The sequence below is a fragment of the Bufo bufo genome, chromosome 1, assembly GCF_905171765.1.
Source record: "Bufo bufo chromosome 1, aBufBuf1.1, whole genome shotgun sequence".
Classification (NCBI taxonomy): Eukaryota; Metazoa; Chordata; class Amphibia; order Anura; family Bufonidae; genus Bufo; species Bufo bufo.
The window spans coordinates 752,670,602-752,814,780 of record NC_053389.1 but is presented as its reverse complement, the minus strand read 5'-3'; the positions used below and the strand labels follow the sequence as shown (position 1 = coordinate 752,814,780).

The following is a 144,179-nucleotide window of genomic DNA, read 5'->3' as shown; positions in this document are numbered from 1 at the left end:
GACCCCTGCCAGAGCACCAGAGGGAGCCCCGTTAGCGACAAAAGACTTTTCTGTGGAAAAAAAAAAGTTATTATCATTGCCGCTCCGGTCCGCTCTGCTACATTTAAAGGGCCATACCCACCTAGCAACGCCATGTCCACACCTGAGGAAATCGGACAGGTGGCCCCAGTCGTGCCTTCTGGAGTATCCCCAGCCGACCCTAGGGCCCCTGCCGCGGCGGCACCGCCAAGCATGATGCCGCTAACTATGCCGTACTATTTTGGGACCCCCTGGTTCCCACATTATTCAGGGGAAGCCCATAAGTTAAAGGACTTTAGGGAACAGATACTGGCCTTGTTCCGGCTTTATCCCATAAATGCCGAACAGCAAATGGAGATCCTCCTAGCTCAGTTGGAAGGGGCCGCCCGCAGGGAAGTCATGTCGTGGCCCCGCTCTGAGAAAAGTAGCCTGGAACAGATCTTTGATCGCTTGGGCACCACGTTTGAGGCCAGAACGGTGTCAGAAGTTAAAATGTGTTTCTTCAGCAGAAAGCAGCAACCTGGGGAGTCGCTCCGTGATTTTGCCCTGTCCTTACAAGAGACACTGAGAGCTGTAGTCCAAGTGGATCCTAAAGAATCTGAGGACCAGGACCGGACTCTTAGAGAGCAATTCATTGCAGGCGTAAGTAATGAGCATTTAAAGGGCCAGCTACGCATGTTGTCAGCTCAACACCTCCACTGTGCCTTTCTGGATTTTAAAGAATTGGCCATCAGTATATTGGGCCAGAACCCGGCTCCAGGGCCGGCAGCCTCCTATGAACCCCAGGCTTGTCAGCCCAAGACTGTGAATGTGGGGTCTGCAGGGGTCAGTCAGGCCACCCAAGCTCCAGTCACGGAAGTAGTGGCAGCCCTCATGGAGCAAGTGAACCATCTTACTCTAAGTCTAGAGAAGGTGTGCAAAAAGATAGAGGAATGGGAGAGACCATTGTTACTGGAAGATGAAAGTCCTTTTCCTCCAAGGCTCCCACCTGCATATGGGGACGTATACCCAAAAGAGCCTGATGGGCGACCAAGGTACCGGCCCAGAAGCAGAAAGCAGCCTGTCTGCCACCACTGCAAGAAATATGGACATACTGAATCAATGTGCTGGCAGTTAAACGGGCAACCCCTGAGGCAGAGGACCGCCCCTCGGGAGGTAGAACAGTAGGTCCAAAGGATCCAAGCTGGATGCCTAAGTATGTAGGATCCCGTCCAAAAATTAGTATATGCATCAACGGGATATCCTTTGAAGCCCTCTTGGACACTGGGTCACAGGTCACCACCATTCAACGGCCTGCTTTTGACAAGTTCTGGGATCCAAGTCTTCTCACCCAGCCACCAGAGTCCTGGCTAGATATCATTGCCAGCAACGGTAAGCCAGTGAAAGTGCATGGGTATTGGGAACCTACCCTTCAAGTGGGAGAAGCCACCCTGCCACAGCAAGGCGTGATTGTGGTACAAGCAGGAGATAAAGGAGGACACCCTGTGATTTTAGGGACTAACGTTCTGAAAAATTGTTACTCTGAAGTGCTTGACGCACTGAATCAAACTATATCTTCAGCCTCACCTGCTTCCAGAAGAGTTATCCAAAAGACTATTAGTGTGCTGTGTGCTCAACAAAAGTTTGCCAATAAGAAAGGAGAAATTTGCACTGTCCGGATCCGGGATAACCGACCGGTAATTCTGCCTCCAAACTCCCAGATCATCCTGTGGTGCCGTGCGGTGTTAGGGATCCAGGGCCAGGACTATCAAGCCCTAGTGGAACCTATTCCCTTTGAAAATCATCCCTTCGTACGGACAGCCAAGAGCATGGTGACTGTGTCTCAAGGTAAAGTGCCTGTCCGCTTGATTAACTTTGGTGACCATCCCGTTACTCTCCTTAAACACAAGCCCCGTTGCTCAGCTTTTCCAGGTGTCTTTCCAGGATGTGATCCGTCTGCCTGCCACGGAGGCGTTCCAGACCACACAGAGCAGCAGCACCCCTACAGCATCCTGGTGGGAAGAACTACATGTGGGGGACGAATCTACCCCAAAGGAGCAGATAGAGGGAGTCCTGAAGCTGGTGAAGGAGCACCACCAGGCTTTTAGCAAACACTCCACGGACTACGGAGAGGTCAGTGTAATCAAACACACCATACCCACCGGCTCTCATCCTCCTATTAAGGAGAGGCACAGGCCCATACCACCTACTATTTATCAGTCTGTGAAAGAGATGATAAAAGAGATGAAAGACTCTAATATAATCCTGGACAGCCATAGTCCCTGGGCTGCGCCCCTAGTTCTTGTCCGAAAAAAAGATGGCAGCATAAGGTTCTGCGTGGATTACAGGAAAATTAATCAAATCACCCACAAAGATGCATATCCATTGCCACGCATTGAAGAGTCCTTGACTGCTCTGGGGTCATCAGCCTATTTCTCTACCTTGGACTTAACCAGTGGGTACTGGCAAGTACCCATGGCCCCAGAAGATCGAGAAAAGACTGCTTTCACTACACCTATGGGCCTGTTTGAATTCAATTATATGCCGTTTGGACTGTGTAATGCTCCCGGAACGTTCCAGAGGCTGATGGAACGTTGTTTAGGCCATAGGAATTTTGAGACTGTACTCTTATATCTGGATGACGTCATTGTATATTCCAAGACGTATGAGGACCATTTTTAAGCACCTGGGGGAGGTGTTTCAAGTTCTTGCTAAATATGGCCTCAAGATCAAACCATCCAAGTGCCACCTGCTGAAACTCGCGGTCAAATACCTTGGGCACGTTGTCAGCGCCGACGGAATACAGCCTGATCCTGATAAACTTGCTGCTGTCCGCAACTGGCCTACTCCAACGACCGTGAAAGAGGTGAGAAGCTTTCTCAGTTTTGCAGGATACTACAGGCGTTTCATCCCGCACTTCGCACAAATTGCGGATCCCATCCAGGAACTGTTGAGGGGGCATCTAAAGAAGAGCCCGAAAACCCCTATTCCTGTTGAATGGAACCAAGAACGAGAAATTGCCTTTCAAATCCTAAAGAAGAAGCTGACTGAACCCCCTGTTCTGGGTTACCCAAATTATCAGAAGCCGTTCCTCCTCTACACAGATGCCAGTAAAAGAGGCCTGGGGGCCGTGTTGGCTCAAGTGCAAGACAACAAAGAAAAGGTAATTGCCTACGCCAGCAGATCCCTGAAGGGAGCTGAAAAGAATGATCAGAATTACAGTTCTTTCAAGCTGGAGTTTCTTGCCTTAGTGTGGGCTGTGACTGAAAAGTTCAAAGACTATCTTGCTGCCACACCATTTGTTGCCTTCACGGACAATAATCCCCTGGCGCATCTGAACACGGCCAAGTTAGGGGCACTGGAGCAAAGATGGGCCTCCCGCCTTGCCAACTATGACTTTTCTGTGAAGTACCGGGCAGGCCGCTCCAATGATAATGCTGATGCCCTGTCGCGGCTCCCCACTACAGAGGCCCCAGATGAGTTAAAAGATGCCTGGGAAGAAGTGGAAATGCCCGCGTTCTACAGAAAATTTGCCCAGCAGGATAATATCCGTACTGAAAATCTCCCTGCTGCTGATCTTCCCTCCTCAGATGATCCTGAGTCCGGAGGCGATCAAGAAAGATGGATTAAGCTCCAGTCCGAAAGTAGAGTCCTCGGTGAACTGCTTGACTTCCTTACCAGTGGGAAAATCCCTGAGAGAATCCGCAGGAAGAGTGCAGACCCAGAACTAGTAAGACTGTGGAGACATCGCCACCAACTATTCCTTCAAAGAGGCCTGTTGCTCAGAAGGAGTCTGGATCCAGTGTCCTGTGATAGAGTCTACCAGATTCTCCTGCCACGTCGGGATGCCAGCCTGGTACTGGACATGTACCACAACCAGTCCGGACACTTCGGTGTGCAAAAGACTGAGGCCACTATACGGAGAAGATTCTATTGGATTGGGATGAGAGAGGATATCGAGAAATGGTGCCGAGAATGCACTGCCTGTGCTGTGGGGCGGACGGAACGCCATGACCAGAGGGCGCCTCTCCATCCTATTGTAAGTACAGCTCCTCTAGAATTGGTCGCGATTGATCATGTGAAGTTGGAGCCGAGTCGCTCTGGATATACATATGCCATGACTATAATTGACCACTTCACCAAGTTTGTCGTAGCAGTGCCTGTGAAAGACCTGACAGCCAAGACTACAGCGGAGGCGTTCTGGAAACATTTCCTTCTGCCCTACGGCTGTCCAGAAAGGATCCTCACCGATCAAGGGTCTGTGTTTGAGTCACAGCTGTTCCATGAGATGTGCCTGCTGCACAACTGCCAGAAAGTCCGGACCACCGCCTATCATCCGCAAGGTAACTGACTCTGTGAAAAGATGAATAAGACTCTCATTGAAATGCTGAGAGCAGTACCCCCTGATACGAGGGGTGATTGGCCTACTCTGTTGCCACAACTGATGTACACTTATAACAACACCATCCATTGTTCCACCGGTTACACCCCGTTCTACCTGATGTTTGGGCGACAAGGGAGATTACCTGCGGATCACTCCCTGGGGGTACAAGTGACGGATGTGATCAACCCACTGCCCAGGACTGATTGGGTAGTGGAGCACCAGAGGCGTCTTCTTAATGCCAAGGAGATTGTGCAAGAACGCATGGAGAATGTCCGGGAACGCCAGCAAAAAGACTACGACCAGACTGCCCATGCGGGACCCCTGGCTATTGGAGACAAGGTTTGGTTGAAAAACAACCACCGGACCAGCAAGTTGGACAGCAAGTGGGAAAGGATTCCCTACCTTATTACTGCCATACCCAATGCTGCAGCCCACATTTACCAGGTCTCCAGAGAAGGAAAAGGTCCCCAAGTCGTTCACAGGAACCGCCTCAAGCCCTGTATAGAAGGAGAACCAGCGGCGGAGGAGATGGAGCCTGAGCCTTCTGAGGAAGAATTGCCGGCTCCACCTATGGACCCTATGCAGGCTGTGGAGAACTTGATCCACGATAAAGAGCCACTCCACTGGGCCCTCACGCCTTGGCTGAATTTGCTGGTTCCTGCTCCTGTTCCTGTTGGTCTCTCGTCTCAGGAGACCTTACCTCAGAGAGTTCCTGAAGAAGTTCCAGAGGCGGTGAGCTCCCTTGACCTTCCTGAGTCCAGGCAGGAAGAATCTCCGCCACTAAGGAGGTCTACCCGTTCTACCAGGGGACACCCACCTGTGAGGTTTGAGGACTACATCATGAGCCCAGGTAGCCTCTCACGGGAAACCCCTGTTTAACTCTGTTGCAGGCCTGGGTACGGACTCATATTTGTTCCTTGAGCCTCCAAGAACTTTACATCGTTTTATATTGTTCTACTGTTATATTATGGACAATTTGCATTTATGGACTATCCTGGTTTATTGATACGCTGCACCAGGTCAGCGCCCCTGTTCCCTTCCATTATCCTGAGAGAAGAGAACGACGCCCCTTTTCACCATTCCTTCAGTTTAATGTTTGTATTGTTGCTGTGATATTTGCCATGTATGCCGGTTCTCATTTTGTCTTTCAGGCTGCAGTATCCAGCCGGGCAGGGCCCCTCCATGTTGCGCCGAGGACGGGCAACGTAATAGCGTGGTGGTATGTAGTGTCCCACTAGGTAAAGGTGGGCACTGCACAAAAGGGGTTAATGTGTTTTGATTGCATTTAATGTCATGTGTATGCATTTCCCTGTGTTATCTGGGTGTCAGGCCTGTCAGGGTGCAGTTTAGCCTCCCAGACGTTAGAGGGAGCTAGAGAGCCCTAGTTATATATAGGAAGGCCCAGACAGGGGAGAGTTAGTTCATTCCAGGGGACTAGAGGAGTTACTTCGTCCACCTGAAGCTCCTGAGGCTAGGATTAGCTCAGTAGAGACACCCCAGTTGCAGGACAGCACCTCCTGGGAGAAACCTGCAGTTACCCACAAGCCGAGTAAGGACAATACCAGGTCAGATAAGTACCCTGATGGGCAGAGGTTCCATAAAGTAAAGCAAGCGCCAATACTGGAGGAAGGATTTATATACCAAGGATTAAAGCCAGCATTTAGGCATCCGGGCCTTGGGATCCAGCCAGCTAGAATAGCTGAAGGGGATAGAGCAGCATTGCACTGCAAAGCAGTAACCGTTGTGCCCTCCAAGTATCTTGCATGATTAATACCTGCCACTATTTAAAGTCTACCTGCTTGTGAAGTATTGTTCAAGGGACTGCATTATCACCACTATCAACTGTAACTGTATGTACAAAGTTGGACTGTGTTCACCAAGTAAAGCTACGTTTGGTTTATCCACTGAGTACTCAGTTATTCCTCCTATAAACCGGTGTGCCACCGTTACAGGCACTGGCGTCACGAATCCAACAGGGACCTTGCCCCAGGCACTAAAAATACCTGTAACATCCAGGGCACCTCATCCACCATCAGGCCTGGTCCCTATATACAGAGTGTGCCCCAGAGGAACTGTGTCTACCTCTCATTCACTGCTGCATGCCTGCCCAGGGTTCTCCAATACAGTGAGCAACCCTCGATTGCCTATAACCGTGACCTCGCTTCGCTATACCCTGCAGGTCTGGCGTGCTGCATCTGCACTTAATAATGTCCTCCCCTCTGTGTCCTTTCACTCCATAATGGCGTCCCCTGTGTCCCTCCACTTCAGAATGTCACCCCTCTGTGTCCCTCCATTGAATGTCATCCCCTCTGTGTCCCTCCATTCAATGTCATCCCCTCTGTGTCCCTCCATTCAATAATGCAGCAGCCACTATGAACACAACCAGAAGGGAGCAGCCAAAAATCCCCTACGGCTCCATTGCTGGAGCCCCCTGGATCAGGCATGCTGCTGTCCAGAGTCTGACCCCATCCTGCCTCCTGTCCTCTGCTCCTAGCCCTCTGCTCCTGCAGATGAAGGCACTGAGGAGGCTCTGAGAAGTAGCCTGACTCAGCACAAAGGAATAAAGATCCAGCGCATGCGCGGCCGCCCGGCGCCCTGCGCGTCCATGAATGAAAGAAGAGGCCGGCCACTGGATCGCTGTGAATCATCTGCGCATGCGCAGCCCCTGCATTCAGGAGGCGAGATGTGGCCGTAACTAGGGGGAAACCAATGACAACAATGGGCAAGATGGGGAATAATTTTAAAAGAAGGGTGGGAATTGGCTAATAGATTATATTTACAAAAATGATCGCTGTCACATCATAACCAGATTAGACAGTGATCATTGTGATGGGAATACCCCTTTAAAGAGCTAGACCTGGGTGTTCCCCTCCATTCTAGAATTCAAATCCACCAGTAGGATTGTGACATGCATTATAACATGGATCTATATGTCTCCAGAGCAGGGCATCTGGAATGAATCAAGATAGCTCTTAGGTGGGAAAGCAATGGATTCTTTTGTCTATATACATGAGGTAAACTACATTGCCATCTTGTAGATATACCAGATATTGCAACCTAGGTATATCCATGTATATTCTGTATTATATATGATTCAGAAAATAATTTGTTCAGAGTCTAAAGAGGACACATAACCAAGATTTACAGTATTTTTTTATCCTATAAGACGCACCTAGGTTTTAGAGGAGGACAATAAGAAAAAAATATTTTTCATTAGACCTCAGATCAGACCCCCATTCAGACCCCCAATGTTAATAAGACCCTCAATCAGACCTCAGATCAGACCCCAATGTTAATAAGACCCCAATAAGACCTCAGATCAGACCCACAATCAGACCTCAGCTCACCCCCCAATGTGAATGACCCCCAATCAGACCTCTGATCAGACTCCTATGCCTCAGATCAGCCCACCATGCCACAGATTAGCCCCCCCATGCCACAGATTATCCCCCCCCCATGATCAGCCCTTAATGCCACAGATCAGCCCCAACCTGAGATCAGCCCCCAGGCTTAGATCTGCTCCCTGCCTCAAATCAGCCCCCAGACTCACAGCAAATAAAATTCGAAAACACCTCTCCTGCTCCGGATGCCGCTGCTCCTCACCTCCAGCGCTTCCTGCCGTCGGCTGTGCTGTGACCCGGAAGCGGTGAGTACAGAGCCCAGGGGGCGCTGCATTCACCGCTTCCCGTTCCTCCGGTATTAAGAAGCGCTCATTAGTATTCGTCCCATAAAACGCAGTGACATTTTCCCCCACTTTGGAGGGGGAAAAAGTGCGTCTTATGGGGTGAAAAATTTGGTAATTATGTTTACTTAATCCTACTAAGGTATATCACTTTCTTACTTACCGTACGCTTAGAAGCCTCTGGCTTCTCTTGTCTGACTTCATGGACACACTCACTAAAAATCATAAGCTGGGAAATATACTATCAGGTTTTATACAATCTTATAAGCCACTAATTTACCTTTAATCCTTCTAAAACTCTTGTGACAACGTTATTTACAGATTTAGTTTACTATTACCTGCATCTGCACTCATACATTCCTGGCCTAGAATAGCATACACTAGTCCAGGGGTAGGCAACCTCCAGCACTCCAGCTGTTGTGAAACTACAACTCCCAGCATGCATACTTGCTCTGCTCTTCTGAAAACTTTCATAGAAGTGAATAGAGCATGCTGGGAATTGTAGTTCCAGCTGGAGTGCCGGAGGTTACTGACCCCTGTGCTAGTCCTTACTCACACACACTTCATAATCCACATACAAAGTCCCTTTGCTCCCTTTTGGTCACAAATTTTTCACACAACTTGGCATATATCAATAGTACATGACCACAAGAAACCCTGCAACTTGTCCCATCAGCAAGAAATGTCCAGTTCTCATGATTACTAACTATTTTCTACTTTGAAAAATGTCTTAAACTGGTCAAAGATGGGAGCAGTAGCTCCACAGCAAGATCATATTACCCATACTGTACCAATGCAAGTCTACGGATAGAGGAGGAGGGAAGAATTGACCAAATTCCCGAATATCCTCATCACAGAAGATCTCTCTCATTATATACTGTATTATCATTATCTGTATACAATGGCCACTGAGTTGATGAAGGAAGAGACAAAACAAAAGAAAAAAGGAACCTGTATGCGGCGCCAAATCCCTCAGAGGTAGTCAGCTGCTTAATTTAGAATGGTAGAACAGTGGGTAATGGAGTGTCAAAACCAGCCGTCGTCTCATTCACTATTGAAAAATTCCAGATGCTTGTGCAACCCAGCAGGGTTACTTTTAGGATTAAATAGTGATGGTGAAATGAAGGTGGTATATTAGAAATACTATATTAAAAGTAGTATATTAAAAATAGTATATTAAAAATGCCTCAGTGGGAATTTTTCAATCAAGGTATTCCCTCTAGAAAAGAGTTTTCTAAAATGCAATATTTAGAAATGGAAATTTTCAAGTAAAAAACTTTAGAGTAAGAAAACTCACTTCACCCAGGAGGGGCAGGGTGGGATAAAGCACATAACACCCACTCTGCTTCCTCCTGCGCCTGGGTCGCCTAAACGATCGTCTGGAAATGAACGGCAGTCACAGCTGGAACGTCTGGTAAATTTCCTCTTTATTAGCACAGGGTAGGGTAAAGGTAAAGGTAGGCTCAACGCGTTTCGGGGTCACCAAGGATCCCCTTCATCAGGAGCATAAGTAAATTACAATCGTTCACATGTATTTATACTTAAAAAGAGCGGCAAAAACCTGTTTGCAGGGCATCGGCAGCGGGGAGAGGAAGTGATGTCACTTCCGGTATGCGTTCCAGAGTGGAGCGCATATTGGCCGGCTGAGTTTGAAATAGTTCCGGTTTGCGTTCCAGCGTGGAACGCACCGGAACCTAGGAGGTAAGAAGGCAAGCGCTTAGAAGGAAGTGACGTGGTTCGGAGTTGTGCTCCAGCTTAGAGCGCTTGGAGCGGCTGAGTAGTGAGTTCCGGTTTGCGTTCCACAGTGGAACGCAACGCAACTAATACAAGATAAATGCAGAATAGTACAATTTCAGAATAGTACAATAGTACAATAGTTAACTGAGTTGATACCAGACATGTTGGATAGATATTCTCCCTGAGACCATCACAACGCTCGCTTCCTCAGCACTCCCTCACTGCGCCTGCGCCGATGACGTCTTCTCTTTCGGGTTTAGAGGTGACGTCATCGGCGCAGGCGCACTGAGGGAGTGCTGAGGAAGCGAGCGTCCTTCTCTCAGAGCGCCTGCGCCGAATGAAGACACGTAAGGCGCAGGCGCGGGATTTGAAATGCTGACAGGGCCAGCCGGAGGAGGAGAGCGCTCGCTGGCCCTGTCAATCAACAGGAGGAGGGGGGCGTTTTTTTGAAAGGAGGATGCGGCGGCTACCAGCAAGTAACCGCCCTACTTGCTGGTAGCCAGGTAATTAACATATTATAAAAGTGCGGATTTTAAAGAAACTAAACAACAGAAAAAGGTAAAAGCCCTATATATTGAATAATCGCACTATAAGGATTTTAATTAGCCCAAAAATGAAAAATGACTTTTGGGGGGTGACAGAAGCCCTTTAACCCCTTAAGGACACAGCCTTATTTCACCTTAAGGACCAGGCCATTTTTTGCAAATCTGACCAGTGTCAGTTTAAGTGGTGATAACTTTAAAACGCTTTGACTTAACCAGGCCATTCTGAGATTGTTTTTTCATCACATATTGTACTTCACGGCAGTGGTAAAATAAAGTAAAAAAATTACCAAAAATTTGTAAAAAATTTAAAATTTCCAAGTTTCAATTTCTCTACTTCTATAATACATAGTAATAGCTACAAAAATAGTTATTACTTTACATTCCCCATATGTCTACTTCATGTTTGGATCAATTTGGGAATGATATTTTATTTTTGGGGGATGTTACAAGGCTTAGAAGCAAATCTTGAAATTTTTCAGAAATTTTCAAAAACACACTTTTTAGGGACCAGTTCAGGTCTGAAGTCACTTTGTGAGGCTTACATAATAGAAACCACCCAAAAATGACCCCATTCTAGAAACTACACCCCTCAAGGTATTCAAAACTGATTTTACAAACGTCGTTAACACTTTAGGTGTTCCACAAGAGTTAAAGGGGTTATCCGAGTAATGGGAAAAAAAATTAAACCTCATAAAATTCATCAGGACATACATATACATTGGTTAAGCTTGATTTCTTAAGAGAGAAACCCATACGTACATCTTTACATGGTTCTGTTATTGCTGTGTTTACATGCTGAGGGGGCGTATAACAACAATGCCTGAGCTCTCCCTCATGAATATTTGTGGGCGTGAACAACCTGACCTTCCCCTCACCCTGCTCTGCACAACCTAAGTTTGCATTTAAAAAAACAGTCACATGATCATCTCCTAGCTCACACAGGCAGATCTTCCTGTCACATTGCAGATACAGCTACGGCTCAGATACAGCTACGGCTAGGATGCAGCTACGGCTCAGATACAGCTACGGCTAGGATGCAGCTACGGCTCTATCTATAAGATAGACATATAGCTGTATCTAAGCTATTGCTGTATCTAAGCTATCACTGATTCTAAGCCACTGCTGTATCTAAGCTACAGCTGTATCTAAGCTATCGCTGTATCTAAGCTACAGCTGTATCTAAGCTATGGCTGTATCTAAGCTACCGCTGATTCTAAGCTACCGCTGATTCTAAGCTACCGCTGTATCTAAGCTACCGCTGTATCTAAGCTATTGCTGATTCTAAGCTACCTCTGTATCTAAGCTATCGCTGTATCTAAGCTACAGCTGTATCTAAGCTACAGCTGTATCTAAGCTATTACTGTATCTAAGCTATAGATTACATAAAGATATATCTTGGATGCAGATATAGATATAGCTATAGCTATATCTAAGCTATATGATGGACAATTATTTCCTTTTTTTCCCCAGTGGGGGTATTAACAGTATAATGGGGACTTGTTGAGGGGGCCAGGGCTGTAATAGCAATCCCCAGAAGCGGGAGGGGAACGTGTAAACTGGCCCAAGTGAGGGAAGGAGCCAGACACATACCCTGCTGCTGGTGCTGCTGCTGGAGAAAATCTATCACCTCGGCTCTGGTAGGTATCAAACATGAGCGATCACTTACCATCACCGAGGCTGTGTGAGGAGAGGGAGAGAGGGGCGGGCACCTTAGGCTCTGACGTCTCGTTTACAGAGCCGGGCCACTCCCTCAAGCAGGGAGAACCTTGTAAACGAGACGTCAGTGCCTGAGCAGGGTTGATGACGTCGGGGGTCACATGACCCAAATGTGAACTGGCTAAACAGAGCAAAATAGCTAATGTAAGTGATTTACAAAATAGTTTCATATAATACTATAAGAGTTATTAGCATAAATGTATTTAACTCGGATAACCCTTTAATGGCAAATGGTGATAAAATTTCAGAATTTAGGCAGCTAACCTATAAGTTAATGGTGGCGAACCTATGGCATGGGTGCCAGATGCGGCACTCAGAGCCCTCTGTGTGGGCACCCGCACCCTGGAAAAAGTCTAAGGTGTACCAGTATGTTTTAGACTCTTCTTGCCATTCATCAGTGCAGGGCACACTATGAACAGCACAGGCATCGCATTGAATGTAGGCAGGCTATTATAGCTAAATTATAAAGTACATGAAAGATATACTATATTGGACTGTAATATTCAGATTAAATTGCTGTGTTGGTACTTTGCAATAAAAAGGTAGGTTGTAGGGTTGCAGTTTGCGCACTCGGTCCCTAAAAAGTTCACCATCACTGCTATAAGTCAATATTCAACCGTTTAAATAGGCCTTGAGACATGACTCGTATATTAAATAAGCCAGCATCTCATCTGCAGACAGCTGTTACAGGGTGATTTCCCCTCATCAGTGTTTATTTGCATTCCTTTCTTTCCAGAATTTCAGAGGCGCATGTATGGCCTATAAGTCTCCTCACGCCGATTAAGGCGCTTTCTCCGCAATCAGACATAGTACCAATCAAATCCCAACTTTGGTCTCTCATCCAGTTAAGCTAGTACTCTCTGCTCTGCACTGATGAGGGGCAATCACCCCGAAACAGCTGTCTGCAGATAAGTTTCAGGCTTATTTAATATCCGAGTCATGTCTTAAGTCCTATTTAAAGTGTTGAACATTGACTTATAGGATAGCTGCCTTACATCTGGTGACATTAACCCCTTAGGGACCGGGCTCATTTTCACCTTAAGGACCAGGCAATTTTTTGGAAATATGACCAGTGTCACTTTATGTGGTGATAACTTTAAAACAGTTTGACTTATCCAGGCCATTCTGAGATAATTTTTTTCGTCACATATTGTACTTCTTGACACTGGTAAAATGGAGTAAAAAAAATCTTTTTTATTTATAAAAAAATACCAAATTTGCCAAAAATTGGGAAAAATTTACAAATTTCCAAGTTTCAATTTCTCTACTTTTATAATACATAGTAATACCTACAAAAATAGTTATTACTTTACATTCCCCATATGTCTACTTCATGTTTGGATCATTTTGGGAATGACATTCAATTTTTTGGGGATGATATAAGGCTTAGAAGTTTAGAATCACATCTTGAAATTTTTCTGAAATTTTCAAAAACTCACTTTTTAAAACTCACCAGTTCAGGTCTGAAATCGCTTTGTGAGGCTTACATAATAGAAACCACCCCTCAAGGTATTCAAAACTGATTTTACAAACTTTGTTAACCCTTTAGGTGTTTTACAAGAATTAATGGAAAATAGAGATACAATTTCAAAATTTCACTTTTTTGGCAGATTTTCTATCTTAATAATTTTTTTAAAGTTACAAAGCAAGGGTTAACAGCCAAACAAAACTCAATATTTATGGATCTGATTCTGTAGTTTACAGAAACACCCCATTTGTGGTCGTAAACCGCTGTACGGGCACACGGCAGGGCGCAGAAGGAAAGGAATGCCATACGGTTTTTGGAAGGCAAATTTTGCTGGACTGTTTTTTTTTTGTTTTTTTTTAAATACATTTTTATTCTTGGAAAGAAGAATACATTACATGCATATCATACATACTTGTCATTCCAACTAAACATTATCAGACATTCTAATTATGACAGGCAAATACGTTTTTCCTTCCCATTTTTTCCCTTTTAGTTCCCCCCCACCTCCCCCCCCCCCTCCCTTAATAGCCAATATATACTGTTTTAATAAAGGCTAATATTTCCAACTGAAATAGACATTTGTCCCAACAATTTATAAGCATATTAACATACTTTATTTATTCATTTATTTATTCATTTTGTCTCATCTGAACATCTCGGTCACCATGAAAGTCTCGCTATCTTTACTCAAAACCTTTATTAAAGTTTCACACTTTCAGTTCCCCTAGCTGATCCTTCAGATCCTCCTGTAGGTACCACGTTGTAAGTTTGAAGGGTTCCATCAATAAGGGATATTCTGAATTGGGAATATAATGTAACATGAAACCCTTCCACACTTTGTACAGTTTTTTCCCCAACATTTCCTTCCTGGTAACAGCCTCACACCACTCAAAACGGAATAGACGTCTAACTCTGTTCAACCACATTTCCATACTAGGAACGTCTGCTGATAGCCACTGAGTTAATATGCATCTTTAAGCCTCCAACATTATCTTATGCTCAAGCGAATTCAAGCTCCTCCTCTCCTTACCCCTTTCATTATCAGATGATTGTTTTTCTTCAGACTGAAATATGACCAGAAGGGGTGATAATTCTGAGCGTTTACTGCCTAGCTTTCTCATAGTTGCAAGCACTTGGGCCCAGAAGCTCTCCAAACTAGGGCAGGACCAAATGCCATGAAACAAATCTGTCCCCGGCGTGTTGCATTTTGGACATGCGGTCAGTCTATCAGGTTTTGCTGGGGAACGTGGTAAATTAAAACCATATATTGCCCTATGTAAGATCTTGAAGTGAGTTTCTCTCATCTGCTCATTTGGTACTGCTTTATACACTGCCTGAATACCTGCTCTGGCGATTGATTCCAGATCTTCCACCCCTAGGTGACTTTCCCACTTTTTGAACAATTTGACTGCTAACTGATCTTCCCAGGTTGTCCTCAGTATCATATATATTTCTGAAATAGACATTTTGCACTTATGTCCTAAAAAGGCATCAAATTTGTTCCTCTGCCCCTCCTTGGATAAATCCTTGATGATACTCTTTACATAACTAAGAACCTGCATGAATTGGAACTGTGCCGGTTTCTGTAGACTCCACCTCTCTGTTAGTTCACCCAGCGATGCCCATCTGGTTTCCCTCTCATGTAACAAATCTCCTGCCTTGGTCACTCCTTATCTGCCCACTCTTGAAAGGCTTTTTCACTAAAACCAGGAAGGAAGTTGGGATTTCCCTGTAAAGGTAGATGTTTAGAAAACAAAAACGATAAGTCATACATTTTCCTCACATTTTTCCACGTAATAATCGTGTCTCTGAGAATAAGAGATCTCCTTGCCCAAACAGGAAGTTTTGATACTTTGGTATGAAGTAATGCTGTCAGATTCCAAGGTGCTGCTAACTGACTCTCAACTCGTATGTTTGAATAAAATGAAGTTTTGTTAACCCAGTCTAGTATGTGTCTACTGAGACATGCTAAATTATAACCTCGCAGGTCTGGAAAATTAAGGCCCCCCTGTTCCTTCTTCAGTTTTAACTTTTTTAACGCAATTCTTGCCCTCCTACCTCCCCACAGGAATTGAGTAAACTTCTTCTCCATATCCCTTATATCTGCATGACGTAAAAGAACAGGGATCGTTTGCAGGGGGTACATTAGCTTTGATGCTCCCATCATCTTTATCAACTGGCATCTGCCCATTAAAGACAAGGGCAAACTCTTCCACCTATCTAAATCTTTTTTAATTTTGACAAACAAGGGTGGATAGTTCAACCTATACAAGGAGTGTGGTACCTTCCCTATTTTGATCCCCAGATAGGTGATTTGGGTCGATGGCTTAGCTATACCAAATTTCCTTGTATCAATATTTCTCCCATCATCTCCTCGTGCCAAGGGAAGCACTTCACATTTTGTCTTATTAACTGAGTACCCCGAGTACTTTCCAAACTCACTTAGTAAATCCATCACTCTCCCTATCTGTTGCTCCGGGCGGGCTAGAAATAGGATTATGTCATCCGCGAACAAGGCCGCTTTTGCCTGACAACCCCCCACTTTAATACCTTCGAATACACTAGAGTCACACAATTCTCTGGCTAATGGCTCCAGTGCTAAGTTAAACAAAAGTGGGGATAATGGGCACCCCTGTCGAGTGCCTCTTTGAAGCTGAAAAGGCTTAGATAGAAAACCTTGGGTATATACCCTCGCTCTCGGTTTATGATACATTTGGGATACATATGTCCTGAAAGCCCCTTGGAATCCCATCTTATCCAATACTGCTCCCAGCCATGCCCACCTTACGTTGTCAAAAGCCTTTTCCGCATCAAGAGTGAGCATGGCTGGTGATTCCCCCTCAATAGGAAGATTCTGGACCCTGTCCAAGACCGTCAAGACAGTCCTTATGTTTGTTACTGCTGACCTGCCTTTCACAAATCCCACCTGTTCCCTACCTCTAACTGAGGAAGAAATGCAGCCAAACGATCCGCTACAATTTTAGCCAAAAGTTTCGCATCTACATTTATTAGTGAGATGGGTCTGTAGGAACCCGGGGACACGGGATCTTTCCCTGGTTTGGGTAACAATTTGATATAAGACATGTTTTCATTATCTAGTTTCATACGGCCCTGGAATACTCCATTAAATAATTCTAACAAAACCGGAGATACCTGAGAAATCAGAGCTTTGTAGAACTCTCCGGTAAATCCATCCAGGCCCGGAGCTTTGGAATTACCCAAGTGTTTCATGGTGTCCTGTAATTCTTGTAAAGTTATGTCTGCATTCAAATTAAGAAGTTGCTCCTCAGACAACTTCGGCAACTTTACCCTATTTAATATAGTGTCTGTCAAGTCGCCCATCCCCTCTTCCTTATATAGAGCTTCGTAATACGAACCTACTATGTTGCTAATTGTAGCTGGGTCATGACTCAATTTACCCTCTTTGTCCATCAAGCACGTTATATATTGGGGGCTTCTCATCCCTTTGGCCAAATTAGCTAGTAACTTCCCTGATTTGTTGCCAAATTTATACAATTTTGCTTCAATTTCTGACTGTCTCAGGGACTCCCGTTCCTTCACACATTTCTCAAAGGTTTGACGCTCAGAAACCCATTCTTGTTTGTTGGCCTCCGATGGTCTACTCAAAAATTTTGAGTAAGCCTCCCTAACTTTCTGGCTCGCTTCTTTAAAGGAGAGATGTGCCTTTTTCTTAAAGCCGCTTACATACCCCATAATCCTTCCTCTTATCACTACCTTTGCAGTATTCCAGAACAGCTGCGGATCTCCCAAATGCCCTTCATTATCAGACTTGAACTCCTCCCACCATATGGACAACTTTTCCACAAATTCCTCTTTTGTACATAAATACGAGGGGAAGCGCCAAATATAATCCACTCCCCTAGGGAATGTCTCAGCAATTTCTATCGATATAGGGGTATTATCTGATATGACCATGGCACCAATCTCGGCCCCCTCCACCCTCTGCGACAGTGAGTGGGAAAGAAGTATATAATCGATCCGTGACCATGAGGACTGTGAATTTGAATATAATGTAAAATTCCGATCATCCGGATGTAATTGGCGCCATGGGTCCACCAGACCAGCCCCTTCCATAAGAGGTTGCATCTTGTTGTCTTGGGGTCCATCAATCCCAGTTCTATCTCCTACACGTCTTCTATCCTCGGCACCTCTAACCACCGAATTAAAATCCCCCCCAACAATCTTATATTGATTTGCATCCCCCAACACCTTGGTCTCTAACTCATTAAAGAATGTTCCATTATTTGCATTAGGGCCATAGACATTATAAATGCTAAATTGGGTATCTTGAACCTGAATAAGTACTTGTACCCATCTGCCCTGTGTATCCGCAGAGTGGCTTACAACCGTACAGTTAAGTTGTTTGTTTATCATTATTAGAACACCCGCTTTCCTGTTATACGCCGGGGCACCAAAAACTGAGCCTACCCATAGTTTTTCCATCCTATTGAAATCTTTCTCCTCCAGGTGGGTTTCCTGAAGGAGAACAATATCAGGCTTCAGTTTCTTTAAGTGTCTAAGGATCATCCATCTTTTATGGGGTGACCTCAGACCCTTTATGTTCCAAGAAATGACCTTCATCTTATTGTATTACAAGACACTATTTCTATAACCGATAAATAAATATATATGTTCATACAAGACAAAAACTTACTGAATAAGCAAATTGCAGTAACTTCTTAAGAAAAATTCCCTCCCCCACTCCCCGTACCCTTTCCCTAACTGTTAGAGCAGCCTCTAACTATATTTATTCTGTTTAAACTTCCTTTTTTCTGGGTTGCGACACCCGCTCACCTTCCTAACCAATGACCTTATGAGCCTAAAGCCACCTATATCTAGGAGCAAACATTAACAAAAACAGTTGAACACATTCCTGAACTGTCAAATTTCGTCACTCCGATCCTCTTCCTCACTCTTTGTCAGTGGTGCATAAAGGAGAACTCTTTCTGGTAACTTTTGAGCCTCCTATACATTGCTACTACATTTGCTGAGTCACAGCGTCTATTTTCAGAGGAAAAAATAAATAAATCACCTTCTCGGATATGACTGCGCTTCTCTCTTAGAAGAGTGATTAACAGACATCCCAAAACGGCCTTCTCTGGCTTGTCGTTCCCGATCAGGGTCTTTAGAGTCCATCTTTCGCCTTTCTCCTTCATCCCTGTTCTGACGCGGTGATATAGGTCTCCTACTGTACTCTACATCTCTCTCCTGTCGTCTGTTTTGCAAGGCCTCCATCATCTCCTCTGCTGCCGACGGTTCATGAAAAATAACCACCGATCCATCAGCATGTGTGACTCTCAGTTTCGCTGGATACATCAGTTGAAATCTGATATGTCTTTGGTGTAGCAAAGAGCAGACATGGCTGAACTCCTTCCTTTTCTTGGCCACCATCGCCGAATAATCCGCAAACAGTAGTATAGTGCTTCCTTGTAACTTTAGCGGGTTCTTCCTATTCCTGAAGGCTCTCAAAATGGCCTCTTTATCACAGTAGTCCAAATATTTTATTATTACTTGGCGTGGTTTTGCAGATGGGTTATGAGATCCTCCCGCTCTTTTTATATTTGAATCTTCCCGGGGGCCAATTCTATGTGCCCTCTCAACTTTATGACGACCGTCCAGACCCAGGACTCTCGGCAGGTCCAGCTCGCAGAGCTCCTTTAACTCCATCGGTTTAACCGTTTCTGGCAACCCGATTAAGCGAAGATTGCTCCGCCGCGACCTATTTTCTAGGTCCTCCACCCTGTCAAACAAAATCATATTCTGCTTGGACAGTTCGCTCAGGGTGCGCGCTTGGTTAGCATTTTCACTTTCCATCAACTGGGCCCTTTGCTCTAGTTCTTCCAGCTTGGCATCATGCTGATGAATTGCCTCCTGTATCTGCTGCAGGGACGCCGACAACGTCCTCGTCAGTGTATCCCTGATGTCAGGAGCCAGGTAAGTAGCCACCTCGATTGCCAGCGCCTTGTAGTCTATGCTCTGAGCTGATATCACCGCCTGTTGACTTATAGGTGACTCACCCCTTTCATGCGTCTCCTGCGATTCAGCTATAGGCTCTTGTACTGGGAAGCACGTCTCCGCCATCTTGCCCTGTGTTTCCCGCTCGTTGACCGCCTTTGTGGATTTCGTGCTGCCGCTCCGCAGAAGATAACGCTCCATGTACGGAGTTCCGGATTCAGAGGTAGACTTTAGGCACACTTTTATTAGTCACCCCGCTTTTTGGTAACGGCGTGGGATCGATCTGTAGACGAGCGGGTGCCGGAGCTCTCTCACTCCGCTGCTAGCATCCCAGCGCCGGAACCGGAAGTCTGTACTGTTTTTTTGACACCATGTCCCATTTGAAGCCCCCCTGATGCACCCCTAGAGTAGAAACTCCATTTTAGAAACTACAGGATAGGGTGGCAGTTTTGTTGGTACTAGTTTAGGGTACATATGATTTTTGGTTGCTCTATATTACACTTTTTGTGAGGCAAGGTAACAAGAAATAGCTTTTTTGGTACCGTTTTTTTTAATTATTATTTACAACATTCATCTGACAGGTTAGATCATGTGGTATTTTTATAGAGCAGGTTGTCACGGACGCGGCAATACCTAATATGTATACAATTTTTTTATTTATGTAAGTGTTACACAATGATTTCATTTTTGAAACAAAAAAAATCATGTTTTAGTGTCTCCATAGTCTGAGAGCCGTAGTTTTTTCAGTTTTTGGGCGATTATCTTAGGAATGGTCTAATTTTTTGTGGGATGAGATGACGGTTTGATTGGCACTATTTTGGGGTGCGTGTAAATTTTTGATCGCTTGCTATTACACTTTTTATGACGTAAGATGACAAAAAATTGCTTTTTTTACACCGTTTTTATTTTTATTTTTTTACGGTGGTCATCTGAGGGGTTAGGTCATGTGATATTTTTATAGAGCCGGTCGATACAGAAGCAGCAATACCTAATATGTATACTTTTTTTTATTTATGTAAGTTTTACACAATGATTTCATTTTTGAAACAAAAAAAATCATGTTTTAGTGTTTCCATAGTCTAAGAGTAGGGATGAGCGAACCCGAACTGTATAGTTCGGATTCGTACCGAATTTTGGGGTGTCCTTGACACGGACCCGAACCCGAACATTTTCGTAAAAGTCCGGGTTCGGGTTCGGTGTTCGCCGCTTTCTTGGCGCTTTTTGAAAGGCTGCAAAGCAGCCAATCAACAAGCGTCATACTACTTGCCCCAAGAGGCCATCACAGCCTTGCCTACTATTGGCATGGCTGTGATTGGCCAGTGCAGCATGTGACCCAGCCTCTATATAAGCTTGGGTCACGTAGCGCTGCACGTCACTCTGCTGATTCAAGCATAGGGAGAGGTTGCTGCTGCGACGTTAGGGCGAGATAAGGCAGATTAACTCCTCCAAAAGACTTAATTCAGTGATCGATCTCCAGCTGTGGATCATTGAAGTGCTAATATTGAATTGCTCACTTTTTTTAGGCTGCCCAGAGCGTTTTTATATCACTTTTTTCTGGGGTGATCGGCGGCCATTTTGTGGCTTGTGGTGCGCCAGAACAAGCTATCACCAAGTGTATTTAACCATCAATAGTGTGGTTATTTTTTGCTATATCCTACATCAGCTGCAGGCTGAGCCTGTGTCACCGAAGTGCATTTAACCATCAACAGTGTGGTTATTTTTTGGCCATATACTACATCAGGTGCAGGCTGAGCCTGTGTCACCCAAGTGCATTTAACCATCAATAGTGTGGTTATTTTTTGGCCATATACTACATCAGGGGCAAGTTGAGCCTGTCACCCAGCGCCTAAAAAATAGACCTGACATTTCTATTCAACCAAATCTGTACTGTTTTAGCTGGTCAAGTTATTTGTAGTGACCGTAAAAGCACAGTTTTTGTTCTGGGTTGAAAAACTATTCCCAAATTTGCCATTCTCAAAATTAGTAGTTTCTGCTATATCAGGCCTACTTTAAATCTATCCCAAAAAGGATATCTTAGATTCAAGGTGCTGATAGTGTCATTCTGAAAAACTTAACACACACGCTACCGTGCAGATACAAGTCTAATTCTGTGATTAAAGGTATATCTGTCACACAGCGCGAAAAAAATAGGCCTCACATTTCTATTCAACCAAATCTGTACTGTTTTAGCTGGTCAAATTATTTGTAGTGACCGTAAAAGCACAGTTTTTGTTCTGGGTTGAAAAACTATTCCCAAATTTTCCATTCTCAAAATAAGTAGTTTATGCTATATCAGGCCTACTTTAAATCTATCCCAAAAAGGATATCTTAGATTCAAGGTGCTGATAGTGTCATTCAGAAAAACTTAACACACACGCTACCGTGCAGATACAAGTCTAATTCTGTGATTAAAGGTATATCTGTCACACAGCGCGAAAAAAATAGGCCTCACATTTCTATTCAACCAAATCTGTACTGTTTTAGCTGGTCAAGTTATTTGTAGTGACCGTAAAAGCACAGTTTTTGTTCTGGGTTGAAAAACTATTCCCAAATTTGCCATTCTCAAAATAAGTAGTTTCTGCTATATCAGGCCTACTTTAAATCTATCCCAAAAAGGATATCTTAGATTCAAGGTGCTGATAGTGTCATTCAGAAAAACTTAACACACACGCTACCGTGCAGATACAAGTCTAATTCTGTGATTAAAGGTATACAGTCAGGTCCATAAATATTGGGACATCAACACAATTCTAAAATTTTTGGCTCTATACACCACCACAATGGATTTGAAATGAAACAAACAAGATGTGCTTTAACTGCAGACTGTCAGCTTTAATTTGAGGGTATTTACATCCAAATCAGGTGAACGGGGTAGGAATTACAACAGTTTGCATATGTGCCTCCCACTTGTTAAGGGACCAAAAGTAATGGGACAATTGGCTTCTCAGCTCTTCCATGGACAGGTGTGTGTTATTCCCTCATTATCCCAATTACAATGAGCAGATAAAAGGTCCAGAGTTAATTTCAAGTGTGCTATTTGCATTTGGAATCTGTTGCTGTCAACTCTCAAGATGAAATCCAAAGAGCTGTCATTATCGGTGAAGCAAGCAATCATTAGGCTGAAAAAACAAAACAAACCCATCAGAGAGATAGCAAAAACATTAGGCGTGGCCAAAACAACTGTTTGGAACATTCTTAAAAAGAAGGAACGCAACGGTGAGCTCAGCAACACCAAAAGACCCGGGGGACCACGGAAAACAACTGTGGTGGATGACCAAAGAATTCTTTCCCTGGTGAACAAAACACCCTTCACAACAGTTGGCCAGATCAAGAACACTCTCCAGGAGGTAGGTGTATGTGTGTAAAAGTCAACAATCAAGAGAAGACTTCACCAGAGTAAATACAGAGGGTTCACCACAAGATGTAAACCATTGGTGAGCCTCAAAAACAGGAAGGCCAGATTAGAGTTTGCCAAACGACATCTAAAAAAGCCTTCACAGTTCTGGAACAACATCCTATGGACAGATGAGACCAAGATCAACTTGTACCAGAGTGATGGGAAGAGAAGAGTATGGAGAAGGAAATTAACTGCTCATGATCCTAAGCATACCACCTCATCAGTGAAGCATGGTGGTGGTAGTGTCATGGCATGGGCATGTATGGCTGCCAATGGAACTGGTTATTTTGTATTTATTAATGATTTGACTGCTGACAAAAGCAGCAGGATGAATTCTGAAGTGTTTCGGGCAATATTATCTGCTAATATTCAGCCAAATGCTTCAGAACTCATTAGACGGCACTTCACAGTGCAGATGGACAATGACCCAAAGCATACTGCAAAAGCAACCAAAGAGTTTTTTAAGGGAAAGAAGTGGAATGTTATGCAATGGCTAAGTCAATCACCTGACCTGAATCCGATTGAGCATGCATTTCACTTGCTGAAGACAAAACTGAAGGGGAAATGGCCCAAGAACAAGCAGGAACTGAAGACAGTTGCAGTAGAGGCCCAGCAGAGCATCACCAGGGATGAAACCCAGCGTCTGGTAATGTCTATGCGTTCCAGACTTCAGGCTGTAATTGACTGCAAAGGATTTGCAACCAAGTATTAAAAAGTGAAAGTTTGATTTATGATTATTATTCTGTCCCATTACTTTTGGTCCCTTAACAAGTGGGAGGCATATATGCAAACTGTTGTAATTCCTACACCGTTCACCTGAGTTGGATGTAAATGCCCTCAAAATAAAGCTGACAGTCTGCAGTTAAAGCATATCTTGTTTGTTTCATTTCAAATCCATTGTGGTGGTGTATAGAGCCAAAAATTTTAGAATTGTGTAGATGTCCCAATATTTATGGACCTGACTGTATCTGTCACACAGCGCGAAAAAAATAGGCCTCACATTTCTATTCAACCAAATCTGTACTGTTTTAGCTGGTCAAATTATTTGTAGTGACCGTAAAAGCACAGTTTTTGTTCTGGTTTGAAAAACTATTCCCAAATTTGCCATTTTCAAAATTGTGGTGAACGGGAACAATGAGGAAAACATCTAATAAGGGACGCGGACGTGGACATGGTCGTGGTGGTGTTAGTGGACCCTCTGGTGCTGGGAGAGGACGTGGCCGTTCTGCCACAGCCACACGTCCTAGTGAACCAACTACCTCAGGTCCCAGTAGCCAGCAGAATTTACAGCAATATTTGGTGGGGCCCAATGCCGTTCTAAGGATGGTAAGGCCTGAGCAGGTACAGGCATTAGTCAATTGAGTGGCCGACAGTGCATCCAGCACGTTCACATTATCTCCCACCCAGTCTTCTGCAGAAAGCGCACAGATGGCGCATGAAAACCAAGCCCATCAGTCTGTCACATCACCCCCATGCATATCAGGGAAACTGTCTGAGCCTCAAGTTATGCAGCAGTCTCTTATGCTGTTTGAAGACTCTGCTGCCAGGGTTTCCCAAGGGCATCCACCTAGCCCTTCCCCAGGGGTGGAAGAGATAGAATGCACTAACGCACAACCACTTATGTTTCCTGATGATGAGGACATGGGAATACCACCTCAGCACGTCTCTGATGATGACGAAACACAGGTGCCAACTGCTGCGTCTTTCTGCAGTGTGCAGACTGAACAGGAGGTCAGGGATCAAGACTGGGTGGAAGACGATGCAGGGGACGATGAGGTCCTAGACCCCACATGGAATGAAGGTCGTGCCACTGACTTTCACAGTTCGGAGGAAGAGGCAGTGGTGAGACCGAGCCAACAGTGTAGCAAAAGACAAAGAGGGAGCATTGGGCAAAATCAGAACACCCGCCGCCAAGAGACTCCGCCTGCTACTGACCGCCGCCATCTGGGACCGAGCACCCCAAAGGCAGCTTCAAGGAGTTCCCTGGCATGGCACTTCTTTAAACAATGTGCTGACGACAAGACCCTGTGCACGCTGTGCCATCAGAGCCTGAAGCGAGGCATTAACGTTCTGAACCTTAGCACAACCTGCATGACCAGGCACCTGCATGCAAAGCATGAACTGCAGTGGAGTAAACACCTTAAAAACAAAGAAGTCACTCAGGCTCTCCCTGCTACCTCTTCTGCTGCTGCCGCCTCGGCCTCTTCTGCTGCTGCCGCCGCCTCGGCCTCTTCCTCCGCCTCTGTAGGAACGTTGGCACCTGCCGCCGAGCAAACATGGGATGTACCACCAACACCACCACCTGCGTCACCAAGCATCTCAACCATGTCACACGGCAGCGTTCAGCTCTCCATCTCACAAACATTTGAGAGAAAGCGTAAATTCCCACCTAGCCACCCTCGATCCCTGGCCCTGAATGCCAGCATTTCTAAACTACTGGCCTATGAAATGCTGTCATTTAGGCTGGTGGACACAGACAGCTTCAAACAGCTCATGTCGCTTGCTGTCCCACAGTATGTTGTTCCCAGCTGCCACTACTTCTCCAAGAGAGCCGTGCCTTCCCTGCACAACCAAGTGTCCGATAAAATCAAGTGTGCACTGCGCAACGCCATCTGTGGCAAGGTCCACCTAACCACAGATACGTGGACCAGTAAGCACGGCCAGGGACGCTATATCTCCCTAACTGCACACTGGGTAAATGTAGTGGCGGCTGGGCCCCAGGCGGAGAGCTGTTTGGCGCACGTCCTTCCGCCGCCAAGGATTGCAGGGCAACATTCTTTGCCTCCTGTCTCCTCCTCATACTCAGCTTCCTCCTCCTCTTCTTCCACCTGCTCATCCAGTCAGCCACACACCTTCACCACCAACTTCAGCACAGCCCGGGGTAAACGTCAGCAGGCCGTTCTGAAACTCATATGTTTGGGGGACAGGCCCCACACCGCACAGGAGTTGTGGCGGGGTATAGAACAACAGACCGACGAGTGGTTGCTGTCGGTGAGCCTCAAGCCTGGCCTGGTGGTGTGTGCGATAATGGGCAAAATCTCGTTGCAGCTCTGGGACTAGCCGGTTTGACGCACATTCCTTGCCTGGCGCATGTGCTGAATTTGGTGGTGCAGAAGTTCATTCGCAACTACCCCGACATGTCAGAGATGCTGCATAAAGTGCGGGCCGTCTGTTCGCGCTTCCGGCGTTCACACCCTGCTGCTGCACGCCTGTCTGCGCTACAGCGTAACTTCGGCCTTCCCGCTCACCGCCTCATATGCGATGTGCCCACCAGGTGGAACTCCACCTTGCACATGCTGGACAGACTGTGCGAGCAGCAGCAGGCCATAGTGGAGTTTCAGCTGCAGCACGCACGGGTCAGTTGCACTGCGGAACAGCACCACTTCACCACCAATGACTGGGCCTCCATGCGAGACCTGTGTGCCCTGTTGCGCTGTTTCGAGTACTCCACCAACATGGCCAGTGGCGATGACGCCGTTATCAGCGTTACAATACCACTTCTATGTCAACTTGAGAAAACACTTAGGGCGATGATGGAAGAGGAGGTGGCCCAGGAGGAAGAGGAGGAAGAGGGGTCATTTTTAGCACTTTCAGGCCAGTCTCTTCGAAGTGACTCAGAGGGAGGTTTTTTGCAACAGCAGAGGCCAGGTACAAATGTGGCCAGACAGGGCCCGCTACTGGAGGACGAGGATGAGGCGGAGGTGGAGGAGGATGAGGATGAAGCATGTTCACAGCGGGGTGGCACCCAAAGCAGCTCGGGCCCATCACTGGTGCGTGGCTGGGGGGAAACACAGGACGATGACGATACGCCTCCCACAGAGGACAGCTTGTCCTTACCTCTGGGCAGCCTGGCACACATGAGCGACTACATGCTGCAGTGCCTGCGCAACGACAGCAGAGTTGCCCACATTTTAACGTGTGCGGACTACTGGGTTGCCACCCTGCTGGATCCCCGGTACAAAGACAATGTGCCCACCTTACTTCCTACACTGGAGCGTGATAGGAAGATGCGCGAGTACAAGTGCACGTTGGTAGACGCGCTACTGAGAGCATTCCCAAATGTCACAGGGGAACCAGTGGAAGCCCAAGGCGAAGGCAGAGGAGGAGCAAGAGGTCGCCAACGCAGCTGTGTCACGGCCAGCTCCTCTGAGAGCAGGGTTAGCATGGCAGAGATGTGGAAAAGTTTTGTCACCACGCCACAGCTAACTGCACCACCTCCTGATACGGAACGTGTTAGCAGGAGGCAACATTTCACTAACATGGTGGAACAGTACCTGTGCACACCCCTCCACGTACTGACTGATGGTTCGGCCGCATTCAACTTCTGGGTCTCCAAATTGTCCACGTGGCCAGAGCTAGCCTTTTATGCCTTGGAGGTGCTGGCCTGCCCGGCGGCCAGCGTTTTGTCTGAACGTGTATTCAGCACGGCAGGGGGCGTCATTACAGACAAACGCAGCCGCCTGTCTACAGCCAATGTGGACAAGCTGACGTTCATAAAAATGAACCAGGCATGGATCCCACAGGACCTGTCCATCCCTTGTGCAGATTAGACATTAATTACCTCCCCTTAACAATATATTATTGTACTCCAGGGCACTTCCTCATTCAATCCTATTTTTATTTTCATTTTACCATTATATTGCGGGGCAACCCAAAGTTGAATGAACCTCTCCTCTGTCTGGGTGCCGGGGCCTAAATGTGTGACAGTGGCCTGTTCCAGTGGTGGGTGACGTGAAGCCTGATTCTCTGCTATGACATGAAGACTGATTCTGTGCTGACATGAAGCCAGATTCTCTGTTACGCGACCTCTCTCCTCTGCCTGGGTGCCTGGGCCTAAATATGTGACAGTGGCCTCTTCCAGTGGTGGGTGACGTGAAGCCTGATTCTCTGCTATGACATGAAGACTGATTCTCTGCTGACATGAAGCCTGAATCTCTGTTATGGGACCTCTCTCCTCTGTCTGGGTGCCGGGGCCTAAATATGTGACAGTGGCCTGTTCCAGTGGTGGGTGACGTGAAGCCTGATTCTCTGCTATGACATAAAGACTGATTCTGTGCTGACATGAAGCCTGAATCTCTGTTACGGGACCTCTCTCCTCTGCCTGGGTGCCTGGGCCTAAATATGTGACAGTGGCCTGTTCTAGTGGTGGGTGACGTGAAGCCTGATTCTCTGCTATGACATGAAGACTGATTCTGTGCTGACATGAAGCCTGAATCTCTGTTATGGGACCTCTCTCCTCTGTCTGGGTGCCGGGGCCTAAATATGTGACAGTGGCCTGTTCCAGTGGTGGGTGACGTGAAGCCTGATTCTCTGCTATGACATGAAGACTGATTCTCTGCTGACATGAAGACTGAATCTCTGTTATGGGACCTCTCTCCTCTGCCTCGGTGCCTGGGCCTAAATATGTGACAGTGGCCTGTTCTAGTGGTGGGTGACGTGAAGCCTGATTCTCTGCTATGACATGAAGACTGATTCTGTGCTGACATGAAAACTGAATCTCTGTTACGGGACCTCTCTCCTCTGCCTGGGTGCCTGGGCCTAAATGTGTGACAGTGGCCTCTTCCAGTGGTGCGTGACGTGAAGCCTGATTCTCTGCTATGACATGAAGACTGATTCTGTGCTGACATGAAGCCTGAATCTCTGTTATGGGACCTCTCTCCTCTGTCTGGGTGTCGGGGCCTAAATATGTGACAGTGGCCTGTTCCAGTGGTGGGTGACGTGAAGCCTGATTCTCTGCTATGACATGAAGACTGATTCTCTGCTGACATGAAGCCTGAATCTCTGTTACGGGACCTCTCTCCTCTGCCTGGGTGCCGGGGCCTAACTGTGTGACAGTGGCCTCTTCCAGTGGTGGGTGACGTGAAGCCTGATTCTCTGCTATGACATGAAGACTGATTATGTGCTGACATGAAGCCAGATTCTCTGTTACGGGACCTCTCTCCTCTGCCTGGGTCTAAATATGTGACAGTGGCCTGTTCCAGTGGTGGGTGACGTGAAGCCTGATTCTCTGCTATGACATGAAGACTGATTCTGTGCTGACATGAAGCCTGAATCTCTGTTACGGGACCTCTCTCCTCTGCCTGGGTGCCTGGGCCTAAATATGTGACAGTGGCCTGTTCCAGTGGTGGGTGACGTGAAGCCTGATTCTCTGCTATGACATGAAGACTGATTCTCTGCTGACATGAAGACTGAATCTCTGTTATGGGACCTCTCTCCTCTGCCTGGGTGCCTGGGCCTAAATATGTGACAGTGGCCTGTTCCAGTGGTGGGTGACGTGAAGCCTGGTTCTCTGCTATGACATGAAGACTGATTCTCTGCTGACATGAAGCCTGAATCTCTGTTATGGGACCTCTCTCCTCTGTCTGGGTGCCGGGGCCTAAATATGTGACAGTGGCCTGTTCCAGTGGTGGGTGACGTGAAGCCTGATTCTCTGCTATGACATGAAGACTGATTCTCTGCTGACATGAAGCCTGAATCTCTGTTACGGGACCTCTCTCCTCTGCCTGGGTGCCTGGGCCTAAATGTGTGACAGTGGCCTCTTCCAGTGGTGGGTGACGTGAACCCTGATTCTCTGCTATGACATGAAGACTGATTCTGTGCTGACATGAAGCCAGATTCTCTGTTACGGGACCTCTCTCCTCTGTCTGGGTGCCGGGGCCTAAATATGTGACAGTGGCCTGTTCCAGTGGTGGGTGACGTGAAGCCTGATTCTCTGCTATGACATGAAGACAGATTCTCTGCTATGGCATGAAGAGACTGATTCTCTGCTGACGCTATGGGACCTCTGTCCAATTGATATTGGTTAATTTTTTATTTTTTTTTATTTTAATTTATTTCCCTATCCACATTTGTTTGCAGGGGATTTACCTACATGTTGCTGCCTTTTGCAGCCCTCTAGCTCTTTCCTGGGCTGTTTTACAGCCTTTTTAGTGCCGAAAAGTTCGGGTCCCCATTGACTTCAATGGGGTGGGGTTCGGGACGAAGTTCGGGTCGGGTTCGGATCCCGAACCCAAACATTTCCGGGAAATTCGTCCGAACTTCTCGAACCCGAACATCCAGGTGTTCGCTCAACTCTATCTAAGAGCCATAGTTTTTTCAATTTTTGGGCGATTATCTTGGGTAGGGTATGATTTTTGCGGGATGAGATGGCGGTTTGATTGGTACTATTTTGGCGTACATGCGACTTTTTTTATCACTTTTATTACCTTTTTTGGGAAGTAAGGTGGGCAAAATTTCAATTTCCTCATAGTTTGTATTTTTTTATTTTTATGGCGTTCACCGTGCGGGGAAAGTAACATGACCGTTTTATAGATCAGGTCGTTACGGACGCGGCGATACCTAATATGTGTAGTGTATTTTATTTTTTACATTTTTATTCAGTGATAAATGTTTTTTTTTATCTTTACTTTTTTCACTTTTGTTTAAATTTTTTTGACCCAGACCCACTTGGATCTTGAAGATCCAGTGGGTCTGATGTCTGTATAATACAGTACAGTACACTATATAGTGTATTGTACTGTATTTTACTTACACTTTGTATGAACAGATCTATGCCTTTAGCACAGATCTGTTCAGCACCATGGACAGCAGGATGCCTCAGAAGGCGCGTCCTGTTGCCATGGGAACCTTCCCTGTCTGCCACAACTGAGCAGACGGGGAAGGTTAAGGAGGGGGGCTCCCTCCCTCTGTGACCCCATCCTGTCTGGGGGCTGCAAAGGCACAGCAGCCCCCTGATGGGAGAGGGAGGGAGCTCCCTGACTGTTAACCTTTTCCATACAGCGGTCCGTACGGACCGCGGTATAGAAAGGGTTAAAAGGCTGACATCACAGCACAGATGTCAGCCGTTTATACCAGAGTGTCAGCAATGTGGTGACACTCTGGTATACCCACTGGACGCCAATGAATATTCAAGAGGAGGCGGGCGGGGATCGCGATCCCGCCTGCCGCACCGCCCACCTCCCGCACCGCCTGCAGCCCCCACCTGCACCACCCGCCGGCATAAAATCATTCAGGGGTGCAGGGGTCTGAATTGACCTGCGGTTTGCTGCGATCGCCGATACGGGGGGGGGGGGTCACGGGACCACGGCGGTGATCGGAACAACACATGACGTACCGGTACGTCATGTGTCCTTAAGGACTCGGGAAACATGCCGTACCGGTACGCCATGTGTCCTTAAGGGGTTAAGTACCAGGACATCATGCCGTACCGGTACGTCATGTGTCCACAACAGGTTAAAGGTGGAGCTTGTTAATAGCTCATTTGCATTCTTTTCTTACCTGGTGTTTGTGACTTTCAGTTCAGTATCATGCTGCACACAACAATTTGTGAACAATATCATTGCATTTCCGAAAGCAGTGTTACTCTGCTGCTCTGACTCTTCTGTATGCTACCTGACACTCTACTGTCCTCTGGGAGATGTCTGTTTTTCTGGCTATGTTGTGGCCTCCTCCGGAGTTCTCATACTGTGTGTATTTTGTTATTAGGTGACTGGCTCTCATGGAGAAGTCTTGAAAATCCAGACACTGCAGAGAATGCCAGCAGGCTTAGCTGCTGATGTCTGCTCTACTTGTTAATTACATACACTGTATTCTCTGCAAAGTGAAATCAAAGAACTTGTTGTCTTTATTTTTAGATACTGTATCTGTGTGTTTGCAGCCTGTCAGTCCTGGGCAGGTCCAGTTCTTCTTAATATGGAAAACTAAGCAGAGGTTAAGCTGGTTTCTGGTCTGACATGGGAGACCATACCTCCACTCAGCAGGTGCTGTGCTTGAAGAAGTAAAATTAGGTGCAAAGACTTAATATATTAAAGAGGTTATCCAACCCCTATAATGACTCCCCTAATTCCCTAGGATAGGTTATACTAACCCACTGCCTGGCACCCACGTCGCTTCTGATCCCCGCATCTCCTCGCTGTGCAAATCAAAACATCCGACAATGGGGGAGTCATCACACCTGAAGGGACCCATAGATAGGAAAGCAAAAAATAAAAAATAAAATTATACCTCACCTTTGGTGGCAAATAAAATGACCCCTAGCTCTTATGAACACTGATTTGTTTCCTATGGATTCTTGATACTCACTAATGCTTCCAGATGAGACATTCGAACCAAACAGAGGCCTACTGATGTACAGTACAAGAACCATGTTTTCCAATTTGCCATTTCACGCCATGTTTTTTGTTTGGACTTTAAGTAGAGAAATTTTTGAATCTCTGAACAATGGTAAATAGTTCAAGTTCACAGAAATTGAGAAGAGCATCCGTTGGAATGTTTCAGGGTCAGAAATAAGATCTTTAAAGTTGAGATCTAACCAGAACACTTCAGATCTTTGACACCAGGCATATGGATGTGGCCAAAAAAATAAAAATCTCTTCTGTATGGTCCAGCACTCCATCATACATTTGGTTCTTCTCATCAATAAGAGAAATATATGCACACACAAAAAATAATAATTCTTATCTCCTCCAGGGGTCTTTGGAAAAGGCGGTATTAGAAGAAGTGTCATCTTAAGAGAGAGGTTCCTGGTGAAATTCAACAACCTTTTGATCAGTCAGGGTGTTTTGGAGAAAAATGTTTTCTGGCCACAATACATCTCTCAGATGTCTATCTGCACATCTCCATATTACCTAGCTACAGGGTATTTTTCCATGGCCACAGTACACACAAACTCTGCAAATCACTTGTCTGCTTTTTGCCTTTTATGTGCTTGTAGGCTTTTACCAAAGTTATGGTAAAGCTGTTAAAAGATAATGGCTCCCTGATCAATTATAAGGAGTCACAACCTAGGTGCTTAAAGGTGTTCTCTGGGAATTAAGAAAATGAAAATACGTAAATATTCTTTATTGTGTGATTAGGACAGGTTTTGTGTGTACTAATAGGATGGCGGCCATTTTATTTCCCCTGATGATTGCTCCCTAGACAAAACAAGCCATTACAACTAATGAAAGGTATTTGGGAATAGATTTTTTTATAAATGAATATTTAAATATTTTCAGTAATTAATTCCCAGAGAGCCCCTTTAAATACCTGTTTTCATCGGAAATTCTGATGCAATCATCTCTTTTCTCACTCCAAAATGTCCTTTTGCTATGAAATGAAAATGTTGGATTTCCTAACATATCTCACGTCCATTTCCCAGCCTCAGAAAAGTCTTCACTATGAATGACTCCGTCTGTGACTCGGGTACGCATGTAGAGAGATTGGAGGTCCAAAGAATGTGGCACAAGAAGAAGAGGTTGTTATCCAACCTGAAATATCTTAGGGCTGGCAGATGGACCTTAGCTCATTTCTGTCCTTCCCTGTGCGACCACCAAGTACTTCTTCAGTTAAGCTAATTTACCAAACAGTTTATATCACTAAACAGACTGCAATGAGCTTCATCTAGAGGAGTGAAGTCTCAACAGTGGAACTTTCTCAAAGACAGTGAAAAAATGAGAAAAAACAACTCTAGAGGCTAAGACCCTAAGGAAATAAAAACAATGATATTCCCATCTTTTCTATTAATGCCAAGAAGGCTTAGGAAAAGTCAGGAAAATAAGAAAGAAGGAAACAGACATTCTCCCATTTTGGCCTCATATGGCTGGGTGTGGAAGCTGGCAAGGACTACCTGTTAGGCTACAAGCACACGAACGTTGTTTGTTTCTGTTCCATTTTTTTTGCGGATAGGATGCGGACCCATTCATTCAAAAAACACTGTGTGCTGTCCGCATCAGTATGTCCGTTCCTTTGCGCTGCAAAAAAAATTGTGCATGTCCTATTTTTTTCTAGTTTGCGGACAAGGATAGGCATTATGACAATGGATCCGCCAAAAAAAACGGATGCCATACGGAAAGTCATCAGTTTTTTTTTGCGGATCCGCAATTTGCGGACCGCAAAACACATACGGTCGTGTGCATGTAGACTTATACCTAGAATTTTCACTGAGGTTATTGACGCTGTGTTAGCTGCCTGGAGCCCTATAACATTGTTATAGAATAGGTTGAAAGGAAGGAAATCCGGCACTCAAAATTGATGAAGTCGTAGGTTCCTTTATTTGGTCATGCGATGTATCAGGTACAAAGGTACAGAATGATTAATAACCAGTGATGCCCTTGTCAGTCTACGCGTTTCAAACGACAACGTTCTTATTCATGACAGTCATAAACAAGAACGTTGTCGTTTGAAACGCGTAGACTGACAAGGGCATCACTGGTTATTAATCATTCTGTACCTCTGTACCTGATACATCGCATGACCAAATAAAGGAACCTACGACTTCATCAATTTTGAGTGCAGGATTTCCTTCCTTTCAACCTTTTATAACAAGGCTTCATCCTTTATATCCGTGCACCTTGCAAGAAAAGGCGGGTGAGCTGGAATCCAATTACCTAGAGATTGTTATAGAATGTATTAACACTCATGGTGCAATTCACCACCATCAAGGCACAGTTGCAAAGCAAGATTTCTAGCCACCATATTGTCAGGTTTTTCTTTTCGAGCCTTATAGTATCTGAGTCCAGCATTTCATTGACCTGCATCTTCTTGTTTCTATAGTGCTAGCTGTACTGACTAAGCATCGGTTTAAAACATTGGATGATTTGTCTCTCAGTTTCATCATTTTCAAGATCTTCTTGATAATTGTCATCACCTCTACAATGTGTATTATTTTATAACAGGATGTTGTCATACAACGGACCTTATCTCAAATATCTAAGATCCACAAGGTGATGAGCAGGAGAAATTGTTGTGATGTTTGAAGGACTGTCTTAAAGGAAATGTGTCACCAATTTTTTTTCTGCCATTTAAAATCAGATGATAGCACAAATCCCTTTTTCTAATCTTTTTTTTTTTTTTTTCTGATTGTAGAATATTTTATTATATTTTCTGAACTTGATTATGGGGGCGGCCATCTTGCTTGAGCTGGTTTAAACAGTACTCAGAAAGTATTAAGAAAACTGTTTTACAGCAGCCCCATGGCTCATAGACACAATGGTCAGGAGGGGACCTCATTGACTTCTACTGGAGAGTTTTCTAGGCATGTTCTGTGACCTGTGAAGAGGTCACAGTACAAGGAAAGAACAGATAAGCTCTGACAATCATTATGAATGGTGGATCCTGTCTTATCTGTCATTTTAATCCTGCCTGTAATGATATCACTTCTGTATATAGATAAGCAGGTAACTGCAGTAAACTGATTTGTACAGACCAAGAAGTGGTGCCTATTATATAAGGCTTAGTGGCCAGTGTAAAAACTGCAGTGTTTTATGGTTTTTGTTTAAATATACATATTGACATGGAAAATTTAAAATAGCATCACCAAAATTTTTGGAAAGTATGTGAAAAATGTGATTTAATCAATAGGTCGTTTTCTGATGCCACATTTCCTTTAACATATATCCAAAAGACAGATACCTTCACAGACCTGAGGCCCGGTTTCTTTAGCATCAAGGACCCAATAAAGGACAGAGAGCAAGTAATATGATTATATGAGCCTAATTATCTTCAGCTCCCTCTTCGTGTAAGAACGCACTCTACATGCTCCACTGTAATCTCCTGCACCTATCTGGGGTACATGCCACTGGAATAAATTTGCAATGCTGCCACATGGTCAACATCTTCAACACCAATAAAGAATTACAAACTGGGTGTTTTTCTCTGCATAGGCCTCTATTTTTGCCATGAAATGTTTTAATGGAGTCTTCTGTCCCACCCACTTGAACACTGCTTTGTAGGTCCTATTTGTGAATGTGTTACCATAGAATGTCCTTTAAAACGAAAATTTACTTACCAAAAATGTTCATTTTCTGTAGGCAGCACAACTTGCCCTCCCTTTAATACATTTTATATTACTTTATAAAAATACACAACTTACTTCTGTTCAGCTTTATAGGGGCCATGGTGATTGATCATTACTGCTTATTACATTGGCGGATCCAGAGCCTGGAGGGGCACTTCCAGATTATTTTCTGTCCGCTGCCACAAGACTACACAGTGTAGAGGTATACTGTATATTGTGTGGCACAGTGTTTGCTATATGTGTATAACAAACATATTTTACATGAAAACTTACAATTACTTGGCTTGGCCCTTGGGGATCTTGAACGCCACTTCAACACTTTGGCTAGGAGGCTCGGCGGATCTGATGTTGTATTTTATCCTAATGAGAAAGATTTCATAATAAGGATTTGGAGAAGGGGCAGAGGGATAGCAGAGCAGGGAGAGGCTGGTGCTGCTACCAGGGGGCTCATACCATAGGGGAGTAATAAAGCCCACCATAATGCCCCCCCAGTAGAAATAATTCTCCTTATAATAGACAGTGCAAAAAATACCCACTTGTAATGCCCCCAGTTGAGCTAATGTCCCCATAGTGCCCCCATAATGTGCCAGTATAAAATACCCCTATATAATGCCCCCAGTAAATGCCCCAATATTGCTCCTCTCCCCCTTCCTCCTAGTGCCCCCCATAATGTACCAGTATAAAATGCCCCATATATAGTTCTCCAGTAGATGCCCTCAGTGTCCCTCATAATTTGCAAGTATAAAATACCCCTTCTTAGTGTCCCCCGTACGTAGATGACCCCATAGTTCTCCTCTCCCCCCTTCCCCATAGTACCGACCATAATGTGTCCCAGTATAAAATGCTACTGTACAGAGCCCCCCATATAAAATACCCCTTCTTTGTGGCCTCAGTAGATGCCCCTATAGTGCCCACCAATAATGTGCCAGTAATAAGAGCACCCCATCACGTGCGAGTAACAAGAGCCCCCCCTAATGTACCAGTAACAAGAGGCCCCCCTAATGTGTCAGTAACAAGAGGCCCCCCTAATGTGCCAGTAACAAAAGGCCCCCCTAATGTGCCAGTAACAAGAGCCCCTCCAATCATGTGCCAGTAACCTACAGCCTATCAGAGGAAGGGGAAGGGACACACCTCTCCCTCCCCTGCCCGTTCGCATTTGCAGCACAGCCATCTGTATTGCTGTCCTGAGGACGGTGATACAGATGACTATGGAGATGAGCACTTCCACAATGGAAGCGCTCATCTCCCTGTGCCCTGCCGCTGCTGCCCCCACTCCTGAGCAGCTTGGGGCAAATAATTTACTAGCAGGTGTAGTAGAGTAATAGAAACCCAACAGACCCAACAGTCATGACATGCATGCTGCTGATGATTCTGTGATTCAATCACTTAAAAAAAGGGGCATGTTTAAAATAATAGCATTGTGGAGTTCAATGAGTGAGGTGATTCATTCTTTGAAAAACAGATGGCAATTATTGCCCTTATTTAAGGAAGGAAGGCAGCAAATGTTGTACATGCTGGTTACAGTGCATTTCTCTCTGAAATTCTGAGGTAAATGGGTCGTTCCAGACATTGTTCAGAAGAACAGCGTACCTTGATTAAAAAGTTGATTGGAGAGGGGAAAACAGTTCAGAAAATGATAGGCTGCTCAGCTAAAATGATCGCAAATGCTTTAAAATGGCAACCAAAACCTGAAAGACGTGGAAGAAAGCGAAAAACTACCATTCGAATGGATAGAAGAATAGCCAAAATGGCAAGGACTCAACAATCAGCTCCCCAGGAAGACCAAAGAAGGTCTAAAGTCACCTGTGAGTACTGTTACAATTAGAAGACGCCTATATGAAGCCAAGCTATCTGCAAGAAGCCCCCGCAAAGTCCCACTGTTAAAAAAAGACATGTGCTGAAGATGTTACAATTTTCCAAAGCGCACATTGACTGGCCTAAAGAGACATTTTGTGGACTGATGAAAGTAAGATTGTTCTTTTTGGGTCTAGTGGCCGGAGACAGTTTGTCAGACGACCCCCAAACACTGAATTCAAGCCACATGAATGAAGCATGGTGGCACAAGCATCATGATATGGGGATGTTTCTCATACTAAGGTGTTGGGCCTATTTATCGCATACCAGGGATCATGGATCAGTTTGAATACATCAGAATACTTGAAGAGGTCATCCTGCCTTATGCTGAAGAGGAAATGCCCTTGAAATGGGTGTTCCAACAAGACAACGACCCCAAACACACCAGTAAACGTGCAACATCTTGGTTCCAGACCAAGAAGATTGACATTATGGAGTGGTAAGCCCAATCCCCGGATCTTAAACCAATAGAAAACTTGTGGGGTGACATCAAAAATGCAGTTTCTGAGGCAAAACCAAGAAATAGAGAAGAACTGTGGAATGAAGTCTAATCATCCTGGGCTGGAATACCTGTTCACAGGGGCCAGAAGTTGGTGACTCCATGTAACACAGATGTCCAGCAGTTCTCAGAAACAGGGGTTATACAACTAAATATTAGTTCAGTGATTCAAAGGAAAGCAAAATCTTCAAACATTTTTCAGTTTATATAGTGAATGTTTGAGTTTGTAAAGAAGAATACAAACACTGCTATTTTTTTGAACAGTTTAATATTCACTTTTCTTCAATTCTTTTAGAGGAACAACACAAATTTGATATATTTTTCTTAATGTTTTTATTTGGAAAAGAATGTATAGTGTTCCCAATGCATTTGTGTGTATGGAAATAAAAGCTATTAGAAGGATTTTAAGCTTTATTCACTTTTTTAAACACACTGCTATTATTTTGAATACAACTATATACACTCACCTAAAGAATTATTAGGAACACCTGTTCTATTTCTCATTAATGTAATTATCTAGTCAACCAATCACATGGCAGTTGCTTCAATGCATTTAGGGGGGTGGTCCTGGTCAAGACAATCTCCTGAACTCCAAACTGAATGTCAGAATGGGAAAGAAAGGTGATTTAAGCAATTTTGAGCGTGGCATGGTTGTTGGTGCCAGACGGGCCGGTCTGAGTATTTCACAATCTGCTCAGTTACTGGGATTTTCACGCACAACCATTTCTAGGGTTTACAAAGAATGGTGTGAAAAGGGAAAAACATCCAATATGATTCCTGTGGGCAAAAATGCCTTGTGGATGCTAGAGGCCAGAGGAGAATGGGCCGACTGATTCAAGCTGAAAGAAGAGCAACGTTGACTGAAATAACCACTCGTTACAACCGAGGTATGCAGCAAAGCATTTGTGAAGTCACAACATGCACAACCTTGAGGCGGATGGGCTACAACAGCAGAAGACCCCACCGGGTACCACTCATCTCCACTACAAATAGGAAAAAGAGGCTACAATTTGCACGAGCTCACCAAAATTGGACTGTTGAAGACTGGAAAAATGTTGCCTGGTCTGATGAGTCTCGATTTCTGTTGAGACATTCAAATGGTAGAGTCCGAATTTGGTGTAAACAGAATGAGAACATGTATCCATCCTCAGATGGCTACTTCCAGCAGGATAATGCACCATGTCACAAAGCTCGAATCATTTCAAATTGGTTTCTTGAACATGACAATGAGTTCACTGTACTAAAATGGCCCCCACAGTCACCAGATCTCAACCCAATAGAGCATCTTTGGGATGTGGTGGAACGGGAGCTTCGTGCCCTGGATGTGCATCCCTCAAATCTCCATCAACTGCAAGATGCTATCCTATCAATATGGGCCAACATTTCTAAAGAATGCTATCAGCACCTTGTTGAATCAATGCCACGTAGAAGTAAGGCAGTTCTGAAGGCAAAAGGGGGTCCAACACCGTATTAGTATGGTGTTCCTAATAATTCTTTAGAATTCTTTAGAATGAGAACATGTATCCATCCTCAGATGGCTACTTCCAGCAGGATAATGCACCATGTCACAAAGCTCGAATCATTTCAAATTGGTTTCTTGAACATGACAATGAGTTCACTGTACTAAAATGGCCCCCACAGTCACCAGATCTCAACCCAATAGAGCATCTTTGGGATGTGGTGGAACGGGAGCTTCGTGCCCTGGATGTGCATCCCTCAAATCTCCATCAACTGCAAGATGCTATCCTATCAATATGGGCCAACATTTCTAAAGAATGCTATCAGCACCTTGTTGAATCAATGCCACGTAGAAGTAAGGCAGTTCTGAAGGCAAAAGGGGGTCCAACACCGTATTAGTATGGTGTTCCTAATAATTCTTTAGGTGAGTGTATATATATATATATATATATATATATATAAATATGTGTGTATATATATATATAGTTATACATCTACCCCTTCACTCTACAATGTCACGAGCCCCACATCCAAGTCCTCACAATGTAATGGAGTCTATTGTGATGTCACCGGTCACTCCTATAAAATTCCATGTTCTACCTAAACTGATCTGAGAGTTTTGTAGGAGAGAGAACTGCTGAGAATATAAACTTTATTACTGCGCGTATTTTCTACAAATGGACAGGTTCTGTAATCATTTACCTGCTCGCTCCCAGGATTCAGGGAAGAAGAGTTGGAAGTGGAACCTGTTTGGGCATTGTAAGTCCATAAATGAGCAATGTCATTTGATTTTATTTCTCACTCTTCAGGAAACAGGACTAAAATCCCTGCCAGGACATGAAAACATTTCTGGAAAAGAACAGGAGTAAGGCTTATGTTGTTCCACTGGATGCCGCTCCTGAAAGAGCAGAAGATACCAAAGATTCAACAACTGAACTGGAACAAATTGAGGTGGATCTGAAGAAACTGCACCCCCTTGGTCAGGATGGGATATTATATAAAGAGTACGATACAACCTCCTAAGACAGAGAAAAAGTTTTGTGGGTTTTATTTGTAAAAAGTCTGGATCAGCATACATTCATCCACAAGGCCCAAAATACAAGACTTTTTGGACCCAAGTAAGTGAGGAGAACCTCAATGACATCCCAATGGCCTCAAAAAGCACAAACACCAGCTCAGTAATTAGAGCCAAGGTGGTAGAAAGTTAAGACCTAGATATCGCCTCAGAGAGATCATCCCTGTGTGTCATAGGAAAATATAACATAACCATCCTACCACCAATAGAAACACCAACACTTATAGAAGAACTTGTCTCTAAGCCGTTGCCACTAATCAAAGGTTGCCTAATTGTCACCAGAGAAGCTGAAACTTATGACAGAGCGGTAGAAGAAAAATATGTGAATGATTATATGTAATCATTTAGACTCTATTTTGGATTCAGTATTCATCTTAATATAAAATTATCATAAATGCACTCATTGCATTCAGTATTCATGTTTGTGTTATGTATAGTCTTTTGTTTCTTGAACAAGGTTAAGCAAGCGTGTAGCCATTATTTGTGTTGAGTATTTATGTTTGACTGATAACGCTGTGTTCTGTATCTATATATCTTTTGTATAATATATAACCTTGTGTGCTGTGAACAAGAATGGATATTGTCTGGGTGTCTAGCCAGCCATGCTTTGTAATAGTCTTCTGACTGACTCATTCCGGGTACACGAGTTGGCCACTGAATGAGGCAGGATTGAACAGAGTCAACAACATGTACACAATGACCTTTAGAAAGTATCTGCACTAGTTGCAACATTAGTTTGTTTAGAACTTTGTTTACAATGATTTAAGCGGCTTTGTCGCCAGGTTCAACCCTATTAAACCAGTTAGGGCTCATCATGCTGATGAAAGTCGCCACCAAAAAAAAAAGGTCACACACTCTAATATTTCGTTGGACCGCATTTAGCTTTGATTACTGCACGCATTCGCTGTGGCATTGTTTCGATAAGCTTCTGCAATGTCACAAGATTTAGTTCCATCCAGTGTTGCATTCATTTTTACCAAGATCTTGCATTGATGATGGTAGGGTCTGACTCCAGCACATCCCAAAGATTCTCAATAGGGTTAAGGCCTGGACTCTGTGGTGGCCAATCCATGTGTGAAAATGATGTCTCATGCTCCCTGAACCACTCTTTCACAATTTGAGCCCAATGAATCCTGGCATTGTGTCACGAGTTGGAGGTCCCAGGAGAGACCACCGCATCGTCAAGCAATAAACAAACGGAAATCAGGTACAGACACATAAGAGTTTATTGCACAAACAAAAACCAGGGAAGGCAGTACAGACAAAACATGAGCTCTATGTACCGTCAGCACAGTGGGAGAAAACCCACACTGCGCCACTGTCTAGTAATACTCCAGAGGGGCATGACTAAGCAACTCCTGGTATTCACTAGGGCCCCAGAAGGTAGGGTTAGGCTTTGCCGCAGGAAGTTGCCAGGGTCCACTCTGGAGCGTGAACTAGACAGTGACAGCAGGAACGAATGGACAACAGGTACCAGAAGGTACCGACGGCACATAGGCAAACATAACAGACAGGCAAATACAAAACAGGGCAACTAATAACACAAGCAGAAATACATAGCAAGGAAACAGGAGTGACAATGAGCAGAGAAGGACTTGTTCCACCAGTAGTAAACTGCATGGCCTTGCGCATTGCACTCTGCTGCAAAGAAAGGTGCAGCAAGGGCTTGCTGAATAGAGACATGAATACACACAAGGTAACTAAAACATAACTGACAGAACAGATAACAGAAACACAGGAAAGAGGACATCAAAGAGGACGGGAAAGAGGACGTCAATGAACAAGTAGGGAAACCCACAGAGCACAGACAGACAGACATGGATCCCATGGGACAACACACACCAGGAGAGCTGACCCAGAACTGAGGAAACCTTAGCCTTATATACAGGTTCCATGGGTGCAGCAGAGAAGCCACACCCATGGAGCAGACAGAGGATTAACTCCTAATAGGCACACAGGGGAGTTAACCCATACAGAACCACAAATAACACACAGAAACGAAACTTCAGCGAGGAGCGCCGAACGAGCAAGGACGGAAGGTCACAGCCAGAGGTAACGACTGTGACACATTGTCATCTTGGAATATGCCCGTGTCATCAGGGAAGAACAAATACATTGATGGAATAACCTGGTCATTCAGTATGTTCAGGTAGTCAGCTGACCTCATTCTTGGAGCGCATACTGTTGCTGAACCTAGACCTGACCAACTGCAGCAGTAGGCACTAGGCATGATGGGTGCATCACTTCATCTGCCTCTCTTCTTACCCTGATGCGCCCATCACTCTGGAACAGGGTAAATCTGGACTCATCAGACCACATCACCTTCTTCCATTGCTCCAGAGTCCAATCTTTATGCTCCCTAGCAAATTGAAGCCTTTCTTTCTGCTTTGTTTCACTGATTAGTGGTTTTCTTACGGCTACACAGTTGTTCAGTCCCAATCCCTTCGCATTGTGCGTGTGGAAATGATCTTACTTTCACTATTAAACATAGCCCTGAGTTCTACTGTTGTTTTTCTTCGATTTAATTTCACCAAATGTTTAAGTGATCGCCGATCACTATCATTAAGGATTTTTTTCCACGCCACATTTCTTCCTCGAATACGATGGGTCTTCGCTATCCTTCCAGTTTTTAATAATGCGTTGGACAGTTCTTAACCCAATTTTAGTAGTTTCTGCAATCTCCTTAGATGTTTTCTCTGCTTGATTCATGCCAATGATTTGACCCTTCTCAAACAGACTAACATCTTTTCCACGACCACGAGATGTGTCTTTCGACATGGTTGTTTAAGGAATGAGAAGCAACTCATCGCACCAGTTGGGGTTAAGAGTTGGGGTTTGAGCACCAGGAGGCAGGACTGAATCTTTTGAGTACTGCTATGTAACAACCCCAGTTCTCTACATACCCCCCTCCCCTTGATTGACAGGGCTAGACATGCTGATGGCAGAGTTGCGTCCTAGCATCTACCTATCATGTATTCTATGTACTAGACACCAGTAATATGTGTTAGCGTATAAGCATAGAAAAAAGATGTATCTCTATGTGGTAGTTATGCTGCCAGTGTTATCCAATACATTCCAGAACTGTAAGGGTTACATAGCATCATAAATCAATATAATGCTATGTGAATCCCGTCAGTGCTGGGAGGTCAGGCCAGGTGCGCGATGCAGACTCGCTGCGGGAGGAATGCTCATCTGCAAGGGACCTTATATAGCTTGTGCATGGTTTTGCATGAAGAGCTGGCAAGAGATCCCAGGTTTGAATCCTGAGAGAGACCTAAATAAACTTTTTTCATTTATTTTTTTTTTAAACGCATAATAAAATAAACTATAATAAATAATATATAATTGTATAAAAACAATAAAGGCCTTACTATATTGAGAATAGTGGGGGGTTGCTTAGAAACTTGAAAATTATTACTGGTTTATTACCTGCAATATTTATTAGTTTTTTAAGCCTAAAAACATTATTCTCAATATAAGGAAATATACATTTATTATGGGTTAAATGTGGAAGAAAAAAATATCTGAAGAAAAAAACCTGGAAGTCTCTCCCAGGATTCAAACCTGGGATACCTACATGCAAAACATGCACTTAACACAAAGCTATAGCATTACCAGATAGAGATGTATAATTTTTCTATGCTTATAAACTAACACATATTGCTATTGTCATTATATGTTGTGCCTGTGAATAAAGCAGTGATATGTAGATTAGATTTCTGAGCAGATCTCAGTGTGGTGAAGCTGTAGTACATGGCTCAGCTGGATGACAAAGGTCTTTTTTTAGCCCTACAAACTATGTTGCTATGTCTTAAGGGGAATACCGTAACTGTTCTGCTAACTCCTTGGATACAACACCAAATTCAAATCCTTTCCTCATCCGGGACTGCAATTCCATTTGATACATTTTGGTAGCATCTTCTGGTAATAGTTCAAAGGTATTTACATTGGATAGTTGGCATATTGCTTCCTTCTCATAAAAAAAACTTTTTATCCTAATCTATATTTCCACCTTTGGCAGTAGCCTTAATGACAAATTTACTTTCTCACCTTCAGTAAGGCCTCTTTCACACGGGCGTTGCGGGAAAATGTGCGGGTGCGTTGCGGGAACACCCGCGATTTTTCCGCGCAAGTGCAAAACATTGTAATGCGTTTTGCACTCGCGTGAGAAAAATCGCACATGTTTGGTACCCAAACCCGAACTTCTTCACAGAAGTTCGGACTTGGGATCGGTGTTCTGTATATTGTATTATTTTCCCTTATAACATGGTTATAAGGGAAAATAATAGCATTCTGAATACAGAATGCATAGTAAAACAGCGCTGGAGGGGTTAAAAAAAATAAAAAATCATTTAACTCACCTTAATCCACTTGATCGCGTAGCCCGGCATCTGCTTCTGTCCCTTTACTGAATAGGACCTGTGGTGAGCATTAATTATAGTTCAAGGACCTGTGATGACGTCACTCCGGTCATCACATGGTACTTCACATGATCTTTGACCATGGTGAATCACCATGGTAAAAGATCATGTGACGTACCATGTGATGACCGGAGTGACGTCATCACAGGTCCTTGAACTATAATTAATGCTCACCACAGGTCCTATTCAGTAAAGGGACAGAAGCAGATGCCGGGCTACGCGATCAAGTGGATTAAGGTGAGTTAAATGATTTTTTATTTTATTTTTTAACCCCTCCAGCGCTGTTTTACTATGCATTCTGTATTCAGAATGCTATTATTTTCCCTTATAACCATGTTATAAGGAAAAATAATAATGATCGGGTCTCCATCCCGATCGTCTCCTAGCAACCATGCGTAAAAATCGCACCGCATCCGCACTTGCTTGCGGATGCTTGCGATTTTCACGCAACCCCATTCATTTCTATGGGGCCTGCGTTACGTGAAAAACGCACAAAGAGGAGCATGTTGCGATTTTCACGCAACGCACAAGTGATGCGTGAAAATCACCGCTCGTGTGCACAGCCCCATAGAAATGAATGGGTCGGTATTCAGTGCGGGTGCAATGCGTTCACCTCCCGCATCGCATCCGCGCAGAATACTCGCTCGTGTGAAAGGGGCCTAATACTGTGAACTACCAGATAGGCACATATGCAAACTGTTGTAATTCCTACACCGTTCACCTGATTTGGATGTAAATACCCTCAAATTAAAGCTGACAGTCTGCAGGTAAAGCACATCTTGTTCGTTTCATTTCAAATCCATTGTGGTGGTGTATAGAGCCAAAAATGTTAGAATTGTGTTGATGTCCCAATATTTATGGACCTGACTGTATTAGGGACTTAATATATCCAATCACCGACTTTTCAAAATTATACACTGAACTGCCCGGTAACATGGGAGGGGTAGATTTGACCCCACCTCTCAAACTGCCAGATTGTGTCAGAGAAAACGGATCCGTCCTCATTGACTTACATTGTGTGCCAGGACCGATCCGCTTGGCTCCGCTTCGTCAGGCGGAACCCAAAACGCTGCAGGCAGTGTTTTGGTGTCCGCCTCCAGAGCGGAATGGTGACTGAACGGAGACAAACTGATGCATTCTGAGCGGATCCTTTTCCATTCAGAATGCATTAGGTCAAAACTGATCCGTTTTGGACCGCTTGTGAGAGCCCTGAACGGATCTCACAAACAGAAAGCCAAAACGCCAGTGTGAAAATAGCCTAAGGCCTCATGCACACGACCGTATGTATTTTGCGGTGCATTCCGTCTTTTGCGGAATGGAGCAGCTGGCTCCTAATAGAACAGTTAGGAACGGAAATCCAGACATATGGAAACGGAATGCACACGGAGTACCTTCCTTTTTTTGCGTACCCATTGAAATGAATGGTTCCGTATACGGTCCACAAAAAAACGGAATGAAAATATGTTTATGTGCATGAGGCCTAACATACAGATCCTGTCACTGACATGTACATGTGCCCCATCACCCTGCCTACCTGACTTGTTACACCCAGGTGTCTTCAGCGCTCAGTAAAATGCTGAAGACAGACTCTCCCTAGCAACACAACTTTTACACTTAAAAGAGTAACTAAACTTTTATTCAAGTTTTTTTTTAAATGTCCCAAATGCCCTGAAATTTTTTTTTTCTAATATGCTTTATTGAGGTTAACTTCTACCCCCTAAAGCCCTGATTTCCAGCACGCTTTAAATTCACTCTTCTGGCACGTCGCCGACTTGTCAGAGGTGTACGGAGTACGGACTCTGCACTGTATCGATGGGGCCGCAGAGAATGGAGTACGGGCAGGAGCACACATTGCTGCTCCTGCCTGTGCCCCCTGAACTTGGCTAAATGCTGGCATAGCACATGGGTACCCTTTAGCGGCTCCTGCCTGTGCCTGCTTCGCTAAAAGCTTACATGCAGGACTTGTAGCCCGCTCTGCTCAGCTAAACCTGGCATAGCACATGCTTACAGGGTACCCATGTGCTATGCCAGCATTTAGCCAATCTCGGAGTGCACAGAAAGGAGCAGCAATGTGCCTGTAGTAAAGGCCTGTAGTTAAACAAATTCTGCTCTGGAAAAATGAAAGCTGTGCTGTGACTGGTTGTTATAGGCAACAAAGTCAGTTTTCATGAATCTTCCTCTTTAGGTTGGTTTAACCCTTTCAGGATAGTCATTTTATGTGGTAATAACCTTTGAATACTTTTACTTAACCAAGCGATTCTGGTACAGCATTTTCTCGTAACACACCGTACTTCATGTTAGTGGTAAATTTGAGATGATATGCTTTACCTTTATTTATAAAAAAAATCCTGAACTTATATACAGGGCCGATCCTACACGGGGTGCAGTGGGTGCCCCGCACCCCAGCGCTGCGGCCCTGGTGACAAGTGGGGGCGGCCGCGGCCGGCGGCAGGGCAGAGCAGGAGATGAGCGCCTCCATTGCGGAAGCGCTCATCTCCATAGTCATCTGTATTGCCGTCCTCAGGACGGCAATACAGATGCCTGTCTGTGCTGCGGCAGAGGAGGGAGAGGTGTGTCCCCTCCTGTTCCTCTGATAGGCTGCCGGCTTAGTGCTGGCAGCCTATCAGAGGCCGGTGATGGCGCGATGACGTCATCGCGTCGCCTGAGCCGTATAGCGAGGGACACAGACGGAAGAGGTGGCCTGCATCGCATCGCATTGCTGGAGGTAAGTATAAGTGTATTATTTTTTTTTTTTTTTTTATATAGGTACAATACTGGGCTGGCACATGATAAGGGGGGCTACTGGGCTGGCACATAAGGGGGGCTACTGGGCTGGCACATAAGGGGGGACTACTGGGCTGGGCTGGCACATGATAAGGGGGGCTACTGGGCTGGCACATGATAAGGGGGGACTACTGGGCTGGCACATGATAAGGGGGGACTACTGGGCTGGCACATGATAAGGGGGGCTACTGGCACATGATATGGGGGGCTACTGGCACATGATATGGGGGCACTCTGGCTACTGGCACATGATATGGGGGCACTCTGGCTACTGGCACATGATAATGGGGGGGATCTGGCTACTGGCACATGATATGGGGGGGGGGCTCTGGCTACTGGCACATGATAAGGGGGGGGGCTCTGGCTACTGGCACATGATATGGGGGGCTACTGGCACATGATAAGGGGGGCTACTGGCACATGATAAGTGGGCTACTGGCACATGATAAGGGGGTCTACTGGCACATGATAAGGGGGGCTACTGGCACATAGGGGGGCTACTGGCACATAAGGGGGGCTACTGGCACATGATATGGGGGGCTCTGGCTACTGGCACATGATATGGGGGGGCTCTGGCTACTGGCACATGATGGTGGGGGGGCTCTTATTTCTGGCACATGATTGGGGGCACTCTGGCTACTGGCACATGATATGGGGGGCTCTGGCTACTGACACATGATATGGGGGGGCTCTGGCTACTGACACATGATATGGGGGGGCTCTGGCTACTGGCACATGATGGTGGGGGGGGGGCTCTGGCTACTGGCACATGATATGGGGGGGGGCTCTGGCTACTGGCACATGATATGGGGGGCTACTGGCACATGATAAGGGGGGCTACTGGCACATGATAAGGGGGCTACTGGCACATGATAAGGGGGGCTACTGGCACATGATAAGGAGGGCTACTGGCACATGATAAGGAGGGCTACTGGCACATAGGGGGGCTACTGGCACATGATATGGGGGGGCTCTGGCTACTGGCATATGATATGGGGGGCTCTGGCTACTGGCACATGATGGTGGGGGGGCTCTTATTTCTGGCACATGATTGGGGGCACTCTGGCTACTGGCACATGATATGGGGGGCTCTGGCTACTGACACATGATATGGGGGGGCTCTGGCTACTGACATGATATGGGGGGGCTCTGGCTACTGGCACATGATGGTGGGGGGGCTCTTATTACTGGCACATGATTGGGGGCATCTATGGGGGCACATCTTACTGCAGATTATTGGGGGGCACTATAGGGGCATCTACTGAGGCTAAAAAAGAAGATATTTTATATGGGGGCTCTGTATAGGGGCATTTTATACTGGGACACATTATGGTGGGTACTATGGGGAAGGGGGGGGCACTATGGGGGTCATCTACGGGGGCACTGAGAAGGGGTATTTTATATTGGCACATTATGGGAACATTAGCTCAACTGGGGGCATTACAAATGTTTTGCATATTATAAGGAGAATTATTACTACTGGGGGGGCATTATGGTGGGCTTTATTACTCCCCCATGGTATGACCCCCTAGTAGCAGCACCAGCCTCTCCCTGCTCTGCTATCCCTCTGCCCTTTCTCCAAATCCTTATTATGAAATCTTTCTCATTAGGTTAAAGCACAACATCAGCTCCGCCGAGCCCCCGGCCAAAGTGTTGAAGTGGCGTCCGAGATCCCCAAGGGCCAAGTCAAGTAACTGTAAGTTTTTATGGGGGTTCTACAAAAGAGCTATCGTGGGGCAAAGTTCATATTCGTGTTTACACACGTGTTTTAAAATGAATGCTTTCTCCTATTATAAACAAGTAAATAATGACGCAATGCTGTGGGGCTGGTGTGCAACTTTTTCCAGGGCTGGTTTTTATCCCCAGTCCGGCCCTGGCCGAGCGAGCCGCCGGGACTTCTTTTTTTTTTTTAAGCCGAGCAGCCGAGCCGCCGATTCGTGGGGCTGAAGTTGTTGCCATAGAAACATTGTAAAGGGGAGGAGTTAGTAAGATAACCACGCCCATGTGGGGGGCGCCAGAAATATTTCTGCACCCAGGCGCCTGTGACCCTAGGATCGGCCCTGCTTATATAACATTTGGAAAAATTTGCTATTTTCTAAATTTTTATTTCTCTGCTTTGGCTGTCCTCACCTTCCCTGGTCTTCTTCCGGCCCCACACTGTGTCCTGACACGTACAGCGTCCGGACATAGTGCACGTAGACGCGCACTATGACCTGATGCTGTGCGCTGTCAGGTCACAGTACAGCACGGCGAGAAGACTAGGAAGGGGAAGTGAATCTGCCAAGTGGCAGCGCCGTCTGGAGCTGGAGAGGTAAGTTTATTTTTTTTACGTATTTTAAATGTCTGATCTGAGGCTAATGGAGAGGGGAGGGTCTGATGGGTGTCTGATCTGAGGCTAGGGGGCCTATTGGGGGTCTGATATGAGGATGGGGGGTTTGATATGAGGCTAAGGAGGGTCTGATCTGAGGTTGGGGGTCTGATCTAAGGCTGGGGAGGGTTAGATATGAGGCTGATGTAGGCTGGGAGGTCTGATAGGAGGCTGATGGAGGTGGGGGGCAAATCTGAGGCTGAGAAAGGGACAGTTGCAAAGAAAGAGGCAGGGAGAGTGAAAGCTGGGTGAACCCCTCTCTGGACCCCTCTGGGTTTAGCTTGGCTTCCATTAATGCCAAATAAAGAACTAAATATATAACATTCTAATCTTAAAAATTAGACTGCTATATGTGGTCAAATGGCACCTGTACTATTTGTAATATATAGTGCAGGCGCCATTTTGTGCTGCAAAAATACAGTGCTCTAGATTTTTTCTTACCCCTGTCACTTACCGGTATATATTTGACCAAATATAGCAGTCAAATTTGAAAATTTTGTATGGCCCACGAACGAAGTTACAAATATCTAAATGGCCCTGGGCAGCAAAAAGGTTCCCCACCCCTGTTGTAAAGGATCAATTCAGTTATGAAGTCAATTTGAGGTGCTTACATTATAGGAACCACTCATAAATGGCCCCATTTTAGAAACTACTCCACCAAAATTATTCAAAGCTGATTTTTACAAACTTTTTTACCCCTTCAGATGCTCCACAGGAATAAAAAAAAAAAATTCAAATTTCTTTGCAGATTTACCATTTTAATTTTTTTTTACATGTAGAACATCAAGGTTTAACAGCCAAACAAACCTCAATATTTATTATGTGGGTATGAACAGTTGAATGAGCAGACCACAAGGCTCATGTTTTTGGCATGCAGATTTTGCCGGAAGAGATCTTAACATGAGTGCAGCTATAGGGGGTGCAGAGGTAGCAGTCGCTACCGGGCCCAAGAGCCTGAGGGGGTCCAAAGACCCTTGTGCCGCATAAGAAGACACCAGTATTATAGAAAGTGCATGCTGTTCAGGTTACACCTCTGGCTGGAGGGAAGGGGTTAAGTTGAGAATTTGGCATGGGGGGGTGCCGTTTCAATTTTTGCCTTAGGCAGCATGAAGGCCACAAAGTACTGAGGGAAGGGGGCCCAAGCTTAAGGCCTTCTACAAACAAACGTGTGTGGCCCGTGCACGGGCACCAACTGTGGGACAGCCGCATGCGGATCGCGACCCCATTCACTTAAATGGGGTCCGCGATCCGTCTGTTCCGCAAAAAGATAGAGCAAGTTCTATCTTTTTGCGGTGCAGAGGCACGGAACGGAACCCACGGAAGCACTCCGTAGTGCTTCCGTAGGGTTTCGTTCCTCATCTCTGGATTTGCGGACCCCTTCAAGTCAATAGGTCCGCATCTGTGATGCAGAATTCAGATGGAACGGTGTCCGCAATATGGCAACGGGACACCTACATTCGTGTGCAGGAGGCCTAACTCTTACACCAGGGCTCTTAAATCTTTAGCTACCCCCTTGGACCCTAAGGTACCTGTATAGTGGAAACCCCCTATAAGTGACTGCATTTTAGAAACTACACCCTCAAGGAATTTATTTAGGGGTGTAGTGACCAATTTGACCCCACAGGCGTTTCATAAAATTTAGAAACACTTGGCTGTAAAAATGAAAAATGTTATATCTTCCAATAAAATGTTGCATAAGTCCCAATTTTTTCATTTTCATAAGGGGCAACAGGAGAAAAAGCACCTCATAATTTGTTAACCATTTTGTACTAAATACGGCAACACCCCATATGTTCTCGTAAACTACTGTGTAGGTACACCACCATATGGCCTTTGGAGGGCAGATTTTGCTAGAATGGATTTTGGGCGCCAAGTCACATTTAAAGAAACCCTGAGGTAGTGAAAACCCTAAGGCCCAGTTCAGACCTGAGCGTTCTGAAAGGAGCGCTCTGTATGCGCGATTGTACGGGCGTTTACAATCGCGCATACAGAGACAAGTGTACACACAGTGTCGCGCGTTCCCGAAAGTCTATGTACGGGAACGCGCAACAAGCGCCCAAAAAAACGCTCCTGTACTTGTTTGAGCGTCGGGCGTTTTACAGCGCGATCGTACGCGCTGTAAAACGCCCAGGTGAGAACCATTCCCATAGGGAAGCATTGGTTTCTCCTTGTTGAGCGTTTTACAGCGCGTAGGAACGCGCTGTAAAACGCTCAGGTCTGAACTGAGCCTAAAAAAAACAAAAAAACAAACCCACTTTGGAAACTACACCCCCAAGGAATTTTTCAAGGGTGTAGTGAGCACTTTGACCCAACAAGTGTTTCATAGAATTTAGAAGCACGTGGTTGTAAAGAAAAAATAAATAAAAATCAAGATTACACTTACTGGTAATCGGTTTTCCATGAGCCCATGACAGCACCTTACCTGGACAGGAAACAGGAACCCAAAAATTGCTTTAAAAGGCCCATTCTCATTTCTGTCTTCAGTTATTTGTAAGATCCATCGGCCTAGTTTATTTATGTTGTGTGTTGTGTTTTTTTTAGCATACATTCCTTACAGTTTCTCTATTTTTTATATATTTATATGATCTCAGCAGGTCCTTTAATGACAGCAATGAAATGCAGTGGAAAGTTTTTTTTGGGGATTAAGTTAATTTTCAAGGCAAAGAAGGACTATGCAATTCATCTGATCACTCTTCATAACATTCTGGAGTATATGCAAATTGCTATTATAAAAACTTAAGCAGCAACTTTTCCAATATTTATGTAATTCTCAAAACTTTTGGCCACTACTGTACATAACATTATGTTTGCTAACTCCCTGCCTGCCACCGTTCTCTTAAAAAACAGACTTTTATAATATGCTAATGAAGCCTCTAGGTGCTATGACGGCGTTGTTGCAGCACCTAGAGGCTCGGTCTACTCGCCTTTAGGTACGCCCACTTGATTGACATCCTTCTTCGCTGCATCGTCCTCATAATCCCGCTCTTGACCCGTCCCGTTTAGTATTCGGTGCAAGCGAAGTGAGTGAAGGACGCTCGGCTGCTGCCAGGCAGGCCTGTGACGTAATCCGCACAGGCGCAGTGAGGAAGCCGGCAGCAGCCGAGCGTCCGTCACTCACTGCGCCGAATACTAAATGGGACGGCGCAGGCGCGGGATTATTAGGACAATGCAGAGGACGTCAAGCGGGCGTGCCAGAAGGCGAGTAGACCGAGCCTCTAGGTGCTGCAGCAACACCCTCATAGCACCTAGAGGCTTCATTAGCATATTATAAAAGTCAGATTTTTAAGAAAACGGCGGCAGGCAGGGAGTTAACAAACATACTGTTATGTACTGCTGACATTAGCACATCACTAATGTCAGTCAGCTACATGACAATTTTTCCCATGACAGAAACCCTTTAAGGAAGGAAGGCAGCAAATGTTGTACATGCTGGTTACAGTGCATTTCCCTCTGAAATTCTGAGGAAAATTGTCGTTACAGACAGACATTGTTCAGAAGAACAGCGTACCTTGATTAAAAAGTTGATTAGAGAGGGGAAAACATAAAGAAGTGCAGAAAATGATAGCCTACTCAGCTAAAATGATCGCAAATGCTTTAAAATGGCAACCAAAACCTGAAAGATGTGGAAGATAGCGAAAAACTACCATTCGAATGGATAGCAGAATAGCCAATGAGGACACCACCTTAGGGAGAAAGGAAGGGACCGGACGCAGAACCACCTTATCCTGATGAAACACTAAGAAAAGGGATCTGCAAGAGAGCGCAGCAAGTTCAGAAACTCTGCAAATAGAATTAATCGCAACAAGAAAGGCGACCTTAAACGAGACAAAGGAAAGAGAAATATCCTTAAAGGCTCAAAGGGAGAGACCTGAAGAGCGTCCAGAACAATGTTCAAGTCCCACGGTTCCACAGGAGGACGAAAAGGCGGAACGCGGTGAGCGACCCCCTGCAGAAAGGTTCTCACTTGGCAGCGAGAAGCCAGGGGTTTCCGGAAAAGAACAGATAGGGCCGAAATCTGACCCTTGAGAGAGGCCAGCCGAAGGCCCTTGTCAAGGCCCGCCTGGAGGAAAGACAAGACTCTGGGAATAGAAAGGTAGAGGGTGAAACTGAGCAGCCTCACACCAGGAAAAATAAAAGTCTTCCAGGTACGATGATAAATTCTGGAAGACTGGGGATTGCGTGCGTGGAGCATAGTCTGAATAACAGACTCCGAGAGACTGCAGAACCTCAGTACCGCGGCCTCAACAGCCACGCCGTTAAACGCAGCCGATGTAAACTCGGGTGGAGTAGTGGACCTTGGGAAAGGAGGTCGGGACGTAGAGGGAGACGCCACGGCGCGTCTGCGAGTGGGAACAGAAGATCCGCGTACCATGCTCGGCAAAGCCAGTCCGGGGCCACCAGAATCACCGGAACCCGGGCTGACTTCAGGCGCTTGAGAACCCTGGGAAGGAGCGGAATGGGAGGAAAGAGGTACAAGAGACTGAACTGGGACCAAGAAAGGCCCAGAGCATCCGAGGCCAGCGCCTGAGGGTCCAGGGACCTCGCGAAGTATCGCAGTACCTTGTGGTTGAGAGGGGAGGCGAAAAGGTCTATGTGCAGCGTGCCCCAACGCTGACAGAGTCGAAGAAACAACTCTGGGTGAAGGGACCACTCGCCCGGGTCGGGGCTTTGGCAACTGAGTGAGTCTGCTGCCTAATTGTCAACCCCGGGAATGTGGACTGCGGAGAGGACCGGAACAAAGGACTCCGCCCACCGAAGTATGCGTGAGGCCTCTTCCATGACCCTCACACTTCTGGTGCCCCCCTGATGATTTAGGTACGCCACCGCAGTGAAGTTGTCCATCTGGATTCGGACCGGAAGACCGGAGAGAAGGTGTGTCCAATGAGAGAGAGCCAGAAAAATCGCCCTGAGCTCCAGAATATTGATGTGCAGGGAGGATTCCGCTGCTGACCACAGGCCCTGAGCAGAGAGGGGCCCGAAGACTGCTCCCCACCCAGTCAGGCTGGCATCCGTGGAGATCACCCACCAACAAGGGGGAAGAAAGGACTTGCCCAGAGATAGGATGCGAGGTAGAAGCCACAAGCACAACTCCTTGTGGACGAGATGGGGAAGACGAACCAGATGGTCAAGGCCCAGCTGCACAGGATCGCCAGCTGAAGAGGCCTGGAGTGGAATTGCCTCGAAAGAGGCAACCATCCGGCCCAAAACCCACATGCACGTCCAAAGAGGTAGAGGGGACGGCTTGCGAAGGCAAACCACTGCATCTTGGAGATCCACCACTTTGTCCTGGGGAAGGAACACTCGACAGAGGCGAGTGTCTATGGTCATGCCCAGGAAATCCATTCTCTGGCGGGGAACCAGGGAGGACTTGGGATAGTTGACCAGCCACCCGAACTGAGACAGGACAGACAGGGTGATACAGAGAACCCACCGCAAAGCAAAGGAACCGCTAATGGGCCATGGCAATGGGAATATGGAGGTATGTGTCCTGTATGTCGATGGACAACAAAAAATTCACCCTCCTCCCAATCACCGACCTGAGCAAGTCCATGCGGAAGTGCCAGGTATGAACAAGGCCTTCAGATCCAGGATAGGGTGGAGGGAGCCGTCCTTCTTGGGGACCGTAAAAAGATTTGAATAAAATCCCTGGAAGCGTTCCGAATCGGGGACTGGAATGATCACTCCGAGGGATTGAAGGGAATGAATGGCCCGGAAAAAAAATCTGCCGCCTTTGCGGGAGACTTGGGGGGACATGACATGAAAAACCGACCCGAAGGAAGAGTGGAAAACTCTATCCTGTAACCGGAGGAGACAATCTCCAGGACCCATGCGTCGTCCACGCTTGCACGCCACAACTCCCGAAAGTCGAGCAAGCGGCCCCCCAGGCTATGAGCTGAGCGCTGCGATTGGCCAGCGCTACAGCATAGGAGGAGACCGCGGCAGGTTCCACCTGGGTGGAGCCTAACTATGAAGATACCGGAGGCTCTACCGGGCGAACGGAGCGGCGCCCAGGTATAACAGTAAGTGCAGGGGGATCCCTGGGCGCCGCTCTACACGTCTGTATAGTTAGTTTAGATGCTTTATTCTGGTGAAAGGTCCTCTTTAAAGGCGTTGTCTCATCTCAGATGATAGTCTGATAGGTGCGGGTCCCTGCACCTATATCGAGAAGAGAGACTCAAAAGTGGTGGAGGGCGCACTGTGCATAAGTAGCCCTCCCTCATTCATTTTCTATGGGGCCACCAAAAATAGCTGAGCGATGGCTCGGCTACTTCCGCCGGGCCCATTGAAGTAGGATAGGCAGCCAGTCATGCGTGGTGCCCTCCCATTCACTTCTATGGGGAGAGCGCTTGGTGGTGGCAGGACCAGAGTCCTCCAGCCACCACTTTCGGGCTCCATTTCCTATATAGGTGCGGGTCCCAGTGGTGGACCCATTCATTTTTATGGGGCTGCAACAGTGTGCTATCCGCATCCGTAGTTCCATTCCACGGCTCCGCTAAAAAGATAGAGCATGTCCTATTTTTGTCTGCAATTGCGGACATGAATAGGCATTTTCTATGGTAGCGGTGGCCAAGTGAATGTAGCCTTAAGGGAATGGCTACACAGGTCACACGACGTGTCACAGCCAGGATAGCAGTACAGCAGTGATCCCGTAGTCATGAATAGGATTGCTGCGCGAGTTACAAAAAAAAAAAATCAGCATCCATTACTACTCTACTCCTACTCTGCTATCCTGGCCGTGACAAGTCATGTGATCAGTGTTGCAGGGCCCTAAAGGCAACCTGTCATCATGAAAATGTGAATTAATCTGCAGGCAGCATGTTATGGAGCAAGGGGAGCTGAGCAGATATATAGTTTTATAAGAAAAGATTCTGTAAAACTTGTAATTTATTTATTTATATTCCTGCTCGTTCTGGGCTTTGAAGTGATTGACAGCCTTCCCTCTGTGTATACAGAGAGCTGTCAATCACTGATAGGACTGCCTCCTTCACTTCAAAGTCCAGAATGCCCCAGATTTCACCCTATGCATTGAATTCTGTACTGACTTACATAAATCCCACAGATTTTCTATTAAAAAAAAGGAATTGCTATGTATGCAGTTTCCTAATATTGGTTGAATAGGGTGGAGTTAAATTTCCCCGTTTTAATTCATGAATAGGTGTTCCTTCTACAAGCAAATACAGGAAATGAGAACTCTTCACGATCAGGTAATCAAAAAATGACAACGGTTGGATGCCGAACATAGGATGGATTCAGAGCAGTGGCAGGAGCGTCTACGTCTTAGTAGAGGTACAGGGTCATATAAAACTTTTGGTGAACAGTTCCAGAAATTCTATAGGTCCTTCTGATGACACATGCTGTTGTGTTCCCTTCAGAACCTCGACACAGAATTTGCCTCCAGGCAGCAGCGGATCACAGGGACTGGAAAGCAGAAGTACAAAAGCTCGGACAGGTGCACTTCCTGGTTCTCCCCTTCTTGACAGCAGCGAACCCAAACTATGAGGAAAAACTCATCCCATTCAGTTCCCTCTTGTAAATGTTTTGTCGGTGTCATATTAAGGACTGGATTTTAGTTGACAAGTTTTATTTTTGCTTTCTTTTTTTTTTATATATGTAGAGGAAAAGAATAAAAAATGTAAAAATGTCACATAAATACATTATTTACAGAGGTGTCTCTGCCGTCCACTGGGAATGGAACGATCCTGAAACATTTACTTTTCATAGTCGTATGGCTGATTCTTGTACGAGGTCAGTGAGTACGGGAGGTCATTCTCCTTGCATTATTATCACATCTGACAAATCATCCACTTCTTGCAGCTTTAAATTCTAGAAAAGAGAAAAACACAAAAAAATAAATAAAAAAAACCTGAGGATTGTGGATCCCAACAGGTCAAGCACAACAAGCTGCAACCAAATAATCAGACCTCACAAAGAGGCCTTGTCACCTGTCCAGACATGTCCGTTTTACTATATAATTGTAATCCCCATGAAGTAAGTATTTGCTAATACTGGTCAAGCTGACAGGGGAATATTAATTCAAGCAAATAAAGGTTATTCTTTGCATCATTAAAATACAATACAATTTTCCAGTACATACAGCCATGTACACTTTCAGTATTAACTTCTTCCAGGGAAAAGTGTACATGGCTCATTACAGGACACAGCTGTACTGTGTTGCACCTGCTTCCATCGCATGACCATGACAGATTAGCACCCAATAGGTCAGGGATGAGCAACCTCCGGTTCTCCAGCTCTTCTGAAACTACAACTCCCACAATCCTCCTTTCACTTCTATGGAAGATACTAGACCAGCTGTGTAAGTATGCATGCTGGGCGTTTTAGTTCCACAGCAGGTGGTGTGCCAAAGGTTGCTCATCCCTGCAATAGAGGGACACAATCAAATTTTCTACTGAAATACAGCAAGCAGATATCTTGAAAATATAAAAAGCCTGTCAGAATGATCAACCCTATTAAACCAGGCCGTTGGCCTGTGAGTGAAGCCGCGGTACCTCCACTTCTGGGCGGACATTGTGGAGTCTTCACACACAGGAGAGAAGGGCAGATGCTGGATTCTTCGTAGGTAAGACAAGGCCGCAAGTTAAATGGGTTGTATAATCTCAGACATTGGGGGCATATAGCTAGGTATGCCCCCAATGTCTGATAAGTGCAGGTCCCATATCTTTAGAACAGAGACCTCAAAGTGAAGGAGTGCGCAGCTGCTCTCCATTCATCTCCAAGAATGCCAAAAATAGCAAAGCATTGCAGTTGGCAATTTTTGGTAGTCCCAATGAAATGAATGGTAGCGGCCAACACTCCATTCACTTCTATCAGGCTGATTTAATAGTCAGCAGTCTCACAGAAATGAATGGAAGGCGGCATCTTTTTGCAGGCTCTGTTCTAGCGATATGCCCCCAATGTCTGAGATCTAACTGCCCCTTTAAGTATTCTCTTGAAGTGTGCTGTATGTTATTAAGGATGCACTCATTTTTATGCTATTTTACATACATTACTTACTCATCACCAGTATTCTAGCAGTGTAATTTGTTACACCCCACCACAGTTACATCCATACATTTTGAACATTTTCATTATGGGAACCTAGTCATGTGTGTTCTTAAGTCTGACTCCTTGCTCTAATGTGTAAACAGGAACTCAGTCTCTCCGCTGTGGCCGACTTCCTGTGAACTACAGGAAGATCACCACCAATCAAATCCCTCCTGGCAGCTCTTAAGCCCTTCCACTCTCCATGTCCCTCTATATATCCCTGTATTCTGTTGAAGACATAATGTCTTACCTATCTAAAGTAGTAAGGGTGGAGATATATAGCAGAGAAGTGTATACAGTGATTGGCTGCAGTTATATAAACCTCCTGACTCACACTGCCTGTCTGTACTATCTGTGTGTGCTGACTCACCAATGTAGTTCTATGGGATGTAGCTTCACACTGGACTCCCTGCTTCCTGCATGTAAGCGCTGACAGGGGAGAGAGATAGGACAGGGCAGAGAGGGTAGACAGGTTCAAAATGTATCACATGGAGACCCTGCAGTGAGGGGTGGCAGATGTGTCACTAATCTGTCATGGCTGCCATTACACAGAGCAGTGCAGTGCAGTGAGGGTCTCTGCAAAGCCAGACATGATGGGAAACCATATCTAAGGGGAGAAGGAATCAAGATGACTGACCAGCCACAAATAACACATCAAATAAAACAGGTATACACAACACACAAGACTCTCTATCTCATTCTTTAATGATGTCCTATTCTGCACTATATAAGCAAAGAAAAGGAAATCCTAGTTTGCTTCTTTAAACTTTAGTGTGGTCTTCTGCTTACTCACCTTTTCATTAGCAAGATGCAACAGGCAAGCAAAGGCCAAAGGAACAGAGAGGTTCTGTGCCATTGTGGTAGGTAACCTAAGGGTCACAAGCAAACAAATGATTGTCAAGGAAAAACACATACAGGTATAACTGGCAAATAAAAAATTTCTGTCTTGTTCTTTTCCTCCATACCTCTTCTGAAGATCACTTGTGATGTTACTGAAAACTTTCTCATCCTTCACAACTGCAGCTTCTGTTTCGTTCTTAGATGGCAGCTAAAATTGGACACAAATAATTAGCTGTCTACTACGGCTGCACGATATTGGAAATTTTGTGCGATTGCTATTAGGGCCCTAAAAATTGCGATAACGATATGCAATATTTTAAGGGAATTGTGCTAGAGGTCTATTTGCTGTGGACGGCACGGTTATGGGGGCATCTGTGGATGGCACGGTTATGGGGGCATCTGTGGACGGCACGGTTATGGGGGCATCTGTGGACGGCACGGTTATGGGGGCATCTGTGGACGGCACGGTTATGGGGGCATCTGTGGACGGCACGGTTATGGGGGCATCTGTGGACGGCACGGTTATGGGGGCATCTGTGGACGGCACGGTTATGGGGGCATCTGTGGACGGCACGGTTATGGGGGCATCTGTGGACGGCACGGTTATGGGGGCATCTGTGGACGGCACTGCTATGGGGGGGGGAGGTTTCTGTGGATGACACTGCTATGGGGGGGGGGGAATTTGTGGATGACACTGCTATGGGGGGGAGAATCTGTGGATGACACTGCTATTGGGGGGGGGGGGGGGGGAATCTGTGGATGACACTGCTATTGGGGGGGGGGGGGGGGGGAGAGAATCGGGATCTGTGGATGAAACTGCTATTGTTAAAATATAATAATTATGTGTAATCCAGCTGTATTGCTTACAGCTAAGTTCCGTAGCAGAGAGGAGAGAGGCCGGTGCGTCACGCGACCGCGTCGCCTGCTTCATTCATAAAGTGGGCGGCGCAGGTGCATGACTTAGTGAGTGACGTGCCGCCCGCCCTCCTCCTCCCTGCTATGGAACTTAGCTGTAAGTAATACAGATGGATTACACATAATTAAACAATGCAGGTTAGATAAGATTATACAACCGTGAGCGGGGCCGGTACATTAGACTGTCATCCATAATCCAGATGCCAGACCCTCCTCCCTCTGATACACCCGCCGACCGTGCTGTGCGGGGGGTGTATCATTGTAGGTAATCACAGCATTTTTGGGTCGGACAAATCGCCATATCGCAATCGATTATCGCGATACGATTGCTTTGGCAATATATCGTGCAGGCCTACTGTCTACAAAACAACGGTACAGTCATAAAATGTGTGAGTCTGGGTTCACATCATGTTTGGACTCCATGTGACTAATGTGACAATCATTAGGCCATCGTATAGCTTTTGGAAAGTGTTTGGCTGGTAAATGAATACATTTAACTCATCTGTGGTGAAAGGTGTAGTCAACTCTATTTTTAAAAGGAGTCAATGCTAGCGGAATACAGCTAAATAGGTGTACAATGGCATATGTCTGCAGAAAGATGTTTATCAAACTGAACATCAGGTAAATCTAGAGAACATATACAGTAATTGGAAAGAGTAATGTTCTTTGAAAATTCTGTTTACTTCTAGTGCCTGCTGTTCCTTTATTATTCCTGCTAGAAGTTATGAATGAATTGCTAGCAGTCTGCAGTAAGGGTACAGAGGAGTGGTAACCAGTTGGGGGTGTGTACCTGTAGTCTGAAAATGGAAGCACTGATTGGATAGAGATCTTTGCAGGTACACACCCCCAAGTTGTTACCACCCCCTTTGTACCCTTACTAAAGGCTAATAGCAAATCATTCATAACTTCTATTACATGGGGGAATGCATGAAGCTAATAAAACAGACATATCAGGAGTGGTGACAGGTCCTCTTTAAATAGATTCGCTACCACGAAGCACTTATCCTGAAATTCGGATTTGCTCAACACTAGTGTTAACCCTCAGCGTGGACTAGCCTAGGAAGTAGAACGAAATGTTGTCGTCAAGTTCAGTGCAGTCCGCAGTATAAACCGTGAAAAGCTAAATTCTCTAATACAATGATTTAGAAAAGTGAATGTGTTGCAAAGTCCTGCACAATAATCGTTTCTCCTTGTGAAACTGAAGATGTTCTCTAAGAATACCCATTCAAGGCCTGCTTACCTCATCTTTTTGTGGGTCACTGGTCAGTAGCCCCCACATACTTGTTTTCAGGTGCTTCATATCCATCTTTTTGGCTGTTTTAGCATAATTTATTTCTATCTTGTTTACCTGCAAGAAAAGGTGGAAATGGTAGAACAGAACAACCTCATTCCTTCCTGCTCTCATTACTGAATTAAGCTTCTCACCTTCTGCGGCTCTGCAATAAGGTTATGTTCACCATCTAGACTTAACCTGTTGTCCTCTGTCCCATTGCACACAGTAAATTCATCTCTGGCTCCCATGAATGGTCCATCATCATCATAGTCATCATCATCAGCCTATTTAATGAAGAAGTGGGACGAACACTCAATGAAGAGATATTTTCCTGACTACAATGATTAAATGATAACTTGTAAGTAAATCCTAAAAGGTGGACAGACTACTCCAGAGCCCCCAAATCCCTAAATTTTCCAGTGCTGCCACTCAGTTCCTTACATCTAGCTATATTACAGTTACATCACTACCTCACAGCAAGGACCTGAGCGGCAGTTCAGGAAATCTCGAGGGATTAAAAGATTTGGGGACACTGTGGGACTTGTTATAATTCGCATAACCTCTTTTACACTAAAAAGCCAACCCCTTGATGTTTCCAACTAGGACTTAAAAAAAGGATCTTAGGGACCTCCAGTGTGTAATGTCAACACTCACTGCACTGTCTGCGAATAAACAGGAATCATTGTGGTGAGGAAGTCTTCCTCTTGCACAGGACCGTATGCCCTCCACGATATACGGTCCGTGAGCGGACCATATGTCCCGGAGCGGCATTGATCGTGCGCACGGGGCTATTGTCCAGCACTCATATGATCTTAGGAGTGCAGGACAATAGTCCCGCAGGTGGCCCAACGTGCACAGCATCATTGTAATCTATGATGCTGTGCGCACGACCAATGCCACCCCGGGACATATGTCCCGCTCACGGACCGTATGTCTCGGAGGGCATACGGTCATGTGCAAGAGGCCTAAGCAGACAAATTAAATTTCCCCTTTTAACCACTTTGCCACCAGTGCCGTACATGTGCAGCGCTGGTGGGGTCTTTAAACATGGTGCCCGCTTGAGAGTGCAGCGGGCGCCATAGCAGTCGGGTCTCTGCTGTTTCAAACAGCAAAGAACTGCAGCTAAAGTCCATGACCGGAAATAATGCTGATCACGGACATTAAAGCCTTTAGATTCCGTGTTCAAATTTGATCACGGCATGTAAACGGTGAAGAACTCGGAAGCCCGCTCTTCCCAGTTAAGAGGTGATTAGTTATTTAAAATCACCCCCTTATTTCGTTAGAATAAAAAATACATAAATAAAAAACAACATCATGGGCATCAGTGTGTCCGAAAAACCCTGTACTATTAAAATACAAAAAAATAAAAAATTCCAATACGGCGAATGCCGTAACAGAAAAAAGTATCAAAATGGCTGCGGAACAGAATTGCGGACCCATTCATTCCTAAGGGGCAGCACGATGTGCTGCCCGGGCATTCCCGAGTCCGCAATTCCGTTCCTGAAAAAAATAGAACATGTCCTATTCTTGTCCGCAATTGCAGACAAGAATAGGCATATTCTATAGTGCCAGCGATGTGCGGTCCGCAAATTGCCGCTGTCCGTGTTTTGCGGATCCGTGGCTCCGCAAAACACGTTGCGGACGTGTGAATGGAGCCTAAAACCTATACATATGTGGTTTCCTTGTAATCGTGCTGACCCAGAGAATGAAGGGCACAGGTCAGTTTTGCCACATAGAGAACGCCTTAAGGGGCAACCTGTAATTTTTTTCCCCCAATTCCACCCCATTTTGAATTTCTTTACCGCTTCCCACTACATTGTATACCACATTAAAAGGTGGGATTAGAAAGTACCACTTATCCCACAAAAAACAAACACACACTCATATGAATATGTGAACGGAAAAATAAAAGATATGGCTCCACAGAGAGAGTGAAAAAAGATGAAAACGCAAAAACCAAAAAAAAAAACCTCCGGTATCCGAAGGGTTAAGGTGCAATTTAGTTGCAGGGTCAACTATCATAGCTCTATAAAAGAAACATCTACACAATTAAACGCTCACCTGCAAGGCTGGGCAGTAGTTTGAGGTATCATTGGGGTTGTTATAATCATATTCTCGGATATCATCTTCTTGCTCAGAAACAGGATTCCTAGGAGTCACTTTTTTGATCTGTGATGAGGGGGAAGGGGAGGGGAGAAAAACCCAGAAACCAGTTAACGGGCGCACAACGTCTCCTAGAAAAGAGGCAGCATAAGAGACTGAAGTCTTACCCTATCTGCAGGTCTCAAGTTTAACTTTGCAATATTGTCTGGATCGTAGTGGAAATCAGCTGGCAGCGTGGTGGACTTTTTGTTCTGGTTCTCCAGCGTTGACTTTGCTAGTGTCGTAGCTGCCTATTTAAAGAACAAAAATTATTAACAGGGGCAGCCTCTACTTCAGGTAACCACAAAATAAGACTAGGGCTTAACCGATTACGATTGAATCGAGTAATTCGACACAAAAAAATCCCTGATGCAAATTTTTTGCATCGAGTATATATTTGTGTCATGTGACCACGGAGCGGGTGTGAAACGCTTGCAATTACTTACCAGTCCGTGATCACCCGCCGGCCCGTACCGAAGCTGCACTGGATCCTGCCACATTGTCAGGTCATAGTGCGCGCTTACGTGCACTATGACCCAACGGTGTGTGACGTCAGGATCCAAGTGCAGCGTGCGGAGAAGAAGAGTAAGGAGCTGTGGAGCGGCGCCCCTACAGGAAAGGTAAGTTTTATTTCACTGCCGCTGGGGACATGGAGGAGCTGATCTGATGGCACTAGGGGGCAATGAAGGGGGCTGATCTGGCACTGGGAGAGTAGGGGACATGGAGGGGGCTGATATGATGGCACTGGGAGAGTAGGGGACTGATCTGATGGCACTGGGAGAGTAGGGGACATAGAGGGAGCTGATCTGATGGCACTGGAGGACATGGAGGGGGCTGATCTGATGGCACTGGAGGACATGGAGGGGGCTGATCTGATGGCACTGCGGGAGTTTGGGACATAGCAATGGATGGCATAAAGGGGCTGATGGCACTGGGGGAGTGGAGCTGAAGGAACTGGGGTGGGGGAGAGCTGAAGGCACTGGGGGAACGGAGCTGATAGCACTGGGGGAACTGATGCACTTGGGCTGATTGCACGGGGGGGGGGGGGGGGGAATGAAGGGTGTTGGGGACTGATGTTAGGGGGTCTTATGAGTTTTTATAAAAGGAAAACAGTCTATTAATTCATTTTTTCTTATTAGATTACTCGATCATAAAAAATAAAATCGCTAGAATACTCGATTACTGAAATAATAGTTTACTGCAGCCCTAAATAAGACCCAAAATGTATATGCTCCCTTCCTTTGTAAGAAGCTAGACACAAAAGATCCTTGAGATCACAGCTGACTTTTTTCCCCTCTGGATAGATCATCAGTATCTGACCGGTAGAGGTCTAACACCCAGGGCCTCCACCAATCAGCTGTTTGAGAAGGCAGCACAGCTCTGTACATTGTTTGGCAGCTGTGCTTGAGGTTGTAGCCCAGTCCCATTTACTTTAACAGGGCTGAACTGCACCTACAGTATGTCATGTGACCGATGAACGTGACGTCACATGGCCTAGGAAAAGCTGGAGATGCCCGTGGCGCTACGGTGAGTGCTGGTCCCTTCCCAAACAGCTGACTTACCGCTCCACAGGAGACGATGTATCGTGTAAAGAACAGGAAGCCGCGCTCCCATAGTTTCCTCCTGTTCAAACAGCTTGTCAGTGGGGGTGCCAGGTGTCGCACCCCTGCCAATCGGATATTGATTACCTATCCTGAGTATAGGTCATCAATATATATGGCAGGACAACACCTTTAAGTAATAGTAACCACCCCAGTTTTCAACATGCGGATGTAGCTGAACTATAAAACGAATGCTGAGCAGAAGCGGCAAAATAAGTTACTGGATTTTACACATTAATTTTTACGGGTTAGTGATTCTCTGTGTGAAAGTAATAAACTACCAGGAGCTGGAAATAGTGTGTGTGTGGAGTATAATGTGAAGAGGACATGGTACTTTCAGTATGTATAACTGATTTCCACCCCGACAGGGAATTCTCGATTCTCTGCATAGACGGCCTAAAGTGTAGGAGAACACAAAGGGAGGTAATTGTTCTACACTACTGGGGTCATTTATCAAACTGGTGTAAAGTACAATTGGTTTCGCTGCCCATTGCAACCCATCAGATTCCACCTTTAATTTTTGACAGCTGCTTTGGGAAATGAAAGGTGGAATCTGATTGGTTGCTATGGGTAACTAAGCCAGTTTTACTTGATTTTCATTGACAAATGACCCCATATATGTTTCTATTATGAAATAATTTTTATATACTCAATTCAAAATCTAAATAGAGGAACATTATATATTTTGAGATGTTTTCCTAATTACAGACCCAGATTACATCATAAAATAGCTCTAGCACGATATGTTACTAGAAAAAGGACAGTTGCCAGAATGGGGATAATTAGCTGATCGCAGAGGGACCGACCTTTGGGACGCCCACTGATGCAGAGAATGGTTGTCCTTTCCCACCATTCTGATAAAGCAACAGGCCAAGCATGCGTCCTGCCGCTCCAGTCATTCCTTAAGGGACTTAGTTTAGTATAGCGCTCATATGGGGGAACCGGACCCCCTGTGCTCAGATAGTTCCTTAATCATCTACCTGCTCGCTCCCAGGATTCAGGGAAGCACAGTAGGAAATGGAACCTGTTTGGATGTTTTAATGCCAAAAACGAGCAATGCCTGGCTGAGTCATTTGATTTCATTACAGACTCTTCAATAAAGGGGACTACAGCCTCAGCGAGGACAAGGAAACATTTCTGGAAATGGAAGAACAGGAGCAAGGCTTATGTTGTTCCACTGGATGCTGCTCCTGAAACAGCAGACAACAACTGACCTGGAACAAACTGAGGTGGATCTGAAGAAGTGGTCCCCCTCAGGAAGAGATTATATAAAGATTACAATCACACAAAGTTTCTTGGAATTTTTTTCCCGTTAAAAATGTCTGGATCAGTGAAAATTCATCTGCAAGTCCCAAAATACAAGACCTTTGGGAGCCAAGTAAGTAAGGAGAACCTCAACGACCTCAAAACATTGGTCCAGTAATAGTAATTTAAGTCACTGTGACAACACAGGTACAAAAGAAGAGACCACCTCTGTGACATCATCCCTGTGTCACAGGAAAAAATAACCAACCACCACCAGCAGAAACACTAAGGCCTCTTTCAGACGGGCATTGCGGGAAGAGGTGCGGGTGCGTTACAGGAACACCCGCAATTTTTCTGCGCGAGTACAAAAGATTGTAATGCGTTTTGCACTCACGTGAGAAAAATCGCACATGCTTGGTACCCAAACCCGAACTTCTTCACAGAAGTTCGGGCTTGTGTAAGATTGTATTATTTCCCCTTATAACATGGTAATACAGAATGCATAGTAAAATAGCGCTGGAGGGGTTAAAAAAATAATAATTATTTAACTAACCTTAACCACCTCAGCCCCTATAGCTTAAACACCCTTAATGACCAGACCACTATTTACACTTCTGCACTACACTACTTTCACGGTTTATTGCTCGGTCATGCAACTTACCACCCAAATGAATTTTACCTCCTTTTCTTCTCACTAATAGAGCTTTCATTTGGTGGTATTTCATTGCTGCTGACATTTTTACTTTTGTTATTAATCGAAATTTAACGAAATTTTTGCAAAAAAAATGACATTTTTCACTTTCAGTTGTAATTATTATTATTTTTTTAACTACATTTCTATATAAATTTTTCTCAAAATTTATTGTTCTACATGTCTTTGATAAAAAAAAAATGCTTTGGGTAAAAGTTATAGCGTTTACAAACTATGGTTAAAAAAAAAGTGAATTTCCGCTTTTTGAAGCAGCTCTGACTTTCTGAGCACCTGTCATGTTTCCTGAGGTTCTACAATGCCCAGACAGTAAAAACACCCCACAAATGACCCCATTTCGGAAAGTAGACACCCTAAGGTATTCGCTGATGGACATAGTGAGATCATAGAACTTTTTATTTTTTGTCACAAGTTAGCGGAAAATTATTTTATTTTTATTTATTTTTTCCTTACAAAAAGTCTCATATTCCACTAACTTGTGACAAAAAATAAAAACTTCCATATACTCACTATGCCCATCAAGAAATACCTTGGGGTGTCTTCTTTCCAAAATGGGGTCACTTGTGGGGTAGTTATACTGCCCTGGCATTTTAGGGGCCCTAATGCGTGAGAAAAAGTCTGGAATCCAAATGTGTAAAAAATGCCCTGTAAAATCCTAAAAGGAGATTTTTGTGAAACTCACCTGTAAAATCTTTTTCTCGTCTTTTCCATTGGGGGACACAGACCATGGGTATAGCTTAGAGATATTACTAGGAGGGACACTATGCAAAAAAAGAAGCTCCTCCTCGGGCTATACCCCCAGGCACCTCCAGGAGAACTTCAGTCGTTGCAAAAGCAGTAGGAGAAGGAGAACGGAAATAAAACACAATGGAAACCATCACACCGCACACCATAAGGCGAAAACCATAAAAAAAGGGGCGGGAGCTGTGTCCCCCAATGGAAAAGACGAGAAAAAGATTTTACAGGTGAGTTTCACAAAAATCTCCTTTTCTCGTTCATTCCATTGGGGGACACAGACCATGGGACGTCCCAAAGTAGTCCATGGGGTGGGAACAAGAAACAAACCCAACACCGCCTGGAATAAACGTCCCGCAGTTAAACAGGAACCACAGCCTGCAATACCCTGCGCCCAAAAACAGCATCAGCCGAGGCCAGAGAGTGTAGCTGATAAAACTTTGTGAAAGTATGTAAAGACGACCAAGTGGCCGCCTTACACAACTGGGAAACGGATGCGCGATTGCGTCTAGCCCAGGAAGCTCCCACTGCCCTTGTGGAGTGAGCAGTAATCCGTGACGGCGGAACCTGGCCACGAGCGCGATAGGCCGCAGCAATAGCGGAACGGATCCACCGCGCCACGGTGACCTTGGAAGCCGCCAGGCCCTTACGAGACCCTTCAGGAATCACAAAGAGAGAGTCTGAACGCCGGAAGGAGGCAGTAGCCCCCAGGTACACCTTCAGAGCCTTGACGACGTCCAGAGAGTGGAGAGCGCATTCCTTGGGGTTCGCCGGAGAAGGACAAAAAGAGGGCAGGACAAGATCTTCGTTAAGGTGGAAGGGAGAAACCACCTTGGGCAAAAAAGAAGGCACCGGTCTGAGCACCACCTTATCCTGGTGAAAGACCAGAAAAGGTTCTCGGCAGGAAAGTGCGGCCAGCTCCGAAACTCGCCTGATGGAGGTTATGGCCACCAGAAAAACTACCTTCCAGGTGAGTAAAACCAGAGAGATCTCCCTCAGAGGCTCAAAAGGCGCCGACTGAAGGGCGCGCAGAACCAAGTTGAGATCCCAGGGGGGCAAGGGAGGCACATACGGGGGAACAGAATGCGCCACCCCCTGCAGGAAGGTTTTCACAGGTCTCAAAAAGGCAATGGACTTCTGAAAAAAGATAGCCAAGGCAGAAACCTGACCCTTCAAAGAACTGAGCGACAGACCCATGTCAAGGCCGGATTGGAGAAAGGACAGCACCACTGGGACAGAGAAACGTAGGGGCGGGTAGCCCGACTTCTCACAAAAAACCAGGAAGGCCTTCCAGGTGCGGTAATAGACCCGTGACGAAGCCGGCTTCCGAGCCCTGATCATGGTTCTCACCACCGCATCAGAGAAGCCTCTCTTCCTTAGGATGGAGGTCTCAACAGCCACGCCGTTAAACGCAGCTGCCGTGAATTCTGGTGGAAGAGTGGCCCCTGAGACAGGAGATCCTCTCTGTCGGGTAGCGGCCACGGAACGTCGACCAACATACGAGCGACGCTGGAGAACCAGGCGCGGCGAGGCCAATCCGGGGCGACGAGAATGGTTGGTATCCCCTCCGCCTCTATCTTGCGCAGCACCTTCGGCAACAGAGGAATCGGAGGGAAGACGTAAAGGAGGCTGAACCGCTGCCATGGAGCTACCAGCGCGTCTACCCCGTCCGCCCGCGGGTCTCGAGCTCGGGCCAGATACACCGGCACCTTGTGGTTGAGCCGGGAAGCCATCAAATCTACGTCCGGACGGCCCCATCGGTTGCAGATGTCCTCGAAAACCTCCGGATGGAGAGACCATTCTCCCGGATCCACCCTGGTGCGACTCAGAAAATCCGCAGTCCAATTGTCGACTCCCGGAATATACACTGCCGACAATACTGGAACATGCGACTCCGCCCATAAGAGGATCCTCGCTACTTCCCGCATTACTGCCCGACTGCGGGTCCCGCCCTGATGGTTGACATAAGCCACAGCCGTGGCATTGTCCGACTGAACACGCACCGGGCGAGTTGCAAGGAGAGGAGTCCAGTGGGAGAGGGAGTGGAAAATCGCCCTTAGTTCCAAGACGTTTATCGGGAGACGGGACTCCTCCGTCGACCAGACACCCTGAACTGTGAGGTTCCGGAGAACACCTCCCCAACCGATGAGGCTGGCGTCGGTGGTGACTACCGTCCAGGAGAACGGAAGGAAGGACCTTCCTGACGATAGGTTGAGGGAAGACTGCCACCAAGGGAGAGAAGCTCGAACTTGCCGGGACAGAAGAACAGGAGTGTCTAGACCCCGAGGGCTCTTGTTCCAGAGGGCAAGGATCATTTGTTGTAGCGGACGAGTGTGAAATTGGGCGTACGGAATCGCCTCGAAAGAGGAGACCATAAGGCCCAGCACCCGCATGCACTCCCGAATGGTGGGATGTGGAGAGCGTAGAAGAAACACCACTGCCAGTCGAATCTGGGAAACTTTGGAATCCGGAAGAAACACCCGAGAAATCGAGGTGTCCAAGATCATCCCCAGGAACGAGAGTCTCTGGGAGGGGAGAAGAGAGGATTTGGGAAGATTGATCAGCCACCCGAACCGTTCCAGGGATTGAACGGTGATTCGGATGCTGTCCTCGGCCTGTGGAAGAGACGGAGCTTTTATCAAGATGTCGTCTAGGTATGGTAACAAAGAGATGCCCCTGGTGCGAAGAAGCGCCATGAGAGGCGCCAGAATCTTCGTAAAAACTCGAAGGGCGGTCGCCAACCCAAAAGGTAGGGCGACGAACTGGTAATGACGCCCCCCTATGGCAAAGCGCAGAAAACGATGGTGGGACTCTGCAATAGGGACGTGCAAGTAGGCGTCTTGAATGTCCACAGACGCGAGGAATTCTCCTGGACTCAGAGAAGCAATAACGGAGCGAAGGGTCTCCATGCGAAACTTCCGCACCCGTAGAAACTTGTTGAGAAGTTTTAGATCCAAGATCGGACGCACTGACCCCTCCTTCTTTGGAACAACGAACAGGTTTGAGTAAAAACCTGTCCCTTGCTCTTCTGGGGGAACGGGGGAAATGACACCACGGTCCAGAAGAGAGGAGACCGCAAAAAAGAGATCCGAGGCCTTGGCCGGATCCCCCGGAACGCGAGAAGGGAAAAAACGTACCGGCGGACTGGACGCGAACTCCAACTTGTAACCGGACGTCACCACTTCCAGAGCCCAGGCGTCCAGAACGTGAGCCCTCCAAACTTGTTGAAAGGAGAGCAGACGTCCCCCCACCACGAGGGGTGGGGGCACCCCTTCATGCGGAGGGTTGCTTGGGAGCAGGAGGACGGGCTGACTGCGCCCGAGGCCGCCAAGAAGGCTGGGGCTTGAAGAAAGGCTTCTTGCGGGAGTCCTGGGACCCCCCTGCCGATGAGGACGACGGCGTCCTGGCAGTGGAGAAGCGACGAAAGGACTGGCCCCGGAAACCTGAAGGCCGAGACCGAAAGGGACGCTTGGTCCTGGGCTGAGGTAGATGAGTGCTCTTGCCCCCAGTTGCGGCCGAAATAAATTCATCTAGTTGAGCCCCAAAGAGCCTGGACCCTTCAAAGGGAAGGTTAGCGAGTGAACGCTTAGATGAGGCATCAGCATCCCACACCTTCAGCCAGACCTCCCTGCGCTGAATGACAGAGAGGGCCGAAATACGGGCAAAGAGGGAGCCGATGTCCATTGAAGCCTCACAGAGATATTTGGAAGCTTGAGACATCTGAATGATAAAATCCAGAGTATCTGCAGAGGCGTCCTGCTCTGACAGATCCTGGTGGTGGCGCTGCAACCACATTGTAAGGGCTCTGGCGACCCAAGCTGCCGCGAAGGCCGGTCGCAGGGAAGCGCCCGCCAGGGAGAAGATAGACTTGGAAAGTGAATCCAAACGTCTGTCCACCGCATCCTGCAGAGAGGAACCGTCTAGGACGGGAAGGGCCGTGTTCTTGGCTAACCTGGCCACCGGAGGATCTACCTTAGGGGAAGAAGTCCACTTTTCCACTGTGTCAGCTGGAAAAGGATACAGTGTATCCATACGCTTGGTGGCCGAAAACTTTTGATTAGGACGATCCCAAGCTTTTGATATGACCGCAGTGAATTCCTCATGAATAGGGAACACAGCGGACTCCTGCTTCTTAGGTGGAAAAAGGGAGAACTCCCGACTAGTGGAGGGAGGAGAATCCCCTTGTATATTAAAAGTGTCACGGACGGCTGCCACCAACTCGGTTACCATGGTGGAAAGCTTAGGCAGGGTTTCCCGCTCCGTGACTTCGTCCGATCCGGACAATTCCCCTTCGGATTTGCGCTCCCTGCGGGGGGGAGAGTCAACCGGGCATGCCTCAAGGCGAGGGGGAGAAGCGGAGTCATCCGAGGAGGAATGCTGCCGCTCACGCTGCCTTTTAGAAGTCAGACGCCCTCTGTGAGAGTCACTGAGAGGAGATGGAGTGGTGGCTGCCACAGGGGTAGTAGCCGCCATGCGCTCCATGAAGGACATGGCTGCCTTGGCAACTAAGGCCAGATCAGCTGCCGCATTAGACATGGCGGAGGCCCAGGCGGGTACCGCTGGTTCCGCAGGGGCAGAGGGCGGACCGGCCTGAGCAAGAGAAGGAGGCTGATCCTGTATAGGAGCAGGGCATGAGTCACAAGAACCAGTGACAGAAAAAGGCCTAAGGCATATCTTACATGACTCCAGTGGAGCCTGAGAGGGAGCCTTGGAAGGCTTAGGGGCCCCAGGTTTAGGCATGATGGATTCCAATGTAAATCAGATTTCCTACCAGGTTGCCAGAAAAAAACTACCTTCCAGGTGTGCAATTCCTACCACCCAGGCAAACAGCAGAAGTCTCCGGTCACTGAGGAGCTGCACGGCCACAATCCAGCAGAGTCTCTGGGACCGGCCTGAGCAAGTAAGGAGAAAACAGGCCGGACGCCGAAGCTCCGCCCCCTTGAGCCCGTCATTGCGGCGCGAAAAAAGCGCGCGCGCGATTCAAACTACACCCCATAGCCGTACGGCGCGGCGGGGGTTACTGAATGACGGAGCGGTCCGGCGGGGAGCTGCAGAGAGCGCAGCGGCCGCAGTCTAAAGGAACAGAAATAATCATATGCAGAGGCGTCCTGTCTCTGCCGATCTTAAGCTGCCGTTTGAGCTGTAGGTAGGTAGGAAAAATGAAGATAGGGAATCATCAGCCCTACCCGGAAGGCCCCCTCCCCTAGGAAAAAATGCCCCCAGCAGGTCCTTTTCCAGCTCACCCAGGCGGCCTCAGAGTGCCAGACAAACGACATGAAGATAGGGGGGAGGGAAGAGAGAGAAGGGAGATTGAAGCCGGCAATACTTATCTGCTCAGCATGCTCCCTCGATGTCCAGACCAGCAGGGAGTCACCTCTTCAGACATCTGACTCCAAGGGAGGGCAGTGCTCTGGGGAGGGTAGGCAGCAGGTGTCCCAGCAGCTGGTGGGATGCCAGAGCTTACATGTCGAGCCTGGATCCACTTTTCTTCTGTGGGGGAATGGGAGGTAGCCAGGAACCTTCAGAAGACCGTGGCAGACACTCCACAGGGGCCAGGAAAGCGCAATGCTGACCTGCGTCTTCATCTGAAAACAGAAAATAACAAACAGGAGAAGAGTAAGAGTCAACCTCCTTGGACGGACACTAAGCAAAGACTGAAGTTCTCCTGGAGGTGCCTGGGGGTATAGCCCGAGGAGGAGGAGCTTCTTTTTTTGCATAGTGTCCCTCCTAGTAATATCTCTAAGCTATACCCATGGTCTGTGTCCCCCAATGGAATGAACGAGAAAAGTACTCATTAGAATTTGGGCCCCTTTGCCCACCTGGCTGCAAAAAAGTGTCACATGTGGTATCGCCATACTCAGGAGAAGTAGGGCAATGTGTTTTGGGGTTTATTTTTACATATACCCATGCTGGGTGAGAGAAATATCTCTCTAAAAATCAACTTTTCCCATTTCCGTCGATCCGTAAAACACATACGGACGTCTGAATGGAGCCTTACAGGGGGGTGATCAGGGATTCTAATATGGGGTGATCAGGGGTTAATAAGTGACGGGGGGGGGGGGGGGTGTAGTGTAGTGGTGTTTGGTGCTACTTATTACAGAGCTGCCTGTGTCCTCTGGTGGTCGATCCAAGCAAAAGGGACCACCAGAGGACCAGGTAGCAGGTATATTAGACGCTGTTATTAAAACAGCGTCTAATATACCTTTTAAGGGTTTAAAAAAAAAAAAAAAAAAAACGCATCTACAGCCTGCCAGCGAACGATCGCCGCTGGCAGGCTGTAGATCAGCTAGTTTACCTCCGGTGCCTGTGTGCGCGCGTTCACAGGAAATCTCGCGTCTCGTGAGAGGACGCGCCGGCGCGTCCACCCAGAATAACAGGGCCGCCGCAAAGACGCAGTCCTGCGTACGGCGGTCCTGTAGTGGTTAATCCACTTGCTCGCGCAGCCCGGCATCTCCTTCTGTCTCCTTTGCTGAACAGGACCTGTGGTGACGGATCACGTGATGACCGGAGTGACGTCACCACAGGTCCTGTTCAGCAAAGGAGACAGAAGGAGATGCCGGGCTGCGCGAGCAAGTGGATTAAGGCGAGTTAAATTATTATTATTAATATTTTGTAACCCCTCAAGCCCTATTGTACTATGCATTCTGTATTCAGAATGCTATTATTTTCCCTTATAACCATGTTATAAGGGAAAATAATAATGATCAGGTCTCTATCCCGATCGTCTCCTAGCAACCGTGCGTGAAAATCGCACCGCATGCGCACTTGCTTGCGGAGGCTTGCGATTTTCACGCAACCCCATTCACTTCTATGGGGCCTGTGTTTCGTGAAAAACGCTGAATATAGAGCATGCTGCTATTTTCACGCAACGCTGATGTGTGAAAATCACCGCTCATGTGAACCACCCCATAGAAGTGAATGAGTCGGTATTCAGTGCAGGGGCAATGCGTTCAACTCATGCATCGCATCCGCGCGGAATACTCGCCCGTGTGAAAGGGGCCTAACACTTACAGAAGGCTCCATTCACACATCCGCAATTCCATTCCACATTTTGCGGAACGGAATTGCGGATCCATACATTTCTACGACGCGCAGCCCCGATCTGGAATTTCGGAGCCGCACTTCCGGGTCCGCAAATCCGATCCTGAAAAAAATAGAACATGTCCGCAATAGCAGAGAAGAATAGGAATATTCTCTTAGTGTCGGCAAAGTGCGGTGCGCAAAATGCGGAACGCACATTGCCGCTGTCCGTGTTTTCGCAAAACACACACGGATGTGTGAATGGACCCGAACTCTGCGTCTCTAAGCCGCTGCCAATAATCTGAAGTTGCCTCAACGCCGTCAGAGAAGCTGAAATTTATGAGAGCGTGGCAGGAGAACAATATCTAGAACTGATGAGACGCCAGTGACAACATCAGCCAACCTAACCCTGTGTCCATTAATATCTGAGGACCTAAATTTCATCCTAAACGGTCCTTTCATACAAAATGGAAGAAAAAAAACCACCACCACCTGACCAGGTCTTCCGTCATATTGCTTGTCTCTCATGAATGTGCTTTAATCTGGTATAAAATTCTTCCTTTGAGGTAGTTCCACCTGCCCCACTATCTTTCCCATACTAAAAGCTGAATAGGAACAAAGTTTTGTGGGTATGTCCACACAGTATGCACCTTAACAACCCATGTGATTGACATGATTTGCTGCAGATTTGCACTGGATTTCATGCTGTGCATTGACAAGATGGATGTAGATGAGGTTTCTTACAATCTCATCCACATCAATGTTGTGGTAGGGAGTGCAGCTGTGGGTTCTGGGGTCTCTCCTGTTTATTTTGCAAATTGCTCACACTTCTAAAGGTTGTGTTGCAGGAACAGATATATACATTGCTCAAAAAAATAAAGGGAACACTTAAACACCACAAATGTAACTCCAAGTCAATCACACTTCTGTGAAATCAAACTGTCCACTTAGGAAGCAACACTGAGTGACAATCAATTTCACATGCTGTTGTGCAAATGGGATAGACAACAGATGGAAATTATAGGCAATTAGCAAGACACCCCCAATAAAGGAGTGATTCTGCAGGTGGTGAACACAGACCACTTCTCAGTTCCTATGCTTCCTGGCTGATGTTTTGGTCACTTTTGAATGCTGGCGGTGCTTTCACTCTAGTGGTAGCATGAGACGGAGTCTACAACCCACACAAGTGGCTCAGGTAGTGCAGCTTATCCAGGATGGCACATCAATGCGAGCTGTGGCAAGAAGGTTTGCTGTGTCTGTCAGCATAGTGTCCAGAGCATGGAGGCGCTACCAGGAGACAGGCCAGTACATCAGGAGACGTGGAGGAGGCCGTAGGAGGGCAACAACCGAGCAGCAGGACCGCTACCTCCGCCTTTGTGCAAGGAGGAACAGGAGGAGCACTGCCAGAGCCCTGCAAAATGACCTCCAGCAGGCCACAAATGTGCATGTGTCTGCTCAAACGGTCAGAAACAGACTCCATGAGGGTGATATGAGGGGCCCAACGACCACAGGTGGGGGTTGTGCTTACAGCCCAACACCGTGCAGATTGGCAAATCGCCACTGGCGCCCTGTGCTCTTCACAGATGAAAGCAGGTTCACACTGAGCACATGTGACAGAGTCTGGAGACGCCGTGGAGAACGTTCTGCTGCCTGCAACATCCTCCAGCATGACCGGTTTGGCATTGGGTCAGTAATGGTGTGGGGGAGAATTTCTTTGGAGGGCCGCACAGCCCTCCATGTGATCGCCAGAGGTAGCCTGACTGCCATTAGGTACCGAGATGAGATCCTCAGACCCCTTGTGAGACCATATGCTGGTGCGGTTGGCCCTGGGTTCCTCCTAATGCAAGACAATGCTAGACCTCATGTGGCTGGAGTGTGTCAGCAGTTCCTGCAAGAAGAAGGCATTGATGCTATGGACTGGCCCGCCCGTTCCCCAGACCTGAATCCAATTGAGCACATCTGGGACATCATGTCTCGCTCTATCCAACGTCACGTTGCACCACAGACTGTCCAGGAGTTGGCAGATGCTTTAGTCCAGGTCTGGGAGGAGATCCCTCAGGAGACCGTCCGCCACCTCATCAGGAGCATGCACAGGCGTTGTAGGGAGGTCATACAGGCACAGGGAGGCCACACACACTGAGCCTCATTTTGACTTGTTTTAAGGACATTACATCAAAGTTGGATCAGCCTGTAGTGTGTTTTTCCACTTTAATTTTGAGTGTGACTCCAAATCCAGACCTCCAACGGTTGAAAAATTTGATTTCCATTTTTTTATTTTTGTGTGATTTTGTTGTCACATTCAACTATGTAAAGAACAAAGTATTTCAGAAGAATATTTAATTAACTCAGATCTAGGATGTGTTATTTTTGTGTTCCCTTTATTTTTTTGAGCAGTGTACATAGGGGTGGGCGATATAAACGATACAGTCCTGATCAAAAGTTTAAGACCAAATCATATTTAGCTTGGCTGGATCTTAACAAGGTTCCAAGTAGAGCTTCAACATGCAACAAGAAGAAATGAGAGCGAGACAAAACATTTTTTGAGCATTTAATTTAATGAAAACAATGAATAAACTGAAACAGGCTGTTTTTCAGCTGATCAAAAGTTTAGGACTACATGCCTTTAAAAGGCCAAATCTGTGCAAAGATGTGGATTCATTGTCATTTTCTGTCAGGTAGTCACACATTGTGATGGCAAAAGCAAAAAAAACTCTCCCTTTTTGAACATGGTCGGGTTGTTGAACCTCAATCAGACGGCATCTGAGACTGAAGGGCTTCAAAAACTAAAAAAAACTTCTTCAAAGACCTCGCCTCCTTGAACGCTACAGAACTGCTCGTTTGGACTTTGCAAGAGAGCACCAAACATGGGACATTCAAAAGGTGGAAGAAAGTTTTATTCTCCGATGAGAATTTTTTTTAACCTTGATGGTCCTGATGGTTTCCAACGTTACTGGCATGACAAGCAGATCCCACCTGAGATGTTTTCTATGCGCCACAGTGGAGGGGGCGCCATAATGGTTTGCTTTTTCCTTCAGTGGAACAATTGAGCTTCAGGAAGTGCAGGGGCGTCAAACGGCCGCTGGCTATGTCCAGATGTTGCAGAGAGCATTCCTCATGACTGAGGGCCCTCGTCTGTGTGGTAACGACTGAGTTTTTCAGCAGGACAACGCTACAGTACACAATGCCAGCAGGACAAGGGACTTCTTCCAGGGGAATAACATCACTCTTTTGGCCCATCCTGCGTGTTCCTCTGATCTAAATCCAATTGAGAACCTTTGGGGATGGATGGCAAGGGAAGTTTACAAAAATGGACAACATTTCCAGACAGTAGATGGCCTTCGTGCGGCCGTCTTCACCACTTGGAGAAATGTTCCCACTCACCTCATAGAAACGCTTGCATCAAGCATGCCGAAACAAATTTTGGAAGTGAGAAACAATAACGGCAGAGCTACTCATTACTGAGTTCATGTTTGGAAGTTGGATTTTGTTTTTTTTTTTTGTTTTTTGGGAGGTGTGGTCCTAAACTTTTGATCAGCTGAAAAACAGCCCGTTTCAGTTTATTCGTTGTTTTCATTAAATTGAATGCTCAAAAAAGTTTTGTCTCACTCCCATTTCTTCTTGTTGCATGTTGAAGCTCCACTTGGAACCTTGTTAAGATCCAGCCATGCTAAATATGATTTTTTTGCCATTTTTCCAGTGGTCTTAAACTTTTGATCAGGACTGTACGATATTATCGACATAAATTTGGGCAACAATATAGATTTTAAGCCATATCGCCCAGCCCTATATATACGTACCACATATCTCATACTATTTTATGCACAAGTTAAAACTCTATCCTCCGATTTTTAAAAGGTGCGATTTCTTCCTTAAAATTAACATTTATAATTGGGCCAATGACAATAATATTTTTGAAAGAAAAAAAAAAAAAAAAAAGAGAACTTACCCTAGTCTTACGAAAATGAACCTCAAAATCAATATCCTCTTCAAAGTCGAGCACAAAGACTTTCTTAGCCTTCTTGATTTTCTGCTTGTCACCAGCAGACTCAACTGGATAAGGTAAAATGGAGACAGAAGTTACTGGCAAAGTTCTTGTCTTTTGTCTATTCACTTTATGAAGCTGCTGGGGCTGAGCTCCAACTAGGCTATTTGACCGATGTATGCTGACATCAAAAGGCACATACATATACATACACTACAGAGGACAGTATACTGCTACAGATGGATCTGGATAGATTGGAGGCTTGGACAGAGAAGTGGCAGATAAAGTTTAAAAGGGTTGTCCGGGTTCAGAGTTGGGTACCCCCATTTTCACCCAGGCAGTCCCGCCGACTTGAGCATGAACTGCTCCGATGCTCTCCTTTGCCCTGCGCTAAATCGTGCAGGGCAAAGGAATTTTCTGGAGTTCCGGTGACGAACCGGGCTCTATAGGGCTGCCAGGCGGAGGCTTCCGCCCAGCAGTGATACTGGTGAACTCACCGGCACTGATGGGCGGGCTTTAGCCTGTAAAACGGCTAGAGCAGCGCTAAAGCCCGCCCATCAGAGCCAGTGACGTCACCGAACACACTGCTGGGCGGAATCCTCCGCCCGGCAGTGTGTTATTGTAAATAAAAGGGCCCTTGCCCTGCGCGATCCTGCATCAAGAGGGCTGCCTGGGTGAAATTATGACTATGTCCGGGTTCAGCTCAAAATTAGGGTTATTCACTTTAGTAAAAAGACGACTGAGGGGAGATCGAATAACTATGTATAAATATATCAGGGGTCAGTACAGAGATCTCTCCCATCATCTATTTATCCCCAGGACTGTGACAAGGGAACATCCTCTGCGTCTGGAGGAAAACGAGATTTTTGTATAACTTACCAGTAAAATCTCTTTCTCGCTCTTTCCTTGGGGGACACAGAAGACCTTGGGTATAGCTCATCTCCCTAGGAGGCGTGACACTAAGTGAAGACTGTTAAGCCCCTCCTCCCCAGCTATACCCTCAGCCTGGAGAGAGAGACTGCCAGTTGCGTGTCCAAGTAGTGAGAAAAGGCAAAGTCCAAAAAGTGGAACCAACAAGCCAACTACCCAAAGGGTAAAACAAACTCGGAAACAGTCAGAGAAGAACAAAGAATGGGTGGGTGCTGTGTCCCCCAAGGAAAGAGCGAGAAAGAGATTTTACTGGTAAGTTATACAAAAATCTCGTTTTCTCGCCCAGTTTCCTTGGGGGACACAGAAGACCTTGGGACGTTCAAAAGCAGTCCAAAGGGGGAGGGACCACAGCACCAAGGCGAAGCACCCGAAGGCAACAAAAAACCCGCCGCCTGCAGACCAGGCGGCCCAAGGCAGCATACGCCGAAGGCCGAGTATGCACCCTGTAGAACTCGGTAAGGTGTGCAAGGAAGACCAGTGACCACCTTACAAATGCATGGCCGAAGCCTAATGCCTCCGGCCCAGGAAAAACCGACAGCTCTGGCAAAATGAATGGTGACACCAAAAGCAGAACCCTGCCCTTGGTGCGACAACCACAGCAAGAGCCACACTGAGAAAGCGGAGGAAAGCCACCCTGGAGGCCCTCAACCCTTGCGCGGACCTCCTGGGAACACAAGAGACCGAACGTCGACAAGAGTCGGAGATCTCCAAGTAAAAAACTGCAAGGCCCAAACAAACGTCCAAATCGGTGAAGTGTCCGTTCCCGGGGGTGGGAAGGGGAGGACGACTGCCTCAATGAAATGAAGGACAAACATCACCTTCAGAAGGAAGGAAGAGACGGAATGGAGAACAGCCCTGTCCTGGGGGAAGACAGAAGGCTCGGAACAAGAAGGGCCGCCACTCAGGCACCAGTCAGAGACACGATGGCTACAGAAACCCAACCGTACAGGACAGAAGGAGTACAGAGGACTTCTGTAACGACTCCAAGGAAAAATTGGAGCGCCAAGAGCCCAGTATGTGGTTCCCAGGACGGTAACGGAGGGCAGTACAAAGGAACCCAAGAGCCGCTCCATGGAAGAAGTTCCTGACAGGCCCAGAGGGTCGGGGAACGCTGAAAGAGGAAGGACAGGAACGACACTTGATACCTCAAGCAACGGAGTCCCAGCCCCAGGGCCGGGCTGGAGAAAGACAGAACCATGGAGAGAGAAAGGCAGAGTGGGGGAACGCCCAGCTTCCCACAGAACCCCAGGTAAAGTCCTAAGTCCTACCACAGATCCTGGACGAAAACTCGGCTAGAAGCGAACACTAGCGAGCTCACTAGAGTCGCCTGGGCAAGCGGGCGAAAACCCAATGATCAGTAACACGGGCAGAACGGTCAGTAGAACTGGTCCCGTCGGCCCCGAACAATGTTGTCCCGTATCCACCCGGAGTGGGGGAGCAGACGGACAGGAACCGAAGGGTCCGCCCAGCAACCGCCCGATGCCAGGACAAGACAGGCTAAAGCCCAAGCCGATGTAGCCACCACAGGAAGACGGACTAAATGGTAGTCCTCCCAAGTTACCGAGAAGGTAAATCCATAGCAGAAACATTGCCTAGAATGGAAAAAACGCAATCTGCACCCAGCGGGAGGACAGAACGCGGTAGACCCGTTAGATAGGTACACAGCTAGTACAGTCAGTGTGGACAAGACACCAGAACCATCCACCTGAACAACCATGCTCTTCCCAGAGGGGAGGGCAGAGAAGGAACATCCTCTGAAGCGTGGCCGGAACAGAAGCCACATCGGAGAGATCCGTACCGAGTGGGAGCCAAACAGAACCGGCGAGAAAAGGCAGTCGAGACAGAGGCCGGGATAACACCCTCCAAAAGAAAGGAGGAGTGGGCATAGAGAAGCCATAGGACAGCTCAAAGGCAGGACCCCGCTACACTGAGACGCCCCGTTCACCGCTTCGCAGAAGGCGAATATCCTGAAGAACTCAAGGTGGATGTCCTCCGGACCTGGGTAAGCGAGCACCCAAGAGAAGTTGGGTGACCTTTCCCAAGAAGAGCGGCCCGAACCTGGTAGAAGGAAATAGTAGTAGGCGAGGGGACCGTAGTCCCACCAGAGCCAACATAGAATGCAAAGGGCGCTGCAGACAGCACTCTCGACTATGTGACCACTAGCGCAGGGAAACAATGCTGCGGGAAGACGAATGAGCACCGCCCAGCTCGGAGCAGTAGCGAGCAGGTAGAGGCCGTCTACTTATCTATAAGGCATTCATTTATTGTTTGTTGGACAACACCTTAGGCTTACACAGGTGGACAGAATGATCTCTTTAGAGAATAGTGCAAGGCTTGCTGCAAACACCGTCTCCCAAGAGAAAAAAATATGTCGCAGGAGGAAAGGAGGGATACGTACGAGTAGCCCCGTAAGCAGTGAGAAGGCCAACCCACCTACGGGACGAGAAGGTATACACGGCCCAACAACGCACAAAAACGTCCACTCACTGCCAAAATATCACTCAGCGAAGGCCAGCCAGAGTGCCACAGTATCTACCTGGCAAACTGCAGTCGGCAAGGGTGCAAAAGCCCGCCCCAAAAAAAAAAAAAGGGGGGAATGCCCAAGGCCGTACCTACGTCAGAGAAGTAGGGCATACCATACTTCGCCCCGAAGGGCGCCATGCACATAGCCACACAGTATCCAGCAGGAATGCAGGAGGTCCACCTAGTGAAAGGGGGGCATGCACAGGGCTATCCTAGCATTAAGTGAGTGTGCAACAACTCACCCAACACCGAAACTTCGTGAGAGTGTAACTACTCCCAATGAAGGGGAACATGTGCAAGTCCAATACGGCACATACAAGGACAGCCTTGGATCTCGTGAGCGTGCAAAATTCCGCCCATGGAATGAGGGATGGTCACGCACAAGGCCAGCACGGTATCCAATGGGAGCGCAAGCGTTCCACCCATGTTAGAGGGCCATGCTCAAGGCCAGCAACGTATCCGGTGAGAGTGTAGTATGCCGCCCAGAAAAGAGGGGGGGGGGGGGTCATGCACACGGTCAGCATCGCATCCAGGGAGAGTGCGATCAGTCGGTGAGAATGTGTGCATGTCACCTGAAGGAGGCGTGCCCATGGCCGGCAGCGAATCCAGTGAGAGTGCGTACACCGCCCACGGAAGAGGGGTCATGCATATGGCCGGCAGCGGATCCAGTGAGAGTGCAAGCACCCCGCCATGTATGGGGTTCATGCACATGGCCAACAACGTACCGGCGAGAGAACATCACCGACCGAGGGAGTGTATGAATGCCGCCACAGGGAAAATCCAATGAGAGTGCATCATACCACCTATGGAAAGTGGTCATGCACATGGCTGGCAGTGAATTCAGTGAGAGTGCCAAATGCCGTCCACGGAAGGGAGTCATGCCTATGGGCGTCAGCGAAATCAGAGAGTGCAGCATTCCGCCTATGGAAGGGGGTCACGCACATGATCGGCAACGAATCCAGTGAGAGTGCAGCGTTCCACCAATGGAAAGGGATCGTGCACATGGCCAGCACCGTATCTGGTGAGAGTGCAGTATTCCGCCTAAGAAAAAAGGGGTCATGCACAGATCGCAACGAATCTAGTGAGAGTGTAGCGTTCCGCCTATGGAAGGAGGTCGTGCACACGGCCAGCACCGTATCCGGTGAAACTGCAGTAGTCCGCCAATGAAAGGGGGATCATGCACAAGGCCAAACCGTAGCCAGGGAGAGTACAGTATCCCGCCCAGGAGGGGGGTCCCGCACATGGCAGTACCATAACTAAAGAGGGTGACGAATGCTGCCTACAGAAAAGGCCGCATGCACTTGACCAGCGCCGTATCGTGAGAGAGGGCTAGAAGGGTAAAATGACCCTGGCAGCGCCGCAGCCGGGGAGTGCGACATGCCGCCTAGGGAAGGGGGGCATGTACTGACATGAGGCTGCAGCGTCCTGCGCAGCCCACAAGTTATATATATAAAAAAATCCTTTTTTTTTTTTTTTTTTTTTTTATATATATATATATATATATATATATATATATATAACAGAAAAGGGGAGCCACCTACAGGGGCACTGGGGGGTTCCATACAGGCCCATCTGAAGCCGGCCTGTACCCAAAGGGTTAAACAGGGATCCGGCCAGGAGGGCGGCGCTGCGATCCCCTGGGGGCAGCCATACAGGCCCATCTGAAGCCGGCCTGTACCGCGGCGCTGCGATCCCCTGGGGGCACCCATACAGGCCATCTGAAGCCGGCCTGTACCCAAAGGGTTAACAGGGATCCGGCCTGGAGGGCGGCGCTGCGATCCCCTGGGGGCGGGGGAACCTCCCGGCGGGAAGAATTCCCGCCTGGAGAAGTTCCAGCCCCCTCCAACAGAGGCCTAGTAATTGTAGGCCGTGAAGCCGGGGCCTAAATTATTAGCGGCGCCCGGCTGACCGGGGCCGCACAGTATTCAAGTACCGGCCGGGGAACGAAGCGGCGCATGCACATGCCGGCCGCGGGTGCCCACCCCGCGGGCCGGAAGAGGCGGGGACCCGGATAGAGCGCCGGGATCGCGGCCGTAAAGCCTGCGGTGCCCGGCCGACCGGAATATTCCGACGGTCGGCCTGGGGCTGTTGAAGCATAGCGCTCATATTGCAGGCCGCGGGTGCCCACCCCGCTGCCCAGAAGCGAGGACCCTGCGCTCGGCAGCCATTTTACCCATGGAGCGGGCCCTGGCTTATAACAGCGCACCATGTGGCCAACAGCCACAACCACCTTGCCCTTGGGCCGGTGCCCGTGAGGGCAGAGGAGGGTCAGGAGCAGCAAGGCTCTGGCCCTGAAGCAGTAGCCGGTAAGAGGGAGGGGGACCCTGAGACCGGGTGCCTGTGAGGGTGGGACGCCTGCATAACCCCTCAGTCAGGGGCAGCTAGTTGCGGACCTCTGCAGCTCCCCAGGCATTCTTCTTGTAGGGAGAAGGGTGCCAATGACCTATGGAGGCCAGGAGAGAGGGAGCAGAATGTCGCCCTGCGGCAGCCCAGGGGCCAGCCTAGGTCTAGCAGGGACAGAAGGGTCCATAGGCCCAGTATAGGGTCAGGCACGCAGGAGACCGGGGGGGGACGGGGACGTTGGGCTGGAGCAGCCAATCTCTCACCATAGACGTCTTCACCCTCGGTCCGTTCCAGCAGGGTCGCCCCTTCAGCTACTGGCACCGTAGTGGCAGGACGCTGGAAGGGGGACTTGGCGTGCGGGCGACCCTTGCGCTGGCGGGATGTAGGGGAGCTGGGCTGCCCTGATCCACCTTGCCTTCTGTGGGGGAGGCAGCCGTGCGGGTGACCGGCACTGGCGCAGCTCAACCCCGGGAGAAACAGAGAGGTCTAGTGCGTCTCTGTTGTCCCTGATGATCTGGAACAAAAAGAAAAGAAAAAAGTAAAAATCTAAAATTTAAACAAGGAGAAACCAGCCCTGCAGAGCAGGGAGTGTCTTGCCTCCTTGGACACTAAGCAAAAACTGGCAGTCTCTCTCTCCAGGCTGAGGGTATAGCTGGGGAGGAGGGGCTTAACAGTCTTCACTTAGTGTCACGCCTCCTAGGGAGATGAGCTATACCCAAGGTCTTCTGTGTCCCCCAAGGAAACTGGGCGAGAAAGAAGGTTTGTACACAAGCATAGAAGAGGATTCTTTACGGTAAGAGCAGTGAGACTATGGAACTCTCTGCCTGAGGAGGTGGTGATGGTGAGTACAATAAAAGAGTTCAAGAGGGGCCTGGATGTATTTCTGGAGTATAATATTACAGGTTTAGTCATTAGATTTCTGGAGTAGGGTCGTTGATCGAGGGATCGACAAAGGATTTCAGGAAGGAATATTTCTCCTAAAACTAGCAAAATTGGCTTCTACCTCATGTTTTTTTCCCTTCCTCTGGATCAACTTTGCAAGATAACAGACTGAACTGAATAGATGTCTTTTTTTCAGCCTAACAAACCATGTTTTTTGGAGAAAGAGGAAACCACTTACTTTTCTGTCTAGGACGGAAGCGCCAGTGTTCAGGCCCTGCCCACATGGACATGGTGCGAGGACTGAAGTATGAATACTCTCCAGGACAAGAAGACAGCTGAAGACACATTGTACTGATGTCCACTTCTGCTACTTTAGTTATCTGTGATCTGCAAAAAAAGAAACTATGATTGAATTTAAGGGATACCCAACATCAAATATCTGGAATGCACACAGTACATACTCAGTTCTGACCAGTGAAAATGTAGTAGGTTATTTATTACAGTATTGGGAATCCCATATACCTCATCACTCAATGTTTTGCGTGCCAGAACGGAAATCACACCAGTAAAGAAGCTGGTATAGATTTTAGGTATAACCTAAAAGTCTGACCAGCTATGCCTGTTCCACACTGCTCTGCCCACATTTCAGACAAACTCCCATAAATGTGTTAAATTTTGCGCAAGCAGAGGAGAGCTGAACTTTGAGACTCTGACAACAGTTTGCTGGCATAAAGGAGTTTAGTGCCTCCCTCTAATTGTAGTATTACATGTGTCCATTTAAAGGGGTTTTCTGGAAGTAGAAAATTGATTACCTATCCTCAAGAGGAAGGAACATACCCCTTTCTCTCTGATCTGCATGCTTCTCGGTATTCTGCAAACTGTCCAAGGTCTTCCACTTCATTTCCATCACACATATCGGCATCAAAATCATCCATGTCAGGTTCAGGACCATCATCCGCTACTTCAGCATTTATGTCAAAGGCATGATCGCTTTCCTTGTATTTATCAGTTAAAGTAGATGTGGTCTGCAATAAATGAAACAACCCGTTTTTGCGTCCCATCATCAAAGGCCTTATTCACAAACAGATCAGTGAACAACGGACAGACAGATGGCGTCTGCGTGCATTCAGTTTTTTCTCACTACATACTTGAACCGGCTTCTCATCCGCAGAACAAACCCTAATAGGACGTTCAGTGAGTTTGTTGTAGGGATGGCCAACCTGCAGCTCTCCAGTTGCTGCAAAACTACAACTACCAGCATGCCTAGACTGCCTACAGCAGGGTATGGTGGGAAGTGTAGTTTTACAACATCTGGAGACCGGCAGGTTGGCCATCCCTGGTTTATTGGATAAGGCATGCATATTAGTAAAAAGAAGCATGTGTGAATAGCTACATTGAAGTGTACAGTTCTGTGTGTTGCCGCTGAAGACGTAAGGATTGTCTTGTTATACCTCATCTTTTACATCCCCATCCAGCTGCATCAACCGAAATTTGGAGAGCGATGGACATAATGGATGCTTTTCTGCACAATTAACCAACAGAGCTGCAGAAGTAAAAAAAGTAAAGTAACACTTTTTATTTTTGGATTCTACACCTTTTATTTTTAGATTCTAATAATAAGCAAGCCAAGTGTTTGTGAACTATTTAAACATTTGCAATGAGGTTTATATAATTCCTCTCCTGCCAATAGCCCCTGTTCATCACAAAAAAATATAAATATTACAGTGACCCATTTAGTAAATAGGCAGCACATAAAGGTTATATGGGATGACTTACGTTTCAGCTCAGCAGTGTCCACAGAGTTGGGAGCAGGAAAGGTTTCTTCTTCAATGGTGGTTAATGGGATCAAGTAATCATCAAAATGTAGCTCACTGCGGTAGTTGCAGCACCGGAGTGCAGTGAGGAAGACGCCTACAGTACTGCATTCATCAAATGAAGCAGCTGCTTTCTGAAAGAGAGGGTCAACCTGCAGAAAAGAGATGGTGGACATCAAAAGGTTTACACCAAAACTGTGGCTCTCGCCATATTTGCCTTATGCCTTGCGACTTTTTCATCACCTCACCACTTTATTAGGAGGGGTGGGCCTATCACAGCAGAAATTATAGCTCACGTCTACGCCAGCCCCTGGCTGGCACAGATTTGAGTTTCTGCCGCACAGAGGGTTTAGGGATGTGCCTAATTTATTAAGTGGCACATGCTTCTTAATAAATTAGGGGCATCCTACTCCAGGGCAAGGGGACTGGTAGACAAATGTCCCCATGTGTTTTCTCCACATTGGCCATACATACACTGCTGCTCTTTCCCTCCATTTTCTTATAAGATACTGCAGCTACATATATTTCACCCCAAATCTTCTCTGCAGTCAGTTAATAAAAGACTGAGGGATTATTACAGCTGCATCTCCATTACTGGCTGCACCATATGGTAATACCCTATTTGTATGAGTTATTAAGCATATTGCCCTAAAACTTTCCATGAGCCCACGTGTTGTCTGTAATCATGAATATACCTGTGGGCACTTACCTGATCAACTCTGTCTGTTGCTGAACGGGTAATGTTGTTGAGGTTCTGCTCAATGGTTTCCACAGAATGCTGCCTTTTCCTTTGCTTTTTATTTTCATGTTCTTTACTAGCATCATCTGTCAAATACAGCACAAACAAGAAAAGATACAAAATGTGTATAAAAGGAACCAACATCAGTCTTAGAGGAAGCCTTCAGTCACTAGGATAGATTTAGTTACACAACTTTCTCATGTATTTTGTGTTTTACTCCCTCACTTTCAAAATCTCTGCTTCTTACCACGGGTTAAAAACATTCTTTAATACTTAGAGGCTAAAAACTCCCACTCTAAGGCTGCGTTCACACAGGCGAGATTTCCGCCGGGTGCAATGCGGTAGGTGAACGTATTGCACCCGCACTGAATCCCGACCCATTCATTTCAATGGGGCTGTTCAGATTAGGGATCGACTGATTATCGGCTTTACCGATATTATCGGCCGATATTGAGGATTTTGACCGTTATCGGTATTGGCATCTATTTTGCCGATATACCGATAACGTATTGGGAACACAGATCACGCTGCCGTCAGCGCTCTCTGTGTTCCCTCCGCAGCACAGGGGAGAAGGAAGCAGTGTCTCCCTCCCCCCGCTGCTGCTGCCGCCAATGAGAGCCGAGAAGATAAGAGGAGGGGAGGGGCTGTGGCCACCGCTCCACCAATGAAGATAAGTGTTTCATTAATTCATATACAGGAGGCGGGAGCTGGCTGCAGAATCACATAGCCAGCTTCCGACCTCTATGAGCGGTACTAGCTGCGGTCCGCGGTAGTTAACCCCTTAGGTGCCGCAGATCGCAGCTACCGCTCAGAGGTCGGGAGCCGGCTATGTGATTCTGCAGCCAGCTCCCGCCTCCTGTATATGAATGATTGAGAGACTTATCTTCATTGGTGGCGCAGTGCCCCCCAAGCCCCCCAGTATTAATCATTGGTGGCGCAGCGCGCCCCCCACCCCCATAGTAAAAACATTGGTGGCGCAGTACCCCCCAAGCCCCCCAGTAGTAATCATTGGTGGCGCAGTGCGCCCCCCACCCCATCCCAATCGTAAAAACATTGGTGGCGCATGCTCTATATTCTGCGTTTTTCACGCAATGCAGGCCCCATAGAAGTGAATGGGGTTGCGTGAAAATCGCAAGCATCCGCAAGCAAGTGCGGATGCGGTGCGATTTTCACTCACAGTTGCTAGGAGACGATCGGGATGGAGACCCGATCATTATTATTTTCCCTTATAACATGGTTATAAGGGAAAATAATAGCATTCTGAATACAGAATGAATAGTAAACTAGCGCTGGAGGGGTTAAAAATAAATAATAAATTAACTCACCTTAGTCCACTTGATCGCGGCCCGGCATCTCCTTCTGTCTCCTTTGCTGAACAGGACCTGTGGTGAGCATTAATTACAGGTAAAGGACCTTTGGTGATGTCACTCCGGTCATCACATGATCCATCACCATGGTAAAAGATCATGTGATGGATCATGTGATGACCGGAGTGACGTCACCAAAGGTCCTTTACCTGTAATTAACCACCTCCGGACCGCCTAACGCAGATTCGCGTTCCGGAGGTGGCAGCCCTGCGCAGAGTCACGCATATATGCGTCATCTCGCGATGGCCGAGATTTCCTGTGAACGCGAGCACACAGGCGCGCGCGCTCACAGGAACGGAAGGTAAGAGAGTGGATCTCCAGCCTGCCAGCGGCGATTGTTCGCTGGCAGGCTGGAGATGTGATTTTTTTAAACCCCTAACAGGTATATTAGACGCTGTTTTGATAACAGCGTCTAATATACCTGCTACCTGGTCCTCTGGTGGTCCCCTTTGTTTGGATCGACCACCAGAGGACACAGGCAGCTCAGTAATATGTTGCACCAAGCACCACTACACTACACCCCCCCCCCCCCCCCTGTCACTTATTAACCCCTTATTCACCCTTGATCACCCCATATAGACTCCCTGATAACCCCCCGTCATTGATTACCCCCCTGTCATTGATCACTCCCCTGTAAAGCTCCATTCAGATGTCCGCATGATTTTTACGGATCCACTGATAGATGGATCGGATCCGCAAAACGCATACGGACGTCTGAATAAAGCCTTACAGGGGCGTGATCAATGACTGTGGTGATCACCCCATATAGACTCCCTGATCACCCCCCTGTCATTGATCACCCCCCTGTAAAGCTCCATTCAGATGTCCGCATGATTTTTAAGTATCCACTGATAGATGGATCGGTTCCGCAAAACGCATACGGACATCTGAATGGAGCCTTACAGGGGAGTGATCAATGACTGTGGTGATCACCCCATATAGACTCCCTGATCACCCCCCTGTAAGATCCATTCAGATGTCCGCATGATTTTTACGGATCCACTGATAGATGGATCGGATCCACAAAACGCATACGGACGTCTGAATAAAGCCTTACAGGGGCGTGATCAATGACTGTGGTGATCACCCCATATAGACTCCCTGATCACCCCCCTGTCATTGATCACCCCTCTGTAAGGCTCCATTCAGACATTTTTTTGGCCCAAGTTAGCGGAAATTATTTTTTTTTCTTACAAAGTCTCATATTCCACTAACTTGTGTCAAAAAATAAAATCTCACATGAACTCACCATACCCCTCACGGAATCCAAATGCGTAAAATTTTTTAGACATTTATATTCCAGACTTCTTCTCACGCTTTAGGGCCCCTAGAATGCCAGGGCAGTATAAATACCCCACATGTGACCCCATTTCGGAAAGAAGACACCCCCAGGTATTCCGTGAGGGGCATATTGAGTCCATGAAAGATTGAAATTTTTGTCCCAAGTTAGCGGAAAGGGAGACTTTGTGAGAAAAAATAAAATAAAAACAATTTCCGCTAACTTGTGCTAAAAAAAAAATTTCTATGAACTCGCCATGCCCCTCATTGAATACCTTGGGGTGTCTTCTTTCCAAAATGGGGTCACATGTGGGGTATTTATACTGCCCTGGCATTCTAGGGGCCCTAAAGCGTGAGAAGAAGTCTGGGATCCAAATGTCTAAAAATGCCCTCATAAAAGGAATGTGGGCCCCTTTGCGCATCTAGGCTGCAAAAAAGTGTCACACATCTGGTATCGCCGTACTCAGGAGAAGTTGGGGAATGTGTTTTGGGGTGTCGATTTACATATACCCATGCTGGGTGAGAGAAATATCTTGGCAAAAGACAACTTTTCCCATTTTTTTATACAAAGTTGGCATTTGACCAAGATATTTATCTCACCCAGCATGGGTATATGAAAAATGACACCCCAAAACACATTCCCCAACTTCTCCTGAGTACGGCGATACCACATGTGTGGCACTTTTTTGCAGCCTAGGTGGGCAAAGGGGCCCACATTCCAAAGAGCACCTTTCGGATTTCACAGGTCATTTACCTACTTACAACACATTAGGGCCCCTGGAAAATGCCAGGGCAGTATAACTACCCCACAAGTGACCCCATTTTGGAAAGAAGACACCCCAAGGTATTCGCTGATGGGCATAGTGAGTTCATGGAAGTATTTATTTTTTGTCACAAGTTAGTGGAATATGAGACTTTGTAAGAAAAAAATAAATAAAATAAAAAATCATCATTTTCCACTAACTTGTGACAAAAAATAAAAAATTCGAGGAACTCGCCATACCCCTCACGGAATACCTTGGGGTGTCTTCTTTCCAAAATGGGGTCACTTGTGGGGTAGTTATACTGCCCTGGCATTCTAGGGGCCCAAATGTGTGGTAAGGAGTTTGAAATCAAATTCTGAAAAAAATGACCAGTGAAATCCGAAAGGTGCTCTTTGGAATATGGGCCCCTTTGCCCACCTAGGCTGCAAAAAAGTGTCACACATCTGGTATCTCCGTATTCAGGAGAAGTTGGGGAATGTGTTTTGGGGTGTCATTTTACATATACCCATGCTGGGTGAGAGAAATATCTTGGCAAAAGACAACTTTTCCCATTTTTTTTATACAAAGTTGGCATTTGACCAAGATATTTATCTCACCCAGCATGGGTATATGTAAAATGACACCCCAAAACACATACCCCAACTTCTCCTGAGTACGGAGATACCAGATGTGTGACACTTTTTTGCAGCCTAGGTGGGCAAAGGGGCCCATATTCCAAAGAGCACCTTTCGGATTTCACTGGTCATTTTTTACAGAATTTGATTTCAAACTCCTTACCACACATTTGGGCCCCTAGAATGCCAGGGCAGTATAACTACCCCACAAGTGACCCCATTTTGGAAAGAAGACACCCCAAGGTATTTGCTGATGGGCATAGTGAGTTCATGGAAGTTTTTATTTTTTGTCACAAGTTAGTGGAATATGAGACTTTGTAAGAAAAAAAAAAAAAAAAAAAAAAAAATCATCATTTTCCGCTAACTTGTGACAAAAAATAAAAAGTTCTATGAACTCACTATGCCCATCAGCGAATACCTTAGGGTGTCTACTTTCCGAAATGGGGTGATTTGTGGGGTGTTTGTACTGTCTGGCCATTGTAGAACCTCAGGAAACATGACAGGTGCTCAGAAAGTCAGAGCTGCTTCAAAAAGCGGAAATTCACATTTTTGTACCATAGTTTGTAAACGCTATACCTTTTACCCAAACCATTTTTTTTTTACCTAAACATTTTTTTTTTATCAAAGACATAGAACAATAAATTTAGAGCAAAATTTATATATGGATCTCGTTTTTTTTGCAAAATTTTACAACTGAAAAATGTCATTTTTTTGCAAAAAAAAATCGTTAAATTTCGATTAATAACAAAAAAAAGTAAAAATGCCAGCAGCAATGAAATACCACCAAATGAAAGCTCTATTAGTGAGAAGAAAAGGAGGTAAAATTCATTTGGGTGGTAAGTTGCATGACCGAGCAATAAACGGTGAAAGTAGTGTAGTGCAGAATTGTAAAAAGTGGCCTGGTCTTTCAGGGTGTTTAAGCACTGGGGGCTGAGGTGGTTAATGCTCACCACAGGTCCTGTTCAGCAAAGGAGACAGAAGGAGATGCCGAGCCGCGATCAAGTGGACTAAGGTGAGTTAAATTTTTTATTTTTATTTTTTTAACCCCTCCAGCGCTAGTTTACAATGCCTTCTGTATTCAGAATGCTATTATTTTCCCTTATGACTATGTTATAAGGGGAAATAATACAATCTACAGAACACCGATCCCAAGCCCGAACTTCTGTTAAGAAGTTCGGGTTTGGGTACCAAACATGCACGATTTTTCTCACGCGAGTGTAAAACGCATTACAATGTTTTGCACTCGCGCGGAAAAATAGCGGGTGTTCCCGCAACGCCCGTGTGAACCCAGCCTAATAGTAAAATTATATCCTTTGTGAACTCAAAAGGGTTATCCAGAAAATGATAACCTATCTTCAGGATAGATCATCCTCATCATAGTGTTCCACCGTACATAGTGTAGTGGTTGTGCTTGGTATTGCAGCTCAGCCCAACTAGCCCCACCCCCCCTCCCAGCCCAGTAGGACTCTGAGATGCTACACTTGCTTACATAAGTAAGGTATTACTGTAGTTGTTCTTGACGAGTTTCAAAAGGTAGAGAAGTCTTTCAAGGCAATGCTTGCCTCTACTACTAAAGTCTAATAGATTGGAATATCCTCTGGCTGCCATATATATGAAACCAGAGACATACCTCACCAAGCTGAATTTTATTTTCCTATTGGATAAATCGGTTATTCACTTTTATGTCTAATAGATAAACCGACGACCACATCACTAATTGACCTCTACATACCGGTTCCCTGATTTTCTGATTCCTCTGGCCCTTGGGAATCTTTGCCAAGACCACCCAATACTTTGTACACATCAGCATGTACCGCATCAACTCTCACTGCATAGATTTTCGCACTTGCATCAAGAGTTCCTGCAGCAACCTGTAAAGGTAAGGTCAGTTGTGAAAACGGTGCAATCATTAGGTCTCAGTACACGATAAAAAGATCTCCTATCGACCTTGAAGTTCGTCAGTTCGCTTCCTTTCTCCTTGAGGATGTCGCCCATGTAATCAATCAGGTGCAGCCCAAACGCGTTCTTTGTTGTTATTCTCTGCAGCAGACATTGGAGTAAATGACATAGTTGAGCGATATAATACTGCAATGCACATCTATATGCTCATGTACACTATATGCATGCTCACTGTTATCAGTGCTGAACAAAGGACATACATTCTCCTGAGACAGCTTGATGCAGGTAGAGTAATGGTCTGAGATCTGGGAATTGCTCAGCTTGGGCATGAGAAGTGATATTGCTTCGGACCTGTCGTGGGTACAGAATATAGGCTATTACTGCATATAAATAACCAACACTAACAGAACATATATCAATCACAGAGACACCATAAGTAGAAGAAGCTGACACCGTAAGAGTATGTTATGTCTTAAGACACTGCACTGGGTTGGGGTTCTCACCAACAAAGCTATACACATCTTATGGGGCAAAATGCTTTAGTGCAATTCACATGAAAATTTTAACTCCAGTCTTATAGGCCATGTTCACACTGCCAATTGGAGTCGCTATAGCAAATACACTGCTCAAAAAAATAAAGGGAACACAAAAATAACACATCCTAGATCTGAGTTAATTAAATATTCTTCTGAAATACTTTGTTCTTTACATAGTTGAATGTGCTGACAACAAAATCACACAAAAATAAAAAAATGGAAATCAAATTTTTCAACCCATGGACGTCTGGATTTGGAGTCACACTCAAAATTAAAGTGGAAAAACGAGATTTTTGTATAACTTACCAGTAAAATCTTTCTCGCTCTTTCCTTGGGGGACACAGAAGACCTTGGGTATAGCTCATCTCCATAGGAGGCGTGACACTAAGTGAAAACTGTTAAGCCCCTCCTCCACAGCTTTACCCTCAGCCTGGAGAGAGAGACTGCCAGTTGCGTGTCCAAGTAGTGAGAAAAGGCAAAGTCCAACAAGGAACCAACATGCCAACTACCCAACGGGTAACAAAAACTCGGAAACCGTACAGAGAAAAACAATGAATGGGTGGGTGCTGTGTCCCCCAAGGAAAGAGCGAGAAAGAGATTTTACTGGTAAGTTATACAAAAATCTCGTTTTCTCGCCCAGTTTCCTTGGGGGACACAGAAGACCTTGGGACGTTCAAAAGCAGTCCAAAAGGGGAGGGACCACAGCTCCAAGGCGAAGCACCCAAAGGCATCAAGGAACCGCCGCCTGCAGACCCAGGCGGGCCGAGGCAGCATCCTCCGAAGCCAGAGTATGCACCCTGTAGAACACGGTAAGGCGTGCAAGGAGACCAGTGGCCGCCTTGCCTAGATGCATGGCCGAAGCCCAATGCCTCTGGCCCAGGAGGCACCGACCGCTCTGGTGAAATAAACGGTGACACCAAAGCAGAAACCTGCCCCTGGTGCGGTAACCTCAGCAATAGCCAATCTGATAAAGCGGAGGAAAACCCCCCTGGAGTCCGTCAACCCTATGCGCGGACCTCCTGGAAACCCAAGAGACCGAACGTCGACAAGAGTCGGAGATCTCCAAGTAAAAACGGCAAGGCCCAAACAACGTCCAAAACGGTGAAGTGTTGAAGCGAAAGGCAAACACCACCTTCAGAAGGAAGGAAGGAAGAAAACGGGATGTAGAACAGCCCTGTCCCGGGGAAAGACAGAAGGCTTGGAACAAGAAGGGCAGCCATTCAGGCACCCATCAGAGACACGACGGCTACGGAAACACAACCGTACAGGACAGAAGGGGTAGAGAGAACTTCTGTAACTGCTCCAAGGAAAAGATTGGAGCGCCGAGAGCTCAGCATGTAGTTCCCAGGGCGGTACCGGAGGACAGTACAGAGGAACCAAAGAGCCACTCAGAGGAAGAAGGTCTTGACAGGCCCAGAAGGCCGGGGAACGCTGGAAGAGGAAAAACAGCGCCGACACTTGACACCTCAAGTAAAGGAGTCCCAGTCCCAGGCCGGACTGGAAAAAGACAGAACCATGGGGAGAGAAAGTCAGAGTGGGGAATGCACAGCTTCCCACAGAACCCCAGACAAAAAAAACCAAGTCCTACGACAGATCCTGGACGAAACACAGCCAGGAGCGAACAGTAGCGAGCCCGCTGGAGTCGCCTGGCAAGCGGGCAAAAACCCAATGTGATCAGGCGCAGACCAGTAACACGGGCAGAAGGGTCGACAAAACTGGTCCCGTCGGCACCCGAGCAACGTTGTCCCGTATCCACCCGAGTGGGGGAGCAGAAGGACAGACGGAAAGGAACCAAAGGGTCCGCCCAGCATCCGCCAGATGCCAGGACAAGCCTGGCTAAAGTCCATGCTGATGTAGCCACGTTCTACAGTCCCGGTGTGGGAGATCAAAGGACAATCTGAACCGAAAGGTAGTCCCCCTTAGTTACCGAGAAGGAAAGTCTACAGCAGGACCATTGTTTAGAATGGAAAAACGCAATCTGCACCCAGCGGGAGGACAGAACGCGGTAGACTCGGTAAATAGGCACACAGCTAATACGGCCAGTGTGAACAAGGGAGACCGTACGAGGCCAAAAGGAACACCGGAACCATCCACATGAACAACCATGCTCTCCCCAGAGGGGAGGACAGTGAAGGAACAGCCTCTGAAGTCTGGCGGGGCAGAAGCCACATCGGAGTGATCTGTACCGAGCGGGAGCCAAACAGAGCCGGCGAGATAAGGTAGTCGAGACAGAGGCCGGCATAACACCCTCCAACCGAAAGGAAGAGTGGGCAACAGGGAAGCCATAGGACAGCTCAAAAGCAGAACCCCGCTACACAGAGACGCCCGGTTCACCGCCTCGCAGAAGGCGAATACCCTGAAGAACCCAAGGTGGAGGTCCTCCGGACCTGGGTAATCGAGCACCCAAGAGAAGTTGGGTGACCTTCCCGAGAAGAGCGGCCGAACCTGGTAGCAGATCAGACTGAAGCGTAGAGGCGCCAAGAGGAATGACTCATACCACACTGCATCCGAAGAGGAGGAAATTGCAGTATGCAAGGGAACCGCAGTCCCGCCAGAGCCAACAAAGAATTCGAGGGGCGCTGCAGACAACAGCACTCTCGATCACGTGACCCCTAGCGCAGGGAAGCAATGTCGCAGAAGGACGCACACATCTAGGAACCACGAACATTCCCTGGGATGAAGGGCCAACTAAATGAATGAGTACCACCCAGCTCGTGCAGCAGAGAGCAAGTAGAGCCCGTCCGGGTCAGGTGGACAGAATGAACTCCTTAGAGACGAGTGCAAGACTTGTGGCAAGCATCGTATGTCGCAGGAAGGAGGTGAGGCATACGTACAAGCAGCCCCGTAAGCAGTGAGAAGGCCAACCCACCTACAGGAGGAGAAGGCATATACGGCCCAAACAGCGCACAAGAACGTCCGCTCACTGCAAAAAGGTTACTCAGCGAAAAGGGCCAGCCACAGAATGCCACAGCATGTATGGAATTGCAAAGTGCAACCTGAAAAGGAGTTATGCACAAGCCTAGTATGGCATGCGATAGAACGCAAGCAGTCCGCCCCGAAAGGGGGGAATGTACCTGGCAAACTGCAGTCGGCAAGAGTGCAAAGGCCGTCCCAAAAGGGAGTGATGCCTCAGGCCGTACCTACTTCAGAGAAGCAGGACATACCATATAATCCAGCAGGAAACCAGGAGGTCCACCTAGAGAAAGGGGGACATGCACAGGGTTATCTTAGCATTAAGTGAATGTGCAATAATACACCCAACACTGAACTTGCGAGAGTGCAACTACTCTGCCAATGAAGGGGGACATGTACAAGTCCAGTACAGCACATATAAGGACAGCCATGAATCTCATGAGCGTGCCAAATTCTGCCCATGGAATGAGCGGTTGTCACGCACAAGGCCAGCATCGTATCCAATGGGAGTGCAAGCGTTCCCCCCATGTTAGAGGGCCATGCTCATGGCCAGCAACGTATCCGATGAGAGTGTAGCATGCTGCCCAGAAAAAAAGGGGGAAGGGGGGGGTGTAATGCACATGGCCAGCATCTCATCCAGGGAGAGTGCGAGCACCCCGCCATGTATGGGAGTCATACACATGGCCAGCAACGTACTGGCGGGAGACAAACACAGTCAGTGAGAATGTGCGTATGTCGCCTGAGGAAAGGAGGCATGCCCATGGCTGGCAGCGAATCCAGCGAGAGAGCGTACACCGCCCACGGAAGAGGGGTCATGCATATGGCCGACAGCGGATCCAGCGAGAGTGCAAGCACCCTGCCATGTATGGGGTTCATGCACATGGCCTGCAACGTACCTGCGAGAAAACATGTATGTATGCCGCCTGAGGGAAGGAGGCATACCCAAGGCCGGCAGTGAATCCAATGAGAGTGCAGCATACCGCCTATGAAAGGGGGTCATGCCTATGGCCGGCAGCGAAACCAGTGAGAGTGTAGCATAGTAACATAGTACATAACATAGTACATCATAGTACAAACATAGTACATCCGTGAGAGTGCAGCATTCCGCCTAAGGAAGGGGGTCGTGCACATGGCCAGTACCGTATCCGGTGAGAGTGCAGTATTCCGCCTAAAAAGGGGGTCATGCACATGATCGCAACAGATCCAGTGAGAGTGTAGAGTTCCGCCTAGAGAAGGGGGTCACGCACATGGCAGACAGCGAATCCAGTGAGAGTGCTGCGTTCCGCCCATTGAAGGGGGTCACGCACGTGGCCGGCAGTGAATCCAGTGACGGTGCAGCGTTCCGCCCATGGAAGGGGGTCACGCACATGGCCGGCAGCGAATCCAGTGAGAGTGCAGTGTTCCGCCTATGGAAGGGGGTCGTGCACATGGCCAGCACCGTATCCGGTGAAGGTGTAGTATTCCGCCTAAGAAGGGGGTTATGCACATGGCCAGCCGGCAGCCAGGGAGAGTGCAGTATCCCGCCTAGGAGGGGGGGGATGCACATGGCAGGCACCTAACTGGAGAGGGTGATGAATGCTGCCTACGGAAGGGCCGCATGTACTTGGCCAGCGCCGTATCCTGGAAGACAGCAAGAAAACCGCCTAAAAGGGGAAAAAGCCCTAGCAGCGACGCAGGCTGGGAGCGCAACACCATGCCGCCTGTGGAAGAGGGCATGCACTACTGATATGAGGCTGCAGCATCCTGCGCAGCCCAGAAGAATTTTTTTTTTTTAAACACAGCCTTCTCTGAGGCTAAAGGGGAGCCACCATATAGAGCACAGATTCTCTGACAGGAAAAAAAAAAGTGGGGGGGGGGGGCCAACCATACAGGCCCATTGGGAGCCGGCCTGTACCTAAAGAGTTAACAGGGATCCCGGCTGGAGGGCGGCGCTGCGATCCCCTGGGGGCGGAGGAACCCCCCGGCGGGAAGAATTCGCGCCTGGAGAAGTTCCCGCCCCCTCCAACAGAGGCCGGAATTTTGCGGCCTAGTAGGCCGTGAAGCCGGGGCCTAAATTTTTTGCGGCATCCGGCTGACCGGGGCCGCCAGGAATCGCGTCCGGAGTGGACTGCTTGTACATACCGGCCGCGGGAGCCCACCCCGCGGACCGGAGAGTCAGGGGCCCAGGTGGAGCGCCGGAATGCGGCCCAGTAGGCCCGAAGCCTGGGCCAAAATTTGCGGCGCCCGGCCAACCCGAATTCGCCGACGGCCGGCCGGGATCGCCAAATGCCGGCCGCGGGAGTCCACCCCACAGGCCAGAACAGTCGGGGGCCGGGAAGGAGCGCCGGAGGTGCGGCCCAGCAGGCCGGGAAGGAGCGCCGGAGGTGCGGCCCAGCAGGCCTGCAAAATTTACGCCATTGCCTCAGGAACGGGCCCCCAGCCCAGAGCATCGGTAAGGGGATGGGGACCCTGAGACCAGGTGCCCGCTGATGTGAGTGCAGCGTTCCCAGGAGGGACGCCGGTAGGCAATGTGGCTGAACCTATGTCGCAGCATTCTGCAGCTAGCGTGGGAACTGCGATGTCCTATGAAGGCCAGGAAGGGAGGAGAGGGAGCAGGGAGTAGATTGTCGCCCTGCAGCACCCCATAGGCCAGCCTAGGTCCAGCAGGGGAAGGGTCCAGAGGCCCAGTATGGTGGTCAGTCACGCAGGAGACCGGGGTGGGGGGGGGGGGGGGGGGGGGGGGACGTAGGGCTGGAGAAGCCTCTCTCTTACCACAGCCGTCTTCACCCTCGGTCCGTTCCAGCAGGGTCGCCCCTTCAGCTACTGGCACCGTAGTGGCAGGACGCTGGAAGAGGGACTTGGCGTGCAGGCGACCCTTACGCTGGCGGGATGTAGGGGAGCTGGGCTGCCCTGATCCACCTTGCCTTCTGTGGGGGAGGCAGCAGTGCGGGTGACCGACACTGGCGCAGCTCAACCCCGGGAGAACAGAGAGGTCTAGTGCGTCTCTGTTGTCCCTGATGGTCTGGAACAAAAAGAAAAGAAAAAAGTAAAAATCAAAATTTAAACAAAGGAGAAAACAGCAAAAACTGTCAGTCTCTCTCTCTCCAGGCTGAGGGTATAGCTGTGGAGGAGGGGCTTAACAGTTTTCACTTAGTGTTACGCCTCCTATGGAGATGAGCTATACCCAAGGTCTTCTGTGTCCCCCAAGGAAACTGGGCGAGAAAACACACTACAGGCTGATCCAACTTTGATGTAATGTCCTTAAAACAAGTCAAAATGAGGCTCAGTAGTGTGTGTGGCCTCCACGTGCCTGTATGACCTCCCTACAATGCCTGTGCATGCTCCTGATGAGGTGGCGGACCGTCTCCTGAGGGATCTCCTCCCAGACCTGGACTAAAGCATCTGCCAACTCCTGGACAGTCTGTGGTGCAACGTGACGTTGGTGGATAGAGCGAGACATGATGTCCCAGATGTGCTCAATTGGATTCAGGTCTGGGGAACGGGCGGGCCAGTCCATAGCATCAATGCCTTCGTCTTGCAGGAACTGCTGACACACTCCAGCCACATGAGGTCTAGCATTGTCTTGCATTAGGAGGATCCCTGGGCCAACTGCACCAGCATATGGTCTCATAAGGAGTCTGAGGATCTCATCTCTGTACCTAATGGCAGTCAGGCTACCTCTGGCGAGCACATGGAGGGCTGTGCGGCCCTCCAAAGAAATGCCACCCCACACCATTACTGACCCAATCCCAAACCGGTCATGCTGGAGGATGTTGCAGGCAGCAGAACATTCTCCACGGCGTCTCCAGACTCTGTCACGTCTGTCACATGTGCTCAGTGTGAACCTGCTTTCATCTGTGAAGAGCACAGGGAGCCAGTGGCGAATTTGCCAATCTTGGTGTTCTCTGGGAAATGCCAAACGTCCTGCACGGTGTTGGGCTGTAAGCACAACACCCACCTGTGGACATCAGGCCCTCATATCACCCTCATGGAGTCTGTTTCTGACCGTTTGAGCAGACACATGCACATTTGTGGCCTGCTGGAGGTCATTTTGCAGGGCTCTGGCAGTGCTCCTCCTGTTCCTCCTTGCACAAAGGCGGAGGTAGCGGTCCTGCTGCTGGGTTGTTGCCCTCCTACGGCCTCCTCCACGTCTCCTGATGTACTGGCCTGTCTCCTGGTAGCGCCTCCATGCTCTGAACACTACGCTGACAGACACAGCAAACCTTCTTGCCATAGCTCGCATTGATGTGCCATCCTGGATAAGCTGCACTACCTGAGCCACTTGTGTGGGTTGTTGACTCCGTCTCATGCTACCACTAGAGTGAAAGCACCGCCAGCATTCAAAAGTGACCAAAACATCAGCCAGGAAGCATAGGAAGTGAGAAGTGGTCTGTTGGAACCACCTGCAGAACCACTCCTTTATTGGGGGTGTCTTGCTAATTGCCTATAATTTCCACCTGTTGTCTATCCCATTTGCACAACAGCATGTGAAATTGATTGTCACTCAGTGTTGCTTCCTAAGTGGACAGTTTGATTTCACAGAAGTGTGATTGACTTGGAGTTACATTGTGTTGTTTAAGTGTTCCCTTTATTTTTTTGAGCAGTGTATATTCTCACTGTTAACACAGAAACCTGACATGTAGCAGTTCAACTACCCATACAAGAGGCAATTCTGCCTACGTCTTCTCCACCCTCCTTCCACTTTGTTATTAATCTTTACAAATATCTACTCTCCTTGTGTCTCATTGACTTAAAGTGGTCTAGAAATTAAAGGGGTGGTTGCACCTGGAACTTGTGGCATACTGCTAGGACATGCCACCCATGCTATATAGGTGCGGGTCCCAGAGGTGGCGTATCTCGAGAACGCAGCACCCAAAGTTCAGAAGAATGCACCATGCATGTGTGGCTGACCTCTATTCATTTCTATGGGAGTGCCGAAAACAGCTGAGTGGTGCACTCCACTATTTTTAGAAGTCTCATAGAAATGAAAAGAAAGTGCGGCCACCGCTCCATTCACTTCTATGGAACTGCTGGAAATAGCCGAGTCTGTGCTTGGCTATTTTTACCGATCCCATAGAAATGAATGGAGGTCAGCTGCGCACTTATCTGACACTGGTGGCATATCGCCATATTCCAGGGGAGACCACCCCTTTAATGTAAGTCATGGCTTGTAATAAAGAACATATGGGATTAAGTTTTTCTGTTCCGTCAAAGGTACAAACAAAACAAAGCCTGATCAGTCACATGGTGCCCACCAATAGCACCCATTGGACGCCATTGACAGTAATGGGGTCTGTCAGGTTTCCGTCATTTTACCAGAATAAATGTAGTTTTTTGGATGGTATCTATGACAGTTTTTTTTTTTCAGCCCCAACAAGACTGTTTTTAACTACCGGAAGCGTACCGAAGTTAGAAATACTCGCAATAAATTCAAGTCGTGGCTTCAAAAAGCATTGGCTGATATTGCCTTTGTATCAACGAGTGTACATGTTTCATTTTCAGGGCAAATTCATTCATGGTTTATTTTTCCGATGGGTAACTTCAACTTTAATCGAAAACCTCCATAATGATGCGCACATTAAGCACAATACTGATGGAAATTGCTCATTTTCTTTTAAGTGGGTTATGTTGTTCCAGCCTGTATGACTATTCACAGTAGGACCACCAAGCTAAGTGGCTGCAGATTAGGGAAATTAATTGAAACATGGTTTCAACATTATTGTGAGGATATTAAACCAATCTGCATATTTTATAACAGCAAGTGGCGAAACGAGAGATTCCTGCAGTTACGGTGGATGTAAGCATCCTAAGGATGAACTGCAGTATAAAATAGAATTCTCATTAATGCAATAAAGTATTTACCAGGTTATGTTCACAATCTGCCTGGGATGCGTCATTAAGTAACTTTACAAACCAGCTTTATAGCAAGTGGAAATCTGTAACGCTCCTTTAAGGGTACTTTCACACTTGCGGAAGAGGACTCTGGAAATCCGGACGCAAACTGATGGCATTTGTCAGACGGATTCGGATCCATCTAACAAATGCATTGAAATACTGGATACGTCTCTCAGGTGTCATCCGGAAAAACGGATCTGGTATATAAAAATTTTTTTTGCATTTTTAAAAGTCTGCGCATGCGCAGACTGGAAAGCAGGATCCGTTTTGCCTGAACACTTAATGCCGAATCCGGCAAGTGATCAGTATTTTTGGCCGGAGATAAAACTGCAGCATGCTGCAGTATTTTCTCCATCCATAAAACGTCAGAGGGACTGAACTGATGCATCCTGAACGGAATGCTCTCCATTCAGAATGTATTAGGATAAAACTGATGTGTTTTTTTCCAGTATTAAGCTCCTGTGACGGAACTCAATGCCGGAAAAGAAAAACGCTAGTGTGAAAGTACCCTTAAACAACAATCATCAATTATTTGTCAAATCAATTAAATCAACCAGTCTGGTTATTCCAGAATTCTGCAGCATGTGAACAGACTCTTTCTAGGTGCACTCACCTCTGTGCGGGGGAGATAACAGATGCAGGGGAATCTGCATTGCTAAGCTGTAAGTCGATCACCCTGGACTTCCGCCTCTGTCTCCTTTCCAGTTCATCATCATTGCTGGTGAAGTTCTGTAAAGTGGGTGTCCCTGCGGCACTGATGGGCTGTGATCTAGTGGCTGGAGAGAGGTATACACCTGCCGGGGACAGGGGCTTCTGCCGCCCCCCTGACTGAGGAGTTGATGTGTTCATGATGCCTGCTAAAGAAAAACATTGACATAATTATTGCTGGAAAATAACATGTATTTGTTCAGTTTACTGCACGATGCTGGAGGCTACAGCAATGGACTGCTTGTCTAGTGACTAATGGGGACCCAGTATACAGACCCCCTCATGCTAAGCGGTTTATTTGACAGCCCAATTCTGTAGGTGATTGGGAGGGAAGCGTTCCTTCCTGGCAACTGCATGCTCGCTGGTGGAGGAGGCCGCTGCTATTACACGTGGCGATCTCCTCCTCAGTATAGGAGAGGAACAATCGTCATGTCATCGCTCTTCCCCATACTGAATCACTGTATTCAGGCAGCAGATTGTGATTAGACCAAACCGAACTGTTTGGTCACCAAGAGCACCCCACTCCCAGTAACTAAATGCTCGGATGCCATGGTCACAAGTGAATTTGGAAAGGGACACCCATTTTCGGCATAGGTGGGGGTCCCAGTGGTCAGCCCCCTACCAACCAGGGATACCTTGGTACAACCCCTTTAATGTATTATGATTCTCCATTATAATTACTGCAGGTCCCATAGTCCCGGCCACCAGAGAGGTCAGTACTTTTTCCTACAGTGTGCAAACACAACCAACTTGCAGGGTGGTCGTAACCATGGAAACCAGCCGTGTATAATGTGATGGAAAAATAAACCAGCCAGCAAAGGAGACAATATGGACAATCACAATACATTAGTAAGTGCCTTGTATTAACTTTCTCTACATGATAAATGCCACTTGCTGAAGTGACATGGCGCCTTAAAGGGGTTTTCCAGGCTTTTACTATTGATGACCTATCCACAGAACAGGTCATCAATATTAGATCAGCGGGGGTCTGACTCCCAGGACCTACCACTGATCGGCTGTATGAAGAGAAGCGCGCGCCGTCTCCTCTCTTCCTGCTCGCCGCTGCTATGTCGAGCAGGAGGTGCCTGCCTTCTCTTCATACAGCTGATGGGCGGGGGTGCTGGGTGTTAGACCCCGCCGATCTAATAGCCATTATATCAGAAACTGTCCGACCCCTTTAACTCCCCAGCAGATTTCTCCTTTTGCAATGTAGAAGTAAAGTCCATCCAATGCTAGCATTTCCAGCCCAGTGTGGACGTACTCTTATAGAAACATAGAATGTGTCGGCAGATAAGAACCACTTGGCCCATCTAGTCTGCCCAATGTTATTCCTCCTAGAAATGTATAAATAAATGAACATTACAACTGCATTTCTCAGAGCTCGGTACTTCCAGCAGTGAATGGACAATGACAGTGTGCAGGCAATGCAGCCCGACTGACAACACTTGTGTCAATTTATTCATAAAATTCCAGGAGAAATAACAGAGGAACAGCTGAATTCAAAGAGAACAGACAGGTAGGGAGAGGCGAGAGATCCTCTAACATCTGCCGGAGTAATCACCCCCATAGGACACCAGCAGGTACCTACCCTACAACAACACCAAGCGCCGAAAAATACCCCAATAATCGGTGCCAGTCACAAAGCAGGCAGGATGGCAATCACATCTGTAGAACATACAGCGCTTTCCAGACTCTGCACAGCCACAACCCCCATTATGTTCCTACAACCACAGGTTGTAAAGGCATGATGGGAGTTGTAGTTCCACTGGGACACCAGAATTCAGAAGGTACCTCTTGCATATATTCCCTCACTCCTTTGAGGACAGGAGGGACTACAGCTTGGTGCACCGACTGGGGGTCATACTCCCCGTCACCAGACTACATGACTGGATGGACATAATACATGGCTATGACGCCTCCACAGGAAGGCTGTTCTATACACATACAAGACCCCCGGGGCGGACTACTACTCTCAGCCAGCAGACACAACAAGCCCCCGCACACAGAACACCGCGTACCTCTCCACCTCACGGCTTCCGGTTTGCTGCGCTTTCAAAAATTCCGCGCCTTCGTCTAACGTGGTGACGTCATAGAGTAACGGCTGACGGCGGCCGAATGTGTGGCTGAGGGGGCGGGGCACGTGATTAAAAAAAACTTCTACCGTGTGGGCGGAGTTTGAGTTGCTTTGCGCCATTGAGCTGCGCTAGTGTGACACAGAGATAGCGGCAGTCTGGGGCCCCTGAATAGGGCCCGAGAGGATACCCATTGAGATTTTAAAAAAAAAAAAGCACGTGACCTCAGCAACTGCCTGTCATTTTATCGTCTATAATGTCAGATAGATTGTATGTAAATAAGACTGTGTTCACACGTCAGTTATTTCCATCAGTGACTGTGAGCCTCCACAGAGCTCAGGAAAGATCCCCCCATGTTCTGTGTATTTGAGGTGCACTCGGTTGTGGCTCAGAATAAGGCCTCTTGCCCTCAAATGTAAGGGCTCCGTGCTACGGACCGCAAACTGCGGTCTGCGATGCACGGGCACCAACCGTGGGGAAGCCGCATGCGGATCGCAGACCCATTCACTTGAATGGGGTCCGCGATCCGTCCGTTCCGCAAAAAGATACAACAGGTTCTATCTTTTTGTGGAACGGAACACCACAGAAGCACTCCGCAGTGCTTCTGTTCCACACCACATCTCCGGATTTGCGGACCCATTCAAGTAAATGGGTCCGCATCCGTGATGCGGAATGCACACGGCTGGTGACCCGTGTATTGCGGAACCGCCATATGCGGTCCACAGCATGGGCATGAAGCCCTTACGTTCGTGTGAAAGAGGCGTAACTGATCCAAATAACTGAAGTGTGAACTCAGCCTAAGGCCGAATGCACACTGCCGTGAACGGTCCGTGGTATCCCGGCCTGGCATCCTGCTGAGAGCAGGAGCGCACGGCATCGTTGGTTGCTATGACGCCGTGCGCTACATGCCGCCGCTGCTGTACAGTAATACACTGGTATGATCTATACGAGTGTATTACTGTACAGCAGCGGCGTCATAAAAACCAATGACGCCGTGCGCTCCTGCTCTCAGCAGGATTCCAGGCCGGGATACCACAGACCGTTCACGGCCATGTGCATTCGGCCTTAGGCTCCATTCACACGTCCGTATAAGCAGGTTGCGGAACGGATGGGGACCCATTCATTCTCTATGGGGACGGAATAGATGCAGAGTGCACACTATGTGCTCTCCGCATCCGCATTTCCGGAGAGCGCCCCTGATCTTCCGGTCCGCGGCTCTGGAAAAAAATTTAACATGTCCTATTCTTTGTCTGCAATTGCGGACAAGAATAGGAGTTCTATGGGGGTGCCGGCCGGGTGTATTGCGGATCCGCAATGCACTACGGACGTCTGAATGGACCCTAAGGTGGCAGTCACACGATCACAAAACGCAGACCTGCAGAATAGGGATGACGTCCATTTTGCATCTGTTTTAATGTGGACCCATTGACTTCCGTGGGTCCGTGGTCTGCAGTTGCAGCCAAGAATAGGACACGGAAGACATACGGCCATGACTGTACCCTAATATTGTAAAAGTGCTCTGAATATAAGAGGGGGCTCAGATGTCCCAAAAGTGCATTTGGTGGGGATATATCATGAAGGGCTGATACCCTTGTGTGTGCTGCATTACTGGAGCGGGGGGTGTCTCCGGATCTGGACCTCCCTCGATGTTCCAGACTGGAGAGGCGCTCTATCAGAAGAGCAGGTGCTGCTCCGATTACCCGACATTGCCAAGTATTAACCCCTTTAGCCCAGGGTGATTTTCTGTTTTTGCGCTTTCATTTTTCTCTCCTTGGCTTCCCGGAGCCATAACTTTTTAATTTTTCTGTTCACATAGCCGTATGAGCGCTTGTTTTTTTGCTTGATAAGTTGTACTTTCTAATGGCACTGTTTACCATTGCACATAATGTATCGGAAAGCTGGAAACGAAGGGGGTCATTTATAAATAGATATATGCCACTTTTTGGCGTATATCTGCCTCAGGCTCTGTGGCAAAGGGGATGATCTGTGGCTGAATCTGCGACTCCTTCCACGCCACGTACGTCAGTTCTAAAAAAGGGGGGTGGGAAAGAGGGGCGGCCAGCTGGCCCGTCTTATGTATCATTTTGTATGCCAGTTTTTGCATGTCAGACCTGCCGCTCCTTTCATTTCAAGGAGTATCGGGGCCCAGTGGTGTGGTAGGACCCCACATGTTTCTACACCAATATTTGCCACATGTGACGGCCCCTAAGGCTACCTACCTGCACTCATTGCGGATTCTTGCCTGCTTTTTCATTCTGTGCAGAAACTGGCCTGCTGTGCGGCACTTACAATTTGCAGCATGTCGATTGTGCGGATTTTACCCTTTTCAATGCAAAGGTGAGACCTGCGGCAAAACTGCATAAAATCCGTCTGATAGACAGCCCGCACCCATTTTCAGTTAGCCTTATGCTAATTCATACCATTGTATTTTTCGGACCTATTCATTTCTATGGAGCCACATAAAAATGCAGACCACACACGGATCTTGTCTGTATACGTGTGGACGTTCCGCAAACTATACAACATGTCCTGTTCTTGTCCGTTTTGCAGACAAGAACAGGCATTTTTACAGTGGGGCTCGCAAAAAGTTTGGGATGCACACGGACCGCATCCGTATTTTGTGGATCCTTGATTTACAGACTGCAAAAGGGATACTGACATCAAATAAAATCTTTACGATATTGTAACATTATTTTTGACATAATAAGATATGAATACCTCCTAATTGTATGTATACTGATGCCAGAAGCCTGACTAATAGTGGGAATAACTGAGACATGGCTGGATGATGGCTATGACTGGGCAGTTAATGTACAGGGTTACAGTCTGTTTAGAAAGGATCGTCAAAACCGGAGAGGGGGGGGGGTCTGCCTTTATGTAAAGTCCTGTCTAAAGCCCACACTCCGTGAAGATATAAGTGAGGGACATGAACATGTGGAGTCACTGTGGGTAGAGATACATGGAGCTAAAAACAACAATAAATTACTAATAGGAGTTTACTATAAACTGCCTAATATACCAGAGTCCACAGAAAATCTACTACTAAACGAGATAGACGAGGCGGCAAATCATAATGAGGTGGTTATTATGGGGGACTTCAACTACCCAGATATAGACTGGGAAACTGAAACTTGTATATCTCATAAAGAAAACAGATTCTTGGCAATAACCAAAGACAATTACCTTTCCCAACTGGTTCAGGACCCGACTAGAGGGACGGCCATACTGGACTTAGTATTAACCAATAGACCTGACAGAACAACAGATGTGCAGGTCAGGGGACATCTGGTCAATAGTGACCATAAAGTAACAATCTTCCAGTTGTCATTCAAAAGAGCGTTTCTTCAGGGAGGAACAAAAATACCAAACTTCAAAAAAGCTAAATTTAGCCAACTAAGAGAGGCCATAGGCCTAACTAACTGGGACAAAGTCCTCAAAAATAAAAATACAGCCGCAAAATGGGATATTTTTAAAAGCATCCTAAAATCTAATTGTGAGAGGTACATACCGTATGGGAATAAAAGGTTAAGGAACAAGAAGAAACCAATGTGGATAAATAGAAATGTAAAGAAAGCGATAAATGACAAAAAGAAAGCATTTAAATCACTAAAACAGGAGGGTAGCACGGAAGCACTGAAAAACTATAGGGAAAAAAATTGAATATGTAAAAAACAAATAAAAGCAGCCAAACTAGAGACCGAGAGATTAATTGCCAAAGAGAGCACAACTAACCCTAAAATGTTCTTCAATTATATAAATGGTAAAAAGTATAAATCTGAAGGTGACTACAGAGTAATGAGGGGAAAATTGTAGAGAGTGATGAGGAGAAAGCAAAGCTATTAAATATTTTTTTCTCCACTGTATTCACTGAGGAAAATAAACTGTCAGATGAAATGCAGAATGTAAATTCCCCATTAAAGGTGCGTTGTCTGACCCAGCGGCACCTTAAAAAGATTAATATAGACAAATCGCCGGGACCAGATGGCATACACCCCTGTATCCTAAGAGAATTAAGTAATGTCATAGCCAGACCCTTATTTATGATATTTAAGGACTCTATACTGACAGGGAGTGTTCCACAGGATTGGCGCATAGCAAACGTGGTGCCAATATTCAAAAAAGGTCCAAAAACAGAGCCCGGAAACTATAGGCCGGTAAGTTTAACATCTGTTGTAGGTAAACAGTTTGAAGGTTTTCTAAGAGATGCTATCTTGGAGTACCTCAATGAAAATAAGCAAATAACGCCATATCAGCATGGCTTCATGAGGGATCGGTCATGTCAAACTAATTTAATCAGTTTCTATGAGGAGTTAAAGTATAACTGTCGTATTATTATTTTTTTGAGTATTGGATTGTGGTGATTAATATCTCCTTGGTGGCCCTATTTCAACTTTTCACTGTGTATTCAATTACCCCTTAATTCCACATTTTTGGTCCCTGTACTGCCTACTTTTACCTGTGCTTAAAATAGGGTTGCTAGGCATGGTCCGTCTATCTGTTGAAGGACAGAGGACGCAGAAGCAGGCTGCGTGCAAGGTCAGATTACTGACAGCCAGGGACTGTAAGTAAATGATTAAAGCCAGGTCCTCCCCAGCAGCTGATAACAGTGCCTGGGCTGTGTGCACTTCTCCCTGTCCCTGCGCTTGGCAGACGCTCCCTCACTCAGCAGAGCTGGAGAATGCAGAGTTGAAGCAGCACAGACCAGGGAAGGGAGATCTGCCGTCTGCTCAGTGTATAAATGAAAGCAACATGTGGTAGGAGGACCCCTTTGTGCTGCAGGAGATTAACCCTTTAGGGGGGAGGGCTCTGGTTACTGACACTTTTGGGGGGCTATTGTTACTGGCTAGTGAGGGCAGGCGGGATTAGCCTCAGGGTGAGGGCAGTGGCGGCCATCTTAACTGAATAGTAAAATTGCAGTTTTATGCAGACTGGTTGCTAAGGGCTGAATCTTATTAAATATGGGGTAAGTCAGTCTAATAGTAACTGATTCTGGAATATCATGTTATTAGTAACTACATATATGAAAATTGAAATTAGGGTCTAAATGTGACAGTTATCCTTTAAGTTCTAGACTTGACAGCGACGAATCAATGGATGTCATATATCTAGACTTCTCCAAAGCATTTGACACTGTACCACATAAAAGGTTAGTATATAAAATGAGAATGCTCGGACTGGGAGAAAATGTCTGTATGTGGTAAGTAACTGGCTCAGTGATAGAAAACAGAGGGTGATTATTAACGGTACACACTCAGATTGGGTCACTGTCACTAGTGGAGTACATCAGGGGTCAGTATTGGGCCCTATTCTCTTCAATATATTTATTAATGATCTTGTAGAAGGCTTGCACAGTAAAATATCAATTTTTGCAGATGACACTAAACTGTGTAAAGTAATTAACACAGAAGAGGACAGTATACTGCTACAGATGGATCTGGATAGATTGCAGGTTTGGGCAGAGAAGTGGCAGATGAGGTTTAACACTGACAAATGTAAGATTATGCACATGGGAAGGAATAATGCAAGTCACCAGTACATACTAAATGGTAAAACACTCGGTAACACTGACATGGAAAAGGACCTAGGAATTTTAGTGAACAGCAAACTAAGCTGTAGAAACCAGTGTCAGGCAGCAGCTGCCAAGGCCAATAAGATAATGGGTTGCATCAAAAGGGGCATAGATGCCCGTGATGAGAACATAGTCCTACCACTTTACAAATCACTAGTCAGACCACACATGGAGTACTGTGTACAGTTCTGGGCTCCTGTGAACAAGGCAGACATAGCAGAGCTGAAGAGGGTTCAGAGGAGGGCAACTAAAGTAATAACTGGAATGGGGGGACTACAGTACCCTGAAAGATTATGAACATTAGGGTTATTCACTTTAGAAAAAAGACGACTGAGGGGAGATCTAATAACTATGTATAAATATATCAGGGGTCAGTACAGAGATCTCTCCTATCAGCTACACTGAACAAAGTGCCTTCCTCTGGATCAACTTGCAGGATAACAGGCTGAACTGGATGGACAAATGTCTTTTTTCGGCCTTATACAACCAGGTCCATAAATATTGGGACATTGACATAATTCTAACATTTTTGGCTCTGTACACCACCACAATGGATTTGAAATGAAACAAACAAGATGTGCTTTAACTGCAGATTGTCAGCTTTAATTTGAGGGTATTTACATGCAAATCAGGTGAACGGTGCAGGAATTACAACAGTTTGCATATGTGCCTCCCACTTGTTAAGGGACCAAAAGTAATGGGACAATTGGCTTCTCAGCTGTTCCATGGCCAGGTGTGTGTTATTCCCGCATTATCCCAATTACAATGAGCAGATAAAAGGTCCAGAGTTCATTCCAAGTGTGCTATTTGCATTTGGGATCTGTTGCTGTCAACTCTCAAGATGAGATCCAAAGAGCTGTCACTATCAGTGAAGCAAGCCATCATTAGGCTGAAAAAACACAACAACCCCATCAGAGAGATAGCAAAAACATTAGGCGTGGCCAAAACAACTGTTTGGAACATTCTTAAAAAGAAGGAACGCACCGGTGAGCTCAGCAACACCAAAAGACCCGGAAGACCACGGAAAACAACTGTGGTGGATGACCGAAGAATTCTTTCCCTGGTGAAGAAAAAACCCTTCACAACAGTTGGCCAGATCAAGAACACTCTCCAGGGGGTAGGTGTATGTGTGTCAAAGTCAACAATCAAGAGAAGACTTCACCAGGGTGAATACAGAGGGTTCACCACAAGATATAAACCATTGGTGAGCCTCAACAACAGGAAGGCCAGATTAGAGTTTGCCAAACGACATCTAAAAAAGCCTTCACAGTTCTGGAACAGAACCCTCTGGACAGATGAGACCAAGATCAACTTGTACCAGAGTGATGGGAAGAGAATAGTATGGAGAAGGAAAGGAACTGCTCATGATCCTAAGCATACCACCTTATCAGTGAAGCATGGTGGTGGTAGTGTCATGGCGTCAAGGCCGTCTTTAATATTGATTGGACCCTGGGTAAAAATTTACTTGGGCCCCCTGGATCCCGCCTTCCCACACCTTAGCAGGCAATCACGCCCTCCATCACAACACACACACAAAAAATCCACACATCTGGTAGAGTACAGTGAATGACTGTAAATACTTCCAGTTCTGAAGACTCCAGCGGCTCAGGATCAGTGCTCTGGGCAGCTGGGCTCAGGCTGGAAGTGGGCACCACTCTGCAGGAAGGAGACCAGGGCTCGGCTCACCCTAGTGTTACAGTGCACCCCAGCACCCCACAGTATACAGTATAGCACCCTATAGTATACAGCACCACACGGTATGCAGTATAGCACCCCACACTATACAGTACCCCACAGTATATAGTAGAGCAGTATAGCAGCCCACAGTATACAGCACCCCACAGTATTCAACACCTCACAGTATACAGTAGAGCAGTATAGCACCTCACCGTATACAGCACCCCAAACCATACACGATACAGCACCCCACACTATACAGTATAGCAGTATAGAACTCCACAATATACAGCACCCACAGTATACAGCCCCCCACACTATACAGTACAGCAGTATAGAACTCCACAATATACAGCACCCACAGTATACAGCCCCCCACAGTATACAGTACAGCAGTATAGCACTCCACAATATACAGTATACAGCCCCCCACAGTATACAGTACAGCAGTATAGCATTCCACAATATACAGTATACATCCCCCACACTATACAGCCCCCCACAGTATACAGGCCCCCACAGTATACAGGCCCCCACAGTATACAGGCCCCCACAGTATACAGCCCCCCACAGTATACAGCCCCCACCGTATACAGGCCCCGACACTATACAGGCCCCTACACTATACAGCCCCCCACACTATACAGCCCCCCACACTATACAGCCCCCCACAGTATACAGGCCCCCACAGTATACAGGCCCCCACACTATACAGCCCCCCACACTATACAGGCCCCCACAGTATACTGCCCCCACAGTATACAGCCCCCCACACTATACAGCCCCCCACAGTATAAAGGCCCCCACACTATACAGCCCCCCACAGTATACAGCCCCCCACAGTATACAGGCCCCCACAGTATACAGGCCCCCACACTATACAGCCCCCACACTATACAGCCCCCCACAGTATACAGCCCCCCACACTATACAGCCCCCCACAGTATACAGGCCCCCACAGTATACAGCCCCCCACAGTATACAGGCCCCCACAGTATACTGCCCCCCACACTATACAGCCCCCCACACTATACAGCCCCCCACAGTATACAGGCCCCCACAGTATACAGCCCCCCACACTATACTGCTCCCCACAGTATACAGCCCCCCACAGTATACAGGCCCCCACACTATACAGCCCCCCACTATACAGTAGTTTACAGTATATTAGCATAACAGCCCCTGTCACCTTTTTCTGATGTAATCTTGACAAAAAAAGCTCCACAGTTAAAAGGTTTCTACCACCAGAAATACTGTTATGTAGCTGACTGATATAGCGATGCGCTAATGTCAGCACTTCATAACAGTATGTTTCTAACGTTAGTCCCTGCAGCCGTTTTTGTTAAAAAAGCACTTTTATAGATATGCTAATGAGCCTCTAGGTGCTATGTGGGTGTCATTAGCACCTAGAGGGCTCCGTCCACTAACCATTTCAGCCGCCCATCGCATCCCTCCAGCCCGCCCCGCTCCTGTTGATTGACGTGAAACATCTCAGTATCTCGTACCAATTCCCGCGCCTGCGCCGTGTGCTTCTGTATTCGGCGCAGGCGCAGTGAGTGAATGCCGCGCTCCTGGTGCCGGCTTCCTCATTGTAACGTAGTTGGCGCAGGCGCAGTGAGGAAGCCGGCGCCGGGAGAATACAGAAGCACACGGCGCAGGCGCGGGAATTGGTACGAGATACTGAGAAGTTTCACGTCAATCAACAGGAGCGGGGCGGGCTGGAGGGACGCGATGGGCGGCTGAAATGGTTAGTGGACGGAGCCCTCTATGTGCTAATGACACCCACATAGCACCTAGAGGCTCATTAGCATATCTATAAAAGTGCTTTTTTAACAAAAACGGCTGCAGGGACTAACGTTAGAAACATACTGTTATGTAGTGCTGACATTAGCGCATCGCTATATCAGTCAGCTACATAACAGTATTTCTGGTGGTAGAAACCCTTTAAGGCAAACTTCTGTCACAACACTCCTGGTAGGACCTTGATGACCTCATAGCCATGTGACCAGTAATATTGCTAGATTACTGGTCACATGGTGATGATGTCATCTAAGGTCCTAGAGAATCACAGCTCACAGTACGCTGCCTGGAGTGCCCGCAGGCATGGCATGGCAGCACCCCCTGTGTAGCTGACAGCCTGACACCCGGGGCAGTGGCTAGCAGGGCTCAAGAGGCAGCTGCCTTGGGCCTCCCAGGAGCAACTGGGCCCGGGGCAGCTGCCCCTTTTGCCCCTTGGTAAAGACGGCCCTGATGGCGTGGGCATGTATGGCTGCCAATGGAACTGGTTCTCTTATATTTATTGATGATGTGACTGCTGACAAAAGCAGCAGGATGAATTCTGAAGTGTTTTGGGCAATATTATCTGCTCATATTCAGCCAAATGCTTCAGAACTCATTGGATGGCACTTCATAGTGCAGATGGACAATGACCCAAAGCATACTGCAAAAGCAACCAAAGACTTTTTTAAGGGAAAGAAGTGGAATGTTATGCAATGGCCAAGTCAATCACCTGTCCTGAATCCGATTGAGCATGCATTTCACTTGCTGAAGACAAAACTGAAGGGAAAATGCCCCAAGAACAAGCAGGAACTGAAGACAGTTGCAGTAGAGGCCTGGCAGAGCATCACCAGGGATGAAACCCAGCGTCTGGTGATGTCTATGCGTTCCAGACTTCAGGCTGTAATTGACTGCAAAGGATTTGCAACCAAGTATTAAAAGTGAAAGTTTGATTTATGATTATTATTCTGTCCCATTACTTTTGGTCCCTTAACTAGTGGGAGGCACATATGCAAACTGTTGTAATTCCTACACCGTTCACCTGATTTGGATGTAAATAACAGGGCTGTGGAGTCGAGGAGTCTGAGTCTGAGGCAATTTTGGTGTGCTTTTGGTGGGTTTTGAACTAATGTGGTCTGTGGATGACACTATTATGGGGGCATCTGTGAATGGCACTGTTATGGGGGCATCTGTGGATGGCACTGTTATGGGGGCATCTGTGGATGGCACTGTTATGGGGGCATCTGTGGATGGCACTGTTATGGGGGCATCTGTGGATGGCACTGTTATGGGGGCATCTGTGGGTGGCACTGTTATGGGGGCATCTGTGGGTGGCACTGTTATGGGGGCATCTGTGGATGGCACTGTTATGGGGGCATCTGTGGGTGGCACTGTTATGGGGGCATCTGTGGGTGGCACTGTTATGGGGCATCTGTGGGTGGCACTGTTATGGGGGCATCTGTGGGTGGCACTGTTATGGGGGCATCTGTGGATGGCACTGTTATGGGGGCATATGTGGATGGCACTGTTATGGGGCATATGTGGATGGCACTGTTATGGGGGCATCTGTGGGTGGCACTGTTATGGGGGCATTTGTGGGTGGCACTGTTATGGGGGCATATGTGGATGGCACTGTATGGGGGATCATTGTAGGGGCATCTGTGTCTGGAGTCTGAGGCAATTTTGGTGTGCTTTTGGTGGGTTTTGAACTAATGTGGTCTGTGGATGACACTATTATGGGGGCATCTGTGAATGGCACTGTTATGGGGGCATCTGTGGATGGCACTGTTATGGGGGCATCTGTGGATGGCACTGTTATGGGGGCATCTGTGGATGGCACTGTTATGGAGGCATCTGTGGGTGGCACTGTTATGGGGCATCTGTGGATGGCACTGTTATGGGGGCATCTGTGGGTGGCACTGTTATGGGGGCATCTGTGGGTGGCACTGTTATGGGGGCATCTGTGGGTGGCACTGTTATGGGGGCATCTGTGGATGGCACTGTTATGGGGGCATATGTGGATAGCACTGTTATGGGGCATATGTGGATGGCACTGTTATGGGGGCATCTGTGGATGGCACTGTTATGGGGGCATTTGTGGGTGGCACTGTTATGGGGGCATATGTGGATGGCACTGTATGGGGGATCATTGTAGGGGCATCTGTGTCTGGAGTCGGAGGCAATTTTGGTGTGCTTTTGGTGGGTTTTGAACTAATGTGGTCTGTGGATGACACTATTATGGGGGCATCTGTGAATGGCACTGTTATGGGGGCATCTGTGGATGGCACTGTTATGGGGGCATCTGTGGATGGCACTGTTATGGGGGCATCTGTGGATGGCACTGTTATGGGGGCATCTGTGGATGGCACTGTTATGGGGGCATCTGTGGGTGGCACTGTTATGGGGGCATCTGTGGGTGGCACTGTTATGGGGGCATCTGTGGGTGGCACTGTTATGGGGGCATCTGTGGATGGCACTGTTATGGGGGCATCTGTGGGTGGCACTGTTATGGGGGCATCTGTGGGTGGCACTGTTATGGGGGCATCTGTGGGTGGCACTGTTATGGGGGCATCTGTGGATGGCACTGTTATGGGGGCATATGTGGATGGCACTGTTATGGGGCATATGTGGATGGCACTGTTATGGGGGCATCTGTGGGTGGCACTGTTATGGGGGCATTTGTGGGTGGCACTGTTATGGGGGCATATGTGGATGGCACTGTATGGGGGATCATTGTAGGGGCATCTGTGTCTGGAGTCGGAGGCAATTTTGGTGTGCTTTTGGTGGGTTTTGAACTAATGTGGTCTGTGGATGACACTATTATGGGGGCATCTGTGAATGGCACTGTTATGGGGGCATCTGTGGATGGCACTGTTATGGGGGCATCTGTGGATGGCACTGTTATGGAGGCATCTGTGGGTGGCACTGTTATGGGGCATCTGTGGGTGGCACTGTTATGGGGGCATCTGTGGGTGGCACTGTTATGGGGGCATCTGTGGGTGGCACTGTTATGGGGGCATCTGTGGGTGGCACTGTTATGGGGGCATCTGTGGATGGCACTGTTATGGGGGCATATGTGGATGGCACTGTTATGTGGCATATGTGGATGGCACTGTTATGGGGGCATCTGTGGGTGGCACTGTTATGGGGGCATTTGTGGGTGGCACTGTATGGGGGATCATTGTAGGGGCATCTGTGGATGACACATATATAGCATCTTATCTTATGTGTCATCCACAGATCCCCCCATGACAGTGTCCCTGTGTAGTGAGTAGGGGCCAGCATCTGTTTCTGTAATGGCAGCGGGGCCCGGTGCCTGCTTCATTCATAAAGTGGGCGGAGCAGGCGCGTGACGTAGTGAGCTACGCTACGAGCGCCCACCCGGCCTCCTGACTGCCAAGAAGTTAGTAGTAAGTAGTACAGCGCTAGATTTAAGATGATTGGAATACTTTAACAATACCCACAAGTTAGATATGATTACCGTATACTACAGTGAGCGGGGCCCGGTATAGTAGTATACAGTGACTGCACCGGGCCCCGCTGCCATTACAGAAACAGATGTCGGCCCCCAGCCCCTCCTCCCTCTCAGCCAATTCACCGGACGGTCGCAGCATTCGCCCCCATAAGACGCACTGCTATTTTTCCCCCACTTTTGCGAAAAATACGGTACTTCTGTAGTGTACGGGGACTGTAATGCCCGTCACTACAGAAGGGTCACTTGTGTGCTGTCGTCCCCCCTTATTTATGGGGAAGTTGGTATAAGTCATCTTTATAAAATGTAATGTAATGTAATGCTATGTACTTCCCTGTTACTGTGAGATTTGCCTATGCAGGCCTGCTAGGGGTGTCATTTCAGCTCTTAGTCACTAGAGGGAGCTAGGGAGCCCTAGTCTATATAAGGCCCAGTCAGGGAAGGAAAAGTGAGTCTAGAGTCTGTAGTGGGAGTCTAAAGTCAGTCTAGTCTAAAGCCAGTCTACAGCAGTTGGAGTTTAGACTATGTCAGAGTCAAGTCCAGGCCGGAAGCCTGCAGACCAGGAGAGGGTATTGCTGTCCCTGTAACCGGGTTCCAGATTCAAAGAGAAGGTTCCCCTCCTGAGTTCACCTATGCAGAAGCAGGAACACCTCAATTAAAGAGCCTGAGGAAGCTGAGAGAGAGACAGAGGCAAAGCTCAGAAAAGCAAGAGGTACTCAAGACAACAGAGGAGGTACTTGATAAAGATAAAACCAAGGATATACGCCAGAGCTAGGGTATTGGGCCTTGGAGAAGATTTTCTATGTTCCAGGATCAGTCAGGAATAGAGTGCAAGCTGCCTGTACTGCAATTCCTGTGTTTAACACTCTGAAGTCACCTTGCTATACATATATTGCCTGCATCAACTGTATTGAAAATCAACTGTCTGCAAAGGAACTGCGTTTCCGTTAATGTCCCTATACGATGACTACTAAAGTTTGAGTTCTGCTTTAACATCACGTGGTTCCTCAATTATTCCTGCTATCAGCAAACGGCGTGCCACCGTTTAATTGGCACTGGCGTCACGAACATTTCTCATCATCACCTGCCCTTGCAGAGAGTCAGCCGTCTCAGGTTAGTGTCTATTGCACTACAACACCCAGGAACATTTCTACACCTAACTTGAGTACGCTGCACCTCTCTTTTGGCGTCACGAACAGGATACGCACGCTTTATAGTGCAAGAAGCGTGAACTTTGTGCCTTATTCAGTTGCCCTGTGACCAAAGTGACGAATTGCCTGTTTTATTAAAGTGGACTTTGTGGACTGAAAATCCTACCCAAAGTGTACCTAAAACCTCCAAAAAGCGCTGTGCAGTGTTGCGCTATCAAGAGGAAGGAAATCGCCACATCGGAGTGTGGTTTTGTGGACTTTTCATCATCCTGCTTGCTGTCAGTGAATAGACGGCGCTTCTACCAAAGATGGCCGCTGAGGCTACTGAAATAGCTGCTGCGTCATCTTCATCCCGAAAAGGCGGGAAAAATTGGCGCCTTTTTGAGGAAGTTGCGGGAAGGAGTTCAAGGTCAGGTCGCCACTGCTTATCTGGACATTTGCATGTCGGCCAGCATGGACTCCGCCTTCCATATACTGGAATACCTGGGGGGCGGCCTCCCAGTGCAATGGGAGGAGCTGGCTGATCTTATTGGCGCCACCCTATCGCTCTCCAGAGAAGGATCGAGCATGTTGGAGAGTGATCACCGCTTTGCTGCAACGTCCGCGCCTGAAATACCAAAGATGACTGATATTGGTGTAGAGCCAGAGGAGGCTCCACCGGCCTACTCTCCGGGACCGGAGAAACCCGCCTGCCCGCCACGGGAGAAAGAACCAGAGCCCTGCTATGGCTCCTGGAGAGACTTCTTTCAGCCCTCTTTCAAGTGGTCTTCACTAATGGCAGAGATCCGGGAGGCCGCTATAAAGCGGAATACAAAGACTAAAATCTATTATGAGGAATTGACCAAGACTATCCATGAACGACACACCGACACCCAGCCCCGCCTGGAAAGGAGAAAGGGGTTGGTGGTGTCCTTTGACAAAACCCGTGGCTACGGGTTCATCCAACATTATCTGACTGGCAGAGACTTGTATGTTAACAGAAGATCTGTCAAGAGAGACTACCTCCCTTCCTATCAGCACAGCCTCCGCGAGGGAGAGGAAGTGGAGTTCACCCCTGCCGAGAGCCTGAGAGGCCCTTATGCAACTGCCGTGACCCGTCCCAAGCGAGAACCTGAGGACTGGGAGGCAGAAGAAGACTACTCTGGCTGCGAGCGGGAACCTGAACGCTCTCCAGAGCCGGCCCATCACGCCTTCCAAGAGCGGGGCTCCTTCATTGGGCCTAATGTCTTCTGGCAGCCAACCGTGTTGGAAAAATGGGTGAGCCCTTATCCTTCCCCCGAGCTGCCTCGTCGGGAGAAGACCATACAGGACCTGGAGAACTTAAAAGGACTTCGGGTTACCTTGGAGAACATCCGGAAGGGTCGGAGACCCGATGCGTCACCAGAACCTGCAGAGGCCGAGTCCGAGCCATCGTTGACTGTACCTGCGCCGGCGGCGCCAGCAGACGACAGCGACTCCGACACGGAGAGCATCGGTCACCAGATTGTCCGGCTGGAAGAGAAGTTGCGGGAGCTGCGCAAGATCGCGACCGCCAGGATCCGGACGCCGCCAAAGAAGGACGAGGTAAGGGTGCCTGTCACCACCCGTAGACCACCTTCTGTCACCCCCGCTCCGTTGCGGCCCCAAAGAGGACCCGCTATTGCTGTGAACTGCTGCACAGAGCCCACCGGACCGCTTGCGGCGGCGGTACCCAATGCAGCACCACCCACAATCAGTATGCCGGGACCGGTACGGTCCACCCGAGGGTTTACCCCTAGGCCCACGGGGCCAATACCTATTAGGGGCCCCTTTACCTTGCAGCTGCCCCCTGACACCGTTATGTGGGCACATCCTCCTGTAGAGGACTACTACAGGCCGTACTTGCCAGCAGAGCCGGGTAATTATGACATGCCACTGTGAATCAGCCTGCTAGGCCTTTGATTTATTTTGTTAGAAATGATGATGTTGAAAGCTTAACCCTTCCAGGACAGGAGTCCTATGTTTTCTGGTTCTTTGTTGCTGCTGCCAGTTCATCCACGGCTCAGTGGTAGGTGTTAACCACTGAAATCACAAGGTCAACAAAGCCAAGTTTGTTTCCAGGATCTCCTGCCTGCTTTTGCTATCCCACGCCAAGTTGTGCCTGTTCCTTTGTTGCACCTTTTACCCTTACCCCCCTTTTCAGGTTGATCAGGGGTATTACAGCACTTGTTTTATATTGTGCAACTTGATACTAAGAAACCGTGCCCGGAGACAGACTCAAAAGAACCTGAGCCTCTGAGATTCTTACTCTTTTTAAAGGAAATGTGCCCAGAGATGGACTCCACCGCACGAGAGCCTCTGTGATTTAATAGGAAAATAACCTGGGTACGGACTCATGTTTGTTCTTTGAGCCTCCAAGAACTTTTATACTGTTTTATCTATTTTGCTGTTCTATTATGGACTTATTTATTGTCATGGACTATACTGGTTATTAATGTCACGCTGTGCCAGGTCAGCGCCCCAGTTCCATTCACTATCCTGAGAAGAAGAGAACGACGCCCCTTGTCACCCACCTTCACTTTTGCCAATTGGACCTGAGATGAATGTAAATGCAGATGAATTACATATATGTATGCCTGCATGTCTCTTTTTCTGTTTCAGGTAGAGATTCCAGTTGGGCGAGCCCTGATGGAGTACGAGGTCGTACTCAGCTTAAAGCAGTGGGGTATGTAGTGTACGGGGACTGTAATGCCCGTCACTACAGAAGGGTCACTTGTGTGCTGTCGTCCCCCCTTATTTATGGGGAAGTTGGTATAAGTCATCTTTATAAAATGTAATGTAATGTAATGCTATGTACTTCCCTGTTACTGTGAGATTTGCCTATGCAGGCCTGCTAGGGGTGTCATTTCAGCTCTTAGTCACTAGAGGGAGCTAGGGAGCCCTAGTCTATATAAGGCCCAGTCAGGGAAGGAAAAGTGAGTCTAGAGTCTGTAGTGGGAGTCTAAAGTCAGTCTAGTCTAAAGCCAGTCTACAGCAGTTGGAGTTTAGACTATGTCAGAGTCAAGTTCAGGCCGGAAGCCTGCAGACCAGGAGAGGGTATTGCTGTCCCTGTAACCGGGTTCCAGATTCAAAGAGAAGGTTCCCCTCCTGAGTTCACCTATGCAGAAGCAGGAACACCTCAATTAAAGAGCCTGAGGAAGCTGAGAGAGAGACAGAGGCAAAGCTCAGAAAAGCAAGAGGTACTCAAGACAACAGAGGAGGTACTTGATAAAGATAAAACCAAGGATATACGCCAGAGCTAGGGTATTGGGCCTTGGAGAAGATTTTCTATGTTCCAGGATCAGTCAGGAATAGAGTGCAAGCTGCCTGTACTGCAATTCCTGTGTTTAACACTCTGAAGTCACCTTGCTATACATATATTGCCTGCATCAACTGTATTGAAAATCAACTGTCTGCAAAGGAACTGCGTTTCCGTTAATGTCCCTATATGATGACTACTAAAGTTTGAGTTCTGCTTTAACATCACGTGGTTCCTCAATTATTCCTGCTATCAGCAAACGGCGTGCCACCGTTTAATTGGCACTGGCGTCACGAACATTTCTCATCATCACCTGCCCTTGCAGAGAGTCAGCCGTCTCAGGTTAGTGTCTATTGCACTACAACACCCAGGAACATTTCTACACCTAACTTGAGTACGCTGCACTTCTCTACTGTAAGAATAAAGGCCAATGCATGCAGTGCGTCACGTTACCGCAAAACGAACACGTTAAGTGACCGTGAAGAAGCTTTTCATATGCTTCACTATATGGCACGCAACGCAGTTAAGGAGCGGCAATACTTATACTTTCCATTGTGTTGTGTTCTGCTGTTACAGGGAACGCAACGCCCATGGTTAACCTCGCCTCTCACTGATAACTGATCAAGAAAATATGTTTTTTGCAGGACTACAGACACTTGTATAAGGGAAGGGACTGGATAGTCAATAGTTCAAGACTGAAGCTGTAAACCATTAGAAAAACTGCTGTCATTCAGCAAAGGCTATAAAAACTTGTAAACTCAGATTGTTCGCTTAAACTTTAAACATGACTATGGGATTCTACTAGGGAACTCAGGTTTTACAATAAATGCCCCTTCCTGGATCCCCCCACTGCCCGATCTTCAGCAGAAGATCAGCACACAAAGGAGAAGGCAGCGGCTTCCGAGACAGTAGTTCTGTGGTAAGGACATGTATGTTGCCTTTCTTTCCTTCAAGGAATGTATAAAATACATTTACATATTAACCACCTCCCGACCACCTGCGGGCGGCCGGGTTATTCCTCCTGGACGCATCGATGCGTCATCTCGCGTGAGCCGAGATTTCCTGTGAACGAGCGCTCACAGGAGCGCGCGTTCACAGGATCGCAAGGTAAACAAGTTAATCTACAGCCTGCCAGCGGCGATCATTCGCTGGCAGGCTGTAAATGCAATTTTTTTAACCCCAGAAAGGTATATTAGACGCGGTTTTGTTAACAGCGTCTAATATACCTGCTACCTGGTCCTCTGGTGGTCCCTTTTGCTTGGATCGACCACCAGTGGACACAGGCAGCTCTGTAAGTAGCACAAATCACCACACTACACTACACCCCCGCCTGTCACTTATTAACCCCTTATTAACCCCTGATCACCCCATATAGACTCCCTGATCACCCCCCTGTCATTGATCACCCCCCTGTAAGGCTCCATTCAGATGTCCGTATGTGTTTTACGGATCCGCGGATCCGCAAAACACGGACACCGGCAATGTGCTTTCCGCATTTTGCGGATCCGCACATTGCCAGAACTATAAAGAAAATGCATTTTCACTGATTAGTCGCTGATTAGCGTCATCGCTGTCGCTAATCAGCACTAGTACTATATAGTATCTGTAAGTGATCAAGACTGATCGCAATCAGATCTATATCAGTACATTAGGGTCACCTTAGGCTCTACAAAAAATGCAGTGTTCGCCCGATCAGGCCTGATCTTGTGCGCACACTTGCGTTCAGTCCGCCCCACCGCAGTGACAGAAATGTTTTTTTTCTGATCACTGCAAAAACACCATAAAATCGCTGCGGCGCGATAAAGATCACTTTTGAGCTTTTTGATCTTTATTAGCGATCACAGCTTCTTTTTTTTTTGCACATTTTTTGGCAGAGATTTTTTCATCCACATTGATCGATGCGAATGAAGAAATCTGTGCCGTTCATTTTTTCTTTCAGCCCAGAGGCTGAACGAAAAAAAAAAATCTCATTACCCGTATGCTCAATATAAAGCCTCATGCACACAACCATGCCGTTTTTTGCGGTCCACAAATCGCGGATGCGCAAAAAATGGAAGGCGCCCGTGTTGACTTCCTCAATCTGCGGAACGGAACGGGCGCTGGCAATATAAATGCCTATTCTTGTCTGCAAAGCGCGGACAAGAATAGGACATGTTATATTTTTTTAGCGGGGCCGCGGAACGGAGCCACGGATGCGGACAGCACACGGAGTGCTGTCCGCATCTTTTGCAGCCCCATTGAAATGAATGGGTTTGCATTTTGGAAAGAAGTCACCCCAAGGTATTTCGTGAGGGGCATGGTGAGTTCATGTAAAATTTTATTTTTTGTCACAAGTTAGTGGAATATGAGACTTTGTAAGAGAAAAAATAAAAATCATTTTCCGCTAACTTGTGCCAAAAAAAAAATATTCTAGGAACTCGCCATGCCCCTCACGGAATACCTTATATATCGCCGTACTCAGGAGAAGTAGGGCAATGTGTTTTGGGGTGTATTTTTACATATACCCATACTGTGTTTGAGAAATATCTCTGTAAATGACAACTTTGTATATTTTTTTATACAAAGTTGTCAATTTACAGAGATATTTCTCTCACCCAGCATGGGTATATGTAAAAATACACCCCAAAACACATTGCCCTACTTCTCCTGAGTACGGCGATACCACATGTGTGACACTTTTTTGCAGCCTAGGTGCGTAAAGGGGCCGAAAGTCCAACGAATACCTTTAGGCTTTACAGGGTTGCTCACAATTTTGTCCCGCCCAAAATGCCAGAACAGTAAATACACCCCACAAATGACCCCATTTCGCAAAGTAGACACCCCAAGGTATTCACTGAGGGGCATAGTGAGTCCGTGGGAGATTTTTTTTTTTTTTGTCAGAAGTTAGCAGAAATGGAAACTTTATTATATTTCTTTTTTTCTCAGAAAGTGTCATTTTCCGCTAACTTGTGAAAAAAAATTAAATCATACATGAACTCACCATGCCCCTCCGCAAATACTTTGGGGTGTCTTCTTTCTAAAATGGGGTCATTTGGGGGGTATTTATACTATCCTGGCATTCTAGCACCTCAAGAAACATGACAGGTGCTCAGAAAGTCAGAGCTGCTTCAAAATGCGGAAATTCACATTTTTGTACCATAGTTTGTAAATGCTATAACTTTTGCGCAAACCAATAAATATACACTTATTGGATTTTTTTTATCAAAGACATGTAGTACAATAAATTCTGACACAAACTTGGAAATTTAATTATATTTGAACAATTTAACCAGATTTTACACTTTTTTTGAGAAAATTGCAGCCTATTTAGAATAATATCGGAAAAATGAAAAATCTTAGCAGCGATCAAATACCATCAAAAGAAAGCTGTATTTGTGAGAAGAAAAGGAGGTCAAATTCATTTGGGTGGTAAGTTGTATGACCGAGCAATAAACCGTGAAAGTAGTGTAGTGCAGAATTGTAAAAAGTGGTCTGGTCATTAAGGGGCTTTAAAGGGTTTCTATCACTTCGTTTCACCTATTTCGCTTTCAGACACTAGCGATCCGCTAGTGTCTGCTTTATCTAACCATCCTAATATAAGAGCTTATTGTCCTGCCGTTTAGCTAAAAAAATAACTTATATAGATATGCAAATGAGCCTCTAGGTGCTATGGGGGCGTGATTAGCACCTAGAGGCTCCGTCTACCTTAACAAACTGCCGCCGCCCAGCGCGTCCCTCCAGCCCGCCCATCTCCTCCGGAATGCGATGCTCCTCGTATTCGGCGCATGCGCAGTGAATGTCTGATCGCTTCCCTGCTCAGACATCTCCACTGCGCCTGTTCCTCGGAGCACTATGACGTCATCGGCGCAGGCGCAGTGGAGATGTCTGAGCAGGGAAGCGATCAGACATTCACTTCGCATGCGCCGAATACGAGGAGCATCGCATTCCGGAGGAGATGGGCGGGCTGGAGGGACGCGCTGGGCGGCGGCAGTTTGTTAAGGTAGACGGAGCCTCTAGGTGCTAATCACGCCCCCATAGCACCTAGAGGCTCATTTGCATATCTATATAAGTTATTTTTTTAGCTAAACGGCAGGACAATAAGCTCTTATATTAGGATGGTTAGATAAAGCAGACACTAGCGGATCGCTAGTGTCTGAAAGCGAAATAGGTGAAAGGAAGTGATAGAAACCCTTTAAGCTAGGGGGGCTGAGGTGGTTAAATACAGAGGAGTCTGAGTCGGAAGTACCAAAAACTGAGGAGTCGGAGTCGGACCATTTATCTACCGACTCCACAGCCCTGATAAATACCCTCAAATTAAAGCTGACAGTCTGCAGTTAAAGCACATCTGGTTCGTTTCATTTCAAATCCATTGTGGTGGTTTATAGAGCCAAAAATGTTAGAATTGTGTCGATGTCCCAATATTTATGGACCTGACTGTATACTATGTTACAATGTTAATATGACATGATAAATCTGTATGACATTGTATTCCATTATCTGTAACGTCCTATGACATCGTAATACATTATGACATCATCATAAATGTAACATTATGAATGATGATTATGACATTATAAAGTATCATGATGCTATTAGTGGATATGGACTATGGCATGATAATAAATTGTTAGGATACCATGCAATATGATTATAAGACATTGTGACATAATACAATAATTATGACATAGGTAGACATCATGATGACATTGAAATACATTAAAGTATATGATTATGACATCAACAGATATTTTTATATTAAATTATGACATAATAACATCATAGCACCTTGCTTATGAAGTCAGTGTGACTTCATAATACATTATTTTATTATTATTATAATTTTTTTTAGCAATTAAGTTTTATTGATAGGCGCATTCATGTAACAGTAAAACAAGATTACATAGTATATGCAAGAACTTTTAAGATCCACGCAGGGATCTTTAAAGATAAATATATATAATTATATGTAATTAAAAGTCATTAGAATAATAATAAAAATAAAAAAAACGAGTATTTGAGTCTACTGTTGTATTATTTCAGTAACTACAAGATAACAACATGTTCAAGGTAAGAATAACATAAAAACTAAATCAGGCAATTCAAAGTGCGGCTTATTGCATAATCCACAGCACTTATGTTATCATGACTACACGGTCGGAGCATAGAGTATGTTATCTCATCTGGAGGATGCATGCGAGTCTGAAAATTTAACCCATATGTCCCATTTTGGGGCTAATTTATCCCACGAGTATGTTCTAATTGCAAATATTTTCTCTAAGTCAAAGGCTGCATTAACAGTAGAGATCAGTTCACGTATCCTCAGAGGCCCGCTGGATTTCCAAGACTTTTGCAATCCTTGCTCTGGTTGCTAGTATAACTTTACCACATACTAACCTCATATGCGGAGGCAGGTCAGCTAGTCCTACAAAGCATAAAGCCAATGACGGTACCATAGGGATTTCACTCCCAGTAAGAGAGCGGAGGAGGAGAAAAACTTCTTTCCAGAAGGTGGATACCACAGGGCAGTCCCACCACACATGTTTGTATGTACCAACGAGCCCGCAATTTCTCCAACATTGAGGTGAGTATGAAGGACTGATTTTGTGCATATGTGCTGGTGTTAGACACCAGCGTAGAAGAATCTTAAAGGCTGTCTCCCAATGAGCAGCTCGCTTTGACACTTGTTTCATTATAGGAAAAGCAGCGTACCAGTCATCTACAGAGTGTGATGTTCCCAATCCCCATTCCCATTTGAGCACAAATGGAGGTTTCTCCGTTATATCTGGGGAGGATAATATGCTATAAAAGAAAGAAATGCCCTTAGCAGCCGTATATGAGGATGAAAGGAAATCCCAAATTTAAGCCGGGAATCTGAAAAGTGGGTATGTTTGGTCTAGATAAGGCATGTCTGATTCTTAAGTAGTTATAAAAATCCTTTTGGGGAATAGAAAAGCTATGAGTTATACTTTCGAAGGTACGCAATAGTACCCCGTCATATAGTTGTTTAATGTGACATAGACCAGCTGTTACCCAATTATCTAGGTGTAGGTCTGGAATCCAGGTATTCAGATAATGTAAAGGGAGATTCTCTAAAGTGGTTTTAGGCAATTTAGACGCATATGGAAGCGTGTTTTTCCACGCTATAAGTGAGGCTTTCACACTCAGCAAAGGTGACGGGATTCTTGTCATACTCTTGGGATCCATATCAAATCCCGTAATGAGGGGGCGTCCATAGGCAATTAGTTCTAGGTGCACCCATCTTTTATGTTTGGTGTTTAACCACCAATCTTTCATTTGTGTGAGTATAGTCGCCCAATAGTATTTCTTCACGTCTGGTATGCCCATTCCTCCCTTAGCGCAGGGTCTAGACATTGTGGAGAAACGAATTCTGTTTTTTTTCCCTCTGCCCATACAAAGTCAGGGAGCAACCTCTGTAGGGACTGAAAGTATGATACCGGAACTGGGATTACTACTGTACGAAAAACATATAAGATAATTGGGAGCATCATCATTTTAATAATAGCTACTCTACATGCCCAAGAGATAAGTGGTTGAGAGAACCATCCTATCATGGAGGAAATTTTTGTCAGTAAGGGTTGATAATTTGCGGAGTAAAGGTCTTTACTGGAGCTGGTTAGGGTTATCCCCAAATAAGTTTAGCCTTTCTCTTGCCAGCTAAATGGGTATTGGGAGATTAATTTAGCCCTTATCGCAGGATCCAATTTAGCCCTTATTCGACAGGTTAAGTTTGTAGTAAGAAACATTTTGGAACACATCAATCACCTTTTGTACCCCTGGGAGAGAGATCTCTGGCCTGGAGATCGACAGTATGACGTCGTCAGCATAGAGTCCCAGAGTATAGGAGGTCCCTTCTACTGTGATGCCTGAGATAATAGATGAGCGGCGTATGGTTTCTGCAAAGGGCTCCATCACCAGGGCAAAGATAATGGGGGAAAGGGGACATCCTTGTCTGGTTCTATTGGATATGGAGCATCTATCCGATAAAAAGCCAAATGTGTACACTCGGGCTGACAGAGATGAGTAGAGGGCGAGAATGGACGATTTGATAAAACCTTGAAAGCCGAATTTATCTAGGGTGGCTGCCAAGTAGCTCCAGTATACTCGATCGATGCCTTCTCTGCTTCTAAGGCCAAGATCAAAGAAGGTGTTCGGGATTTTTTGACCATCTGAATCAAATTAATAAACCTTCTCGTGCCATCGGGTGCCTGTCTGCCTGCGACGAAACCCACTTGATCAGGATGGATTAGTAGTGGGATAAAATTCAATAAACGTGTCGATAGTAACTTTGCATACATTTTTACATCGGTATTCAGAAGTGAAATAGGGCGGAAATTCGCTGGGCAAGTTGGTTCTTTACCAGGTTTATAGTATGTGTTAGTGTATCCATCCGGGCCTGGCGCTTTATTCAATGGGAGTGATTTAATTGCTGTAATTACTTCTATATCCGTGATAGGTGATGATAAAAGCTTCAGTTGTTCTTGTGATAATTTGGGCAAATGGATAGAGGTAAGGAAGGAAATTATGGACTCTTTAGTGGGGTGTGGAGTTTGGTTATCATCCTTCAAGTTGTAAAGGGATTCATAATATATTTTGAATTGGTTTGCAATCTGTCTGGGGTCAATTATTTTGTTGACATTCATATCTAATAGATGCCCTATGCGCGAGGCAGCTGAGAGTTGTTTGAGTCTTTTGGCTCAAAATGCACCCGCTTTATTATTTTGCGTGTAACATTGTAGTTTGAATCTCTCAAAAAAAATTTGTGTTGTGTTGCTAATAGTGTTTGTAGCAGACATCTGAGTTCACCCAGAGCTATGGATTGTGTGGGTGTGACGGTATTTTTATTTTGAGATTCTAGATGCTGGATAGCTAAGATTAAATCTGTAACCTCTTTATTGCGTTTCTTTTTTGCGTGAGCGCAGCATTGAATAAAAATGCCACTCATAACCGCCTTGTGTGCATTCCACAAAGTTTGTGGATCTATATCCGGGGTGTTATTCAGGTCAAAGTATGAGGACAAGTCATTCCTCAGTTTGTCCTTATAGTCTGGGTGGTTGAGTATCGAGTCGTTTAGGTGCCATTGAGATGGTAAGGGGGATAAGAAATGCTCTAGTACAGTGAGAGTTATCGGAGCGTGGTCGGAGCAAGTGATAGTTTTAATACTAGTGGAACCTGCTTGAAGGAGTGAAATTTTGTTGACTAAAAAGAAGTCAATCCTCGAGTAAGATTGACGGGGTGAGGAAATAAAAGTGTAGTCTCTCTCACCTCCATGCTGAAACCGCCACACATCATAGTAACCCTCCTCGGCCAGAGAAGCTGCTAGCGGTGGTAGGCGTCTCCCAGGGGCAGTGGAATCTAGATGAGCATCCAGAATGGTGTTAAAAGTCTCCACCCAGTATCAAAAGTCCCTTGCTCGCCAACCTTATCTTGGGCAAGAGAGACGCCCAAAATCGCATATGATGCCTGTTGGGAAAGTAAACATTAAAAAAGGCATATGTAATATTATTAACATCGCAGATCAGTCCCAAATAACGTCCCTGAGGATCTACAGTAGTGTCATGCAAGGACACTGTATTTTTAATGGCTATGGCCACTCCCTTATGTTTTGCGGGGCATGATGATAAAAAGATGTGCGGATACAATTTATAAGTGAATTTAAGAGTTTTAAGTTTGTGGAAATGAGACTCTTGTAAAAAGAGTATCTCCCACCCAAGTAATTTGGCTTCCCTACAGACCATGCTACGTTTGTAAGGGCTGTTAAGGCCCTTAACATTCATCGATGCTATAGACAATACCATAATGAATTATGTGACCTGCCATGCCCTCGCTCCACAGGGGAGTGTACATATGTCTCACGTTTTAAAAGGTTATAGAGGTACGCAATGCCTGAATCGCCTATAAACAGTGAACAGTGAAAACCGAAGAGAACATTCAACATAACATGAACATAAATACCAACTTGTGTAACCATTAATTCTATGGTACAAGAACCGTGTGTACCTTAGCTTATAGGGGGAACACATATTTAGATCTTAATGATGCTCAGTATATACGGTCCATAGACCTTCAAGAATGAGACCATCTAAACCATTATTAGAGAACTGTGACAGTCTCAAGTGTTGACCGATGTCCAGTCGGCAGCAACCGTTGGTGACTCTCGGAGAGATGTGCGAGGAGATGAGCCTCCGCTGGGTATAATATTCCACTTTCTCAAGATGGACATGCCTTCTTCCACCAATGATATGGATGTAGACGCTCCATTCCTTGAAACTAGGAGTTTGATGGGGAAACCCCAATGGTATTTAATGTCCTTACCCCTTAGCAGCTTTGTAATTGGAAGAAAGTCCCTTCTGGCTTGAAGCGTAGGCACAGACAGGTCAGTGAATAAAGATATTGCAGTGTAAGGCGATGGGAAGGAGCCATATTTGCTGGCCTCATACATAATAAGCTCTTTGATGTGGTAGAAGTGCACCCTCACCAAGGCATCTCTTGGAGCTTTGCTTGGCGCTGCTTTAGGCTTAAGGATTTAGGCTTAAGGAGTGCTCGATTCAAGGTAACATCCATAACTGACAGAGATGGCACCACCGTTTGACCTTTGTTGTTTGGTGACAATGAAGGCGACATAACCGTCTGTCGCTTCCCCGGTTCTACAGCATCTGAGATATTATCAATGGCTATGTGCACAGAAGGAGGTTGATTAGCTTCATCTAATGAGCCCCTAGAGTGGGATGAGGGGCCTAAAGGACGAGAAGGTGAAGAGATGGATTCAGGCCGAGAGGGCACAGGTGAGGTAGAAGCCCCCCAAAAAATCAGTTAATCTCCGTGGAGCAGATGGCTTACCTCTTCTTTTGGTCATGGTGAATCTTATGATGTTGCAGCAGTTGTTAATAAATCAAGGTTGTGCTCTGTACTCTGCTTGCTGGGAGTATTTATGTTATTTTAAAAGACTCTCTGTGTGGGCCGATGTTGTCCCCTTTGGACAGACTGCGCAGGATGTCCCCAAGAAAGGCACTTATGCCATTTCTGGTGCCAGAATCAACTTGCCCGCTATATTGTACTGTCCCTGCCGCGCATGTGGGCAGTATGGCTGCCACTGGCGGCAAGAACTTCTCCCCCACAGGGTGAAATGAGCGGACCACCGCTTTGCTTCTTATCCACGGAGGAGGTAAGCGGGGGATGGTGGGAGGCTGTGAGGCTTACCAGCAGTGCTGCCCTTCACCCTCCTGCTCTGGAGGGCTCTCCGCTGCTGAAGCGAGATGAGGTGCCGGGAGTCCGGGGATCCTTGCGCACAGGAGCGGCGTGCTGATTAGCGGCTTCCCAGAGAGTGGCGTGCCTAGGAGCACCGAATCAGCTCCAACTTTGCCAGATCAGGGGGGCTCCGGTTCTGGGAGCTTAACAGTCACCTTTAGAGGATTTTAGTGCCAGGAATGAAGTGCTGTGAGCCGCTGTAGAGCATCCCAGGCTGGGAGAGCAAGGTTCAGGCGGCCATCTGCTTCAGCTCTGCCCCCTATTATTATTATGTATTTGAAAGCACCATAAATTCCATGGTGCCGTACATCAAGGGGGATTACACATACAGTACCTAATATAAAACACAGTAAACAAGAAACTATTAACAGACTCGTACACAGGGGGAGAGGACCCTGCCCACAATAGCTTACAATCTACAAGAAAAGGGGAAGAAGACAGTAGGTGAGGATAAAAGCCGCTCATCTGGCTGTGTGGTGGCAGCATGCTCATAGCAGGTGGTAGGCTTGCCTGAAGAAGTGAGTTTTCAGGTTACTTTTGATGGTTTGGATGTTGTGGACAACCACCTTCTTGTTACTGTTCGTAACAGCGACTGCTGTGCGCTGCTGTTCCCCTTCTTACCGCCGCGGTCCCAGGCACTGTGTTCAGCAGTGATCTGCTGCCAGTGTTTTCTTTCAGCCTCGGCCACAGCATGCTTGCTGCTTGTGTCCTGCAGCATTTCCTTAAGTGCCGGCGCGCGTCACTTCCTGTGCTTTATGGGTTGGATTATGTAACCTCGCCAACCAATCCTAGCCCTGCTGCACATATATAAGTGGCTCAGCCCCCTTCCCAGATGCCTCAGTGTCAAGGTCCTTGTGTCCTGCTAAGGTTCCTGATATCCGCCTGTGGTCCTGGACTCTGCTACCTGTTTGATTCCTGCCTGCTTGCCTTGACTCTCCTGTTGCCGATCCGGATTGCCTGACCTATACCTGTGCCGCCTGCCCTGATCTATTGCCTGTCTGACTTCGCCTCTGCCTCATCCTTTGGTCCTGCACTGTTGCTCCTGGTAATGACTCAGCCTGCTGACAATGCCTGTACCTCTGGTACTTTTCTCAGGTACCTCCTGGTCCGCCTGGACCAGCTGCCTCGTGGGCCAATCCTCCTCAAGAGGTAGCGACCTGGTGTTCCCCTCAGGAAAGTCTATCCCCACCATCAGGGGTACTGTGAAGATCGAGGGGTTCACTTAGACAACGCCCTTAGAGTAGGTAGGACACGTGGCACAGTGGGTTCACACCCGCTGGTTTGTGACACAGTTGACTAATATGTATGCAAGATGACTACATGGCACTTACTAATACAGTCTCTGTTGAAATTCTGTGACATTTTCTATATTTGATAGGTTATGCCCCTTTGTTTGCCAAGTCTTTTGTGCTGTCCACACAGAGGTCTTGTCCATAAAATGGTTGCTGATGGAGGGACATGTGACTAGGCAGATCACCTCCATGTAATGTCCCCTCCATTCAAATACTACGCACCTGCCACCTGTACTTGTGCTTGGAAGTTTAGTGCAGAATAGAGGAGGCTATGCCAGGATAAGCTGAGCGGAGTGTCTCCTGCTTCTGCCTGCTCAGCTTAGCGGAGCAGACTGGAGCCGCTCAGCTCAGCTAATCCTGGCATATACATGGTTACAGGGTACCCATGTGCTATGCCAGCCGTTAGTAATCCTCCGGGGGGCACGGGGAGGAGCAGCAATGTGCTGTAAATATTACTTCATTATAAACACTTTCCTAAATAGCTTTTTTTATTTATAATGTCTTGTTTACTCTAGGGGAAAAGCATCAGGAGAAATAAAATGGCGGCTCTTCTGCTAGCACAGAGAAAGTCCGTCCTCATAGCACAGCTGGGATGGGATACATCAGATGTGCAGTTAGCTAAAGAACTCTCTCAGCCTTCATAACCAGGCTGTAATAAGTCAGTGATATCATCTGTGTGGTAATGGAGCGAAGTGGAAGTAAAAATATGGAGAGGAGGATGGACACGGCAGATTGTTGTGGGGCTGTGATAATGTAGCAGACTGCTGCTACACATTAGCCACATCCCCCACCCGTCCGTCCTCCTCTCCCTACTTTCACTTCCAGAAATTAGCCACCTTGGAGTGGCTAATTCCTACATCCACAATAAAGCAGCATCTCAAGATAACCTTGCACAAACATTTCAAATAAGTCTCTTTGTTCATGGTCAGGTTAAAAGGAGTCTATCAAATAAGTGGGACAATACCTTGTATGAGTTGTGTTCAATAAGTTATCTACCCCGGCATGTTCTGTCAGTGTTAGGCTCCATTCACACGTCCGCAAATGGGTCCGCATCCGTTCCGCAATTTTGCGGAACGGGTGCGGACCCATTCATTTTCTATGGGGACGGAATGGATGCGGACAGCACACAGTGTGCTGTCCACATCCGCATTTGCGGAGCGCGGCCCCGATCTTCGGGTCCGCAGCTCCGCAAAAGATAGAACATGTCCTATTCTTGTCCGCAGCTTGCGGACAAGAATAGGCATTTCTATAGGGGTGCCGGGCGGGTGTGTTGCGGATCCGCAATTTGCGGGTCCGCAACACACCACGGACGTGTGAATGGAGCCTAAGGCTGAGTTCACATCAGCGTTCAGCCTTTCTGTTCTCCTGCTCCGTTATAGGAGCAGGAGAACGGAAAGGACGGATTCGGCATATAACTGAGCCGAAAGGAGCCTACGGACCCCATAGACTATAATGGGGTCTGTTAGGTTTACGCTCAGAAGATGATTTTGGAGCGGAGACGAAAGTTGTGCATGCAGGACTTTTGTCTCCGCTCCAAAATCATCTTCTGAGCATAAACCTAACGGACCCCATTATAGTCTATGGGGTCCGTAGGCTCCGTTCGGCTCAGTTATGTGCCAAATCCATCCTTTCCGTTCTCCTGCTCCTATAACGGAGCAGGAGAACAGAAGGGCTGGACATTGATGTGATCTCAGCCTTAAAGAGCTGAGCTTGTCTGTGCAGGTTGAGACATGTCTGGACATTCAACACGCCCACACACACAGTAGCAGTTCAGTCTGATAAAAGCAGTGGAAGTGACAGGATGGTAAGTGCAGTACAGTGACCTCAGGATAGGTCATCAGTATCTGATCGGTGGGGGTATGACACCAGGGACCCCCACCGATCAGCTCTTTTGAGAAGGCACCAGCGCTCCTGTGAGCTATACGACCTTCTCGCAGCTCTACCAAGCACAGACATGTACATTGTATAGTGGCTGTGCTTGGTGCTTGGTATTGCAGCTCAGCCCCATTGACTTGAATGGGGCTGAGCTGCTCCTAGGCCACGTGATCGATGAACGTGCTGTCACTGGCCTAGGAAATGCAGAGAAAAGGCTGTGATGCTCACAGGAGTGTCGCTGCCTTCTCAACCAGCTCATCGGCAGGTGTCCAGGTGTCGGACCCCCACTGATCAGATACTGATGACCTATGCAGAGTATAGGTCATCAATAAAAAAAATCTTGGAAAAAAAACATTAACCATCCACCCTACAGTCCAGACCTGGCTTCCAGTGATTACTTTCTGTTTTGGAACCTGAAGAAAGTTCTGCGTGGACAATGATTTTGTGACAATAATGCAGTAAAAGAGACGGTAACAGGGTTCCTGCAGCAGCAATAAGTCTCCTTCTATTCTGAGGGCATCCGATCGCTGGGGGCGAAGTGGAATAAGTGTGTTGAAGTCAAGGGGGATTACATTGGAAAGTAATCAGTTCAATTTTCTCAGAAAATGTTGTTTTTAGATTCAGGTAGGTAACGTATTGAACACATATTTCAGACATATCTCTTTGTTCAGTCTATCGGATAACAAAAGTCTAGCACAAACATTTCAGACATGTCTTCAATTAATTTATGGGTCAGGATAATTTTGTCACACACAATGAAGTCCAAATGATCAGAGACTCCATCTTCACACTTTAATATTACATACGCATTGGTCACAGGTAGCCAGAACGTGGCCAATCCCTTAAGTATGTTTACTTCACTGACACCAGGCAGCCATGTGTAATTGTATGGAACATACATGACTGTATATGACAAGTTAAAGGCTTATGTATACATTCAGGGGCAATTTTTTTTTATGATTGCCTTTTACTCATTTGGTCTGTATTAAAAATATTGAGTCATTCTGTAACAAAGGGTTAACTGATTTTCTAGCTGTGTGCATCCTACATTCACTTTGTGCTGGTCATCTAATAACCCTTATCTCTAAATTACTAAGAGGTCATAAACACTTATTTAAGTCACAATCTTAGCAGTAAGATAAGGCTTGAGCTTTGATGAGCATTTATAAGGTCTGAGAGCAGAGATAAGGAGCCCGTCAGCTAGCTGTCTGACTGAGCAGAGAGAAAATTCAGATCCTGCTAGTAGAGCATCTCAGTCATGTACAGAGAAAAGGACTCCGTATTTTTAATAAAGACCAACTGAAAAAACTAGTTTTAAGCTCAAGTACAATGCACTAATAAACAAAATTTGCCCACAAAGGTGTACGTAGCTTTTATATTAGAAATTGACCAACCCCTTTAGCTGTAATTGATAGGTTTGGTGGGAGGGCTGAGTGACATGGAGAAAAGCTGAAGTAAGTCACTGTAATTTATCAGCCAATCACAGAAGCTCTGGCTGTCACAGCTTTATGATTTGCAGAAATCAATGGGGTCATTTATCAAACTGGTGTAAAGTATAACTGGCTTAGTTGCCCATAGCAACCAATCAGATTCCACCTGTCATTATCCAAAGGAGCTGTGAAAACTAGCAACTAAGCCAGTTCTACTTTATACCAGTTTGATAAATAACTCCACAAGTGCTGGATTTTGTGATTTAAAGGTCTCTTTTTTAAGATTCGGGTATATTCTGTAAAACCAATTATTTCCGCTGTAGAAACCTTTCAGATATACTTACAGATGAATCCTGAGAACACATATGAAGTTGAATAAGGGGAGCCATCAACTTCCTGCTCCATCATTTCCTCCATGATCCCTGCCGTCCTAGGCTCAGTGCAGGCAGACGTGATGATGTGCCAGCCTGCACTGCAGGACCATTAAGCGGTTGTTCCTCTATGGAGCTTGCAGCGCACAGGTAGTTGCAGTTATGTCAGGTGACCAATAGGCACAGCGCTTGTTGCTGTGTGTACTAGTTGCCATGGGCACAGCAGGAGCAGTACTGGGCACCATGCAGCCCCCCGCTCCATCCTCCTGCTCGGTTTGGTCTGCTCCAGTTCACTTCCATTCTGATGGTCAGTACTGCAGTGCCAACAACTCTGACTCCTGCACAGTGGGGGAGGAGGTGACTGCAGAGATCACAAGCTGTGGCGACTACAACCATCGGCATGCTAGGACTTGTAGAGCTGCAACCGTTGGGGAGCATGAGATTGCAGCAAAGGAATTAAAAGAAGGCATATCTACCAACCAACCTGGAGCTAGCAGGACAGTCCTGGATCGGGGGGCCTGCCACATGTCTCAGTGTGTCCATTTTCAATTCTATGGTGGTGCAGGGAGCCATCACCATGACCACTGCTATAGGAGGTCCAGCTAGAGAGTGTATGGTGGTGCAGGGAGCTATCACCATGACCACTGCTATAGGAGGTCCAGCTAGAGAGTGTATGGTGGTGCAGGAAGCCATCACCATGACCACTGCTATAGGAGGTCCAGCTAGAGAGTGTATGGTGGTGCAGGGAGCCGTCACCATGGCCACTGCTATAGGAGGTCCAGCTAGAGAGTGTATGGTGGTGCAGGAAGCCATCACCATGACCTAAGCCATAGGTGGCCCAGCTACAGAGTGTATGGTAGTACAGGAAGCCATCACCATGACCTAAGCCATAGGTGGCCCAGCTACAAAGTGTATGGTGGTACAGGAAGCCATCACCATGACCTAAGCCATAGGTGGCCCAGCTACAAAGTGTATGGTGGTGCAGGAAGCCATCACCATGACCACTGCTATAGGAGGTCCAGCTAGAGAGTGTATGGTGGTGCAGGGAGCCGTCACCATGGCCACTGCTATAGGAGGTCCAGCTAGAGAGTGTATGGTGGTGCAGGAAGCCATCACCATGACCTAAGCTGTAGGTGGCCCAGCTACAGAGTGTATGGTAGTACAGGAAGCCATCACCATGACCTAAGCCATAGGTGGCCCAGCTACAAAGTGTATGGTGGTACAGGAAGCCATCACCATGACTTAAGCCATAGGTGGCCCAGCTACAGAGTGTATGGTGGTACAGGAAGCCATCACCATGACCTAAGCCATAGGTGGCCCAGCTATAGAGTGTATGGTGGTACAGGAAGCCATCACCATGACCTAAGCCATAGGTGGTGTCAGAATATTTATACTGCTCTGATAAACAGTTTAATTTATTTATGTAAACAAGTTAGGATCTATAATGGAGGAGATTCCAACTTGTTTTCCACAAATAAAAAGCTAACAAAAGCTTGTGATTTGTGCTAAGTTGATGACAAAAGGAAGACAGTTGTATACAAAATATATATATTTATTAATAATATTTCAGTCCAATAGAAATAAATAAATAAATATAACAATATAAAATTGGTGGCAATTAAAAAATAATCAATGGTATGCAATCAAGAAGACAAAATAACCTATAGGGTATAGATATAATCAAACTTGCATCTTGGTAATAACTGACACAAAAGAAAACTTGAGATTGACACTTGATTGCTCACAGCGAACAGATTTTCCTGTTTTAAAATAAAGTAAGGTTGTCACCATGTTATATAATATATATCCATTCAATTAGACCATCTGACTTGAACTACAACTAGTTCTCTTCTCTGGAGATCACACAATTGTATCTATATCAATTGTATAGATTGATCTCCCTAGATTGAAAATACACCATTGATGCTGCAGGTACAATTATCTCTAATCAATCTAGTTCCTACAACGAACACTATTGTCTATTTAAATAAATCTATATATGGGTATATGGCAATTAGTTGCCTAATTGTCACGAATGAGAGTGGGGGAAACCCTCATCCGTGCAATGTTATGGAATAGGGTAGCTGCTAGGCCAGGACCACAGGATCAGGGAGCAGGTCACCTCCTATCGTGTCCCTAATACTGACCCTGACTCCTAACTGTATGAGCCAACCCAGATGGTAGGAGGGCTCATACTCTGGAACCTAGGGTCCCTACTATCCCTCAGGAAAACCCTGTGCTAGGAGCAGGGTAAGACGACCTGTTCCTCCAAAACACGGACGAACAGGAGTCTCACTGGCCAAGCTGCAAGGAAGGGGGAACATATACAGACATATGGATATGGCAGGTGAACTACACCAGTTCCAAACCTACCTGCCACAGCCTCGCTGACTGGAACCCATGCACCAGTACTGCTGTCCACACAAACACTAAGGACACAGCACACACCACAAATCACACAGGTAACCAGGACATCCATAGCTGCAATAAACATAGAAAGGATAACAACATCAACTTAACATCATGCATAACTTTTTTGTGACCACAATGGTGGCCCTCACTGGACAGTTAACCCTTTCATCACCAGACAAGGTAAGTGTCACTTAAAGGAGAAGTGTACACAGAACAAACTCCCTAACACCAAACATAGAAAGTGAACACTTAAAATCACACGTTGCCTGAGGCAACCGCATGCCGTGACAGCAAGCCGCCTAGCCACCAGCTCCAGCTGCTACACTGCCAACAACCATATGTTGCCAACAGCAACCACACGTGAGGCAACAAACCCAGAGCCCTCACCTGTGGTTGACAACATAGAACAAACTGCTGACAACTGCATGCGACCAAAGAGTCACGACCATAACCATTGTCGTGACACTAATATACAGTCAAAAATGTATACTGTATCAAAGAATCTATCTGGAAGAAATCAGCGTTAATGTTCAAATTCAAAGTTCAAGGTTGTGGCTTTCCTGGATCGATCTGATGGATGGATCGATCTGATGTGATTCTCGGATCTCATGTGATGATCTCACTTGCTGGCGCCTACCAACTTTTATCCCCCCCCCCCCCCCCTTCCCTCCTGGAAGGGGCTTGACCTGAATTTTCACGTGACCACTGACATCATCTGTATTTTGTTTTTCAATACTGTTTCTTACTTATTACCACCACCAGAGGGCGCTAGCGTTCTATGTAAGAGTTGGTGTAATTACAAATCAAATCTTCTATTTTCTTCTAATTTTGTAAAAGATAACCTCTGAACTAAAACTAGGACCATGTTATAAATATACACTCACCTAAAAAATTATTAGGAACACCATACTAATACAGTGTTGGACCCCCTTTTGCCTTCAGAACTGCTTTAATTCTATGTGGCATTGATTCAACAAGGTGCTGATAGCATTCTTTAGAAATGTTGGCCCATATTGATAGGATAGCATCTTGCAGTTGATGGAGATTTGAGGGATGCACATCCAGGGCACAAAGCTCCCGTTCCACCACATCCCAAAGATGCTCTATTGGGTTGAGATCTGGTGACTGTGGGGGTGTAATGACCGGCGTCACGCACAGGGAGGGAAAAGGGAAAGCCCTGCCCAAGGGAGAGGGAACGGTGGTGACCCCTGACTCACCTTGCGGCTTGCACCTGACTGCCCTGACATCCCTAGACGGGTTCCTCACCCGTGCGGCGATCACGTGCCTAAACCCTGGCTTTCCCTAAAATGAGCCCTAGATAGTGAACGGGCCAGTGGGATCGCTAGTCTGCACCACTGACACTAAGAGGGAAACACCAGGGAGAGGACAGACAAGACAGACAAACACATACACCCAGGTGGGCGACCACAGCAGACCACCAAGGTCCAACAGGGATCCAGAGGGTAGCGTTCTGGACCAACAACCAGAGAACGCAGCAACACAGCTCCAGAGGGTCAGAATAGATGTCCAGGCAGGAAACTCTATATCCGGCAACCAGAGAAGTGTGAGAGGGGAATATAAGGAGGTTGGGAGTGCTGGATTACGGATCCCTGAGTGAGCCAAAAAGGGTTGCAAAGCAAACCCAGAAAGCTACCATAAGGAAACAGCCCTATCTTACATAGAGCGCGCAGCCAACCGCTGCGACTTCCTGACCCCGGGTATAACGGAGTCAGGCGTGGTTCTTGACACCCTCGTGACAGTACCCCCCTCTCTACGAGGGGCCTCCGGACACTCAGGGCCAGGTCTCTCAGGATGAGAGGCATGAAAAACCCGAACTAGCCTGTCGGCGTTTACCTCAGACGCAGGAACCCACATTCTTTCCTCGGGACCGTAACCTCTCCAATGCACCAGATATTGAAGAGAGCGGCGGACCCGACGAGAATTAACAATTTTGGATATCTGAAACTCTAGATTACCATCCACAACAACAGGAGGGGGTGGCAGCGGTGACGGTTCTAGAGGTGGAACATATTTTTTGAGTAACGACTCATGAAAGACATTATGGATTTTAAAAGTCTGAGGTAACTCCAGGCGAAAAGCCACGGGGTTGATGATGGCTACAATTTTGTAAGGACCAATAAACCTAGGACCCAGGTTCCAAGAGGGAACCTTCAATTTAATATTCCTAGTAGACAACCACACATAGTCATTCACTCCTAGGTCCGGACCTGGCGACCGTCTCTTATCAGCCATGCATTTGTATTTACCTCCCATATTTTTCAAGCTAGCTTGCACCTTCTGCCATACTGATGAAAGAGATGACGAAAACCGTTCCTCTTCGGGAACCCCAGAAGACCCCCCCTCTTTGAAAGTACAGAATTGGGGATGAAAACCATATGCACCAAGAAATGGTGACTTGCCAGTGGATTCCTGACGATGATTATTTATGGCAAACTCAGCTAACGGTAAATATGATGACCACACCTCCTGGTTCTCAGACACAAAACACCTTAGATATGTCTCCAGGTTTTGGTTGGTACGCTCAGTCTGTCCATTCGACTGAGGATGGAAAGCTGAGGAAAAGGACAAGTGTACCCCCAAACGGGAACAAAAAGCTTTCCAAAATTTAGAAATAAACTGGGTACCCCGATCCGAAACAACATCGGAGGGGACCCCGTGAAGCTTCACGATTTCACTGACGAATACCTGAGCAAGAGTCTTAGCATTAGGTAGTGCGGGTAACGCAATGAAGTGTAC

General features: G+C 46.9%; 1 protein-coding gene across 2 annotated transcripts; it reads right to left on the bottom strand.

Annotated features, from left to right (window-relative positions):
• Positions 1–57,701: 57,701 nt before the first annotated feature.
• NCAPH (non-SMC condensin I complex subunit H) lies at positions 57,702–106,961 on the bottom strand. Of its 2 annotated transcripts, XM_040414484.1 has the most exons (18): positions 106,843–106,961; positions 104,730–104,973; positions 95,054–95,144; positions 94,842–94,934; positions 94,627–94,765; positions 88,842–88,957; positions 88,095–88,284; positions 87,770–87,861; positions 87,156–87,343; positions 86,557–86,705; positions 79,605–79,708; positions 64,477–64,599; positions 64,268–64,375; positions 62,359–62,490; positions 62,173–62,281; positions 60,144–60,228; positions 59,972–60,047; positions 57,702–57,960 (listed from the first exon to the last, which is right to left on the bottom strand). In XM_040414484.1, exons 2-18 carry the CDS (start codon positions 104,963–104,965, stop codon positions 57,901–57,903), a joined length of 2,091 nt encoding a protein of 696 aa, XP_040270418.1. In that variant the 5' UTR covers positions 104,966–104,973; positions 106,843–106,961; the 3' UTR covers positions 57,702–57,900. The 2 variants fall into 2 exon arrangements, 1 of the variants encoding a protein (XP_040270418.1); XR_005775641.1 differs by lacking the exon at positions 57,702–57,960 and having other exon boundaries at positions 60,004–60,047; positions 60,144–60,230; positions 62,175–62,281.
• Positions 106,962–144,179: the final 37,218 nt, after the last annotated feature.

Bases quoted from the DNA above. Each gene is read 5' to 3' on its own strand.
- NCAPH (XM_040414484.1), bottom strand. From the start codon at position 104,965: ATGAACACATCAACTCCTCAGTCAGGGGGGCGGCAGAAGCCCCTGTCC. The intron at 95,145-104,729 runs GTGAGTGCACCT...TACCCACGACAG, and splicing joins GTTATCTCCCCCGCACAGAG to GTCCGAAGCAATATCACTTC. The intron at 94,766-94,841 runs GTCGATAGGAGA...TTACCTTTACAG, and splicing joins GCGAACTGACGAACTTCAAG to GTTGCTGCAGGAACTCTTGA.